General features: G+C 44.7%; 1 protein-coding gene across 2 annotated transcripts; it reads right to left on the bottom strand.

Moving 5' to 3' along the window:
* Positions 1 to 29,722: 29,722 nt before the first annotated feature.
* Positions 29,723 to 137,578, bottom strand: ASNS (asparagine synthetase (glutamine-hydrolyzing)). Of its 2 annotated transcripts, none has more exons than XM_082258035.1 (12): positions 137,336 to 137,578; positions 114,155 to 114,422; positions 94,712 to 94,949; positions 94,158 to 94,343; positions 72,995 to 73,096; positions 71,341 to 71,468; positions 61,416 to 61,542; positions 57,629 to 57,735; positions 51,905 to 52,005; positions 51,685 to 51,766; positions 51,088 to 51,243; positions 29,723 to 30,114 (listed from the first exon to the last, which is right to left on the bottom strand). In XM_082258035.1, the coding sequence occupies exons 2-12, from the start codon at positions 114,401 to 114,403 to the stop codon at positions 29,905 to 29,907; spliced, it is 1,686 nt and encodes a 561-aa protein (XP_082114161.1). In that variant the 5' UTR covers positions 114,404 to 114,422; positions 137,336 to 137,578; the 3' UTR covers positions 29,723 to 29,904. The 2 variants fall into 2 exon arrangements, with proteins under 2 accessions (XP_082114161.1, XP_082114162.1); XM_082258036.1 differs by having other exon boundaries at positions 114,155 to 114,419.
* Positions 137,579 to 144,179: the final 6,601 nt, after the last annotated feature.

The raw sequence follows: 144,179 nt of genomic DNA, 5'->3' as shown, positions 1-144,179 counted from the left end.
CAGTGGTGCCTATCAGTGCTCATCAGTGCCACCTGTCAGTGCTGCCCATCATTGCCGCCTATCAGTGCTGCCCATCAGTGCCTCCCCATCAGTGCTGCCTCCTCAGTGCCTCCTCATCAGTGCCTCCTCATCAGTGCCGCCATATCACTACCCACCAGTGCAGCCTATCAGTGCAGCATATCAGTGCAGTCTCATCAGTGCATACCAGTGAAGGAGAAAAATTACTTATTTACAAAGTTTTGTAACAGAAACGTTAGAAAAAAAACTTTTTTTTTTCTAAATTTTCAGCCTTTTTTTGTTTGTTTAGCAAAAAATTAAAAAAAAACAGTGGTGACCAAATACCACCAAAAGAAAGCTCTCTGTCTCAAAAAAATGATAAAAATGTATAAAAATAAAAGCTGAAAATTGGCCTGGGCTGGAAGGGGGTGAAAGTGCCCAGTAGGCAAGTGGTTATGGGCCAGACTATGAAAAAACTCTCATTACATGCTATATTACAGAGTGTTCATACACACAAAGCTACTGAAGCATTTGTTTTATGTAGAGTGAAACATACCTGGTTGATCCTGCCTTCAGCTGTCCCTCCCATCTTCTCTGTGTCCCCACTGCAGCCTGATGTGTAAATCAGCTCTTGTCATCTACTGAGCCTGCTCCAGTTTCAGTTCCATTCTAGGCTCTTTATTTCTTCCTTTTTATTCTGTGCAGCCAACATGATACACTGTGTATACCACTATTTACACAGTGGTAAATGACACTCCCCTCTCTAACTCCTCCTCCATGTCCTCCTATTGTGAAACACTATGGGGCGGGATATAGTATGCTGATTGAGTTTATTCACTAGGAGACTAACAAAAAAATCTTAGCTTTAATATAAATCAGAATTAAATATATTAAATGTAAGAATAAAAAGAGCCTTGGATGTGGATGGTGTTTGAACAAAATGAAAGCTAGTCACAAATATCTTTAAATACACCATATTCATGTACAAAAAATACACATTGGATGTCCAATAAGAATTTATTGGGAGCTGTAAAACTGTTTTTATATGTATTTGAATTGCTCTTCTGAAACTGTTGTTTTAGTCATGTGACTGGCCCAGCACCAATGAGGGCTGTGCAGACACAGACGCATGCCGTAGAGAGCATACATCAGCAGAGTAATAGAAGAGTAATAGAAGCCCCTCCCAAGGATCTTTCCCTGCTGATGCCAAAGAACAGGGAAGGATCATGTGACCACACTACAGTGCTGCAGGAATAAGGTACTCAGAGGATTAAAAAAAAAAAAAACAGTGACATCATATATATGATATATGTGAAAAACAGTGACATCATATATATGATATATGTGAGGGAATTATGGCAATGAACACTTCTCTGTTTAGTATTACTATAAGCTATTTTCTGCACTAGGTAAATGTTTTTCATTCATTTAAAATGGAAAGTACTGCATTTGGCCACTAGGTGGCCTAAGATTTTATAAGAAATTATGCTAAGTGCCATCTAGTGGCCTATTGAGGTATTTTTGGTTTAAATGAGTTTAAATTTGACCGAAACAAACTATTTACATTATATAATGATGCTGCCGCTGCCTGTGCTGTAATATACTGAAGAAGTATTAACCACATACACTTTGGCACCATTGCCATTCATAGAGCACCTTGTATTTTTTCAATGAAAACAGAGCATTCTCTGACTGGTTGAGGTGGAAATCATGACATCAGTGCCCCTCCTCTTTATCCTGTCCAATCAGATATGGCCTTGTACAAGGTGTTCTATGAGTGCCAAAGAGAGTGAACCCCTGTGGTCAGTGTGCAGTGGGACAGTTGCCCTCCTGGGTCCTGAGTGGGACGAAGGAAATCTCAGCTAACATTGTAGTAGTGCCCACTACTACAATTATTGTCCCCAGTTGCCCATCAGGTATAAGATATTCATACTTACATTGTGCCAAGCTGAAATAATGTAACTAGGTTATATAAATCACTCCTGGAGTTCAGCTTTAAACCTTCAACCTAACTCCAATATTTAAACCCAACCATAAAAGATTACCCTATTCCTAGCCAGGGCCATCTTTAGTATTGGATGGATCCTGGGCAAATATTTTCTTGGGCCCTACCAAATGCACTTATCAACTAATTGTGGGCAATGCGGGCTCAAGGGGCAGCTGCTTTGGGCCCCACAACAATGGCTGGGCCCAGGGCAGCTTCCCCTTTTGCCCTGTGTTAAAGACGGCCCTGTTCCTAGCCCTTACCTAATGCTTAACGCTAAATAAATCCAGGAAGGCAATGACATGTCCCTATTGTCAACTTTTAATGGACATGCTCTACAAGGCTGTGTTAACTTTCCCCACAAGTTCAGATTCATGAGACTTTTCACATGGTAGCCCCTAAATTTTATAGGCCACATATAAATTGACGTGTCTCCCTCCTATACAATGATATTTAAAGAAGAGGTTCACCTTTCTTCACTTGTCAGGGCACAACTAAAGGGGTGGGGCTTTGTAGGGGGTTACATTTAATTTGTGCTGGGAAGTCTAATTCCAGTAGGACCACCCCTGAGGAGTGGTACTAACATAAGGAATGTTCATTTTTGTATTCCTGTTTATGGTAGGTCTGTGTAATGGAAGCCTGAGTTTGGAAATCCCGGCAGTTTCATGCATGATGTATTTTATGTATGGTTTCTTGCTCAGGCTCCATTTTGGAGAAGTAAATAACTGGTAACCGCAGTCTGAGATATCTTCACAAAGATTGATCAGCAGTTTTTTTCACCTTATCACCCTGACCACTCCCAAGAGACTGGATCTCAACTTCAAGACTGCAAATGTCACCCACTATGCTAAATTTATAAGCATAATTGATAGGACCATGTACCGATTTTCCATTTCTGGGTTCACGGCGAAGATAGGACATCCAGAAACACTAATTTGAGAAAATGGATATATTTCCTAAGCTCATAAAATGTTACTGGGACCTCAGTGCAAGCGCTGTTTGCAATCCTAGAATATACTCATTAGTTTGCAGGGATGACTCTTTCTTAATATATTCAAGGTCAATGCAGAAATCCCACAAGGGAATATTTCTCCTCAGGGTCTAAATGGATGACATGTTGTGACAAGATAATGGGGAGTTACATTTTCTTTTCTAAATGATTTCTTGACTGACGTAAACACCGACCTGTGCTTTCAGAAAGTGGTCATTAGCTACAGACAAGACACTGAATAAGGCAAGGGGCTAGCCTAGGAGGATAGAGACCTTACATGAGGCAAGTGGACAATCTGTGGGGTAAGGGGTCATCTGTGAGGAAAAAGAGCCATTCTCAATGGCAATTCTCAATGGCAAAAAGAGCCATTCTATGAGTTGAATCCAACTCAACTCAAAATGGACTCAACTCAACTCAAGCATGGATTTATATATTCCCATTTTGCTCCAGCTTCAGTCTTCTTCCCCAGCACGCAATGGCCCCGGGTGTCTCTTTAAAGGCGCTGTGGGGCCCTGGATGCAACCACACTGTACATTGGCGTCTATGGCCACTAGCCTGCATGCTCACTCTGCCACTAATGTCATCAGCCGGCGACGCAGTCTCTTGTTGTGTGTCGGCGGCGTCAGACGGAGCTGAGCCGGGGGGGACCGCCGCCATCTTTAGAGACCTGCAACTTTACAACAACGGTCACGAATTGACCTAATCGGTCAACAAGTCTAGACCAGCTGGCGAGTACCAAATTACGAGGCAATGGGAAGGGGGGGGGGCTGTACACTGGTTGCGGGCTACATCCCACCCCCCCCCTCCACCAATTTCTCCTTTGCTCTAATCACTAGGTAAGTACATATACTGGGGTCTTGAGGGGCTTCCCACTAGGCGGGCCCTATCCCGGAAAACCAGCACCTTTTGTACCACTCGACACATGTAAGTAGGTCCTGCTATGCAGAGCCAAGCTGGCAGTCTGGCCTGAGACCTCTCTAATTTTTATACATATAATGAACATACATAGTAGATACTTTTCTACATTTATCCACCCTTTTATCATTATCGGACCGATGGGTACTTTTGACGATCCTCGAGGGTATCTGATATAGCTGAGGCTCATGAGCATTGCTCTATATAGAGCCCCTATTTTTCCACCACCTCTTTTTGTATTGTGGCCCACACCTCCACTGCCCCATACTGGGGGCTACAATCTGTGCTGTATTTCTGATGAGACAGGCATTCAGGAGGACCTGAAACGTTAACTTTTGCAATTTTTGAATGTGCATGTACTGATGTGAATATTTAGTTACTTTTGCCATTGTCACTGTATAGTTGTAAGTAAGAGACCATGTTTGACGATATATAAATTGATATTTATACTTTGTACTTTATAGACCCAAGTACTTTGTTCCGATTTATCCCTTGAAGAAGGAATTTTCTATGTTCCATAACATGTTGGATGGATATATCAGTGTGAACACTATTGGGTTAGATACTTATCCTAACACTCTCCTATTCTCCCTGATTGAATCTATGGCACACCTGTACTCACACAGATGGTTTATTGTTTTGTTTTTACCATGTAAAATTGTCACTTTATATTATGTGACAAAAAATATACTACTTTTACTATATTGATACTCCATTCTATTTTCTGTCTGCCTTTAAAGTCCCACATGGGGGTTGTTTCCTTTTTCCATGTCTAAAATATTAGGGATGTGGCAGACTGTCCTTTGGACCCAAATACACCTAGCTCTGTATACATATTTTTTTCTATTCTTTATGGCATGGGGCAGTTATATGAAGCAGAGTGACATGATTTAAGGCAATTGGCCTTGCCTGTGATGCAAGGTTTCTTCTATGAAGGCCATTATGTGGGATAAGGGGTCTTTTTTTAGGCTAGGAGCCATTCTATTGTTTAGGAAGAGTCTATTCTGTGAGGCAAGGGGCATTTGATGAGATAAAGGTCCCTTCCATGTGGCAAGGAGAACTTTCCTTAGGAGAGAGGCAACTCTTCGTATACTGGAATGGCATCATGGTGTGCAGGCTCACTAGTACAACAAGCTAAAATGCATTACTAAGCCAGACAACAGAAAATGTTCTTTCAACCAACAGAAACTGAATCATGCCACTGGTTGGGCTGTACTGGCAATTGATAACAGCAGTTACAATACTTAGACGCCAGAGGACATAAGGGATCTAGCCACAAGATTCTATCAGCAGGAGGAGTGGACATGGAGTCCTAATTTAAAGGAAGCTAGGCTTTTACTTAAAGCCAATAAATAAAAGAGGAGCTGGAAATCACTGCTGTAGACACCACTGCTCCATTGATCTCTACTCTGCTTCTGGGTCCCGTGTCAAGCGGCTGACCAGCTGCGTTCTGAACTCAGGAGGTCAGTTGCTTGGCATGGATGCCAGTCAGAGAACTCTTTGCTTTCACTCAATGATGAATGATGAGGTGGAAAGGGGGAGCGGTGACGCTCTCCATCTTGTCCATTCAAAGAATGCTTTGCATGCATTGAGAAAATGCAAAGCGTTCCATGAATGGTACCCATGCCCAGCTGCTGACTTCCTGTTTTCAGAATGCAGCAGGACAGCCACTCAGTATGGGACCCGGGAGCTAGTTGAGATCACTAGAGTAGCAGTATCTACTACAGTAATTCCCAGCTTCTAGAACAGTGGTCTCCAGACTGCAGACACTGTCCTGATTCAGCTCTTTCCTTGCCTTTACCTTGCCCTAGAGCACTATTCCTCCCACTGATAGAAGGCACTATTCTTCCCACTGACACCAACAATGGGGCACTATTCCTCCCACTGACACCAACAATGGAGCACTATTCCTCCCACTGATACAAGGCACTATTCTTCCAAATGACACCAACAATGGGGCACTATTCCTCCCACTGACACCAACAATGGAGCACTATTCCTCCCACTGATACAAGGCACTATTCTTCCCACTGATATCAACAATGGGGCACTATTCCTCCCACTGATACAAGGCACTATTCTTCCCACTGATATCAACAATGGGGCACTATTCCTTGCACTGACACCAAAGATGGAGCGCTATTCATCCCACTGACACCAATAATGGGGACTATTCTTCCCCTAATACCAATGATGAGGATTTCTGTTTATGTAGCGCAGCACAGTATGCATATTACAATTGTATTACTATGAAAAATATCACAAAAAGTGCTAGCTGCTTCATGTTTGAATTTATATCACTTTACTAGTGCGGTTACTTTTTGGTTAAGCCCTTCACTAGGGTTGAGCGGACACCTAGATGTCCGTGTTCGACGGGTTCGGCCGAACTTTAAAAAAAAGTCCGGGTCCGTGTCCCGGACTTTTACCGAACTTTTCCCGGACACCGAACCCCATTGAAGTCAATGGGGACCCGAACTTTAAGGCACTAAAATGGCTCTAAAACACCAAAGGAAAGGGCTAGAGTGCTGCAAATGGCAGCAAAACGTAATTAAGAGCATGGCAAGTGCTCTGCAAACAAATGTGGATAGGGAAATAACTTAAAACAACAAAAAAAAACAGAAAAATAAAACAATGTTCTTCTTCATCTCTGAAGGACGAGGCCCATATGGAGTAGGAGGGAGGTTGAGGTGGTGGTGGATGTGGCGGTGACATAGGCGTGCGCACAGGGTGTGCTGGGTGTGCCTGGGTACACCCTAATCACCTAGGGCACATAGCATTGCCAGTGAGGAGATGGGAAAGATCTCCCTGGGACCTGCTCTGCTCTATTTCTCCTTGCCTACAGGTACATGGCCCCGATACATTACTCTCCCTGCTGGCAAACACATGCATGTGTATTTCAACTTTGGGGTGCACACCTTAATGCAATAGGCTGCGCACACCTATGGGCGGTGTAGGTGGAAGCGGCGGTGGAGGAGGACCAGGGCCGGATTAACAGCATCATGGGCTTGGTGCTGAGGATTTTGAAGGGCCTTAAGGGCCGTGCCTTGCCATGCACCCAGAGGAGGAAGGGTGCAGCCATGCATGCCTAATTCAACATGGGATGCTGTCTCTGAAGCCCATAAACACATCCATGCATCGCCAACTGTCCCTCCTTGTCCGGCCTTCACGCTGTGTGGGGAGGTTCTGAGGGTGCTGCCTGGGGAAGCGAGCATAGAAGCCAGACTTCTGTGTTTACAAGTGACAGAAGAGCGGTAACAGTGAATATGGCCAACCCGGGGCCTATATAAAAGGTAGGGGCCTGGAGCTGCAGCTCCAATAGCCCCTACATTAATCTGGCCCTGAGGAGGAGGACGAGGTAGCCAACACTGCTTCTTTTCAAAAATTTTAAATGAGGGTACACCCCAAAAGAGTGAGAAAGAGCAAAAATGGAACAATGGGTGGGTAAGGTCGGTATCCATTGCTATTCTGCATAAGGTACGGAAAAGTCCCGTGGGATCCATGCCTGGTTCATTTTAATGAACGTGAGCTTGTCCACATTGTCTCTGGACAGGCGGCTGCGCTTGTCTGTTATAACGCCCCCAGCCGTGCTAAATACCCGTTCAGATAATACACTGGCTGCAGGGCACGCCAGCACCTCCAAGGCGTAAAGGGCAAGCTCAGGCCATGTGCCCAATTTGGAGACCCAGAAGTTGAAGGGGGCAGACCCGTCATTCACTACATGTAGGCGTGTGCACACATACTGCTCCACCATGTTGGTAAAATGCTGCCTCCTGCTAAGACGTTCCATCTGAGCTGCTGGTGCTGCTGTTTGTTGTGGCGTGCTGACAAAGCTTTTCCACATTTCGGCCATGCTAACCCTGCCTTCTGAGGTGCTGGCGGTGCCCTGGTTGCGTTGGCGACCTCCTCCTCCTCCTCCTCTGCCTTGTGCTTCCACTGTGGCCCCGCTGTCAGATGGGAATGCCAGCAGCATGGCGTCTACCAGCGTGCGCTTGTACTCGCGCATCTTGCGATCGCGCTCCAGTGAGTGAATTAAGGACGGTACGTTGTCCTTGTAACGGGGATCCAGCAGCGTGGCCACCCAGTAATCAGCACAAGTTAGAATGTGGGCAACTCGGCGGTCGTTGTGGAGACACTGCAGCATGTAATCGCTCATGTGTGCCAGGCTGCCCAGAGGCGACGAAAGGCTGTCCTCTGTGGGAGGTGTATCGTCCGTGTCCTCTGTATCCCCCCAGCCACGCACCAGTGATGGCCATGAGCTGGCCTGGGTGCCACCCTGCTGTGAACATGGTTCCATCTCCTCCTCCAGCTCCTCCTCCTCCTCATCCTCCTCATCCTCCAGAACTGTGCCCCTGCTGGACAATTGCGTCCCTGGCGTTTGCGTGTGCAGGAACCCACCCTCGGAGCCCCTTGCGAATGACTGCCCTGAAAGCCTTGGAAATGTTACCTCTTCATCCTCCTCCTCCTCCTCATCCTGTGCCACATCCTCTTCCATCATCGCCCGAATTGTTTTTTCAAGGAGGCATAGAAGTGGGATAGTTAAGCTGAGAACGGCGTCATTGCCACTGGCCATGTTGGTGGAGTACTCAAAACAGCGCAACAAGGCACACAGGTCTCGCATGGAGGCCCAGTTATTGGTGGTGAAGTGGTGCTGTTCCGCAGAGCGACTCACGCGTGCGTGCTGCAGCTGAAACTCCACTATGGCCTGCTGCTGCTCGCACAGTCTTTCCAGCATGTGCAAGGTGGAGTTCCACCTTGTGGGCACGTCACATATGAGGCGGTGAGCGGGAAGGCCGAAGTTACGCTGCAGCGCTGCCAGGCGAGCAGCAGCAGGGTGAGAACGCCGAAAGTGCGCACAAACGGCCCGCACTTTCTGCAGCAGCTCTGACATATCGGGGTAGTTTTTAAGGAACCTCTGCACCACCAAATTCAGCACATGCGCCAGGCAAGGGATGTGCGTCAAACCGGCTAGGCCCAGAGCTGCTATGAGATTTCGCCCGTTATCGCACACCACCAGGCCGGGCTTGAGGCTCGCTGGCAGCAACCACTCATTTGTCTGCTGTTCCATGCTCCTCCACAACTCCTGCGCGGTGTGTGGTTTGTCCCCCAAACAGGCAAGTTGTAAAACTGCCTGCTGTCGTTTACCCCTGGCCGTGCTGAAGTTGGTGGTGAAGGTGTTACGCTGTCCGGATGAGGAGGCGGTAGAGGATGAGGAAGCGGAGTAGGAGGAGTTAGGAACAGGAGGCAAACTGAAGCGCCCTGCAATCCTCGGTGGTGGAAGGACATGCGCCAAATTGCTATCCGCCTCAGGCCCATCCGCCACTGCATTTACCCAGTGTGCCGTTAGGGAGATATAACGCCCCTGACCGTGCTTACTGGTCCACGTATCCGTAGTTAGGTGGACCTTGGCACAGATGGCGTTGCGCAGTGCACACCTGATATTTTCCCCCACTTGGTTGTGCAGGGAAGGGATGGCTTGCCTGGAAAAGTAGTGGCGGCTGGGCACGACGTACTGTGGGACAGCCACCGACATAAGGTTTTTAAAACTGTGCGTCTCCACCAGACGGAATGACAGCATTTCAAAGGCCAATAATTTTGAAATGCTGGCATTCAGGGCCAGGGATCGCGGGTGGGTAGGGGGGTACTTCCTCTTCCTCTCAAGTGTTTGGGAGATGGAAAGCTGAACGCTTCCACGGGACATTGTGGAGATGGTTGTTGGTGACCCAGGTGGTGGTGTTGCTGACAGATCGTCTGTTTGCGGGGTGGCAGGTGCCGGTATCACTACAGATGTGGCTGGAGCGGCCGAGACTGCAGCAGAAGAGGAAGCAGGATGAGCCAGAGACGTTTCTTGGTTTTGAAGGTGTGTACTCCACTGCAGCTCGTGCTTTGCACTTAGATGCCTGATCATGCAGGTTGTGCTCAGGTTGAGAAGGTTTATGCCTCGCTTCAAGCTCTGATTGCACAGGGTGCAAACCACTCGTGTCCTGTCATCAGCACATTTTCTAAAGAACTTCCACGCTAGAGAACTCCTTTGAGCTGACTTTGGTGCGCTCGTTCCCTTGCTGCGTTGGGCAGTAGCGGGCGTAGTGTCTAGGGCACGGCCGCTCCGCTTCTGCACCCTGCTCCCTCTTCTGCTGTGCTGGTGGCTCTGTGCGACCACCGCCTCTTCCTCCAAACTACTCAGGTCACCTGCATGACGTTCATTCCATGTGGGGTCGAGGACCTCATCGTCCTCCACATCATCTTCCACCCAGTCTTCACCCCTGCCCTCCTTGTCGGTCTCCACAATGCTGAACGCCGCAGCAGTTGGCACCTGCGTTTCGTCATCATCGGAGACGTGCTGCGATGATCCTTGCATGTACTCATCTTGAGAAATAAGTGGTTGGGCATCGCTGCACTCAATCTCTTCCACTTCTGGGGCAGGGCTAGGTGGATGGCCCTGGGAAACCCTGCTGACAGAGTCCTCAAAAAGAATAAGAGACTGCTGTATGGCTTGGGGCTCAGACTGCTGGCCTGATTTGCAAGGGGGTGAGGTGAAAGACGGTTGGACATTGGCTGCAGGTGCCAACTCTGACCTTTCTGCAGTAGACTGGGTGGGAGACAATGTGAAGGAACTGGAGGCACTGTCAGCAGCAAACCAATCTACTATCGCCTCAACTTGTTCTGGCCTCATCACTTCTAGGGGCGTTTGATGCCCTACCAAATACTGATGCAGGTTCTGTCGCCTACTCACACTTGAGGAAGGTGTTTCACTTGTGCGTGTAGCTGGCACAGATCGACCACGTCCTCTCCTTGCAACAGGAGCTCTACCAGCAGCACCACGACCCAGGCCACGGCCCTTATTTGACGGTCTCCTCATATTTCTGTAATTTAAGATCTTGCCCTAGAAAGGTTTTTATTGAATAGCGGAATAGGAAATATGATCCAAAAAAGTGTATGTATCTCGCACGTACAAAACCACACTAGGCCCCAATTACTATTGTTTCTACCCCTAAAAGGATGGATGAGGAGTAGGAGGAGGAGTATGGAACAGGCAGCACCCTCAAATCTTCAGAAGTATGAGATGAACCCCAAAAACTTGGAAAGGTGGATCTCACACGTACCGACACAGACTATCCCGCAATTCAATTGATCCTCAAAGGTTTTTATTGAATAGCGGAATAGGAAATATGATCAAAAAAAGTGTATGTATCTCGCACGTACACAACCACACTAGGCCCCAATTACTATTGTTTGTACCCCTAAAAGGATGGTTGAGCAGTAGGAGCAGGAGTATGGAACAGGCAGCACCCTCAAATCTTCAGAAGTATGAGATGAACCCCAACAACTTGGAAAGGTGGATCTCACACGTACCGACACAGACTATCTCGCAATTGAATTGATCCCCAAAGGTTTTAATTGAATAGCGGAATAGAAAATATGATCAAAAAGAAAGTGTATGTATCTCGCACGTACACCACCACACTAGGCCCCAACTACTATTGTTTGTACCCCTAAAAGGATGGTTGAGCAGTAGGAGGAGGAGTATGGAACAGGCAGCACCCTCAAATCTTCAGAAGTATGAGATGAACCCCAAAAACTTGGAAAGGTGGATCTCTCTCACACGTACCAACACAGACTATCCCCCAATTTAACTGATCCCCAAAGGTTTTTGATTAAATAGCGGAATAGAAAATATGATCCAAAAAAAGTGTATGTATATCACACGTACACAACCACACTAGGCCCCAATTACTATTGTTTGTACCCCTAAAAGGCTAGATGAGGAGTAGGGGGAGTATGGAACAGGCAGCACCCTCAAACCGTCAGAAGTATGAGATGAACCCCAACAACTTGGAAAGGTGGATCTCTCTCACACGTACCAACACAGACTATCCCCCAATTTAACTGATCCCCAAAGGTTTTTGATTAAATAGCGGAATAGAAAATATGATCCAAAAAAAGTGTATGTATATCACACGTACACAACCACACTAGGCCCCAATTACTATTGTTTGTACCCCTAAAAGGCTAGATGAGGAGTAGGGGGGGTATGGAACAGGCAGCACCCTCAAACCTTCAGAAGTATGAGATGAACCCCAACAACTTGGAAAGGTGGATCTCTCTCACACGTACCAACACAGACTATCCCCCAATTTAACTGATCCCCAAAGGTTTTTGATTAAATAGCGGAATAGAAAATATGATCCAAAAAAAGTGTATGTATATCACACGTACACAACCACACTAGGCCCCAATTACTATTGTTTGTACCCCTAAAAGGCTAGATGAGGAGTAGGGGGGGTATGGAACAGGCAGCACCCTCAAACCTTCAGAAGTATGAGATGAACCCCAACAACTTGGAAAGGTGGATCTCTCTCACACGTACCAACACAGACTATCCCCCAATTTAACTGATCCCCAAAGGTTTTTGATTAAATAGCGGAATAGAAAATATGATCCAAAAAAAGTGTATGTATATCACACGTACACAACCACACTGGGCCCCAATTACTATTGTTTGTACCCCTAAAAGGCTAGGAGTAGGGGGAGTATGGAACAGGCAGCACCCTCAAACCTTCAGAAGTATGAGATGAACCCCAACAACTTGGAAAGGTGGATCTCTCTCACACGTACCAACACAGACTATCCCCCAATTTAACTGATCCCCAAAGGTTTTTGATTAAATAGCGGAATAGAAAATATGATCCAAAAAAAGTGTATGTATATCACACGTACACAACCACACTAGGCCCCAATTACTATTGTTTGTACCCCTAAAAGGCTAGGAGTAGGGGGAGTATGGAACAGGCAGCACCCTCAAACCTTCAGAAGTATGAGATGAACCCCAACAACTTGGAAAGGTGGATCTCTCTCACACGTACCAACACAGACTATCCCCCAATTTAACTGATCCCCAAAGGTTTTTGATTAAATAGCGGAATAGAAAATATGATCCAAAAAAAGTGTATGTATATCACACGTACACAACCACACTGGGCCCCAATTACTATTGTTTGTACCCCTAAAAGGCTAGGAGTAGGGGGAGTATGGAACAGGCAGCACCCTCAAACCTTCAGAAGTATGAGATGAACCCCAACAACTTGGAAAGGTGGATCTCTCTCACACGTACCAACACAGACTATCCCCCAATTTAACTGATCCCCAAAGGTTTTTGATTAAATAGCGGAATAGAAAATATGATCCAAAAAAAGTGTATGTATATCACACGTACACAACCACACTGGGCCCCAATTACTATTGTTTGTACCCCTAAAAGGCTAGATGAGGAGTAGGGGGAGTATGGAACAGGCAGCACCCTCAAACCTTCAGAAGTATGAGATGAACCCCAACAACTTGGAAAGGTGGATCTCTCTCACACGTACCAACACAGACTATCCCCCAATTTAACTGATCCCCAAAGGTTTTTGATTAAATAGCGGAATAGAAAATATGATCCAAAAAAAGTGTATGTATATCACACGTACACAACCACACTGGGCCCCAATTACTATTGTTTGTACCCCTAAAAGGCTAGATGAGGAGTAGGGGGAGTATGGAACAGGCAGCACCCTCAAACCTTCAGAAGTATGAGATGAACCCCAACAACTTGGAAAGGTGGATCTCTCTCACACGTACCAACACAGACTATCCCCCAATTTAACTGATCCCCAAAGGTTTTTGATTAAATAGCGGAATAGAAAATATGATCCAAAAAAAGTGTATGTATATCACACGTACACAACCACACTGGGCCCCAATTACTATTGTTTGTACCCCTAAAAGGCTAGATGAGGAGTAGGGGGAGTATGGAACAGGCAGCACCCTCAAACCTTCAGAAGTATGAGATGAACCCCAACAACTTGGAAAGGTGGATCTCTCTCACACGTACCAACACAGACTATCCCCCAATTTAACTGATCCCCAAAGGTTTTTGATTAAATAGCGGAATAGAAAATATGATCCAAAAAAAGTGTATGTATATCACACGTACACAACCACACTAGGCCCCAATTACTATTGTTTGTACCCCTAAAAGGCTAGATGAGGAGTAGGGGGGGTATGGAACAGGCAGCACCCTCAAACCTTCAGAAGTATGAGATGAACCCCAACAACTTGGAAAGGTGGATCTCTCTCACACGTACCAACACACAACACAGACTATCCCCCAATTTAACTGATCCCCAAAGGTTTTTGATTAAATAGCGGAATAGAAAATATGATCCAAAAAAAGTGTATGTATATCACACGTACACAACCACACTAGGCCCCAATTACTATTGTTTGTACCCCTAAAAGGCTAGATGAGGAGTAGGGGGGGTATGGAACAGGCAGCACCCTCAAACCTTCAGAAGTATGAGATGAACCCCAACAACTTGGAAAGGTGGATCTCTCTCACACGTACCAACACAGACTATCCCCCAATTTAACTGATCCCCAAAGGTTTTTGATTAAATAGCGGAATAGAAAATATGATCCAAAAAAAGTGTATGTATATCACACGTACACAACCACACTAGGCCCCAATTACTATTGTTTGTACCCCTAAAAGGCTAGATGAGGAGTAGGGGGGGTATGGAACAGGCAGCACCCTCAAACCTTCAGAAGTATGAGATGAACCCCAACAACTTGGAAAGGTGGATCTCTCTCACACGTACCAACACAGACTATCCCCCAATTTAACTGATCCCCAAAGGTTTTTGATTAAATAGCGGAATAGAAAATATGATCCAAAAAAAGTGTATGTATATCACACGTACACAACCACACTAGGCCCCAATTACTATTGTTTGTACCCCTAAAAGGCTAGATGAGGAGTAGGGGGAGTATGGAACAGGCAGCACCCTCAAACCGTCAGAAGTATGAGATGAACCCCAACAACTTGGAAAGGTGGATCTCTCTCACACGTACCAACACAGACTATCCCCCAATTTAACTGATCCCCAAAGGTTTTTGATTAAATAGCGGAATAGAAAATATGATCCAAAAAAAGTGTATGTATATCACACGTACACAACCACACTAGGCCCCAATTACTATTGTTTGTACCCCTAAAAGGCTAGATGAGGAGTAGGGGGGGTATGGAACAGGCAGCACCCTCAAACCTTCAGAAGTATGAGATGAACCCCAACAACTTGGAAAGGTGGATCTCTCTCACACGTACCAACACAGACTATCCCCCAATTTAACTGATCCCCAAAGGTTTTTGATTAAATAGCGGAATAGAAAATATGATCCAAAAAAAGTGTATGTATATCACACGTACACAACCACACTAGGCCCCAATTACTATTGTTTGTACCCCTAAAAGGCTAGATGAGGAGTAGGGGGGGTATGGAACAGGCAGCACCCTCAAACCTTCAGAAGTATGAGATGAACCCCAACAACTTGGAAAGGTGGATCTCTCTCACACGTACCAACACAGACTATCCCCCAATTTAACTGATCCCCAAAGGTTTTTGATTAAATAGCGGAATAGAAAATATGATCCAAAAAAAGTGTATGTATATCACACGTACACAACCACACTGGGCCCCAATTACTATTGTTTGTACCCCTAAAAGGCTAGGAGTAGGGGGAGTATGGAACAGGCAGCACCCTCAAACCTTCAGAAGTATGAGATGAACCCCAACAACTTGGAAAGGTGGATCTCTCTCACACGTACCAACACAGACTATCCCCCAATTTAACTGATCCCCAAAGGTTTTTGATTAAATAGCGGAATAGAAAATATGATCCAAAAAAAGTGTATGTATATCACACGTACACAACCACACTAGGCCCCAATTACTATTGTTTGTACCCCTAAAAGGCTAGGAGTAGGGGGAGTATGGAACAGGCAGCACCCTCAAACCTTCAGAAGTATGAGATGAACCCCAACAACTTGGAAAGGTGGATCTCTCTCACACGTACCAACACAGACTATCCCCCAATTTAACTGATCCCCAAAGGTTTTTGATTAAATAGCGGAATAGAAAATATGATCCAAAAAAAGTGTATGTATATCACACGTACACAACCACACTGGGCCCCAATTACTATTGTTTGTACCCCTAAAAGGCTAGGAGTAGGGGGAGTATGGAACAGGCAGCACCCTCAAACCTTCAGAAGTATGAGATGAACCCCAACAACTTGGAAAGGTGGATCTCTCTCACACGTACCAACACAGACTATCCCCCAATTTAACTGATCCCCAAAGGTTTTTGATTAAATAGCGGAATAGAAAATATGATCCAAAAAAAGTGTATGTATATCACACGTACACAACCACACTGGGCCCCAATTACTATTGTTTGTACCCCTAAAAGGCTAGATGAGGAGTAGGGGGAGTATGGAACAGGCAGCACCCTCAAACCTTCAGAAGTATGAGATGAACCCCAACAACTTGGAAAGGTGGATCTCTCTCACACGTACCAACACAGACTATCCCCCAATTTAACTGATCCCCAAAGGTTTTTGATTAAATAGCGGAATAGAAAATATGATCCAAAAAAAGTGTATGTATATCACACGTACACAACCACACTGGGCCCCAATTACTATTGTTTGTACCCCTAAAAGGCTAGATGAGGAGTAGGGGGAGTATGGAACAGGCAGCACCCTCAAACCTTCAGAAGTATGAGATGAACCCCAACAACTTGGAAAGGTGGATCTCTCTCACACGTACCAACACAGACTATCCCCCAATTTAATTGATCCCCAAAGGTTTTTGATTAAATAGCGGAATAGAAAATATGATCCAAAAAAAGTGTATGTATATCACACGTACACAACCACACTGGGCCCCAATTACTATTGTTTGTACCCCTAAAAGGCTAGATGAGGAGTAGGGGGAGTATGGAACAGGCAGCACCCTCAAACCTTCAGAAGTATGAGATGAACCCCAACAACTTGGAAAGGTGGATCTCTCTCACACGTACCAACACAGACTATCCCCCAATTTAACTGATCCCCAAAGGTTTTTGATTAAATAGCGGAATAGAAAATATGATCCAAAAAAAGTGTATGTATATCACACGTACACAACCACACTAGGCCCCAATTACTATTGTTTGTACCCCTAAAAGGCTAGATGAGGAGTAGGGGGGGTATGGAACAGGCAGCACCCTCAAACCTTCAGAAGTATGAGATGAACCCCAACAACTTGGAAAGGTGGATCTCTCTCACACGTACCAACACACAACACAGACTATCCCCCAATTTAACTGATCCCCAAAGGTTTTTGATTAAATAGCGGAATAGAAAATATGATCCAAAAAAAGTGTATGTATATCACACGTACACAACCACACTAGGCCCCAATTACTATTGTTTGTACCCCTAAAAGGCTAGATGAGGAGTAGGGGGGGTATGGAACAGGCAGCACCCTCAAACCTTCAGAAGTATGAGATGAACCCCAACAACTTGGAAAGGTGGATCTCTCTCACACGTACCAACACAGACTATCCCCCAATTTAACTGATCCCCAAAGGTTTTTGATTAAATAGCGGAATAGAAAATATGATCCAAAAAAAGTGTATGTATATCACACGTACACAACCACACTAGGCCCCAATTACTATTGTTTGTACCCCTAAAAGGCTAGATGAGGAGTAGGGGGGGTATGGAACAGGCAGCACCCTCAAACCTTCAGAAGTATGAGATGAACCCCAACAACTTGGAAAGGTGGATCTCTCTCACACGTACCAACACAGACTATCCCCCAATTTAACTGATCCCCAAAGGTTTTTGATTAAATAGCGGAATAGAAAATATGATCCAAAAAAAGTGTATGTATATCACACGTACACAACCACACTGGGCCCCAATTACTATTGTTTGTACCCCTAAAAGGCTAGATGAGGAGTAGGGGGAGTATGGAACAGGCAGCACCCTCAAACCTTCAGAAGTATGAGATGAACCCCAACAACTTGGAAAGGTGGATCTCTCTCACACGTACCAACACAGACTATCCCCCAATTTAACTGATCCCCAAAGGTTTTTGATTAAATAGCGGAATAGAAAATATGATCCAAAAAAAGTGTATGTATATCACACGTACACAACCACACTAGGCCCCAATTACTATTGTTTGTACCCCTAAAAGGCTGGATGAGGAGTAGGGGGGGTATGGAACAGGCAGCACCCTCAAACCTTCAGAAGTATGAGATGAACCCCAACAACTTGGAAAGGTGGATCTCTCTCACACGTACCAACACAGACTATCCCCCAATTTAACTGATCCCCAAAGGTTTTTGATTAAATAGCGGAATAGAAAATATGATCCAAAAAAAGTGTATGTATATCACACGTACACAACCACACTAGGCCCCAATTACTATTGTTTGTACCCCTAAAAGGCTAGATGAGGAGTAGGGGGGGTATGGAACAGGCAGCACCCTCAAACCTTCAGAAGTATGAGATGAACCCCAACAACTTGGAAAGGTGGATCTCTCTCACACGTACCAACACAGACTATCCCCCAATTTAACTGATCCCCAAAGGTTTTTGATTAAATAGCGGAATAGAAAATATGATCCAAAAAAAGTGTATGTATATCACACGTACACAACCACACTAGGCCCCAATTACTATTGTTTGTACCCCTAAAAGGCTAGATGAGGAGTAGGGGGGGTATGGAACAGGCAGCACCCTCAAACCTTCAGAAGTATGAGATGAACCCCAACAACTTGGAAAGGTGGATCTCTCTCACACGTACCAACACAGACTATCCCCCAATTTAACTGATCCCCAAAGGTTTTTGATTAAATAGCGGAATAGAAAATATGATCCAAAAAAAGTGTATGTATATCACACGTACACAACCACACTAGGCCCCAATTACTATTGTTTGTACCCCTAAAAGGCTAGATGAGGAGTAGGGGGGTATGGAACAGGCAGCACCCTCAAACCTTCAGAAGTATGAGATGAACCCCAACAACTTGGAAAGGTGGATCTCTCTCACACGTACCAACACAGACTATCCCCCAATTTAACTGATCCCCAAAGGTTTTTGATTAAATAGCGGAATAGAAAATATGATCCAAAAAAAGTGTATGTATATCACACGTACACAACCACACTAGGCCCCAATTACTATTGTTTGTACCCCTAAAAGGCTAGGAGTAGGGGGAGTATGGAACAGGCAGCACCCTCAAACCTTCAGAAGTATGAGATGAACCCCAACAACTTGGAAAGGTGGATCTCTCTCACACGTACCAACACAGACTATCCCCCAATTTAACTGATCCCCAAAGGTTTTTGATTAAATAGCGGAATAGAAAATATGATCCAAAAAAAGTGTATGTATATCACACGTACACAACCACACTGGGCCCCAATTACTATTGTTTGTACCCCTAAAAGGCTAGGAGTAGGGGGAGTATGGAACAGGCAGCACCCTCAAACCTTCAGAAGTATGAGATGAACCCCAACAACTTGGAAAGGTGGATCTCTCTCACACGTACCAACACAGACTATCCCCCAATTTAACTGATCCCCAAAGGTTTTTGATTAAATAGCGGAATAGAAAATATGATCCAAAAAAAGTGTATGTATATCACACGTACACAACCACACTAGGCCCCAATTACTATTGTTTGTACCCCTAAAAGGCTAGATGAGGAGTAGGGGGAGTATGGAACAGGCAGCACCCTCAAACCTTCAGAAGTATGAGATGAACCCCAACAACTTGGAAAGGTGGATCTCTCTCACACGTACCAACACAGACTATCCCCCAATTTAACTGATCCCCAAAGGTTTTTGATTAAATAGCGGAATAGAAAATATGATCCAAAAAAAGTGTATGTATATCACACGTACACAACCACACTAGGCCCCAATTACTATTGTTTGTACCCCTAAAAGGCTAGATGAGGAGTAGGGGGGGTATGGAACAGGCAGCACCCTCAAACCTTCAGAAGTATGAGATGAACCCCAACAACTTGGAAAGGTGGATCTCTCTCACACGTACCAACACAGACTATCCCCCAATTTAACTGATCCCCAAAGGTTTTTGATTAAATAGCGGAATAGAAAATATGATCCAAAAAAAGTGTATGTATATCACACGTACACAACCACACTAGGCCCCAATTACTATTGTTTGTACCCCTAAAAGGCTAGGAGTAGGGGGAGTATGGAACAGGCAGCACCCTCAAACCTTCAGAAGTATGAGATGAACCCCAACAACTTGGAAAGGTGGATCTCTCTCACACGTACCAACACAGACTATCCCCCAATTTAACTGATCCCCAAAGGTTTTTGATTAAATAGCGGAATAGAAAATATGATCCAAAAAAAGTGTATGTATATCACACGTACACAACCACACTGGGCCCCAATTACTATTGTTTGTACCCCTAAAAGGCTAGATGAGGAGTAGGGGGAGTATGGAACAGGCAGCACCCTCAAACCTTCAGAAGTATGAGATGAACCCCAACAACTTGGAAAGGTGGATCTCTCTCACACGTACCAACACAGACTATCCCCCAATTTAACTGATCCCCAAAGGTTTTTGATTAAATAGCGGAATAGAAAATATGATCCAAAAAAAGTGTATGTATATCACACGTACACAACCACACTGGGCCCCAATTACTATTGTTTGTACCCCTAAAAGGCTAGATGAGGAGTAGGGGGAGTATGGAACAGGCAGCACCCTCAAACCTTCAGAAGTATGAGATGAACCCCAACAACTTGGAAAGGTGGATCTCTCTCACACGTACCAACACAGACTATCCCCCAATTTAACTGATCCCCAAAGGTTTTTGATTAAATAGCGGAATAGAAAATATGATCCAAAAAAAGTGTATGTATATCACACGTACACAACCACACTAGGCCCCAATTACTATTGTTTGTACCCCTAAAAGGCTAGATGAGGAGTAGGGGGGGTATGGAACAGGCAGCACCCTCAAACCTTCAGAAGTATGAGATGAACCCCAACAACTTGGAAAGGTGGATCTCTCTCACACGTACCAACACAGACTATCCCCCAATTTAACTGATCCCCAAAGGTTTTTGATTAAATAGCGGAATAGAAAATATGATCCAAAAAAAGTGTATGTATATCACACGTACACAACCACACTAGGCCCCAATTACTATTGTTTGTACCCCTAAAAGGCTAGATGAGGAGTAGGGGGGGTATGGAACAGGCAGCACCCTCAAACCTTCAGAAGTATGAGATGAACCCCAACAACTTGGAAAGGTGGATCTCTCTCACACGTACCAACACAGACTATCCCCCAATTTAACTGATCCCCAAAGGTTTTTGATTAAATAGCGGAATAGAAAATATGATCCAAAAAAAGTGTATGTATATCACACGTACACAACCACACTAGGCCCCAATTACTATTGTTTGTACCCCTAAAAGGCTAGATGAGGAGTAGGGGGGGTATGGAACAGGCAGCACCCTCAAACCTTCAGAAGTATGAGATGAACCCCAACAACTTGGAAAGGTGGATCTCTCTCACACGTACCAACACAGACTATCCCCCAATTTAACTGATCCCCAAAGGTTTTTGATTAAATAGCGGAATAGAAAATATGATCCAAAAAAAGTGTATGTATATCACACGTACACAACCACACTGGGCCCCAATTACTATTGTTTGTACCCCTAAAAGGCTAGATGAGGAGTAGGGGGAGTATGGAACAGGCAGCACCCTCAAACCTTCAGAAGTATGAGATGAACCCCAACAACTTGGAAAGGTGGATCTCTCTCACACGTACCAACACAGACTATCCCCCAATTTAACTGATCCCCAAAGGTTTTTGATTAAATAGCGGAATAGAAAATATGATCCAAAAAAAGTGTATGTATATCACACGTACACAACCACACTAGGCCCCAATTACTATTGTTTGTACCCCTAAAAGGCTAGATGAGGAGTAGGGGGGGTATGGAACAGGCAGCACCCTCAAACCTTCAGAAGTATGAGATGAACCCCAACAACTTGGAAAGGTGGATCTCTCTCACACGTACCAACACAGACTATCCCCCAATTTAACTGATCCCCAAAGGTTTTTGATTAAATAGCGGAATAGAAAATATGATCCAAAAAAAGTGTATGTATATCACACGTACACAACCACACTAGGCCCCAATTACTATTGTTTGTACCCCTAAAAGGCTAGATGAGGAGTAGGGGGGGTATGGAACAGGCAGCACCCTCAAACCTTCAGAAGTATGAGATGAACCCCAACAACTTGGAAAGGTGGATCTCTCTCACACGTACCAACACAGACTATCCCCCAATTTAACTGATCCCCAAAGGTTTTTGATTAAATAGCGGAATAGAAAATATGATCCAAAAAAAGTGTATGTATATCACACGTACACAACCACACTAGGCCCCAATTACTATTGTTTGTACCCCTAAAAGGCTAGGAGTAGGGGGAGTATGGAACAGGCAGCACCCTCAAACCTTCAGAAGTATGAGATGAACCCCAACAACTTGGAAAGGTGGATCTCTCTCACACGTACCAACACAGACTATCCCCCAATTTAACTGATCCCCAAAGGTTTTTGATTAAATAGCGGAATAGAAAATATGATCCAAAAAAAGTGTATGTATATCACACGTACACAACCACACTGGGCCCCAATTACTATTGTTTGTACCCCTAAAAGGCTAGGAGTAGGGGGAGTATGGAACAGGCAGCACCCTCAAACCTTCAGAAGTATGAGATGAACCCCAACAACTTGGAAAGGTGGATCTCTCTCACACGTACCAACACAGACTATCCCCCAATTTAACTGATCCCCAAAGGTTTTTGATTAAATAGCGGAATAGAAAATATGATCCAAAAAAAGTGTATGTATATCACACGTACACAACCACACTGGGCCCCAATTACTATTGTTTGTACCCCTAAAAGGCTAGATGAGGAGTAGGGGGAGTATGGAACAGGCAGCACCCTCAAACCTTCAGAAGTATGAGATGAACCCCAACAACTTGGAAAGGTGGATCTCTCTCACACGTACCAACACAGACTATCCCCCAATTTAACTGATCCCCAAAGGTTTTTGATTAAATAGCGGAATAGAAAATATGATCCAAAAAAAGTGTATGTATATCACACGTACACAACCACACTGGGCCCCAATTACTATTGTTTGTACCCCTAAAAGGCTAGATGAGGAGTAGGGGGAGTATGGAACAGGCAGCACCCTCAAACCTTCAGAAGTATGAGATGAACCCCAACAACTTGGAAAGGTGGATCTCTCTCACACGTACCAACACAGACTATCCCCCAATTTAACTGATCCCCAAAGGTTTTTGATTAAATAGCGGAATAGAAAATATGATCCAAAAAAAGTGTATGTATATCACACGTACACAACCACACTAGGCCCCAATTACTATTGTTTGTACCCCTAAAAGGCTAGATGAGGAGTAGGGGGGGTATGGAACAGGCAGCACCCTCAAACCTTCAGAAGTATGAGATGAACCCCAACAACTTGGAAAGGTGGATCTCTCTCACACGTACCAACACAGACTATCCCCCAATTTAACTGATCCCCAAAGGTTTTTGATTAAATAGCGGAATAGAAAATATGATCCAAAAAAAGTGTATGTATATCACACGTACACAACCACACTAGGCCCCAATTACTATTGTTTGTACCCCTAAAAGGCTAGGAGTAGGGGGAGTATGGAACAGGCAGCACCCTCAAACCTTCAGAAGTATGAGATGAACCCCAACAACTTGGAAAGGTGGATCTCTCTCACACGTACCAACACAGACTATCCCCCAATTTAACTGATCCCCAAAGGTTTTTGATTAAATAGCGGAATAGAAAATATGATCCAAAAAAAGTGTATGTATATCACACGTACACAACCACACTAGGCCCCAATTACTATTGTTTGTACCCCTAAAAGGCTAGATGAGGAGTAGGGGGAGTATGGAACAGGCAGCACCCTCAAATCTTCAGAAGTATGAGATTGTGTTCACTGCACCCCACAAAGATTGTGTTCACTGCACCTCACAAAGATTGTGTTCACTGTACCCCCCAAAGATTGTGTTCACTGCACCCCACAAAGATTCTGTTCACTGTACCCCACAAAGATTGTGTTCACTGCACCCTAAAAGGATGTTGTTCACTGCACCCCACAAAGATTGTGTTCACTGCACCCTAAAAGGATGTTGTTCACTGCACCCCAAAAAGATTGTGTTCACTGTACCCCCCCAAAGATTGTGTTCACTGCACCCCACAAAGATTGTGTTCACTGCACCCCAAAAAGATTGTGTTCACTGTACCCCCCAAAGATTGTGTTCACTGCACCCCAAAAAGATTGTGTTCACTGTACCCCCCAAAGATTGTGTTCACTGCACCCCACAAAGATTCTGTTCACTGTACCCCACAAAGATTGTGTTCACTGCACCCCAAAAAGATTGTGTTCACTGTACCCCCCCAAAGATTGTGTTCACTGCACCCCACAAAGATTCTGTTCACTGCACCCCACAAAGGATTTTGTTCACTGCACCCCAAAAAGATTGTGTTCACTGCACCCCAAAAAGGATTTTGATCACTGCACCCCAAAAAGGATGTTGTTCACTGCACCCCAAAAATGATTTTGTTCACTCCACCCCAAAAAGATTGTGTTCACTGCACCCCACAAAGATTGTGTTCACTGCACCCCAAAAAGATTGTGTTCACTGTACCCCCCAAAGATTGTGTTCACTGCACCCCACAAAGATTCTGTTCACTGTACCCCACAAAGATTGTGTTCACTGCACCCCAAAAAAGATTGTGTTCACTGCACCCCAAAAAGGATGTTGTTCACTGCACCCCAAAAAGGATGTTGTTCACTCCACCCCAAAAAGATTGTGTTCACTGCACCCCACAAAGATTGTGTTCACTGCACCCCAAAAAGATTGTGTTCACTGCACCCCAAAAATGATTTTGTTCACTGCACCCCAAAAAGGATTTTGTTCACTGCACCCCAAAAAGGATGTTGTTCACTCCACCCCAAAAAGATTGTGTTCACTGCACCCCAAAAAGATTGTGTTCACTGCACCCCACAAAGGATTTTGTTCACTGCACCCCAAAAAGATTGTGTTCACTGCACCCCAAAAAGGATGTTGTTCACTGCACCCCAAAAAGGATTTTGTTCACTGCACCCCAAAAAGATTGTGTTCACTGCACCCCACAAAGGATTTTGTTCACTGCACCCCACAAAGATTGTGTTCACTGCACACCAAAAAGGATTGTGTTCACTGCACCCCAAAAAGATTTTGTTCACTGCACCCCAAAAAGATTGTGTTCACTGCAGCCCAAAAAGATTGTGTTCACTGCAGCCCAAAAAGATTGTGTTCACTGCAGCCCAAAAAGATTGTGTTCACTGCAGCTCACACACAGAAAAATGGATGTGGATCACTGACACCTGCCTATCTCCAATCCCACACCACACAGCAATATCGATTGTAGTTTGTAGAACACAGTTTCCCTAAAATTCAGCAGACTCTGTCCCTAACAGGATTGAGAAGAGATCGTAGATCAGGATTGAGTGCAGATTCACCCCACCCCCCACACAGCAATATCGATTGTAGTTTGTAGAAGACACTGACCCTATAATTCAGCAGACTCTATCCCTAAAATGCCTACAACTCGCCCTGCCTAAACACTCCGACCTGTCCCTCAATTCTATCCGGACACAAATGGTTTTTTCCTGCCTATCTGTCCCTAATCAGCAGCCAGCACATTGATGTGTGCTCTGTCCCTTAGCTAAGCAGCAGAATGACGCTGCTGCGGCGGCTGCCTCGAACTTATAAAGACTTGGTCACATGCTTCAGACGGCCAATCACAGCTACTAAGACATTTGCAGGCATGGCTGGGATGGCTTAAGGCACACCAGTTAAACGATTGTTGATTGGCTGTTGAAAGCCCGCCATGAAAAGAGCGCCAAAGCATGCAAAACCCGGAAATAAAACGACCGAACACGGATTTTTACCCGAACATACAGTAAAGTGTCCGTGTCCGTGTTCGGGTAAAAAAAATCCAATTATTCGGTACGAACACGAATAATACAGTCCGTGTTCGCTCAACACTACCCTTCACGCCTAAGGGTAAAACAAATCTTACCTTCTTCAAATACGCGCTATAGCCGAAGTACGGCTGCAGCGTGGACTCGAATTTCCGGGAGGCCGTCTTTATACGGCCTCCCAGAGACAGGCTCCCCGCGCGCTCCCGTGAGCGCGCATCGGGGAAAATCTGTGTCGGCTGTGTCCCTTGGACACAGCCAATCACAGATCGTGGTAAATGGCCAATCACAGCGGCCATTTACCACATGATCGGCCCATGCAATGAGAGATGATCTCATATGTAAACATATGAGATCATCTCTCATCGCCAGCGCTCCTTCCTCACACAGAGACTGCAGTGTGAGGAAGGAGAAGAGCCTATCAGCCGTTCGGGGACACAGAGGAATGTAATCAGGGCACTGATCACCAGTGCCCTGATTACACAAGGTAAATAAAATACACTAAGTGCCCACCATCAGTGCCCACCATCAGTGCCCGCCATCAGTGCCCCCCCATCAGTGCCCACAATCAGTGCCCTTAGTGCTGCTAGTCAGTGCCCATCAGTGCCTAGATGAGCAGGCACTGATGGGCACTGACTGGCAGCACTATGGGCACTGAGTGTGGGCACTGATGGTGCTGCCCATCAGTGCTCATCAGTGCCGCCCATCAGTGCCACCCGTCAGTGTCCATCAGTGCCACCCATCAGTGTCCAGCAGTGCCGCCTCTCAGTGCCCATCAGTGCCGCCCGTCAGTGCCGCCTCTCAGTGCCCAGCAGTGCCACCTCTCATTGCCCAGCAGTGCCACCTATCAGTGCTCATCAGTGCCGCCTATCAGTGCTCATCAGTGCCGCCTATCAGTGCTGCCTATCAGTACTCATCAGTGCGGCATATTAGTACCTCCTCATCAGTGCCACCTCATCAGTGCCCATAAGTGCCACCTCATCAGTGCCCATAAGTGCCACCTCATCAGTGCCCATCAGTGCAGCCTATCAGTGCCCATCAGTGAAGGAGAAAAATGTATTTATTTTAAAAATTTACTCGCAGAAAATAAGAAAACTTTTTTTTTTCAAAATTTTCTGTCTTTTTTCTTTTTTCTTTGTAAGAAATAAAAAACCCAGAGGTGATTAAATACCACCAAAAGAAAGCTCTATTTGTGTGGAAAAAATGATAAAAATTTCATATGGGTACAGTGTAGCATGACCGTGCAATTGTCATTCAAAGCGTGAGAGCGCTGAAAGCGCAAAATTGGCCTGGATAGGAAAGGGGTGAAAGTGCCGGTAGGCAAGTGGTTAATGCCTAAGCACAATTTTGCAACTTTGACGTGTGTGTGTAAAACTGTACATATCATCACAACTGTTTTGTGAATCCAAGTGGTTTATACCTTGTTTTTTTTTTCAGGACAAAATGGGCTTTCATTTGGTGGTAAACCGTTATGAATATAGCTTGATTTTTTTTTTTTTTTTAAATTTAGCTGTATATTTCTTGCTACTACCATAACCTACCACCAAAGAACAACCCCAAAAAAATTCTCCTGCTCCTGACGATTACAGCAATACCGCATATGCATATGTCATTTGTTGTTCGTAGTAGTACAGCCCAGAAACAAGAAACAATAGTGCACATTTTTTGTTTCCAACCTAAAACACACTGACACTAACTGACACTGATACTAATTAATAAAAAAACATTGTCCAAAAAATACTGACCCTGACTTTTGACCCCAACCTCGACCCAAACATCAACTGTGACACTGACCTAGATCCAATCTTGATCTAGGTATTTAAAAAAAAAAATGATTGTATTTTTTTAAATATTATTTTTTTCTACACACTTTTGTTTTCTGTCTCTGCAAGGACAGAAAAATATACATTGTATCTCTCTCGTTCATTCACAGAGACAGAAAACACAGGGACAGGCTTCACAGTGACTGATCACTGGGATAGCCAATCAGAGGCTATGACAGCGATCAGGTGACCCAGAATCTCGAGTTCCAGGTCCCGATCATTAGTACGGGGCTCATGGTGAGACCCTGGTCTCTGTGCTGGGAGAGCACCATGTGGCGTGCTCTCAGCACAAAACGGAAACGCAAACATGCGGTACCAGGATAAAAATCCCAATCCAGTGGGGCCGCATATTTTGTGTTATGTCGGTGCCAAGGGGTTAAATTGAAAGTAAACTTCCATCTTTAAGTTTTACCTATAGGTAAGCCTTTATATAGGCTTACCTATAGGTAGAGTAAATATCTCCTAAACATGTACCGATTAGGACATATTTACTGAAGCTAGCAGCTAGTTATGTCACTGGCGCATGCGCTCTGAAGGAACGGCTACCCGTGCCGTTTCTTCAGAACATCTTGCCATGACTGGCGGCTCTCGCGCGCATGCGCTGAAGTGACGTCACTACAGCTCCAGAGCCCCAGAAGGAAGACCAGGTAGAGATGGTTGCTGCCTCCAGCAATGGAGTTTAACATAATGTGCTAGTATGGAATGCCCACTAGAACATTATGCCTTTTTTGCTTTGCAGGTAAGAAAAAAAAAAGTGCGGTTGCTTTACAACCGCTTAACCACTTGCCGACCGCCTCACGACTATCTACGTCGGCGGTCAGCCCCTCACAGACAAAGTGACGTAGATCTACGTCGCTCGCCTGTGAGGCTCTAGGGGGCGAGCGCGCGCCGCCGGAGGCGCGCTCCCACCCCGGCTCGCTCCCTAACATCTCCGCGCGTGTGACCGGCGGACCCGATGTCTGCCGGTCACTCGCGATCATCGGGTGGAGAAGGAGAAAGGCAGGCGGCTGATGTAAACAAAGCCGCCTGCCATTCTCCCCTGTGTAATGACAGAGATCATACGGTTCTGCTATGCAGGATTGTATTATTTCTCTGTTGTTACACAAAAAGCCACGCCCCTTTACAGTTAGAAACACGCCCCTAGGGACACACTTAACCCCTCCTTCTCCAATAAAGTTAACCCCCCTCCCTGCCAGTGTAATTTTTACAGTAACAGTGCATATTTATAGCACTGATTACTGTAGTAATGTCACTGGTAACCCCAAAAGTGTCAAAAATGTCAGTCAAGGGTCCGATCTGTCCGTCGCAATGTCGCAGTCCCACAAAAAAAAAAAAAATTGCAGATCGCCGCCATTACTCGTTAAACAAAAAAACAACAAAAATGACAAAAATCTTTCCCTTAGTTAGTAAACGCAATAAATTTTGTGCAAACCAATCAAAATATGCTTATTGCGATTTTTTTTACCAAACATATGTAGCAGAAAACAAATTGGCCTAAAATGTTAAAAAATTTAGATTTTTACATTTTTTGGGGGGGGGGGGGAATTTCATATAAAAAAATGTGAAAAATATTGTTATTCTTTCAAAATTTACGCTCTTTTTTTGCTTATAGCGCAAAAAGTAAAAATCGCACAGGTGATCAAATACCACCAAAATAAAGCTCTATTTGTGTGGAAAAAAGGACGTCAATTTCGTTTGGGTACAGCGTCGCACGACCGTGCAATTGTCCTTTAAAGTCACGCAGTGCCGAATCGCAAAATAGGGCCTGGTCAGGAAGGGGGTAAAATCTTCCGGGGCTTAAGTGGTTAAAAAATGTATGAATCTCTATTCTTGGGATTCTTCTTACATATTTTATTAATGAATACAGAGCTAGATACAATACAAATATTTTATATCTGCCTGGAGTTCAGCTCTGTTTCACATGTATAGAAAAAAAAACTTTGAAAACACTGCAGTTCCCATTTACAATTCAGGAAACATTGTAACTTTTGTGATTCAGAAACCCCCTAGACAGAAGCAGCAAAATTTTCTCCAATAATAAAATCTGTCACTCAGGTGGTCTAGAGGTAAACATCAATTTATTGAAAGTCAGACTAAAAATGGATGTCATTTCAGAGTGGAATAAAAACAGGGCATTGGGTCCATCCGCTATTTCCACCGGTCGCTAAGCCACCTTTGGCACTCGCTGAACTTTAAAAAAACGAAACTAATTATTTCTTTATCCCAGAGGAAGAATAAAGTTTAGGCATTGACAGCCGACTTGTAATGCGTGAGAGTGCGGGCGGAGGGGTCCGTGGCGTTAATCCAACGTGGCATCCAGTAATGGCTCATCCAGTTGGCACGCTCCGGGTAGTACTTCTCGAAGATCTGCCGGTAGAAGTAGCCCTCCTTTGTCTTAGGTGGATTAAAAGGATATTTTTCAGCAGCCTTTTCCAGCATAATGTCATCGACCTGTAGATAAGGAATTAAGCAAACAATAGTAATGACATAGCAAACGTTGCTTTGGTCTAGCAAATATTTAAGACTAGACAATGGTTTTTTTCCCAGAATGCACTCATGTTAATGATGATGGGCCTATCCATCAGGTAGAACCTCAGCCAAAAGTAGAACAAATTGGCTTTTTGAACAAAAATACGGCTAGACACCTTAAAGCAGAAAATGCGAGATTTGATTTTTAATCGGTATGATCAACAAAAAAATGAAGGAGAATATTAACAGGGAAATCGAGGGTTCTTTGGGAAAAGGGAAGTCGTGGTGGATTGTCATCAATTCAAACCTGCTGTGCTATATAGAAAAAGGAGGGTGACAACCAGTGCTGTATCTTGGCCTAGGTCAACAAGGCTCAGGCCTAGGGCAGCACTATGCAGGGGGGCAGCAAAAAAGCTGATGGGGCTGCACTGATATGCTGCCCCTATGGGCACTGATATGTTGCACTGATGGGCACTAATAGACTGCACTGATAGCCACTGATGAGGCAGGACTGATAAGCTGCACTGATAACGCAGCACTGATGGGCAATGATATGATGCACTGATAGGTTGCACTAATGGGCACTGAGAGGCTGCACTGGTGGCCACTGATGGGGCTGTACTGATGGCCACTGATGAGGACGCACTGATATGCTGCACTGATGGGCAATAATGAGGTTGCACTAATGAGCACTGAGGAAGCTGAACTTATGGGAACTGCTGAGGCTGCACTGATGGGCACTGATAGACTGTTATTGTGGTCTGTGGTTTACAGATTATAGGGCGGGTCATAAACAGGAAAGGTTGTGGCCTTTACAGGAAGGGGTGGGTCATATTTAAATTAGGGGGTCCCCAAGTTTAGTCAGGCCTAGGGCAGCACAAAACCTAAATACACCACTGGTGACAACAATTATTAGATCCTACAGTTCTAGATGATCTGTGCCACTGCCCCGCCTCCTGTCTCTGTTGGATCATCAGTGAATATTTACAAACAAGTCATGCCCATCTTGGGTTTTGTGTTGACTTTAACCATGTAAGCTGGGGAAGGTTTTACCCCCTTCATGACGAGAGCATTTTTTGCTATTTAGCACTGCGCTAATTTAACTGGTAATTGCGCGGTCATGCAACACTGTACCCAAATTAAATTTATATCATTTTTTCACAAAAATAGAGCATTCTTTTGGTAGCACAGTAAACCCCCCTCCATTGCGGGGGTTACGTTCCGGACCCAGCCGCGAAAAGTGAAATTCCGCGAAATAGAAAAACCCTATTAAAATGCATTGTAGGCATGATTTTTTTACTGTCACTGTACGTGTAAAAGCATTTTAAGGTCTTTAAACACACTTTTAAAACAATAGAAACTCATTTAAACACATAAAAGATACTAAGAGACAGAGCAAGAGCTATGGAAAACACAAAAATATTTCATTTTTAATGATTTATATAGTAAAATAACATTACAAAAAAAAACGCGAATTACCGGGACCGCAAAAACTGAACCGCGATGGAGCGGGGGATTACTGTATTTGATCATCACTTGTTTTTTTTATTTTTTTGTTATATAAACAAAAAAGACCAAAAATGTGGGGGGAAAAAAATCACTATTTTCTACTTTCTACTATAAACATTTCCAATAAAAACATTTAAAACATCTAATTTCTTCATAAATTTACATTAAAATGTCTTCTGCTACATGTCTTTGGTTAAAAAAAAAAAAAATAAGCGTATATTAATTGTTTTTTGCGAAACGTTATAGCGCTTACAAATGATGGCATATCTACTGGATCTTTTTAATTATGTTTTTTACTTTCTGCTATAAAACATATCCAATAAAAATTTAAAAAAATCAAATTTGTTCATAAATGTATTCTGCTACATCTTTGGTAAACAAAAAACAAAAAAAATTCCCCATAAGTGTATGGTAATCGGTTTGCGTGAAAGTTATAGCGTCTACAAATGATGGTATATCTACTGGATTTTTTTTTTATTTTACTTTCTGCTATAAAACATATCCAATAAAAAAATCAAATTTCTTCATAAATATTTTCTGCTATGTCTTTGATAGAAAGAAATCCAATTAAGCTATGTCTTTGGTAAACAAAAATCCCAATAAGTGTATTCTAACTTGCCTGAAAGTTAAAGGATATTATATGCTATATATACTGTAATTATTTATTATTATTTTTTTATACTGGTAATGGCGGTGATCAGCTACGTATAGTGGGACTGTGATAGTAGGGTGGACAATCTGACACTAACTGACACTGGTGGGAACTGACTGACATCACCAGTAACACTAATACAGTGATCAGTGCTAATACTTTCTACTATAAACATTTCCAATAAAAACATTTAAAACATATAATTTCTTCATAAATTTAGACTAAAATGTCTTCTGCTACATGTCTTTGGTTAAAAAAATAAATAAAAAATAAGCGTATATTAATTGTTTTTTGCGAAACATTATAGCATCTACAAATGATGGCATATCTACTGGATTTTTTAATTTTTTTTGTTACTTTCTGCTATAAAACATATCCAATAAAAATGTAAAAAGATCAAATTTGTTCATAAATGTATTCTGCTACGTCTTTGGTAAACAAAAAACAAAAAAAAACAAAAAAAAAATCCCCATAAGTGTATGGTATTTGGTTTGCGTGAAAGTTATAGCGCCTACAAATGATGGTATATCTACTGGATTTTTTTTTACTTTCTGCTATAAAACATATCCAATAAAAAAAACAAATTTCTTCATAAATGTATTCTGCTATGTCTTTGGTAGAAAGAAATCCAATTAAGCTATGTCTTTGGTAAACAAAAATCCCAATAAGTGTATTCTAACTTGTTTGCATAAAAGTTAAAGCATCTACAAAGAATATGATATGCTATATATACTGTAATTATTTATTATTATTATTTTTTTATACTGGTAATGGCGGTGATCAGCTACTTATAGTGGGACTGTGATAGTAGGGTGGACAATCTGACACTAACTGACACTGGGTGGGAGCTGACTAACAGACACTGAGACCAGTGACACTAATACAGTCATCAGTGCTAATACTGTACACTGTCACTGTACCAATGACACTGGCTGGAAAGGGGTTAAAATCTGGGGGCATTTAAAGGGTTAATTGTGTGCCTAATAAGTGTAAAGTGTGCTGCTTTTACTAACCATTCTGACTATTTTAAAAACAACAGCCACATCGCTGCACTCTGTAGAGAGCTCTGTGTTGTGTACCCACACAGGGCTCTCTTCTGTCGTTCGCTCAGTTGATCAGCAGGTTCTGGCCATAAATGATTGGCCGGGACCCACTGATCAGGCCACATATACTGTGGCCACCCCACAGTATATGTGAACTGGTTAACCACTTTACCTCCGCTCACATGGAGGCTACTGCGGCAAAGTGCCGCGATCCCGTCCAGCGACGTAGACCTACGTCGCTGGACTCCGCCCCTTGTGGGCGGCGCTCGCGCGCCGCCGGAGGCTCGCTCCCGCTGTGTTCATTCACAGTGGGAGTCGGGCCAGCGGAGGAGCAGCGGCGATTGCCGCTGCTCTGCCCCGATCGTCGGGGATCGAGTCTGGAGATCCGCCCGCTGTGTGTAAACACAGAGGGCGGATCTCCATAGTGACAGGGACTGACAGATCGGAGTGTTCAGCATAGCTGGACATCCGATCTGTCCTTCTGTCACACAGTCACCTCCCCCCCCACACGTCAGTAAGCACCAGGCATACATTAACCCCTCCCTCTCCAATAAAATTAACCCCTTCCCTGCCAGTGTCATTTTTACAGTAACAGTGCATATGTATAGCACTGATTACTGTAGAAATGTCACTGGTACCCCCAAAAGTGTCAAAAATGTCAGTCAAGGGTCCGATCTGTCCGCCGCAATGTCGCAGTCCCGCAAAAAAAATCGCAGATCACCGCCATTACGCGTTAAAAAAAAAACACCAAAAATGACAGAAATCTTTCCCTTAGTTAGTAAACGCAATAACTTTTGCGCAAACCAATCAAAATACGCTTATTGCGATTTTTTTTATTAAACATAGGTAGCAGAAAACAAATTGGCCAAAAATTTTAAAAAAATTTGATTTTTACATTTTTTTGGGGGGGAATTTCTTATAAAAAAATGTGAAAAATATTGTTATTTTTTCAAAATAAACGCTCTTTTTTTGTTTATAGCGCAAAAAGTAAAAATCGCACAGGTGATCAAATACCACCAAAAGAAACCTCTGTTTGTGGGAAAAAAAGGACGTAAATTTCCTTTGGGTACGGCGTCGCACGACCGCGCAATTGTCAGTTAAAGTCGCACAGCGCCGAATCGCAAAAAGTGGCCTGGACGGAAGACAGCAAAATCCTCCGGTGGTAAAGTGGTTAAAGCTCAACTGAGTAAGTAAAAATTAATTTACAAAAAAAAAAAAGCCTAACTGAACCTTTAGCTTTAATCAGCTTAGTACATTCTAGGTGCATTAAAACAGGTTTGCAAAGTCTTACAGTAAGTTTTCTTTGGAAAGTTACCACACCCTGAGCCCTTGCTCTCTGGGTGAAAGCAGTGGTCTCTCAGCAGCGGTCTAACATGCCCCAGACTGAGTCAGATCTACAGCTCTGCAATCAGCAAAGCCCATGCTCCCACCAGATTGAGAGCTCTGACTCTGACTCCGCGGGAATGTGGTTGTAGCACCCTCATAGGTAGGTGCTAGAAGGGAGAGTATAGTTTTGAGGTCTTTCTGCTTACCAGGAAGATTGACAGGTAAATTTAGAGCGCTCTCTGCCTACCAGAGAGCAGGATCCATTGGTAGGGTCTGCTCATGGTGCTCAGGTGCAGTTCAGCTTGTCTGAATGTTTCACATTGGTCCAATAGGGAGGCATATGGGACAGTGGGAGGAAACCTGACAAGTGAGGGCACAGGCATTGTTACAGCCCTGGTGTTTGGCAGAGGAAAGTGCCTCAGTGCATGCTGGGTGACTGAATAAATGCCAAGGGCGCATGTGTTTGATGTCCTTGGCTGGAGAGTAAGGGTCCCAGAGGGAGGGGCGGCTGCTCTTCTTCTGTAGAAGTTGTCATGCAGCCTTGGGTAGTCAACCTGAGGGCCTGAAAGTCAGATGGGAGCTGAACCCAGAGGTCCTGCAGAGCTGACTGAAAGGGAGATACTGGAAAGGATCTGATTCTGCCTACAGTGAGTACAGATCTGTGTCAGGGGGCCTGACCTGTGAGGGCCATCCCTTCAGCTAGAAGAGTCGGTGGACGGGTGTCAGTCAAGGGGATGCTAGAGAGTGTCCTGAAGATAATGTAGTTATTCAAGTCTGCTGCTAGAGAGAACAAGAAGACAAAATTCTTCCATACAAGTGGCAGTATGTCTGCTTCCACTAGTAATCTGGTGAGGCCAAGTGAGGGTTGTTCTTATCAACTGTAAATAGTTTGAGTTGGAGTATCCCATTATTCCCTTCTCCCATCTAAGTTCCACAAGAAATACAAATCCCCTGGACTGTTTATTGAGAAACGAGCAAACGGGAGTAAGGATGAATGTGTGAAAAATCCCCTAGCGACTCTGTGCAGGTAACCAGGGGGAGACCCAAGAAGTCATCATACAGCAAGCTCTATGAGGACAGTGCTACATGTCGGACCTCTCCAGAGAGGCCATTGCTTTCAGTGGCTGCTTTCTAAAGAAAGCAAATTCTAAAACCCTTTGTAACCTGCTGTATTTAGCTGATGTAACCCCCCCCCCCCCCCCCCATCTCCCATCACCATACGTCCCAGTGTTATGATAGCATTGTTGTTCTATATACATGAAATACTAAATGTTACAGTATTTATTTTGTGTGTATATATATATATGGATTTTCCAATTTGCATGTGTGTATCATTGCAATGTGCTATTTTACCTGTTTTTCTATCCAAATAAATATGTCATGATGTTTTTGTTAATTATCTAGTCACGTGTCTTATACCTCATATAAAGTCCCAACCCTCTCCTTTCATTACACTATTTCTCCTACTGGCACCGACGAGGGGTACTATTCCTCCCCCAGACACCGATAAGGGGTACTATTCCACCCACTGACACCGATAAGGGGTACTATTCCACCCACTGACACCGACAAGGGGTACTATTCCTCCCACTGACACTGACGAGGCGTACTATTCCTCCCACTGACACTGACGAGGGGGCACTATTCCTCCCACTGACACCGACAAGGGGCACTATTCCTCCCACTGACACCGACAAGGGGGTACTATTCCTCCCACTGACACCGACAAGGGGGTACTATTCCTCCCACTGACACCGACGAGGGGTACTATTCCTCCCACTGACACCGACAAGGGGGTACTATTCCTCCCACTGACACCGACAAGGGGGTACTATTCCTCCCACTGACATTGACGAGGGGTACTATTCCTCCCACTGACACTGACGAGGGGGCACTATTTCACCCACTGACACAGACAAGGCGTACTATTCCTCCCACTGACACTGACGAGGGGGCACTATTTCACCCACTGACACAGACAAGGCGTACTATTCCTCCCACTGACACCGACAAGGGGCACTATTCCTCCCACTGACACCGACAAGGGGGTACTATTCCTCCCACTGACACCGACAAGGGGGTACTATTCCTCCCACTGACACCGACAAGGGGGTACTATTCCTCCCACTGACGCTGAGAATGGGGTACTATTCCTCCAAATGAAACTGACAAGGGGATACTATTCCTCCCACTGACACTGACGAGGGGGATACTATATCTCCCACTGACATCAAGGAGGGGGTACGATTCCTCCCACAGACACCGACGAGGGGGCACTATTCCACCCACTGACACTGACAAAGGGGGATACTATTCCTCCCACTGATATCAATAAGGGGGTACTATTCCTTCCAATGACACAGACGAGGGGACATTATTCCACCCACTGACACCAACAAGGGGGTACTATTCCTACCACTGACTCAGATGAGGGAACACTATGCCTCCCACTGACACCCACGAGAGGGCACTATTCCTCCCACTGACACTGGCAAGGGGGATACTATACCTCCCACTGACATCAATGAGGGTGTACGATTCCTCCCACTGACACCGACAAGGGGGTACTATTCCTCCCACAGACACCGACGAGGGGGTACTATTCCTCCCACAGACACCGACGAGGGGGTACTATTCCACCCACTGACACCAACAAGGGGGGTACTATTCCTCCCACTGACATCAATGAGGAGGTATTATTCCTTCCACTAACACCGACAAGGGCACACTATTCCCCCCACTGACACCGACAAGAGGGCACTATTCTTCCCACTGACACTGGCGAGGGCGATACTATACCTCCCACTGACATCAATGAGGGGGTACGATTCCTCCCACTGACACCGACGAGGGGACACTATTCCTCCCACTGACACAGACAAGGTGGCACTATTCCACCCACTGACACCGACGAGGGGGGGTACTATTCCTCCCACTGACATCAATGAGGGGACACTAGGCCTCCCACTGACACCGACGAGAGGGCACTATTCTTCCCACTGACACTGATGAGGGGCACTATTCCTCCCACTGACACCAACAATGGGGCACTATTCCTAACATTAATACCCATTATGGGGCACAATTGTTACTTCTACTGACCACAGGCACTATGTATTTTTTTTTACTCTCACTGACCACAGTCCGGCCCCCCTAAAATCTGAAGGACAACAAATCTGGACCTTTTCTGAAAAAGTTTGCCATAGAGCCTCATTGGCCCATGGTGCCGACCCTTCCTCTGTCAGCCTGATTTGTGGTGTGCGGAGGATTGTAGACTAACATAAAGACGGAGATAAGGCAGTTATATGAACGATTCATTTTGTCCTGTCTTTTGTAATGATGATTGACACTCTTTATCATTTATCACACTAAAATATAACTTTTATTTCAACAGTTGAATATTTCAATCTGTTTGAAATGAATTCCCATTTTTAGACAATTTAATTTGCAAGTATTTAATCTAATTGGGTACGCATTGTTTTCCCCTAGAGAGTTTCAAATGTGGAAATAAAAAAGTTATGTTTTAGTGGGAAAGGGTAGGCTCTCAGTAATGATAAGTTGTGTCAGTTATCATTACGAGAACTTATACAGTTATCTTAGCAATCTTTTAAACCATATTTCATGTTTTTGTAACCATTTCCTGCCCTCAGGAACTTCAATATATTTCCTAGGGTTTAGAATGTTCTCCTCCTCTCAAGTCACCACTCCCATGCTACCATCGCCGGCAAATCCTGGCTGTCAAAATGTCAGCCAGGACATGTTGTGTGTCACAGGTGCAGCTGCAGCCAGTGTTATTTAAAGGCTCGTTCACACTACAAGTTGTTGTAAAACCCTGCAGTTGTCCCCCATTTTTACCACCCCCAACCACTCCGTATTTAGCTGCAGAGGTAGCGGCTGGAAGTGTACACACACTGTGGGCCCAATGCTTTGCTTTGCAGCTGTGGCAGAAATGATGCTCCCTACCACATAGGACCATGGAGCGTGACATATTCAAGTGAATGGGGGCGCTCTGCAAGCACCCCGCAATGAAACAATACAAGCAGTTGCAGCGCACTGGTGCAAGGTTTAAGGAGGTAAAGCAGGAGGCAGAGGCATAACTAGAACCTTCAGGGCCCCAGTGTGAGAATCCATGAAGGAACCCCCCCTCTTCCCTCCAAGCCCATGGTCATTCCCATTGATTCTGGGGCCCTTTATTCCCATCAGAGGGCCCTTTTTTATGGTCCCTCAGCGGGCCCCATTCCTGCCATCTTGGGTAGGTTTGCCACAATTTTTTCAAGCCAACCCCGAACACTTTAGTGGCGCACGCCAATTTTTTTTTTTTGTAGCATATACTATGCACATATTTTGTGATTAATATTAACTGATTATTAATACTATGGATTGAATCACAAGAGTCCTTCCTTACATCAGAGTCCACAGAGTTCCCCCTTTACATCTGAATCCACTTTAGAGTTCGCAGAGCACCCCTTACATCAGAGTCCATAGAGTGCCCTTTACATCGGAGTCAACAGAGCACCCCTTACACCAGAGTCAGCAGAGCCCCCTTTACATCAAAGTCCAAAGAGCATCCCTTACATCAGACTCCGCAGAGCCCCCTGTACATCAGAGTTCACAGAGCCCCCTTTACATCTGAATCCACCTTAGAGTACACAGAGCACCCCTTACATCAGAGTCCATAGAGTGCCCTTTACATCGGAGTCCACAGAGCACCCCTTACATCAGAGTCTGCAGAGCCCCCTTTACATCAAAGTCCAAAAAGCGTCCCTTCCATCAGAGTCCGCCGAGCCCCCTGTACATCAGAGTTCGCAGAGTCTCCCTTTACATCAGAGTCCACCTTTACATCAGAGTCCGCAGAGACCCCCTTTACATCAAAGTTCACTGAGCCCCCTTTACATCAGAGTCCGCAGAGCCCCCCTTTTCATCAGAGTCCATGGAGCACCCCTACAGCAGAGTCCCCAGAGCATCCTTACATCAGAGCCTGCAGAATTTCCACTAACACTCTATTGACCAAGAAGGAGGGAGGAGACAGCCACCAAGAGGGAACATGTAGACTGAGGGGGAAGCCACCACCGCCCCCGCTGCCTGTCAGTCCCACAGAGCAAAGTAAGTAAACTGACACGAGGGGGGGATATGGCAATGCAGGCTGGTGTGATTGGGGGGGTCTGTCCGACGCCCCCCCCCCCGACTGATATAGCACCAGCCGCCACTGGTGCTGAATAAATAGAAACCCAAAATGTCAAGCCATAAAATTGCATGCATTCATGAAAAAGCCTCAATTTCCAGTATCCAGAATTATCCATAGGCACCATTTAAAGTGGTTCTAAAGCCTTAAGGTTTTTCACCTTAGAGGATTCTATGCACTAAGGTGAAAAATCTTCTGTGCTGCAGCATCCGCCCCCCAACCAACTCCCCCCCCCCCCCCCTTTTGCTTTTTTCTTACCTGACCCTGATCCGATCCAGCGATGTGCACGAGTGCAGCAGCTCCAGCTGCTGTTGCTCTCCTCATTGGACAGATTGATAGCAGCAGGAACCATTGGCCCCCGCTGCTGTCAATCAAAAGCTGTTACACGGAAGCGGGGGGCGGGGCTGAGTCCCACTTTCTGTGTCAATGGACGCAGCAGCGGAAGTCGGGAGCGAGCCCACACGGTGTTTCCATGGAAGGCAGCTTTCCGTGGGGGCACCTGATGAAGAGGAGGAGCCTGGAGGAAGGGGATCAGGGCGGCTCTGTGTGAAACCATTGCACAGAGCAGGTAAGTATAACATGTTTGTTATTATCTTTTTTTTAAAAAGGAATGTTTACAATCACTTTAATTGCCAATAATGGGACTAGAATTATTATTCTCACTGCAGTTTGCACAAAATATAACATAAGTAGCACATTTATTATTTTTGTACGTAGCTGTATTCTATGCATTTATGTAGGTATGTATGTGTAGGCATGTACATGGGGCGGGAGCTTTAAATATTTTTATTTTTTATTTTATGTGTTACTTTTTTAACATAGCAAATGACGACAGAAAAAGACCAAGTGGTACATTGAGTCTGCCTTTTTTTTTTTTAATTAATACATGTTTTTTTTAATTTGGTATTATTTTTGTGTTAACTTTTTTAGATTTAGGTTTGCCCCCCACTTACTGTTGCTTGACTCACTACCTCTGCTGGAAGTCTATTCCAAGCATCAACTATCCTTTCAGTAAAATAATACTTTCGAAGATTAGTTTTGATCCTTCCTGTAATTAGTTTGAGGTCATAATTTTATTGATATCACATAGGGGACTAAAGATCCCTATGTGCTCCCTATGTCAGCGCATATAACTAGTAAGTAACAGGTTCCCTTTCAAGAGACATCGGGTGAATTTTGGTGTCATTGGTGAATTTTTACAATTAGGGTCGGATACTGCGTATATCTAGGGAGGGAGGCAGGAACTGGCATGCTGTGGCTTTTTGTTCACCATCACTCACGTTGGTGACATCGCTCACGATGACAACATAAACATGAAACATAAATCTGGGGACATAGCTAGACAGGACTCCACTCAATAATGATAAATTGACGGAGTTTCCAGCCAAGTGGATGAAATGACAAAGTAGCAGAATGTGAAATTGTCATCCCTCTATGTGATAGATCACAATCATCGGGCAAGGACACCACCGGGCAAACTTTAAAAAAAACGAATTTAAGGGCTTTATTTTGGGACACTTTACAGTGACAGAGATGCAGCTCTGAGTCATTGCATGGATCATACTTTGCCCACAAACTACTGCAACTGCCATAATGACAGGATGTATTTTTACTGCTGGGATTGACCTACTAAAACAAGTGTTAAAAACAATGCAACGTCTCCCCCTTGTGGTGCAGAGAGGTGTAACCATTAATGTTCATTTCCAGCAGTGTTAATTTCGTCGGCTAAAACCGACTAAAACGTTTTCTTCGACTAAATTAACACAATTTTAGTCGACTAAAATACAAATAAAACTAAAACAATTCAGATGACTAAAATACGACTAAAACTAAAATGGCATTTTAGTCTTAAGACTAAAATACGACTAAAACTAAAATGGCATTTTAGTCAAAAGACTATAACTAAAACTATATTGAAATGTGCTGCCAAAATTAACACTGGTGCATGCTCAAAGCTTAATACCATAAATAATAACATATTAGATTTTTCATTCCAGGACCAGCAGTAGTATATAATGAGTTTGGAAATTGTAGAGAAATGCTTAAATAATGCATTACAAATTACAATTGAACTACACCCATTCGATTATAGATGAATGAAATGAGTTTTAGTCGACTAAAAAGTAGGATGTTTTAGTCGACTAAAATGTAGGACGTTTTAGTTGACTAAAATGTACTGAAGTTTTAGTCGACTAAATACGACTAAAACTAAAACACTTGCAGAAGACTAAAATGGGACTAAAACTAAAATGCCATTTTAGTCCTAAGACTAAGACTAAAACTAAATTGAAATTTGCTGCCAAAATTAACACTGATTTCCAGGACCCCTTTACTGCACATCAGAAATTCATGAAGTTGCCATACGCTAGTTTTTTTATCTTTATCTATTGTTTTCTTGCTTGAAACATTTGACAAGGTTTGCAAGTGTTTTAAAATGATATTAGATCAATTTATTATATATATATATATATATATATATATATATATATACGTATGTATATATATATACACACACACACATATATATATATATATATATATATATATATATATATATATATATATATATATACACATAACTTACTAATTCTTGGATGTGATGGCTGCATTATTTTACTTTTTTAGTCTTTCTTATCTCTATTTTTACCTGGTGATCATGCCAGTAAGTCTGTTATTTTTCAAAAGAACAAGCTCTCCTGCAGATGTATCAGTTAAGAGTTGTGAGACAAAGCATTTACCACTGACAGGGGTATTTACAATGCTCCGTTTTTATTTATTTATGTAAAACTTTTATCCTAAAAGTTAAAAAAAAACTGTTTGCTGTAACTGTAGTGGGAGCTGGAGTTTGGCATCTAAATCTTCTAGTACATCTAATTCTTAATTCTCCCCTCCCTCCAGATGCTTTTGTCCAAAGGTGCCCTCTGTGCTCCTTCATCCAGAGTGGGGGGGGGGGGCACTCTAATACAAGGTGTATTAATGGCCAGATCACCATGTGAAAACAGAAAGAAAATGCATAAAAAAAGAAAATTAATGCAGCCACCATATCTAATGATTGGTAAGCTGCAAAATATTACATTTTTTTGATGTGGGTTAAATACCGCTGTAGCCCCCCAGGTAGGTACTAGAGTGTGTGTATATAGTTTTTGGTTTCTCTGCCTAAAAGAGAGACAGTCAGGTAAATGTATATAGTGTCTGCTTAACAGAGAGCTGTGATTGTTTAGCAGAGACTGCTCAGTGTGCTCTGTTGCTGCTCATGCTGTCTGGATGTTTCACACTGATCCAATAGCTATGGAGTACATTGGACAGTGGGTGGAAACCTAGCAGATGAGAGCATGGGATGTCTATACAGCCCTGGCCAATTAGAAGGGGATGAGCCCTATGGCATGCTGGGTGACTTTATTTATATCTGAGGAGCATATGAGCTTCAGTTCAGTCCAGTCCCACCTCTACAGAGAGAAGTCCAGGTGGGGAGAGGGCTTCTGCCTCTCCCCAGCACAGGCTGCCATGTGGCCTCGGGTAGGAGACTTGTGGGCCTGAAACGCTGAAGCTGAAACCCATGGTTCTCTTGCAACTGTTGCTGCTAAAATCCTCCTATTTGTCCTAGAAGTCAGCATACTGGGCAGTGGCGGCTGGTGCATGATAATTTGGGGGGGCGGCAAAACCCACACCGCCCGTGGGATCAACGGCCAGCCAGCAGGCAAATCCACACCCCCCGCGGGACAGACGGACGGCCGGATGGACAGCCAGCATTCTTACCTCCTTCCCCGATGGCTGGGTGGCTGTTATTCTCCTCCAGCCAGCCGTGCATCTCCTCCCTCTTCCTGGCCAATGGCCAGTGAAATCGCTTCTCTTTTCACCCAATCGGGAAAGGGGTCTCACGACCCGCTTCCTGATTGGTTGGGAGGAGAATCAGTGTGATAACAGTGAATATTCATTCGCTGTTGTCATACAACTGGGTGGGCTCAGGGCATAGTGCTCTGCACCCCGAGCCCACCCTTTTTTGAAGACTATTAGAGCCTCTGGCTCTAATCACGTGCTTCAAAAAAAAAAAAACCCCATTGGAATCTATACGTCCGGCGCCCTGCATGTAGAGTAGGGGGCCGGATGCATGGATGGGGGGGTGGCGCCCCTGATGGACAGGCCACCACTGATACTGGGTGCAGCTAAAGGGGACACTGGCTACTGTCTTGAAGAAGCAAAGTTTACTAGATTCCTTCTGCTACAAAGGGACTTGCTTTACTCTGTGCAGCCTGCTGCATAATTCTGCTGATAGTCTGCAATACAGCTATACCGAAAGTCTGCTTCGCAGCTCTATTGAGAAGTTGTCCTCGCTTGTGAATAGTTAATTTGGATTATCCTACTAATTCTCTTTCCCTATCCAAGTTCTCTAAATAAAACATAAAAAACACATCCGCCAGACTGGTTATTGGAGACAATGAGCGGAAGAGTGTGAGCACCTGGTTGTGTGAAAATACCCTGTGAGTGGCTGTGAATTAATCAGTGAGAGACTCGGGCACAAAAATTCAAATCCTTCGGGGGGTAGCACTTTACGTAGGGGCTCGTCAGTCCAGGATTATCTCTTGAATTATCGCAGCAACTGCCGAGAAAAGTGTTAAAGAAATCGCTATGTCTTGCTGTGTGGATTGCGGGACCGCAATCGAAGCGGAACTGTTTTGTGCCATGGAAGGGAATGTCTGCTTTACAGTGGTCAGTGCAAATACATCAGAGAGCAGCAAAGAAAGAGCTAATTAAGGGAGGGAGAACCTGAACGCCCGGAGTTGCATCAGCACGTGTTCCAGTGGTGTATTTTGGTTTTGAGATGCCCTAGACAAGACTAAAATTGGGCGCCCCCTCTTCCTGCTTTGTAAATTTGCCTCACCCCTTCCTATTTAACGGATGTGACTCCCTCCAAAATTGAAGGACTACAAGTCCCACCAACATCCCCTGAGATCTCATGAGAGGGGAGGTGAGAGGGGGTGGGAGAGAGAGAGGGGGTGGGTAAGGGAGGATGAGAGAGGGAGAAGCTGGTGGGAGAGATAGAGAGAGAGAGAGAGGGTGTTGGGGGAGAGAGAGAGAGAGAGAGAGAGAGTTGGGAGATAGAGAGAGAGAGTTGGGAGATAGAGAGAGAGTGTTGGGGGGAAGAGAGAGAGGGTGTTCGGAGAGAGAGAGAAAAAGAGAGAGGGGGTGGGTGTGAGAGTAAGAGAGAGAGGGGGGGATGAGAAAGAGGGGGGAGAGAGAGAGAAGGGGGGTGAGAGAGAGGAGGGGATGAGAGAGAGGGGGGGTAAAAGAGAGGGGGATGAGAGAGAGAGAGGGGGATGAGACAGAGAGGGGGGATGAGAGAGAGGGGGAGAGAGAGGGGGGGATGAGAGAGAGAGGGGGATTAGACAGAGAGGGGGTATGAGAGAGAGGGGGGAGAGAGAGGAGGGGGATGAGAGAGAGGGAGGGGATGAGAGAGAGAGAGAGAGGGGGGTGAGAGAGAGGGGGATAAGAGGGGGGTGAGAGAGAGATGGGGGGATGAGAGAGAGAGAGAGGGTGGAAGAGAGAGAGAGGGGGGTGGGAAAGAGAGAGAGGAGGGGATGAGAGAAGGAGAGAGGTTGGGATGAGAGAGAGAGGAGGGGATGAGAGAGAGAGGAGGGGATGAGAGAGAGAGAGGAGGGGATGAGAGAGAGACAGAGGAGGGTGAGCGAGGGAGAGGGGGTAAGAGAGAGAGGGAGAGGGGGTGAGAGAGAGGGAGGGGGGTGAGAGAGAGGGAGCGGGGTAGGGAGAGCGAGAGAGGGGGAATAGAGAGAGAGAGCGCGAGAGGTGAGAGGAAGAGGGGAGAGAGAGGGGGTGGGTAAGAGAGAGAGGGGGTGGTGGGAGAGAGGAATAGGGGGTGGGAGAGAGAGGGAGGGGGGTGGGAGAGAGAGGGAGTAGGGGTGGGAGAAGGTGTGACGTCACTGGTTGCTAGACGCCAGGCAGCTCTAGCAACCGGTGGCTAATAGAGTCTCAGATGGAGGCGGGAGTGGCTATTTTGCTGCCCCCCTGCAAAGTGCCGCCCTAGGCCTGGGCCTTGTTGGCCTAGGCCAAAATACAGCACTGACGTGTACTACAGAAGAAAATGTCTGCTACATAACCGCTAGTAACAGGACATTTCCAAGTAGTGAAGTCCATTAATGCTAAACAGTGTTCAAATGGCAGCAACAAAAAAGGCTAACCTGCAGCGTGGGAAAGGGCACACTGAAGAAGTCGGCCCAACAGGACGAGCTACAGCCAAAAATTCAGCTAGTCTGGAAGTGCGAGCAGAGTTGCCGCCCTGATCGGCCAACCCGGTGAGTGGGGAGGACCTGTGATGCAATTTCCACTTTCGGGAATAGCCGGGAAGAAGCCACGTCTGATGAGCAGCAAGATGGCGGGTGCACATCGGACTGGTATGTGGCAGATGCCAGTGAGTTACTGTGAAGCTGCGCACCTGAGGTCAGGGTGGTCATTGCGGGGAGATGCTGCAAAAGCTAGAACTAAGTAATTGCCAGCCTAGATTTCTGTGTGTGACTTGGGAGACAGGATTCACCACTGAGATGCCAATGTCTACTGTCGCTACTGCTTCTGGGGAAGACAGGCATGCTTTGAGGGCACCACTGGGGCCGGGACCAGTGGTTTACACCCACACTACCGTCTGCCAGACCAGGAAAACCTGCATCTCTACAGTACAGAACACCCAGCTAGTCAGAGCTGGGCAGCAGCAGCATCCATCGGCAGCAGTCACTGTGGTTCAGCATCCAGCTCTTAAAGAGGCAGAGGAGACCCAGTGGATCCAGAGGCCAGAGTCTGCAAGTTCTTCAGGTGAGGAGAAGCCAGGGATCATTGATGTGGGGTCACCTAGCTTTAAATACCAGTTCTTTCACAGCTGCTGTGCCTGAACAGGTGTTGAGGAAAATAATTATCTGTTTAGAGATTCTTGTTGCTGTTGCTGGGGGCAATTTCCCCATTCCCAAATCCCCTTTTCCTTCTATCCTTGCAAATTAAAGAAGGGGTATCTGGAATTAATCCTGCAAACCTGGAGAAAAGAGACTTCTGCTGCAGAGGTCTTCTCCTGTTTTGCAAACCTGGAGGGGGTAAACCTCTTATAACTTAAGGACACTTTGCAAAGATCTTTTACTGCTGGGCACTTTGTGAAGAGTAAAAGGACACTTACGAAGATCTTTGGCCAATTGGCCCTCTTGTTACTAAGTCAAGTAGGTGTAAGTGAAGTGAAGTGTCGGGGAAAAGGATTTTCCTTTGAAAGCTTCTCCAAATTTGATTAAATCTGGATTGTGATGTCTTTTAGCAGGTGAGTCATTGCTGTAGGCTCAGGCAATGGCTTGCAAAAAGAAGATGTGTTACTCCTGATACTGCAGAAGTGATCCACTGCAGTTATCAGTTGAGTGGACTCCACATTTCTATAGTCTGGTTCCTGGGTTTGACCAGGCATGGGTCTGAACCCAGGTACTGAAAGTGACTTTTTGCTAGAAGCGTAACGTTATCTCTCTAAACATGCCTAGCCTGTTGGATTAAGAAAGATGTTAATTTGTCTTTGTACAGGAACACAGAGAGACATTGTGTCATGAGTTGCCCTTAGGGGGCAGGATTTGCAAAGTTATCTCTACGTGAATGTTGGCAATAGATATATGTTAGGTCACCTCTGCGGAGAGGATGTTCCCACTGTTAGTCACATAGGATGTGTAGAAATGTTGCATATGTGCATTTTGTTTCTTTCCTTTGCAGGACTGCAAGGAGCTTCTTACGCCTCGGCTGAGGCATCCCACGGTGATATGCTGTAAATATGTGACTGTACTATATTGTGTAGCATAGTTAGTAAGGATGTGTTTGGTTATCTTACCCTAGAAATCATTCTTTGTTTGGGGGGGGGGGGGTGCACAAATAAAGTGCATTTGGTAGAGTTCTGCCTTAATCTGTAAAAACATTGTACAGCAGATGTCTTCTATTTTTTTATCTTAATTTATTTGTAAACACTGGCCACATATGTGGTATGTCCCATGGCCCTGTTTATTTGTTATTTCCCTTTCCCCTTTGCGCCGGTTCACACTACCGCGACGCTACTTTAGGTGGCGACCTCCGAGGTCCCGGGGCGAGCAGCGCGCCGCGACCTCGGAGCGGCCGCCACGGACTTCATAACATTGAAGTCTATGGCGGTCGCCTCCTGGTCGCCCCAAAGAAGCTCCGGACCCTTTTTCTAGGTCGGAGCGACTTGTGTCGCTCCTATTAGAACGGGTCCGTAGCTTCCCTATGGGAGGCGACCTGCGGCAACCTGTGAGGCGACCAGGTCGCCTCACAGGTCGCCCTAGTGTGAACCGGCACTTATTCAAGTTTGTGGGATACTCCGTGTAAATATTTGCTCAAACATTTTTGCTGGGCCGGCTGCCCAGGCCAATGAGGACATGGCCTATTTTGGGGGGGGGGGGGGGTGGATGTAGGTACTATAGTGAGTGTATATCGTTTTTGGTTTCTCTGCCTAACAGGGAGACAGAGACAGATAGGCAAATTTATATACTGTCTGCTTAACAGAGAGCTGTAATTGCAGAGGCTGCTCAGTGTGCTCTGATGCTGCTCATGCTGTCTGGATGTTTCACACCGATCCAACAGCTATGGAGTATATTGGACAGTGGGTGGAAACCTAGCAGATGAGAGAATGGAATGTCTATACAGCCCTGGCCAATTAGAAGGGGATGAGCCCTACGGCATGCTGGGTGACTGTATTTATATCTAAGGAGCATATGAGCTTGAGCCCAGTCCAGTCAAGCCCCTCTACAGGGAGAGGTCCAGCTGGGGAGAGGGCTGCTGCCTTTCCCCAGTACAGGCTGCCATGTGGCCTCAGGTAGGAGACCCGAGGGCCTGAAACACTGAAGCTAAAACCCATGGTTCTCTTGCAAGCTGACTGAGGGAGGATGTCCATGGATCCTGTCTGGTATCACAGAGGAAGGTGACCTGCGGCCAGGGCCTTGTAAGTACATACCTCCTAAAGGGATCCCAGAGACTGTTGTTGCTAAAATCCCCCTCTTTGTGCTAGAAGTCAGCATACTGAGTGTAGCATAAAGGGGACACTGGCTAGTGTCTTTAAGAAGCAAAGTCCACTAGATTCCTTCTGCTACAAAGGGACTTGCTTTACTCTGTACAGCCTGCTGCATAGTTCTGCTGATAGTCTGCAATATAGATCTACTGAAAGTCTGCTACACAGTTTTCTTCAGAAGTTGTCCTTGCTTGTGAATAGTTACCTGGCTGTGTGAAAATACCCTGTGACTAGCTCAAAAATTCAAGTGGCTCCTTCAGGGGTAGCGCTATATGGCCTTAAAAGTATTTTTCAGGGATTGTAAAACATGTTGCTTATCTCTGCTTATCTCTTGGGCACCAAAAAATCTTCCAAGCACTTACAGCAATGAGCATTTATGAGCACAGAGCAAGCATGTTTAAGCCACTGGCAAGGTTTTACATGATTGAAGTTGAAATTTTTGGACATCATGGGAAATTCTGCATATAGGACAGTGACCGGGGTTAGGACCGCCTAAATCCATTCCTGCCGCCTTACCCCACATGTGCCCTCCTGCTTAGCTGTTACAGAACCCAGTTTGTGACCTGACTCTTCCCATAGCTCCCAAGTTCCGGTCTGCAGTTTCAGCCTGAAGGCAGATGCAGTTCAACCTCCCAGCAAGGGTGGCGCTGTCCGGCGGCTGAAGTGCAGGGAGCGAGTAGGACAAGGGGGAAGCAAGCTCCTTCAGGGTTTAGTTTTCACAACCATATGCCCCCTGTGGACAAATTCAGTTTTTACTTTTCCACTATGGGTTAACTGATTCAGTGATAACTTGTGGTGATATTGTATTAACGAAATCCACTAAACTTACCTATAAGGGATTTTGGAGGTGTCAGTATGTGATTATTCCAAATCATCAAACATATATTTACAATATAAAAACACCATTATTAATACAATTATTTTATATATATATAGATATAGATAGATATAGATATATTATATATTTTTTGGTGGGTTTGGTTCACTGTCTAGATGGGATGTGGTGTTTTAACATAACTAGGACACAATATCTATACCATGCAAATAGGTTGTTATTTCTTCAAATTTGACTATTGTTAATTTAAAGTGCCTTGAAAATGTATTCATACCCCTTGAAATTTTTGAATATATATTGCAGCTATATATACGTGATCTAACACTTCTAGGTAGGGGGCGTGAATCTGTGCCGCTGGCAGCTCACTCCCCTTGCCATTACACACAGCGGGAGCCGATCAGTGGGTACAGCGGATCATCGGCTAGAGAGACAGAACTGCAATTTGCCTATGTAAACAAGGCAGATTGCCATTCTGGCAGGAGGAAAGGCAAAGCAGGGACTAGGATCCATGTCTTCCTCTAGTAAAAGCAACTCCCACAGTATAGTAAACACTGGCTAGGCACACAGTTAACCCTTTACACACCCCTGATGTTAACCCCTTCCCAGCCAGTGCCATTAGAATAGTGACAGTGCATATAGTTTTAGCACTGTGAACGTGCATATAGTTTTAGCACTGATCACTGTATTAGTGTCACTGGTTGCCAAAAGTGTCAGTTAGTGTCAGAATGTCCCCCGCAATATCACAGATCCACTATAAGTCATTGATCGCCGCCATTACTAGTAAAAAAATAAAAATAAATAAATAAATCCCATAGTTTGTAGATGCTATAACTTTTGCGCAAACCAATCAATATACCCATATAGGGAATTTTTTTTACCAAAAATATGTGACAGAATACATATTGGCCTAAATTTATGAAGATCGTTGATTTTTTCCAATTATTTTAGAACATGTTTTATAACTGAAAGTAAAAAATTTTTTTTTTCCCCAAATTTTTTTTTTAATTGCGCAAAAAATAAAAAACGCAGGGGTGATCGAATACCACCAAAAGAAAGCTCCACTGCATTTGTGGGGAAAAAAGAACATAACTTATATTTGGGTACAGTGTCGCACGGCCGCGTAATTGTCATTTAAAGTAACACAATGCCGTATCACAAAAAATGGCCTGGTCATGAAGGGGGGTAAATCTTCCGGAGGCCAAGTGAAAAGACCTTTGGAATAAAAAAAGGAATTTGGAATACTGAATGCTGTCATTACTAGTTTTATTCGCATGCAGTTATTGGATTCAATATTTTTTCACAATAGTGGACCTGTAAAATGAACTCTCACATCATTTCTGAAAACAAGGACAGTGATAGTAGTACCTGATGTTCTATGTGGTCCTGCAGGATACTAAACCAGGACTTCTTGATGGACGTCATCCCGTCGCTGAATGCTTCTTTTGGTCGCCACAGAATGTCTTTGGGGAGGAGATCGGAGCTCTCGAAGGCTTCCCTCAGGAGGTATTTTTCTATTCCATTCTGTGAAGACACAGAAATATTTTTTACTTGTTTAGGCTAAAAGTCCAGCCAAAACTTATTTTTGATTTGGACAGCTTGAGAAAGAGTCAGAAGCTGGGGAGATCTCAGCCTCTCTTGTCTAGGACAGGAAGTGATGGACCAAAATACTTCTTTTAAGGGCTCCAGCACATGGATGCCTAAAAAACACCATGTTTTTAGTCATTCAGGCATTTATTTTCTAATGCAGCTCATTGTTTCTGATAGGCCTGTACACACATTAGTAGAAAAAAAAAAAATGTAATTCTGCATTGTTGGTCAGTATTTTATGTGTATATGCCACACCCCCTTGATTTAAAAAAGCTGGAAGAATTTTTAAGCATGTGTAGACAGATCAGGCACTGGCCACAACATGACATAATTAGGTAATTTAATAAAAATGTTTGTGTTAATGTAATCAGTTACCTTGGGAATTCGTAGTTCGGGAGGCAGAGACAGATAGTAAGCTGTAAAACGATGATCCAGGAAGGGCACTCTGAGTTCTAGGCTGGGGGGTCAAAATGGAACAAAAGTCAGTGTTCTGTCATAGCCTAGTTTGTGCCATGCTTCTTTGCTCTCTACAATCATAATACCAATCTTGTATTTCACAGCTGGTCTTACATGGCTTTTACGATAACTTACTTACCCGTGTGCAGCTGTTGTCCGGTCAGCACGTAGCACATCGAACATATAGAGTTCTCGTAGCAGGCGCTCGCTGTCTTCTGCTGCCTCTTCAGAAGATGGTGCCTGTGAGAGAATTGCAGTTGTGCATTATTGCATTTAAATAGTCAGCCAGCTACATGTAAAAACAACCAGCCCAATATGAGTTCCACAAAAAATCAAAGGAACACCTAACAGCTGCACAGGAAGACCACCAGCCCAGTTGTAGTTCCATCTAATCTTAAGAAGACCTACCAGCTGTTTGGGATGATCGCCTCCCAGTGCGAGCTTCATCTAATACTCGGAAACCTAATGGCTGTATGTGAAGGCCACATCCTAGCATGAGCTCCATCTAAATCTCAGGAAGTCCTACCAGCTTTATGGAGCTTCATCTAAATATCAGGGAGACCTAATGGCTGTTTTGGAAGATCACCACCCAGTGTGAGCTAAATCTCAGGAAGACCTACTAGCTGTTGCGGAAGACTGCCATCTAGGTGTGAGCTCCATCTAAAGCTCAGAAATAACCGCCAGCTGTATGGGAAGACCACCAATCTGGTTGGACCTCCAGAAGAGTCTCAGGAAGACCTACTAGCTGTATATAAAGAGGGTTTCCAGACTAATGTGAGTGCCATCCACAACATCTTAGGAGCTTCTAACAGTCAGGAAGACAACCAGATGTTTGTAGTAGGGATGATCGAACTTTTCAAAAGTTCGGTTCGACCAGAACACCAGAACTTTCAGAAAGTTTGGCCCGGATTTCAGAACCCCATTGAAATCAATGGGACCCGAACTTCGGTAAACAAAAAACCCAATTTTGAAGCCCTAAAACCCAATAAATGCCCCTAAAAGTGCCTAGGGTTCTGGGTCATGCCCCAGAGACTATTAATCACACAAAAAAAGTTCTTAAAAATTGTCATTTTTGATAGAGAGCCAATTATTGAAAATATTATTGAAAAAAAAATAAATAGATTTTTTGATTTTGACTTTGGATTTAGTATCTGTGGGGTCTAAAAAGTGTACCTGTGAAGTTTCCGCTCTGTAGCATGTCCAGAACCAGAAGAAAAAAAAAAAGATTGTTTCTATTAGGTCACTTATAGAACAGGGATATGGCTCCGCTATTTTCGCACCTTGCTGGTTTTGTAGCAAGCGTTTTTTGGGCATTTTTTGGGGGTTATTGGAGGCAGGCATAACATCAGAACTTCTGTGTAGGGGTATATATACACACACACTTATATGTATATATACACCTACACACATATAGGTGTGAAAGGAGCGGAGCCATATGGGTGTTAATTATTTTATTAGCGCAAGCATAGTGTTCAGCTATTTTCACACCTATATATGTGTAGGTATATATAGACATACATGTGTGTGTGTATATATACCCCTATACACAAGTTCAGATGTCATTCCTGACTCCAAAGACCACAAAAAAATGCCCAAAAAAAAAGCCTGCAATAACACACCTGGGCGTTTTTTGGGGAATTTTTTGGGGAATTTTTTGGGGGTCTTTGGAGGCAGGCAAAACATCTGAACTTGTGTATAGGGGTATATATACACACACATGTATGTATATATACACCTACACATATATAGGTGTGAAAATAGCAGAAGACTATGCTTGCGCTAATGAAATAATTAACAGGCATATGGCTCCGCTCCTATAACACCTATATATGTGTATGTGTATATATACATACATGTGTGTGTATATATACCCCTATACAGAAGTTCAGATGTTTTGCCTGACTCCAAAGACCCCAAAAAAATGCCCAAAAAAAAAGCCTGCAATAACACACCTGGGCGTTTTTTTTTTTTTTGGCGCAGGCGTTTTTTGGGCATTTTTTGGGGGTCTTTGGAGGGAGGCAAAACATCTGAACTTCTGTATAGGAGTATATATACACACACACTTGTATGTGTTATACACATACACACATATAGGTGTGATAGGAGCGGAGCCATATGCCTGTTAATTATTTCATTAGCGCAAGCATAGGGTTCTGCTATTTTCACACCTATATATGTGTAGGTGTATTTATATACATACATGTGTGTGTATATATACCCCTATACACAAGTTCAAATTTCATGCCTGACTCCAAACTTGTCCTCAAAAAAGCCCTATAAACGCCTGCAGCAAAAAGCAGGCTGACAGGGGAGAAGCCATATCGCTGCTCTGAAAGTCACATAAGAGAAAACGATCTTTTCTCTATAGCGGTCACCCTGAAATGGAAGGGTTTTGTCACCCTGCCATAGCAGTCAGAGTCAGTTCACCCTACACTACACTATGGTCCCCTTACACTTAACACTTTCCCTACAGAAACTTGATTTTTGAAGCTAACTAAAGTGGAAAATAGCACCCTAACTACACTAGATATCCCTTTCCTCACACTAATAATTGCTAAATGACACTTTGAAGCAGAAGTAACAGAACTGCTTCCACTCTTCCCTGTATTAAAATGGTAGAAATTTGGCGGGGGCTATCTTATATACTGGGGGGCGTATTCACTAATGATTGGCCTCTGGACCCCCTAGTCACTCCAATCACATTCCTAGCATTCTCCTGCCCCCTCAATTGGCTTTTACTGATGGTTCTGGTCCAATCACGGGCTTTTAAAGCCCATTTCCTGGACCATTGCATTTTGGTCGGTTCTGGTTGCCGAATTCCGAACTTTTTCAGCAAAAAAGTTCTAAATTCGGCCGAACCTCTAACAGTCAATGTTCAGGTGGAACCCAAGGTCGACCGGAACCGTTCGATCATCCCTAGTTTGTAGCTCCATCTAATCTCAGGAAGAACTACCAGCTGTATTGGATGGTCCCCACCCAGTGTGTCAGGGCCTGGACTTAAACCCTGGGACCTCTGCTGTATCTGTCAGTAACTCTTCTCACAGAGCTACCTGAGACACTGGAAAGCACCCTGTCTGATCCATTGGACAATTCTGCCTTGTGCCTTGACATCTGCTGAACCTTGAACTCTTTGCTCCTCCCATAAACGTCCTGATTTTAACCCATGCCTCTGCACTTCCTATTGTGCTCTTTCAGCCAGTATCTCACTCTGCTCCTCCCTACTGCCATCTATATTTTGCTATCACTTGTTATCGACCCGTGTCTTGTTCATTGACTATGCTTCTGCCTGATCCCTACCTGCAAATACTCATCACTGGCCTTTTAGCTTGTACCTTGACTATGCTTCTGTTTGATCCTTACCTGCTTAATCTGCTACTGGACCCCAGCTTGCTCATCTTCTGGTGGGGCGATCCTGAGGACCGCAAACTGGTACTAACACACAGCAAAATCAATCTCCACTATGAGGAGCTCTGGTGAAGACTCCATACCTCAGGTGAGCCCGCGTCTTCTGCCGGGATGACCTGCCTGTGTACCTATACTGTTGGTTTCTGTGTGAGCTTCTCACTGCTATAGCAACTGGTCTTGGAGCCTAACCCTGATCATGACAGTAAGCTTCATCTAAAACTCAGGGAGAGCCACCAGCTGTATGTAAAGATCACATCCCAGCATGAGCTTCAACTAAATCTCAGGGAGATCTACTAGTTGTATTGGAAGACTGCCATCCAGGTGTGAGCTCCATCTAAATCTCAGAAAGACCTACCAGCTGTATGGAAAGATCACTGGCCCACTTCGAGCTTCATCTAAATCTCAGGAAGACCTACCAGCTGTATAGAAAGACTACCATCCCCATCTAAATCACAGGAAGTTCTAACAGTTGTATAGGAATACAACTACCCTAGTGTGAGCTCCATCTTAATCTCAGATTAAACTAACAGTTGTACGGAAAGAAAACCAACTCAGTCTGAGATTCATATAAATCCAATATGAAAGACCACCAGTCTCAGCTGGATCTAAGCTGTATAGATGGCCAGAGTTACATGGAAGGATCAACAGTCCAGTCTAAGCTCCATCTAATTATTAAGAACTACTAACAGCTGAACTAGACACCTGCCATTTAAATTTCAGGAACTCCTAAGAGTTGTAAAAGAAGACCAGTAGTCCAGTCTGAGCTTCATGTCAATCTAAGAAATTCCGATGAAGAATATGGTGTCCAGTCTAATTTGAGCGCCATCTACAACTTCTTAGGACCTCCTAACTGCCAGGCTTCCAGTTTATTCAGCCAGACTTCCAAGCAGCCAGACTTCCAGCCTACTCTCAGTTCATCTACAACTCAAGAACGAATTCAGAATGAAACTAGACTTCTTGATCTGCATACTTCCTATGGGACAGGAACTCAAAAAATGCTGAAGACATTGGATCAGCGTCAGTGTTGGGGGTAACTAGTTACAAAGTAACGGATTACAGTAACTGCATTACTTTTTTTGGTAACAAAATAACGTAACTAGTTACAATACTAAAATTGGTAACTACACTACTTTACTAGGCTATAGAAGGTAACTACACTACTTTACTAGGCTATAGGAACGCGCTTTCCTGCGTTACCCAAGCCGTGTGATACAATCGTTATTTCGAAGAATAGAGAGGGATGAAGTTTATGACTTTTTGTTGCACTTTATGTTTTATTCTGTTTTTTCAGGTTTTGTTCTCATGTTTCCCAAAGCCTGTGTTTATACAATAAACTCTATGCAGAAAGAGTGCCATGTATCTTCTTCTACACGGTCAATTAAGAGCCCATTCACACAGGGGCGACACGACTTGCCGCTGCGACCTGTGAAGTCGCGGTCCACAGCGTGCACCGCGACCTCGGTGCGACATGCACGACTTCATATCATTGAAGTCAATGCAAGTCGCCTCCAGGTCACCCCAAAGTAGTACAGGACCCTTTTCTAAGTCGGAGCGACTTGTGTCGCTCCTATTAGAACGGGTCCTGTGCTAATCAATGGCATGCGACCCACCGCGACTTGTCAGGCGACCAAGTCGCCTGACAAGTCGCGCTAGTGTGAATGGGGACTAAGAAAGAGGAAAGTAAAAGTAATAAGTAGTGAAGTTACTTTTCAAATGCAGTAACTAGTAAAGTAATCTCATTACAATTTATAGCAGTAACTAGTAACTAGTAACTAGTTACATTTTTTGACTAACTACCCCAACACTGATCAGCGTGATAACCAGATGAACAGCATTTTTTAGAAAGTAGAAATTAGCAATAGAAGCCTCTATATTAAATCAAGACAGGTATCCTCTAAAACTACATTCATTGGCAGGCAAGCGACAGGAGTATGTAAGCCAACAGGCACTCGCTCATGAAAAAGCAACTTCTAAAAAATAGTTTTAGAACAAAGAAAAAGTGATGAATCACCATAATGTTTGCTTATTTCAGCTCACTATTTAACCTGAAATGTATTTTCATTTTCCTTTTTTTTTTTTTATTCTCACAAAGTTTTTATAATTGAGTTGTTGTAGTCTCCTTGTGATGTAGTATAGAGGTAATTGGATTTTGCAGCTGATATTACAATTTCATATTCTATATCTGAATCGAATCGCCCTTCGCTGTTTCTGCTACTTAGAATGCACATTGTACATACACAAAGCTGATTAAAGTTTTGCCATATGGATTTTGTTTTCCCTCGTTGGAATGAGCTGGTCCATGACCCTCACACAGAAAAGAAGCATTAATGGCGTGTCTCTGGGTCACGCTGTATTCTGCCATATTCTGATCAGGAACAATTACAGAAATTCCAGAAATGCATCCATCATCTTCCCACAAGAATCAGAATTCAGATGAGAAAAAAGGAAACTTATTAACCTTGTGGAAGTAGATGTACCCCTGGGTGAGCTCGTCAGAGCCTTCACCAGAAAATATAACCACGCTGTCTGTTTTCTTCCGAATATACTTGGAAACCAGATACATTCCTGTAATAAATAAAAATAATATGTGTTACATTATTCTCAGATGGTTTATTAAAAGACATAACTTAATGATATTTAATTTGCTAAAGCACTGTGTGCCATGAACAATTGCATTGCTTTTAATAAAATATCTGTTTTCCTCCTATATCAGTTCTGCTGGTCTCCTGCTACTTCTTATGCAGCAACTTTCTGTCTATAAGCACTACAATGATGGCTGCATAGCATTTCTCAGGGTGAGTTTGTAGGCAGATAATAGTTAACACTGCCCCAGCTGGGAAGGCGAGATTTAAATGTGTTCCTGTGTTTCTTTTTGGCGGGCTTCACTGTGTCCAACCCACTGGTTTTGTGTGATACAAAAGGAACAAGCCTGGGGGGGGGGGGGGGACATAATAAAAAACCTGGGTGTTTTTGTACTGTTGTTATACCAGAGTCTTGAAATCCATTTATGTGTTCCCACTACCATGGAGGATCACTAAGGCTTGTAGTCCCCCTTAAACACAACAATTATGGACTTTGCCAGAGCTGGACTCTTTCCTCTGCAGGTATGCTGGGGCAGCCACAAGCATGAGTTGGGGACAAGGGATGTTAGGGAATGTTTGCACATTCTTTTGGACTGTCGTCTGTCTTTGTCATCATGTTAATTTATTTGAGAAAAACTTTTAAAACTTTGCCTCTGCCTCGTCTGAAGTTACTAAAGGGGTGTAGTGCAAGTAACTGACACATATAGTCTACAGTTCGGGTCACTAAACACATTGGGGTATAAAGATAAATGGTACAAAAACTCATACAGTGTGAAGATATTGTGGTTACCAAGGGTAACCAAGGTTTCTCTAGCAGCCTGTCGTAAGGGTGTATATGTAACAGGTGATATAGCCTCTTGCAGAGAGAGAGATATTATCGGCACTCTTTGGTTGCAATCGGTCTCCTATAGCATCAGGAGCAGATCTGCACCACTGGGTCCTTCAACCTGTATACAGGTACAGAAGAGAAAGAACTAGGAGAAGTGCACACATGCAGCCCATGCTAGGCACACAGCGGAACCCCATACCGTTACTGGGAGTGAGGTACCAGTGATACGCTGGACAGGTGAAGAGGACAAGGGCGCAGTGATGCCTAATACATTGAGAGAGTTTATTATACAGTAGTTTAGTTGGTTGTTCAAGTAAAGGTACCTCATGTGTGAGACAGTGACCCTAACCAAAGTACCTAGTGTAGCCCAGAAGAACCCAGCTCAAGGTAGTCCTCCCATGTGACTTTTGCTTGGTGCCCAAAGAAGAGGCCAACACGGAGAACATGACGACCACATGACACCTACCCTACAGGTTTCGGATAGCGACAACATTGGACCATGTCTATGTAATATGGTTTGAAACAACCACTTGTGATCTCCATTAGAGGTCAAGTGACAATGCAGGGGCAGGTTTGAGGTTCCATTGACTGCAGCATCTCATATAAGTCAGATATGAAATGTGGAATCAGAGATGTGGACATACAAAGCTTCTCAAAAGGAGTGGCAGAGGAGGGGGTTTGGATGGCCTGGGGTAAGCTACTAATAAAGTGTCCGAGCTGTCTGTAACGCCAATCGTCCATTGGAAACTGGCCATATTGGTCCCTGAGACTGTCCAAGGATAACAGCCCCTGGTCTTGAACAAACCTGCAGCATTCCGTCTCCCCATCAAATGCCCAAGAGCAGAAAAAGGAGAAGGGTTCCCCCGGAGTAAACCAAGAGAAGCCTCCAAAAAGAGCGAGAGGGGAGACTGAGGGGGCAAGCCATCCTGAATAATTTAAGACATCCCACACCTTCAAGGTATGGATAATTAACGGGGAGATAAACTCTCGGCACTCCCTGGGCAGCCAAGGCGAACAAACCAAGTTCTGACCTGCCAGAAATTTTTCTAGGGGAACCCACAATTTAGTTGACACACTGTGGTATCAGTCCAATATCCGCTGTAAAGCGATCGCCTCGTCATACTTGCAAATAACGAACACACCCATGCCCCCCATCCGCTTAGAGTGTCGCAAAGTGCAGAGAGCCAAGCTTGGGCTTCGTCCATGCCAGATGTATTTCAGAAACAGGCTGTTTAGGCTAGAGAAGAAGGATCTGAGTAAAGGAATGGGCACCATTTGCAAGTAGAAAAGAATCCAGGTTAACACATTCATCTTTAGGACACTGACTCGGCCCATCTACGAAAAAGTCGCCCAGTCCCATTTTTTCAGATCCGTTCTTAGAGTGGAAAGCACGGGGACATAATTACAGGTGTATAACTGAGAACAGTGGGGAGGAAAGTGGATGCTCAAGTATTTTAATGAGATATTGCACCCAATTTGATTGAGGATTGCAGCCGTGTACGTAAGTCCAAAGAGACAGTCAGCGGTAGAATCTTCGACTTGCTATAATTCATTTTAAAATTTGAGAGCAAGTTGAAATCCTGTAATCTACCATTTCTATTTTAAACTGAATGGGTTGTTTTACAAGGTGAGGGTTTACAATCACTTTACATCTCAACCACGTTTTTTTTAAATGGTGCCCTAGGGGGTGAGGGATGAAAGAAAAACAGCTCTGGCTGCAAAACTTACCTCCTCTATGGTACTGTCAACTGCAGTAATTATTTTCCTCCACCAAATGTCTCAGTCTTCTGGAGAGAATGATGCCACTCAGCCTGAAAGACTGAGGACATCCTGTAAATGCAGGATGTCATCGACCTGCCCCCTTTTTTTCTAGTGGACTGGATCCGATTGGAGTCAACGAAGTCTATTTAATAGTGACGGTTCATAAGGGTGAAAAAAGTCCGATCAGGTCCGCCTGAAAAATTTATAGGCAGACCTGATCAAACCCTTTGTGTGAAAAGGGCCCATATATGTGTTTTGAGCAAACAATTAAGTTATTTTATGCTAAAACCCAGACTACGTTAAAATGAATAAAAAATAGCCATTTAAAACCTATAAATGAAAAAAATAAAAATAAAATACATGTGTTTAAATGGCCCAGTCAAAGTTCAGACCCAAATCGAATTGAGAAATCTGTGGCAGGACTTTAAAATTGCTGTTCACAGACACTCTCAATCCAATCTGACAGAGCTTGTGCTAGTTTGCAAAGAACAATGGGCAAAAATTTCACTCTCTAGATGGGCAAAACTGGTAAAAACATCCCCAAAAAGACTTGCACCTCTAATTGCAATGAAAGGTGGTTCTACAAAGTATTGACTCAGGGGGGCTGAATACAAAAGAAAGCCACACTTTTCACATATTTATTTGTATAAAATGTTGAAAACCATTTATCATTTTCCTTCCACTTCACAATTATGTGCCACTTTGTGTTGGTCTATCACATAAAATATCAATAAAATACATTTATGTTTTTGGTTTTAACATGACAAAATGTGGAAAATTTCAAGGAACATTAATATTTTTTCAAGGCACTGTAAAAAGCAGCGTATGCCATGTCGGAGCCTTGGCACAATGAAATATTGAAAGATTCTCCTCTTCAAAGAAGTGCGCACATTACTGCCCAAATGAGAAAGAATGTTATTATCTCAGACAATGCTGGGAATTACAGAGGACGGGATTGTTCCATTTATCCTCCTGGGTCAGAGCAGCCCGATCCAGATAAGACATGTCTAATTTAATAAAGGCAATCTGTAAACCTTGAGGATTTCAAAGATCTGTGAAGATCCGGAACTTACCGACAGAGGCTCGTACTGTTGTGATGTCATAGGTCTCAAGAGAGAAGATGACCTCATCCACGGCTTGGATCCCCTCTTCTGCATCAAACATGACCTCGTGGTGCTCGCTTCCTATGTGATTGGCCACCTGAAAAGTATATAAGGGGTGAACATGGGCATAACTGTAAGGGAGACATGGGCATAATAGAAATTTGAAATATCCAACAATAAAATTGACCTGACAAATAATGTTAAAGAATGGACCACATGTGGCTCAATAACACAGCCAGCACCTAATAAAAAGGACAAGCGTGCCCCGCCTGCAGAGGATGCACTATGTCCACGATCACCACTTTTCACTGTGGACACAGAGGCTGCTTGCCCTCTTTTAGTGGCCTGTGAGCGTCTGCCTCTCCTTGTTGGCCTTTCGGATATGATGGGGATTTTTTTGGGGTGTTTTTTAAACTTTTTATTATAGAGTGTGGGATGGAAATATGGTGCTTAGATGCAATATGTTTGTGCTTGGTGCACTATAAACCATTTTATTATTGTTTTTGATTTATTTTTTGGGGGGGTTTATAACGTTTTATTATAGAGTGTGGGAAGGAAATATGGTCCTTGGGTGCAATACCTTTGTGCTTTGTGCACTATAACTGTTTTATTATAGTTTTTTTTTTTTTGTTAAATAAAGAAAAAATTGATAAAGCCAAAAAAAAAAGAAAACCCCTGCTGACGCAGAAGGAATAGCACCTCCAGCGCAGAAGAGGGGACAGCAATTATGCCCTAAATAATATTAGTGCTGTTGCGCCACAAAAAAAAAGAAAAACCCTGCTGATGCAGAAGGAATGGCACCTGCAACACAGGAGGGGGGACAGCAATTATGCCCTAAATATTATTAGTGCTGCTGTGCCATGAAAAAAAATAAAAAAAAAATAAAACACACTGCTTATGCAGAAGGAATAGCACATGCGACACAGAAGGGGGAACAGCAATTATGCCTTAAATATTATTAGTGCTGCTGCGCCATCAAAAAAAGAAAACCCTTGCTGACGCAGAAGGAATGGCACCTGCAAAACAGAAGAGGGGACAGCAATTATGCCCTAAATATTATTAGTGCTGCTGTGCCATGAAAAAAAATAAATAATTAAAAAAAAAACACACTGCTTATGCAGAAGGAATAGCACCTGCGACGCAGAAGGGAGGACAGCAATTATGCCTTAAATATTATTAGTGCTGCTGCGCCATCAAAAAAAGAAAACCCCTGCTGACGCAGAAGGAATGGCACCTGCAACACAGAAGAGGAGACTGCAATTATGCCCTAAATATTATTAGTGCTGCTGTACCATGAAAAAAAAAAACACACTGCTGACGCTGAAGGAATAGCACCTGCGACCCAGAAGAAGGACAGCAATTATGCCCTAAATATTATTGGTGCTTCTGCGCCACAAAAAAAAACTCTGCTGACGCAGAAGGAATAGCACCAGCGACGCAGAAGGAGGAACAGTAATTATGCCCTAAATATTATTAGTGCTGCTATGTCACAAAACAAAACACTGCTGATGCAGAAGGAATAGCATCTTCTACACAGAAGGAGGGACAGCAATTATGCCCTAAATATTATTAGTGCTGCTGCTGCGTCAAAAAAAAAAATCACTGCTGATGCAGAAGGAATAGCACCTGCTACACAGAAGGGGGGGTACTAATATTGCAGCAACAAAACCTGATGCTGCAAAAAAAATGAAAAGAAAAATAAATAAAAAATATATCAATAAAAAAAAGAAATGGGATCAGTAGGGTGACACAGACGTGTTGTATACACCAACACTTCAGTGCCATTACTACACTGTGTTACACAAGAATCACGGCACAGCACTACACTGACAGCAGTACACTGACTGCACTACACTGACTGCACTACACTGTTACACAAGAATCACAGCACTACACTGACAGCACTACACTTTGTTACACAAGAATCAGCACAGCACTACACTGCACTGACTGCACTAAACTGACTGGAAGCACAATCCACTAACTATCTGCCTAATCTCCACTCCTAACACACTACACACGGCTGTCGTGTAAGCAGCCTTATATAGTGTGGGCTGTGGGCTTAGCCCCTGAGCCATGATTGGCTAAAGGCACCCTGCCTTTGGCCAATCATGGCTCTGACAGGACATTGTGCTGTGATTTGCCAAAGCTTACAGGTCAGGTGCATGCTTTGGCCAATCAGAAGCACCTAATGCACTGCAATCGCAGTACATTATGGGGCGCTGCCCGGCGGGCAAACTTCCCACCAAGCGCCCCGGGTGTTCCTGTGTCCAGCGTTCTTTCAACTCGAACATAGAGCCCATCACTAATCGCGAGTATATATTTTTATTTTGTACAGGACTGTGTGTTGGAATGTCTGAGAACGGTTTATTCGTTACCTTTAACTACTTCAGTAAAAGATCTTTATTGTTCATCTATTTTGCCTGGTCCGAAGTGTCTAAAGGGGTGCATGTAAGGAGTATTAAAGAACAGGGTTTACAACATGGGATTGGAGAGTTTGGAGAATATACAGTACAGAAATCTAATGAGCAGGGAAGCTGTCCTAAGGCAGCTACTTTGCCGTTGCTAATGGCTTCTGTATTTGTGTCAGTTGCTAAATCAGCCAACCAGCCAGGAGACGGCTGACATGGCATTAGCAAGTGTTCTTACGCTGGGTCCCCACCAGGGTATGTTAAGCTCCGCTCATTTACTTTTCATGCTTCCCTTTGTTTCATTATTTTTTTCTTTAGGAACCATATTGTCCTAAGCTGAAATTTCTATAGAAATTAAGGCGCAGGAATAGTTAAAATTCCCTTGTTGAATGGCTGAGGTTTCAGTAAGAGACATCATGCCTGAAGGTGAAAGGCTTATGCTCAAAGTTTTACCTTTATAGAGATAATTGCATGTCTAAAGGATCTCATTTTCCTATTAATTTAGATATAAACCCTAAGTGAATGCCATTTTGTTTGCTAACGCACTGTGGGGTTGATTTACTAAAACTGGAGAGTGCAAAATCTGCTGCATCTCTGCACAGAAACCAATCAGCTTCCAGGTTTTATCTTCAAAGATTAATTGAACATGCTAAAGTTAGAAGCTGATTGGCTACCTTGCAGAGCTGCACCAAATTTAGTATTCTCTAGTTTTAGTAAATCAACTCCTATGTATCACAAAAACAATAAACAACTGCAATTGTTTTAACGAAAACACTGTTTTCCCCTTTATTTATCATTATTTGAAATTAGCATTGCTGTTCTACATGCACTCCAGCAGTTGCTGTATTACATAGTTAACCACTTGCCGACCGCCCGCCGCCTGCCGCACATATACTGCGGCAGGCTGGCTTGGCTGTGCGAATCGACGTATGGGTACGTCGGTTCGTGGGAGCGGTGCTGGGGGGGGAAAGCGCGCCGGCGGTGGCACGCTCCCGCCCCCACTAGGCAGCGGGGATGCCGATACATGGCACCGGCAGCCAGGGCCGCTGATAGGGGGGGACCACCAGCCCACTTGTAGGGGGCCCGAGCACACAGGGGGGGCCCACACAGAGAGGGGGGATTAGTGATGGACAACAAATACAGAAATCTTCCTCCAGCACCTGAATATGATCTGTCCCCCTCCCTGCTATCAGCTTTTATCTGCTGAGAAAGAGACAGTTGTCCCTCACTAATCCCCCTCCCTGTGTGTGCCCCCCTCCCAGCACTGGCTCTAATGTTATCTCTACTCAGGACTTTATTTGTAACTTTGTTTCTCTCTCTCTGTGTCTCTTTGATCACTGAGCTCCACCTGCCCAGGCTGTATATTTTTCCCATCTCATCTTCATTTTTACTTAACATATTTTTTTTTTTTAGATTTAGCAGGAATTATATGAGTTATGTTATATTTGTATCTGCTAATAGTGATTTTGTTGTAATTTTAGCTAAATATATATTTAATATTTTCTTGGGGGGGGCCCTGCCAGGTAGTCTGTACGGGGCCCCGCGATTTCTAACAGCAGCCCTGCCGGCAGCCGAGATTGCCGCAGGGAACCCGCAATCGCTCCATGCTGAGAGAGAACGACAGTCAGCTGTTGTAAACACAGCAGACCGTTGTTCTCTCTGAAATGATCACAAAGCGCCTGTGATCCTTCTATATAGGATCACAGGTCTCTATGGTCATTTCACAAGTCCCTCCTCCACACAGTTAGTAAACACCCCCTAAGCTGACAATTAACCCTTTGATCACCACTGGGTTAACCCCTTCCCTGTCAATGTCATTATTACAGTAACAGTGAATATTTTTAGCACTGATTACTGTAGTAATGTCACTGGTCCCCCCAAAAGTGTAAAAAATGTTAGTTAGTGGTCCGATCTGTCCTCCGCAATGTCGCAGTCCCACTAAAAATCACAGATCCCCGCCATTACTAGTAAAAAAATAAATAAATAAAAATGACATAAATCTTTCCCCTAGTTTGTAGATGTGATAACTTTTGCGCAAACCAATCAAAATATGCCTATTGCGTTTTTTTTTTTACCAAAAATATAAAGCAGATTACAAACTGGCCTAAAAGGATGAAAAATTTAGATTTTTAAACTTTTTTTTTTGAGAATGTTATATAGCAGAATGTGAAAAATATTGTTTTTTTTTTTTTTATGTTTTTTTCAGAACTGTCGCTCTTTTTTTGTTTATAGCGCAAAAAATAAAAATCGCACAAGTGATCAAATACCACCAAAAGAAAGCTCTATTTGTGGGGAAAAAAGGACATCAATTTTATTTGAGTACAGCGTCGCAGGACCACGCAAATGTCTGTTAAATTTCCGCAGTGCCGAATTGCAAAAAATGGCCTGGTCATTAAGGGGGGCAAATCCTTCCAGTCCAGAAGTGGTTAATATGGTTGAAAAAAAAAAAGACAAAAGTCCATCTAGTTCAACCAATAAAAAAGGAAAAAAAAAGTAAAATCCTATATACACAATCCTTTATCCAAAGTTGATCTAAAGGAAGGCAACAAAAAACCCCAACAAAGCATGATTCAATTTTATACAGCAGGGGAAAAAATGTATGATATTTCTCATGGCAGTTTTCCTTATGGGGACTGTTGGGAGCATGTGGCAGGGTGACAGCACAGGAACACATCTGGAATACAGGACTCTGTCACCGTATGACAGGAATTGCCTGAACAAGGACCATTGTTACAGAATCACTAGGTATTATTTATATACACTATGGGATTTAAAGCGGAGTTCCACCCTAAAAACTATCTTTGCACCGTCCGCTAGCTTAGATGAACCTGAAAAAGAATTGGATAATTAATTTTTTTTTTGTTTCATTTCCCTTCTTTTTAATGAAAATATACTTACCTTCCTTCCTCTTCTTCCCTCTGCGGCCACGGCCCCCGACGTCACTTCCTGCTTGCATTGATTCCTGGGAGATGAGCGTCATCGTTCCCAGGAGTCAATGTGCCTGCATCGGAGTCACTCGTCACTTCCGGGGGAAGGCGCGTTGTTCCCTGCTAAACAGCTTCTGGGCATGCGCAGAAGCTGTTCAGGGATGACGCGCCTGCACCGGAAGTGACGAGCAGGGCATTCTGGGACTCTGACGTCACTGAAGAGGGCGCTCCGGCTTCAGCTGCCCACACCTGAGATGGCAGCGCTGGACAAGACATTTTCAAGGTAAGTATTTCTTCTTACAGGTAAGTGAAACAGGGGACAGTTCAGAAACTATCATTGCTTAAATGCACTAGCCCTGACTGTCCCGGAGGTATTTTTAGCTTAAAATTTTTTTTTAGCCCGGAACTCCGCTTTAACCACTTGCCGACCAGTTACTGGGACTGTACTGCGGCAAAGTGGCTCGATTCCGACCTACGTCGCTTGACACCTCCCCTTGTGGGCGGCGCTCGCGCGCCGCCAGAGGCTCGCTCCCGCTGTTTTCAATCACAGCGGGAGTCGGGCCAGGGAAGGAGCAGCGGCGATCGCTGCCGCTCTTTCCCGATCGTCGGGGAATCGAGTCTGGAGATCCGCCTGCTTGTGTAAACAAAGCGGGCGGATCTCCTAAGTGACAGACAGTGACAGATTGCAGGGTTCAGCATAGTCACCTCCCCCCACACACGTTAGTAAGCACCAGGCATACATTAACCCCTTGATCACCAATAAAAATTAACCCCTTCCCTGCCAGTGTAATTTTTACAGTAACAGTGCATATTTATAGCACTGATTACTGTAGAAATGTCACTGGTACCCCCAAAAGTGTCAAAAATGTCAGTCAAGGGTCCAATCTGTCTGCCGCAATGTCGCAGTCCCGCAAAAAAAAAAAATCGCAGATCGCTGCCATTACTCGTTTAAAAAAAAAACACCAAAAATGACAGAAATCTTTCCCTTAGTAAACGCAATAACTTTTGCGCAAACCAATCAAAATACGCTTATTGTGATTTTTTTTACAAAACATAGGTAGCAGAAAACAAATTGGACAAAAATTTTAAAAAATTTTGATTTTTACATTTTTTGGGGGGGGGGGGAATTTCATATAAAAAAATTTACGCTCTTTTTTTGTTTATAGCGTAAAAAGTAAACATCGCACAGGTGATCAAATACCACCAAAAGAAAGCTCTGTTTTTGGGAAATAAAAGGACGTAAATTTCGTTTGGGTATGGCGTCGCACGACCGCGCAATTGTCAGTTAAAGTCGCACAGCGCCGAATCGCAAAAAGTGGCCTGGACAGCAAAATTCTCCGGTGGTAAAGTTGTTAAAATGATTAAACTTGATTTTTGAAATCACATGTTTAGGCATATATGGAATTATAGTGATTGGGTTTACATATAGTTAAAATTTTAAGACTGATCATGAAATGATAATATAGGTAGAACCTTTCCCAAAAAAATGTTTATTTAAACATTTCAACAAGTGCACTAGAAGGAGCTCAATATCTAGTGGATGCAGGTAACAATATTCCATAAAGGTATACAAAAGTGTGTATAGTTGACCTAGATTGTTTTTTTGTTTTTTCATGAGAATAGGTTCAGGTTCACTTTAGTCCACGTTTGTGAAAAATGTTCCTTGCTGTCTTTTTAAAAATATGAAGAAATATTCAGGAAGTATTCGGTTTTATGTTTTTTATTCTGGAAGATCCATCTGCAAGTACTGTATGTAGCCAATTGCCAGGGTGAGCTCTGCCACCTTGTGGTAATATGCAGTACAGCAACTTTAAATAGTTTTCTTTATTTATTTCAGGTACTTACACTATATTGCCATAAGTATTGGGGTGCCTGCCTTTACACGCAGGTGAACTTTAATGTCATCGCAGCCTAAAGCTGGATACACACTATTTAACGTTTGTTCTTAGATTTCCTTTAGATTTACCTTTAACTATGTAGTGCAGGGGCCTGCCTGATTGCATACAAATTAAAGTAGGTGTGACCTCATATTATATGGTTTTTGGTAAATCTAAAGGAAAAAATCTAAAGACAATTGTATAGTGTGTATCCAGCTTTAGTCCGTAGGGTTCAATATTGAGTTGGCCCATCCTTTGCAGCTATAGCAGCTTCAACTCTTCTGGGAAGGCTGTCCACAAGATTTAGGAGTGTGTCTATGGGAATGGTTTACCATTCTTCTAAAAGTGCATTTGTGCGGTCAGGCACTGATGTGGACGAGAAGGCCTGGCTCGCAGTCTGTGCTCTAATTCATCCCAAAGGTGTTCTATCGGGTTGAGGTCAGGACTCTGCACAGGCCAGTCAAGTTCCTCCACTCCAAGCTCCCTCATGCATGTCTTTATGGACCTTGCTTTGTGCAATGACCCGGGGCTGGAAGTTAGTGACTGTGAGCACTTTTTTTCTTGGTCCTTTGGGAAAAGTCTTGGGGGTTGATTTACTAAACGCAAATAGACTGTGCACTTTGCCCTCTGCAAGTGCAGTTGCTTCAGAGCTTAGTAAATGAGGTAAGGCTTCACTTTGCAAAGGGGAAACCCAATCACGTGCAAGGAAAACTGAAAAAATAGCATTTTTGCTTGCATATGATTACGGAAGTCAACAGAGCTGACTTTTTGCTCTGGAGTAATTGCACTTGCAGTGGGCAACTGCACTTTGCAAAGTGCACAGTCTATTTGCCTTTAGTAAATCAACCCCACAGTTAACTGTCAACATTAGAAACTATGTAGGACATTTTTGCGTAGCTCAGCAAGCTAGAGAAGAGTCCTCAAGTGTTCAGTTCATAAGTTCTGGGGTATCCCATGCTCTCTCACCCCATTAAAGTTCTATGTTCCAAAAAACTCTAAAAAAGACACCCCTAGACTCAGGGTCGGTGCTTCCACTAGGCAAACTTGGCGGCCGCCTAGGGCGCACTGCCACCTAGGGCGCAGCCATGGCCAGTGCTACATTCCTCTCCTGTCACCTCCTCATCCCCTGTGGATGTCATCTCTAGAGAGGGGGGCACTTTGTATATGAAGATGTGTGTACAGTTAAAGGGGGGCAGTGTGTATATGAAGGGGGTATAGGATTAAAGGGGGGCAGTGTGTATATGAAGAAGGTGTAGGGTGTATAGGAAGGGGGTGTAGGGTTAAAGGGGGCTGTGTATATATGGGGGTGTAGGGTTAAAGGGGGGCAGTGTGTATATGAAGGGGGGTGCAGGGTTAAAGGGGGGCAGTGGGTATATGAAGGGGAGTGTAGGGTTGAGGGGGGCAGTGTGTATATGAAGGGGAGTGTAGAGTTGAGGGTGGCAGTGTGTATATGAAGCGGGGTGTAGGGTTGAGGGGGGGCAGTGTGTATATGAAGTGGGGTGTAGGGTTGAGGGGGGCAGTGTGTATTTGAAGGGGGTGTAGGGTTGAGGGGGGCAGTGTGTATATGAAGCGGGGTGTAGGGTTGAGGGGGGCAGTGTGTATATGAAGGGGGTGTAGGGTTGAGGGGGGCAGTGTGTATATGAAGCGGGGTGTAGGGTTGAGGGGGGCAGTGTGTATATGAAGGGGGTGTAGGGTTGAGGGGGGCAGTGTGTATATGAAGGGGGTGTAGGGTTGAGGGGGGCAGTGTGTATATGAAGCGGGGTGTAGGGTTAAGGGGGGCAGTGTGTATATGAAGGTGGGTGTAGGGTTAAAGGGGGGCAGTGTGTATATAAAGGAGGGTGTAGGGTTGAGGGGGGCAGTGTGTATATGAAGCGGGGTGTAGGGTTGAGGGGGGCAGTGTGTATTTGAAGGGGGTATAGGGTTGAGGGGGGCAGTGTGTATATGAAGCGGGGTGTAGGGTTGAGGGGGGCAGTGTGTATATGAAGGGGGTGTAGGGTTGAGGGGGGCAGTGTGTATATGAAGCGGGGTGTAGGGTTGAGGGGGGCAGTGTGTATATGAAGGGGGTGTAGGGTTGAGGGGGGCAGTGTGTATATGAAGGGGGTGTAGGGTTGAGGGGGGCAGTGTGTATATGAAGCGGGGTGTAGGGTTAAGGGGGGCAGTGTGTATATGAAGGTGGGTGTAGGGTTAAAGGGGGGCAGTGTGTATATAAAGGAGGGTGTAGGGTTAAAGGGGGGCAGTGTATACAGAAAGGGGAGTGAAGAGTTAAAAGGGTAGGTCATTATATACAGGAAGGGGGCAATGTGTACAGTTTTTTTTTTTTTGGCGGGGGGAGGGGGGTGCAAGTAGCTGGTCTTGCCTAGGGTGCAAAATAGTCTAGCACCGGGTCTGCCTAGACTGTTCCTCTGAACCACTGGAGGAGTGAAGAAAATGGCGTGCACCTGGCTGTGTGCCCTAACTGGGGGAATAGGGCTAAGTTCACTGGAGGGTCTTGAGGGAGTGTGCTACATAGAAAAAGAATCTGCAAATTTACAAAATTGGAACCGCACAAATATCTATTAGTCATGATGGAATAAAAAAAAATATTCAAAATAAAAAGTATGAAATGGTGACAGGGTCTCTTTACATGAATATGAAGTTTGGGCTTTTAATGTGTAACTGTAGTACAGGAATACCACCTTACCTTCCTGGCAGCCTGTAAGTCAGGGCTATCCTCCGTGCCAATGGCAAAGGTTTGCAGGGGATAGGGCAGATTGCCTTCCTTCATTAGCTTGAGCAGAGTAGCTGCAACCAAACTGGAATCCAAACCACCTAGGAAAGACACAGATAAATGACTGAACAGGGTAATGCTGGTGGGTGTTCCCAACTCCGCCCCCTAAACTGAGCTCCAATTTAAATAGGGCTAAGGGATATTAGTCTACCATGATGATGGCCATGAAAGATCATGGGCCAGGAACTTACTGGTATAGCCAAGAGCTATGAGATGCCACAAGATAATTTAACCCACCAATGGCTGGCCCATCTATCATTAAAAAATCAGTTTTAGACGGGCCAAAGTTTTAAAAATGGTGGAATTTCTTTCTGCTACTTTTGTTTTATAAAAATGTCCCATTTTATCCAGTGGTGTATTTTGGTTTTGTGCTGCCCTAGGCAAGACTAAAATTGGGCGCCCCCCCTCCCCCTCCTATGTAAATTGCCCCACTCCTTTTTTAACGGATGTGGCTCCCTCCAAAATTGAAGGACTACAAGTCCCAGCACTAACCCCTGAGATCTCACGAGAGGGGAGAGGGGGGGGTGAGAAAGAGAGAGAGAGAGAGAGAGAGAGAGGGGGGATGAGAGAGCGAGAGGGGGGATGAGAGAGCGAGAGGGGGGGATAGGAGAGCAAGAGGGGGGATGAGAGAGGGGGGATGAGTGAGAGAGAGAGGGGGGATGAGAGAGCGAGAGGGGGGATAGGAGAGCGAGAGGGGGGGATAGGAGAGCGAGAGGGGGGATAGGAGAGCGAGAGGGGGGATAGGAGAGAGAGAGGGGGGATGAGTGAGAGAGAGAGGGGGGATAGGAGAGCGAGAGGGGGGATAGGAGAGCGAGAGGGGGGATGCGAGAGGGGGGATGGGAGAGAGAGAGGGGGGGATGAGTGAGAGAGAGGGGGGATGAGTGAGAGAGAGAGAGGGGGGATGAGTGAGAGAGCGGGAGAATGAGAGAGAGAGAGAGGAGGGGTGAGAGAGAGAGAGAGGGGTGAGAGAGAGGAGGGGTGAGAGAGAGAGAGAGAGAGAGAGGGGTTAGAGAGAGGAGGGGTGAGAGAGAGAGAGAGAGAGGGCTGTGAGAGAAAGGAGGGAATGAGAGAGGCGGCTCTAGCAACCAGTGGCCAGAGAGAGGGGGGGTGAGAGAGAGGAGGATGAAAGAGAGAGAGAGGAGGGGGGTGTGAGAGAATGGGGGGATGAGAGTGAGAGAGAGGGGGGGGGAATAAGAGAGGCAGCTCTAGCAACCAGTGGCCAATAGAGTCTCAGGTGGAGGGGGGTGGATTTTTTGCTGCCCCCCTGCAAAGTGCCGCCCTAGGCCTGGGCCTTGTTGACCTAGGCCAAAATACAGCACTGATTTTATCCAACAAGAATCACTTCAGTCCAGACTAGGCGATGAATTATTAAATGAATATGAAAATAGTTTCATCCAAAATCTGAAACATTATGTATTATAAATGACCCCCCAATCGCCGATGATATCTCCAACTTCACAAGATAAATGTCTAAGATGCATTGATGACATTTTCCAGGAAAACAAACTAAGTGAGCAACCTAAAAATAGAGGAAAATTTATGAGCTCCATCTAAAAAACAAATGTACCTGACAAAAGGCATCCGATTCTTCTGTGCGCCATTAAACGCTTTCTGACCGCATTTTCAAACAAAAGGCAGATGTTCCTCTTCACTGTTTCTCGGTCCATTCCTAAAATAAAAATGTTTTTTGTAAGTTTATTAACATTTATTGTTTCAAGCGTTACTAAACCCACAACAGTAAAATCAGTCTGTAAATGAAGCAAAGCATGCTTGTTATACTCACTGTGGAACCTAAGGGGTTAATCCTCCGCATTGTGTAAAAAGGCTGCTTGATCCTGTCTTCTATGATCCTTCCCTTCTTCCACAGTCCCCAATCCATCTCCTGATAGAACAGAGCCTTGGGGGCACTCTGCACATGCTCAGTTTGGTGTGTATTGCTAGAAAGTGTTTTGTTTTCTTTTCTTGGGAGGGTGCATGTGATCAGCACAGGACCAATCAGCACTGCCAAGACAGAGGGTCAGGGGTCCTGCAGCTTCATAGGACAGCCAGGGGAGAATGAAAACTCCTCCTACAAGCTTTAACAGACCCTGATAAAAGTCACAAGACTGATATACTGCTGATGAGAAAAGGTATAAAAGTTGTAAATGGAGTACAGGTTCACTTTAAAGTGTTACTAAACCCAGGAGCCTGCAGTCACTTTATCTGCTCTCACACAGTACACAGAACATGGAAATGCAATTATTTTAGTAAATATAAACTGCTAAATACCTTTTCTCATCAGCAGCAGGCCGTCCTTAATATACAAGCGAGCAACACAAACTACTTCCAGTGTGGGATGAATATACTGGAAGTATATCCCTCGCATCAATGGGTGTCTTGTAATTAAAGATAGTAGAAAATTTAGACTCTAAATGTGAAATTTGAGCAGCTGCTATAGTATAAAATGTGAAGTGAAAAAATGTATAGCCTCAAAATAGGGGCTACCTACAGCTCTTGCTAATTGGTTGTGTAAACATAAATTACCAGGTGCACACAATAATTAATTCGCATAAAAATAAATTCATAAATAATTACATAGATGCATAAATATATAAATATATATAAATCAATTCACATTATTTACGGAATATATTTATATATTTATGCATCTATGTAATTATTTATGAATTTATTTTTATGCAAATTAATTATTGTGTGCATCTGGTAATTTATGTTTACACAACCAATTAGCAAGAGCTGTAGGTAGCCCCTATTTTGAGGCTATATATTTTTTCATAAACTACTTCCACTAGAATCATTACCCGGTAGAGTAGACAGCATCAGAAAGTCAGAGTATTTACAGTATCTCACAAAAGTGAGTACACCCCTCACATTTTTATAAATATTTTATTATATCTTTTCATGTGACAACACTGAAGAAATGACACTTTGCTACAATGTAAAGTAGTGAGTGTACAGCTTGTATAACAGTGTAAATTTGCTGTCCCCTCAAAATAGCTCAACACACAGCTATTAATGTCTAAACCGCTGGCAGCAAAAGTGAGTACACCCCTAAGTAAAAATGTCCAAACTGGGCCCAAAGTTTCAATATTTTGTGTGGCCACCATTATTTTCCAGCACTGCCTTAACCCTAATGGCCATGGAGTTCACCAGAGCTTCACAGGTTGCCACTGGAGTCCTTTTCCACTCCTCCATGACGACATCACGGAGCTGGTGGATGTTAGAGACCTTGTGCTTCTCCACCTTCCGTTTGAGGATGCCAAACAGATGCTCAATAGGGTTTAGGTCTGGAGACATGCTTGGCCAGTCCATCACCTTTACCCTCAGCTTCTTTAGAAAGGCAGTGGTCATCTTGGAGGTGTGTTTGGGGTCGTTATCATGTAGAAATACTGCCCTGCGCCCAGTCTCTGAGGGGAGGGGATCATGCTCTGCTGCAGTATGTCACAGTACATGTTGGCATTCATGGTTCCCTCTATGAACTGTAGCCCCCCAGTGACGGCAGCACTCATACAGCTCCAGACCATGACACTCCTACCACCATTCTTGACAGTAGGTAAGACACACTTGTCTTTGTACTCCTCACCTGGTTGCCACCACACACGCTTGACACCATCTGAACCAAATAAGTTTATCTTGGTCTCATCAGACTGCAGGACATGGTTCCAGTTATCCATGTCCTTAGTCAGCTTGTCTTCAGTAAACTGTTTGTGGGCTTTCTTGTGCATCATCTTTAGAAGAGGCTTCCTTCTGGGACAACAGCTATGCAGATCAATTTGATGACGTGTGCGGCGTATGGTCTGAGCACTGACAGGCTGACCCCCCCACCCCTTCAACCTCTGCAGCAATGCTGGCAGCACTCATGCGTCTATTTCCCAAAGATAACCTCTGAATATGACGCTGAGCATGTGCACTCAACTTCTTTGGTTGACCATGGCGAGGCCTGTTCTGAGTGGAAGGTTTCATGGTAAACTGCTGTATGGTCTTGGCGACCGTGCTGCAGCTCAGTTTCAGGGTCTTGGCAATCTCCCTATAGCCTAGGCCATCTTTATATAGAGCAACAATTCTTTTTTTCAGATCATTAGAGAGTTCTTTGCCATGAGGTGCCATGTTGAACTTCCAGTGACCAGTATGAGAGAGTGAGAGCGATAACATCAAATTTAACACACCTGCTCCCCATTCACACCTGAGACCTTGTAACACTAACGAGTCACATGACACCGGGGAGGGAAAATGGCTAATTGGGCCCAATTTGGACATTGTCACTTAGGGGTGTATTCACTTTTTTTGACAGCGGATTAGACATTAATGGCTGTGTGTTGAGTTATTTTGAGGGGACAGAAAATTTACACTGTTACACAAGCTGTACACTCACTACTTTACATTGTAGCAAAGTGTCATTTCTTCAGTGTTGTCACATGAAAAGATATAATAAAATATTTACGAAAATGTGAGGGGTGTACTCACTTTTGTGAGATACTGTATGAAAAATATTAGTACCTTCTGACCACGGATCAGAAGATCCAAAAGTGCATCAAACCATACCAGAAATAACGTATAGATGGTCTAGGTGACTGAGAGATAGTCTAGTAACGAGTCACCACTCAACAGACACCCGATCAAGAACACCCAATGTAGGCTCATTTCCCTGTAGGAGATGTAACTATTGTTCCTTTTTAGAAGGCACAGACATCTCTCTCTCTTCCCCACAACACTATATGGACACCCAAATACAGAACCACTTGTCAAACAGTAGGTGTAGTTTACATTATGAAGTGCAAGTGTATGGCCTTCTACATTGGGAAAACCAAACGTCCATTCTTCAAGAGAATAAGAGACCATGTCTCTTTGATGGAAACTCCCATTAGTAGGCATGTAGGTCTTTACCCCAATTTTGATCTAAAATCCATTGGCTTCTATGCTCTGTCATACCCCTGCACATGAGTGAGGGAGGGGGAGATTTAGACAAAAGACTTTTGCAAATAGAAACTAAGTGGATAAACTCTTTACAGGCTACCAGATCCCCTGGACTGAACAAAGGGATCAGCTTTAAACCCTTCCTGTAGGCCCCAGCCTTGGTTTGGAGTATACCATTTACATCCACAATTCCCCCTCATCTAGCTAACACATTACACAACAAAGTGCTTTTACGATCCCCTCTCACCACCTTCTAATGACACCAACAGCAGGGGACAATGACACCAACATAAGGTGCAATTCTTTCCATCAACACCAAAGATGGGTTTTTTTTACCTTGATGGGACCTTTCCTACACTCAATAGTCACAGTCCGGCCCCTCTAAAGTCTGAAGGACATTAAACTGGCCCTTTGTTTAGAAATATTGGAGACGCCTGCTCTATAGTGTGTTCTTGTCTCAGTTAAGAGCACTAAGGCTTGGTGCCGTGACTTGGGATCCAACTTGTGAGACCCCAAGTCGCATGACATGTGAAATCCCATTTTAGTCAATGAGAACGGTCTTAATTAGCACTACTAAAGTCACTCAGACTTTAGAAAAGGTTCTTGTACTACTTCAAGGCAACTTCTATCCAACTTGTGCCCCAAGACTTTATTGGAAGTCGCCTCCAATTTGGATCCTTATCTATATTGATGTGATTTGAAACTGACATTACAGGAAGATTACCCAGGCATTCCCCGTGATGTAGCCCCTGCCTCACTTCAAAGTCACATCAAGTCACATCAAAGTAGTACTCAAGTTGCATCAAGTCACCAGCAAATCGACAGGAAGTCATCTGGCAAAGTTGCACCATAGGTCTCAGTAATGTGAAGCCTCGTACACACGCAACGATTGTTGGCCGACCGATCGGCCGTCTTTTGTCCAGTGTTGTTGTGTTGGTTGAAATGTTCTCTAGACTTCACACGAATTTTCTCGTCCAACAACAACCAACTTCAGAAGTGATGTCATGTGATGGTTTACTTTCCGAGTGTTTTTTCTTCTCTGAACATGTCCAGTCCTGCTCATCAGATTTTTGTCTGCTGAAATCTGTACTGACTGATGGAAAATTGGCTGTTCTGTTGACGGCCAACAAAAATTTTATAGCATGCACACCAGATTTTTTTCAGCCGAAAAGTCGCAGTCGGTATTCGGAAGCATCATACTAACAAGCCGACAATCGGCCGATCGGACATTGGCCGACAATTCACGGCCAACAATCGTTGCGTGTGTACGAGGCTTTAGTGTCATTTCTATCTGCTGCTTCATTCCTCTGCTATCAGCATGAATTTCTTCTGACAAGTTTTCCTGACACCAAGCAAAAAAGGTGACAGGGGAGAGAGCTCCAGCTGTTAAGGATAGGCGATTTACACAGATGGATCTTGTAAGTGCAACACATGTTTTTAACAAGAAAGCCTTTTGGGTACTACACTATGTTAGCGCTTCTTTGATTTTTTTGGAGATTTCTCAGAGATTACATCAAGTTTCTCGAGTGGTTCCAGGCCGTATGGTTCTGAGGGAGACCTACTTCCTTGTGTTTGATGAGACCTCCTATAGTCTAGTGGTCAATTGGTTCTGGTAAGCAGAATTTATTATTCACCTTGAGTGTGAAGTGGAAACGTTTGGGTCACCCTTTTTATCTAGGATACATAGCACGCCTCACAGTGGTGATATTTTCTCTGCTCACGTGGAATATTAACCCGGGACTTTGGCATTTATTATTTTATGCATTTTTTTGTCTCTTCATTTTATAATTTTTATTCAATAATTGGTTTTAGCGCTGCATTTCCTTTTTTCAAAACCAGGTACCTGCTCCCCCCTCCTCCACAAAAGGTGCCAAACGTGGTAGCCTTTGGGGGGAGGAGGCAAATAAGCAGAGTTTCCCCTTTTGGGTGGGGATCCGCTTTAAGATGGTCGCAGCTAAGGGTGTTTAGCAAAGTGATTGCTCAACAAAATAAAACATGGACGGATGGATGGGGGAGTTTGCTTTAAATATGTAAAATGAATTAAATAACTGTAGCACCCTCCTAGGTAGGTGCTAGCGAGAGTATAGTATAGTTTTGAGCCCTGTCTGCTTACCAGAGGGGCTGCAGGTAAATCTATATTGTTTTCTGAGAGCAAGATCTGTTAGTGAGGTCTGCGTAATGTGCTCAATATGCGATTCATTCAGTCTAGAGAGTGTCTCACACTGGTCCAATAGGGAGACATGTTGGACAGTGGGAGGAAACCTGACGAATGGGTGCATAGGCTTTGATACAGTCCTGGTGATTGGCAGGGGGGCAGGTTGTCTCGGTGCATTCTGGGATACTGTATAAAAGCCAGGAGCACATGTGCTGCGAGGTCTTTGACTGGAGAGCGGAGTCCTGGAGGGAGGGGGCGGCGGCCTCCTCCTCTATAGCAATGACATGCTGTCGCAGGAGGTCGTCCTGAGGGCCAGAGGAACGTATGAGAGGATCTGAACCCAGAGGTCCAGGAGAGCTGACTGAGGGGGGAGACACTTGAGACCCTGGGACCACAGTATTGTGAGTACAGGGACTCGTGTCAAGGGGCCTGACCTGAGGGGGGCCACCCCACGTGTAGGATGGTCAGTGGACGGGTGTCAGCAGTGAAGAGAAAGAGGATACTAGGGAGAGTGTCCTGAAGATAATTGTCAGTTCACCAAGTCATCTTATCAAGAGAAAAGAGACTTGATCCAAATTCACCCATAGTGGCAGGGTGATTGAACAGCCTGGCTGTACATGAAGATAGGAGTCCTCAACCATTGTGCATAGTTAATTTGGAGTATCCCACTATTCCCTCCTCCTATCCCTAAATTATAATAAACACAAAACAACCAAAATACCACTGGACTGATTATTGGAGCGAGCCAAGGAAGAAGAAAGTAAGGACTCGAAACTGTCACTTTTGTATGCTGGTAATTCTGGGGGACCCAAAAATGTGAAATCTGGCAGTCCTTACGGGGGCAGTGCTACATGACATTTTCAGTTTGTGCCGCTTAGATACATGTTAGTTCCGCTTCAAGGCCTTAATAGCTAAATGTAAAGTCAATCCCTCCAGGAAAAATATGCAGCTCTTTTAACAAGTACAAGGAATCTCATCAAATCCAAGCAAAAGAACAATTTAAAGGAAACACTTTTCTCTATTAAATTTTATAGACCATGAAGCCGGTCCTGAAAGAAGTGTCCTAATGAAATGTTTATAGCCGAAAAACTGTACTGATAAAGTTGACCTGCCATGGAACATTGATAGATAACGATTTCAGTCTATAAGAGCAGAATGTAAATGATTAAAATCTCATAAATATCTGTCCTTAGAAGCGTTGCGTTAAGAATGCCACGGCAAAAGTCACTACAATAAGTTGATGACACAAGGAAGAAATAATAAAGAGTCTGCAGTGCATGATGGGAAAAAGCAGTTCACAGCCTTGAGACCAGGGCTTTTTTTCAGCGGAAACGCGGGGGGAACGCAGTTCAGGCACCTCCAGCACAAAATGTATGTAATGGCAAGGAGTGCTGAGGTCTGCTATAGTGTCTATTGATGCTGGCTGCTGGGGGATCTATTGTTGCTGGAGGGGATATATTTTTGCAAGGGGTGGGGGGGGGTTTACGTGTTGTTGTGGGGGGTCTATTTTTGCTACTGGGGGACCTGTTGTCTCTGGAAGGGATCTATTTTTGTAGGGGGGAAGTCTATTGTTGCTGGGGGTCTATTGGTGCCGGTGGGGGGGGTCTATTGTTGCTGGGGTTGGTCTTATGTTGCTGGGGGGTCAGTTGTCACTGGGAGGGATCTACTTCTGAGGGAGAGGTCTACTGTAGCTGGCTGCAGGAGGGTCTATTGATGCTCTCTGTGGGGAGGTCTATTGTTGCTGGGGTGTGTGGGGGTTTGTTGCGGGTGGTCCATCGTTGCTGGGGGGGGGTTCTATTGTTGTTGGCTACAGGGGAACTTTTTTACTGCTTTTCTTGTTATCATTTACAAGTTCCATACAAATTACTTAGTACTACAAATGTTACTTGGTTCTGTATTCTCTAAAAGGTGCAGTATTGGGAGGTGGGCATGGAGTGGAACCAAGGAATGGTGCTCGGAGGTAAGTAGGGGCAGAGACAAGGGGTAACTCTGAAAGGGGAATTCCTGCACCTATTCTCTAAGAAAAAAAAGCCCTGCTTGAGACTATTCAGTACCAAGGTGAGAATTCATATTCACTAACACAAGCGAGCTACTGACAGTCATTGGGGTTGATTTACTAAAAGCAAAAAGACTGTGCACTTTGCAAAGTGCAGTCGCTCCATGGTTTAGTAAACGGGGTGAAGCTTCACTTTGCAAAAAGTACCCAATCACGTGCAAGGAAAATGAAAAAAACTGCATTTTGCTTGCCCATGATTGGATGATGGAAGTCAGCAGAGCTTCTACTTGGTAAATGATGAGGTGTCAAACAGGTGATCCCAAGTAAAGGAGTACCAACGTCCTCATGATTTTGGTCAAAAAGAGAAAGCGAGTAGAGGCAAAAGGACTACAGTACCCTAAAAGTCCTTTTGCCTCTACTCTTTTTTTTTTAAAGCTTCTACTTGTTTACTAAGCTCTGGAGCAACTGCAGTTGCAAAGTGCACAGTCTATTTGCCTTTAGTTAACCACTTTACAACCGGAGGATTTTGCTGTCTTCCGTCCAGGCCACTTTTTGCGATTCGGCGCTGTGCGACTTCAACTGACAATTGCGCGGTCGTGCGACGCCGTACCCAAACGAAATTTACGTCCTTTTTTTCCCACAAACAGAGCTTTCTTTTGGTGGTATTTGATCACCTGTGCGATTTTTACTTTTTGCGCTATAAACAAAAAAAGAGCGTTTATTTTGAAAAAATAACAATATTTTTAACATTTTTTTATATGAAATTCCCCCCAAAAAAGATGTAAAAACCAATTTTTTTAAAAAATTTTGGCCAATTTGTTTTATGCTACATATGTTTGGTAAAAAAAATCGCAATAAGCGTATTTTGATTGGTTTGCGCAAAAGTTATTGCGTTTACTAACAAAGGGAAAGATTTCTGTCATTTTTGGTGTTTTTTTTTTAACGCGTAATGGCGGCGATCTGCGATTTTTTTTGCGGGACTGCGACATTGCGGCGGACAGATCGGACCCCTGACTGACATTTTTTACACTTTTGGGGGTACCAGTGACATTACTGCAGTAATCAGTGCTATATATATGCACTGTTACTGTAAAAATGACACTGGCAGGGAAGGGGTTAATTTTATTGGAGAGGGAGGGGTTAATGTATGCCTGGTGCTTACTGACGTGTAGGGGGGGAGGTGACTATGTGATTCATGGACAGATCGGATGTCCAGCTATGCTGAACAGTCCGATCTGTCACTCCCTGTCACTATGGAGATCCGCCCGCTGTGTTTACACACAGCGGGCGGATCTCCAGACTCGATCCCCGACGATCGGGTAAGAGCAGCGGCGATCGCCGCTGCTCCTCCCCTGGCCCGACTCCCGCTGTGAATGAAAACAGCGGGAGCGAGCCTCCGGCGGCGCGCAAGCGCCGCCCAGAAGGGGAGGAGTCCAGTCACGTTAATACTACGTGGCTGGACGGGAACGAGCCACTCTGCCGCAGTAGTATTACTGTGAGCGGTTGCAGAGTGGTTAATCAATCCCATTGTGAAGCTGGCCATAGACAGTGGCAGGGGGTGGATGCATGATTCATCAGTGACCCTATGGGGGTTAATTTACTTGGTGGGTGTAAAATCTGGTGTAGCTGTGCATGGTAGCCAATCAGCTTCTAACTTCAGCTTGTTCAATTAAACCCTCGTACATACTTTTTTTTGTTTTAACCCAGCAGGGTCAAACGAAAAAAAATTGACAACTCCGGAGGAGCTGCTGTACTAACCAAGCGATGTTAGTACAGCGATCTCTAAGGCTGTGCTATTGTGTTTTGACAAGCCCCCCCGTACACTCTGGTCAGTGCTCTCAACCATTACTGGGGACAACTATTACTTCCAGAGACAACAGGTCCCCCAGTAGCTCTGATCAGAAGCCGATTGGCAGACCTTTTTTAGTCATGTCCCATCAACAGAAGCCAGCCGGCCTATTGAACCGGCTGATGTCCCCCGACACCCCGTGTGTACTAGGCTTAAGCTTTGACAACAACAAAAAAACCTGGAAGCTGATTGGTTTCTATGCTGCACCAGATTTTCAACTCTTCAGTTTAGCAAATCAACCCAAATGTATCAATTTACTCTCCAGAACAGGAACAGTGTAGGTGGCAGCAAAAACATTATTGTTTAGAACAGTATTTCTCAACCTTTTGTCACTCAAGGTACCCTTTAAAATGATGGCCAATTTTGAGTCACCCCATTCTAAAATGTAAAAAACGAAATTAATACTAATACATATTGCAGCATCATCCACATATCGGACAATAAACATTAGAGGTGATTTTTTTCTTCCAAAACATATACATTTACACAGTGGTACTGACTAGTATTCTAATGTTTCTCTTATCCCTTAGTTTGTCTCTCTCAGCTAATGGGGCCCCAGTGCTAACAGAGAGGGGCAAACAAGGATACTCAGCAGGCACCCGACGTCCTCCTTATTAACCGATGATGTCATTGTATTGGTGTACAATGAAAACCCGTGGCTTTGTGTAACTAAAAGACAGGCTTGATCCACCTGGGGGCAAATAGACTGTGCACTTTGGGCAAAACGTGTTGATCCATGATCCATAGATTCTTTGTTATGCATTGTTTGCACAGAATGGTGGTACAGTGCCTTGCGAAAGTATTCAGCCCCCTTGAACTTTGCGACCTTTTGCCACATTTCAGGCTTCAAACATAAAGATATAAAACTGTAATTTTTTGTGAAGAATCAACAAGTGGGACACAATCATGAAGTGGAACGAAATTCATTGGATATTTCAAACTTTTTCAACAAATAAAAAACTGGAAAATTGGGCGTGCAAAATTATTCAGCCCCCTTAAGTTAATACTTTGTAGCGCCACCTTTTGCTGCGATTACAGCTGTAAGTCGCTTGGGGTATGTCTCTATCAGTTTTGCACATTGAGAGACTGAAATTTTTGCCCATTCCTCCTTGCAAAACAGCTCGAGCTCAGTGAGGTTGGATGGAGAGCGTTTGTGAACAGCAGTTTTCAGTTCTTTCCACAGATCCTCGATTGGATTCAGGTCTGGACTTTGACTTGGCCATTCTAACACCTGGATATGTTTATTTGTGAACCATTCCATTGTAGATTTTGCTTTATGTTTTGGATCATTGTCTTGTTGGAAGACAAATCTCCGTCCCAGTCTCAGGTCTTTTGCAGACTCCATCAGGTTTTCTTCCAGAATGGTCCTGTATTTGGCTCCATCCACCTTCCCATCAATTTTAACCATCTTCCCTGTCCCTGCTGAAGAAAAGCAGGCCCAAACCATGATGCTGCCACCACCATGTTTGACAGCGGGGATGGTGTGTTCAGGGTGATGAGCTGTGTTGCTTTTACGCCAAACATAACGTTTTGCATTGTTGCCAAAAAGTTCGATTTTGGTTTCATCTGACCAGAGCACCTTCTTCCACATGTTTGGTGTCTCCCAACAACACTTTTTATGGATATCTTTAAGAAATGGCTTTCTTCTTGCCACTCTTCCATAAAGGCCAGATTTGTGCAGTATACGACTGATTGTTGTCCTATGGACAGAGTCTCCCACCTCAGCTGTAGATCTCTGCAGTTCATCCAGAGTGATCATGGGCCTCTTGGCTGCATCTCTGATCAGTCTTCTCCTTGTATGAGCTGAAAGTTTAGAGGGACGGCCAGGTCTTCGTAGATTTGCAGGGGTCTGATACTCCTTCCATTTCAATATTATCGCTTGCACAGTGCTCCTTGGGATGTTTAAAGCTTGGGAAATCTTTTTGTATCCAAATCCGGCTTTAAACTTCTCCACAACAGTATCTCGGACCTGCCTGGTGTGTTCCTTGTTCTTCATGATGCTCTCTGTGCTTTAAACGGACCTCTGAGACTATCACAGTGCAGGTGCATTTATACGGAGACTTGATTACACACAGGTGGATTCTATTTATCATCATTAGTCATTTAGGTCAACATTGGATCATTCAGAGATCCTCACTGAACTTCTGGAGAGAGTTTGCTGCACTGAAAGTAAAGGGGCTGAAAAATTTTGCACGCCCAATTTTTCAGTTTTTTATTTGTTAACCAAGTTTAAAATGTCCAATAAATTTCATTCCACTTCATGATTGTGTCCCACTTGTTGTTGATTCTTCACAAAAAATTACAGTTTTATATCTTTATGTTTGAAGCCTGAAATGTGGCAAAAGATCGCAAAGTTCAAGGGGGCCGAATACTTTCGCAAGGCACTGTATATAATTTATGCTGATGTTATTTGTATCTATGATATCATATATGTTTTTAGATTTTGTATAAATAAAATTTGGCACAACGTTACTTTAACTAACAATTGCGTGGTCATGCAACAATGTACCCAAATAAAATGTATCTCCTTTTTTCAACACAAATACAGCTTTCTTTTGGTTGCATTTGATCACATCTGTATTTTTTTATTTTTTGCGTTATAAACAAAAAAAGACTGACAATTTAAAAAAAAAAAAAAAAAAAAAACAATATTTTTACTTTCTTCTATAAAACCTATCCCATAAAATAATTTAAAAAATCAAATTTCTTCATAAATTTAGGCCAATACAGTATGTATTCTGCTACATATTTTTGTTAAAATAAAATCCCAATAAGCATATATTGATAGGTTTGCACAAACTTCTGGGATATTTTCTTTTTTTTTTTTACAAGTAATGGTGGTGATCAGCAACTTTTGGGGACCGATGACACTAATACAGTAACTAGTGCTAAAAAAATATGCACTGTCACTGTAGTAATGACACTGGCTGGGAAGGGGTAACATCAGGGGGAATCGAAGGTTTAACTGTGTGCCTAGCCAGTGTTGTACTGTGTACAAGTACTGAGTAAGTATACTGAGGGAAGCGCTTTTACTAGGGGAAGAAATGGAATTCATTTCCTGCTTTGCAGGGGCACAAAATCCTTCCCTCCTATTAGATCTCAGTTCTGTGTCTCTGCCTGTCGATAAGCGGGTGCCAGAGGACATTGAGTACCGTGCACCTGCCGATCAGCTTCTGCTGTGTGTAATCACAGAGGAAAAAAGCTGCTGGCAGCGCACATGCGTCATACAACAAAAGGAATGACCGCACTTCCGATGAGTTTCAAACAGGAGTGTCTTTATTCCACATCAATCGGCAAATACAGATACACACTGTGAGTGCAGGACAATCGGTGGACGCGTTTCACGACTGGATGTGTCGCTTATTCATCACCAAGTTCACTCTGGATGTGCATCGGCCATATATACACCCCATACATACAGCTGGCAACAATTGGAGTCATCAAACTAGTTGTTCCTCCCCTTGGTCAGCTGTTGGGAATCTATAGCTAGATTGCACAGACAGAGTGATCCCAACAAATCCAAACTTCAAAACACTTGTGCAAAAAACATTTTACATATATAAATGTCAATCAAAATGAATATCCATAGTGGTAAGTGCTCAAGTAAAGAAAAATAGAAAAACATCAATAATAAAAACATATTCAGTGTATGTGTACGTTTATCATATATATAATAAAAAGAGAATGTATGTGTATATGAGGTATGAATAAAAAGAATATGTATTGAAGACCTTGTGAATAGCCATAAAATAAAAGTAAATTAAAAAAGTATGAAGTGATAATAATATATTGTTATAAATAATAATAATGATGATAATGTGACGTATCACAAGAAAATTCTTGATGTTTAAAGAAGCCGTTTAACCGGCCAAGAAGAAACATATGTAGTGTATTAAAAAACGGAGCAATATAATTATAAAATATATAAAAAAAGTATATGAAAAATATAGAGAGCTCCAATCAGTGATTTCTACCCAACAATCATAGATAGAACAATACAGTGATATATCTTTGATGAAAAATTGTATATAAATTGCCGCTTCGATATCTATAGGATGCATTTTCTATAAAACATTTACAAATAGTGAAACACTAATAAACCTTGTATAAGAAAAAATCACAAGTATGTGAATCATATATAAAAAATTATTGTTTCCATATATCGATGGATATACATGATTCACAATAAAGAGTATAACATGTATAAAATATAATACGATGCATAGTGACATAGTTTATATTCTTCTTTGGTTGTGTAAACAGCGATAAATAACAATCAATGTAGACACATTGTAACAACCTGTTGCTGTTTTGAAGAATGTTGCAAATGTCAGTGTGCATCTCCTTTTTCATAGACAAAATTTTCTCATCTGGTGTTAAAACCACAAAACCTCTATTTGGAAGAAAGTTTTACAAAAAAGACGACCAAAAAGAGGGAGGGGGGATTGTTGGGAAAAAGAAAAAACGAAATACAAAACAAGGAAAATCGGGTATATATAGCTATATGTCAATAGGCTAGATTGGCTAAAATTAGCTCTCCATTTTAATTAATCAGCCATATTTATAGGAGACCCGATATGTTAAAATCGGCCGGTCTATGGGTAAATGTGGGAGTTTATCTCATCTAAATTGGTCTAAGCACTCAAAAATATTTTGATTATTGTGTTATTTAGTTTGTATTACTATTATAATCTATTTTGTCGCTCTGAATGCTGACCTCATCCACAAATCCCAGAGGCAGGGAAAGGAAGATTTGGGAACGAACCTCCAATGTAGTATAATAATTATGTATTATAATACTAAAGATTTATGTCAATACAGATCTATGTCTATACAGATGGCTCCAGCACTCTAGATAGAGTATATCTGATATTCCATTGCTTACATGTGCACATCATATGGAGTCCGGAGCTCTATCTGTAATTCTCACAGATCTTGAGAAAAAACTTTTTGGTGCCTTTTAAGCTCATATATGTATACATTCAGACTAAAATGAAAAAATGAAAAATGGTCTCAAATGTTAATTACAGGGAAAACATTTCCTTATATATTTTTACTGGATGTTTTATGAGTTTTATCAAAGTTTCATTTTATGAAAAATGGTCTCAAATGTTTATTACAGGGAAAATATTCCTTTATATATTTTTACTTTTACATATTTTTACTGGATGTTCTATGAGCTTTATCAAAGTAGGGAAATATTTATGATCGTTTTTCTGGATCAATATTATACTAGTATGAATACCAGTATGACTGATAGATATTAAGTATAAAAATGTGTCACGTCCCACTCAAAATTCATACCTTCAGGTAATCTTGTATGGAGTTTAAATATCCAGAAAACTTCGCGTTTGCAAAGTATCTGAAAAATATCTCCTCCTCTTTTGGGTTTTGAGATTTTTTCAATGACTTGAACCATGACCAGGGAAATATCTCCTTCATGTAGGCCATTAAAGTGACGAGCGACATTGGTTGATTTGAAGCAACGAATGTCACTTAGATGTTCTCTAAATCTATCTTTAAGTCTCCTCGTTGTTCTGCCCACATATTGGGCCGAACACTTTTTGCAGGTGATTAGATATATAATGTAATCTGAATTGCAGTTGAAAAACTTGTCTATTTTATAGATCCTGCCACTAATGGTGGATTGAAAGTGGGGACTTTTTAGAATATGGGGACAGGTGACACAATCCTGTGCCCCACATCTGTAGTTTCCTCTACAGTGCAACCATGTTAGCGATGGGGGGGCCCTTTTGGTTTGATACATGCTAGGGGACAATACATTTCCCAAAGTAGCCGCCCTTTTCGCCACAATATTGAAACCCTTTCCCAGAATATCATTACATGCATGGTCTAGATATAAAATGGGTAGATGTTTATTAATTATAGATTTTATGTGGTTAAATTCTAGGCTGTATGGTAATGCCAATGTGACTGAAGATGTAGATTTGTCTTTTTTATGTTTCCTTTTTTTTCTAATATTTTTGTCACTAGAGGGACTCTTTGTCGTTTGTACAACATTAGGGTCAAATTCCTGGTTTATGGGAGCAGTAGGGTTAGGTGCAGCGAGTTGCAAAAGATCAATGCGATTTCTCTCAAGGGCCAATCGATAGGCTCTGTCCAACATCCACCTAGGATAGCCTCTCTGGAGAAAGCGCTGGTATAGGGAATGTGATTCCTCTTTAAAGGTGTCATTGTCGCTGCAAATCCTTTTAAGCCTCAAAAATTGCCCCACAGGGATTCCTTTTATTGTGTGGAGAGGATGTCCCGACTTTGCATGCAATAGGCTGTTACCTGCCTGGGGCTTTCTATATAGGGAGGAAACGACTCTATCTCCTGCATGACTCAAAGTAATGTCCAGAAATACAATTTTATCTAGACTGGAAACTCCCGTAAAGGAGAGGTTCAAATCATTGTTGTTCAAAAACATCATAAATGATTCAAAATCAATGGATTTATGACTAATGAATAGTAGATCGTCAATATAGCGACGGTACAAAAAAATGCTATCCCTATATGGGTTTCCACCTCCAAAGATGCGGGACCTCTCCCACCAACCCATGTAGAGATTGGCTAGGGAGGGTGAGAACTTGGCTCCCATCGCTGCCCCGCATCTTTGGAGGTAGAACATGTCATCAAAAACAAAATAGTTATGTGTCAATAAATAATCAAGAATTTCTGTCAAAAAAGCCTGTAAAGTAGATGACATCTCCGTGTATGTTTCCAAGCTATAGCCAACCGCTTCCAAAGCCAAAGCGTGTGGAATGGAGGAGTACAGACTGGACACGTCACACGTGATCCAGCTGTACTCCTCGGACCATACAAAAGAGTCCATAATTTTTTTTTAGCAGATGGTTTGAGTCTTTCAAATAGCTTGGAAGAACTTGCACTATATGTTGGAGTTGTCCATCCATCCATTCTCCTAGTCGTTCGTTAAGGGAGCCAATGCCTGATACAATTGGGCGTCCATGTACTGGATCCAATCCCTTGTGTATCTTTGGCAGGTGGTGAAAAATTGGTGTTATTGGGAACTCTGGAATCATGTTTTCAGATTCCCTGATGGAAAAAGCACCTATGGCTGCTCCTTTTTTAACAAGTTGCTTTAGGACATTTCTAAACTTGTTGGTCGGGTCACTTTTTAATGGTTGGTATGTATTTGTGTCCATCAGTTGTCTCAAAGCTTCAGCTTTATAGTGTATTTTGTCAAGAACCACTACGGCTCCCCCCTTATCCGCATTTTTGATGATGATGGAATCATCTTCCTGTAATAATTTCAAAGATTTCCTTTCATTTATGGACAGATTATCTGCGTTGATATTTACATGTGTAGATAGGTTAGAAGCCAGCTTAAAAATGTCCTTTTCGACTAGTTTTTGGAACTTATCCATTTCAGCCGATCGGGATTGTATGGGGTAAAAAGATGATGGTATGTTCAAATTTACCCGTTGTGTTCCCTCATCCCTGTCTGGATATATTAAATGTGATTCATGGATTAGTTCCTCTAGTTCCGACACAGCACATTGTTCACGAAACGATAAAGTTGGAGAATGTATTTGGCTATTGTCGGGAGGATTGGAGTCCAGATCGGTTCCTTCAATCATATTATCCTCAGGGTCCACAAAAAAATGTCTCTTTAACGTTAAATTTCGTACGAATTTGTTAATGTGTAATGTCGTATCAAAGGGGTCAAAATGAGTATGGGGACAAAAATTAAGTCCTTTAGATAATAAAGATGTTTCATCTAGAGTGAGACTCCGCTGAGATAAATTTACTACATTATTGAGCATTATTTGTGGTGTGTCCTCAAATTGTATTGACCATTTGACAGATCGCTGGTTTTTCTTCCCTCCTCTCCTTGTTTTGGCTTTCTTGGTGCTTTTTTCTTTTTTGTTGCATTTCTGCCCCTTTTTGGCTCGTTTTTTGACTCATTAAAGGAACCCGGATTTGATCTGGGCGTCTGTGTATAGTCAATAGACGTATCGGACGATGTATAGGCTACTGATGTATCAGTGCCTGTGGCCTCCGGGTCTGAAAAGCTGACTTTTTTCTTTTGATAATGGCGACTCCAGGTGTTCGTCTTTTTCCAAATATACACATTGTTTGTTTCATAGTCAACTTTGTCTCTTAATAGCTTTTCTTTTTTACCGCTGATCGTGTTGGTTTCCAATTTATTTATTTTGTCATTTAATTTGAGATCCAAATCCGTAAACAAAGGGTTACTTTTTAACGGGGTAATTTCTTCTTGTAGTTTGGAGATTTCATCCTGTAACCTCTTTAGTTCCAATGTTTTCGAGTCTACTATAAGTTTCATAAGTTCAAAAGAACAGGTGGAAAGTGTATCAGTCCACTGCTTTTTTAATTCTTCATTGAAGAGATCGAACGTAGGAAACTTTTTTATTCGTAGACCTCTAGGGATACGCTCCAAATCCAGGTACTCATTGATGGTGGTTTTTTCCCAATAGGCTTTGATTTCTTTCACCATAAGTTTTTCTAATTTATAGAAGAGTGGTTTTATAGAGACTGAAATGTCCTCCTTTGTTTGCTTTAAGGTAGCATGTGCATTGCTTCTGAGGGGATTTGTATTCAAGTCTCTTAAAGTCCTACTCGTGGATGGTTCTTCCATGTCCATGTATGCAACTCACAGGTGTAGTAATATATCAAAATGCCTTTGTTCAGTGAACAATGATGTATAGGAATATAAACTCCAAATAAGTATATCATAAACGACACTCACCGAGCTGGTCTGAAATCACGGAGGAATAAGCAGAATCCAAACAGGGAAGACCGCTCTAGGTGAGGCTGGAATCAGGTGCCGGTCGGATCCGTAATCCAGGATAGCTTCATACAACAAAAGGAATGACCGCACTTCCGATGAGTTTCAAACAGGAGTGTCTTTATTCCACATCAATCGGCAAATACAGATACACACTGTGAGTGCAGGACAATCGGTGGACGCGTTTCACGACTGGATGTGTCGCTTATTCATCACCAAGTTCACTCTGGATGTGCATCGGCCATATATACACCCCATACATACAGCTGGCAACAATTGGAGTCATCAAACTAGTTGTTCCTCCCCTTGGTCAGCTGTTGGGAATCTATAGCTAGATTGCACAGACAGAGTGATCCCAACAAATCCAAACTTCAAAACACTTGTGCAAAAAACATTTTACATATATAAATGTCAATCAAAATGAATATCCATAGTGGTAAGTGCTCAAGTAAAGAAAAATAGAAAAACATCAATAATAAAAACATATTCAGTGTATGTGTACGTTTATCATATATATAATAAAAAGAGAATGTATGTGTATATGAGGTATGAATAAAAAGAATATGTATTGAAGACCTTGTGAATAGCCATAAAATAAAAGTAAATTAAAAAAGTATGAAGTGATAATAATATATTGTTATAAATAATAATAATGATGATAATGTGACGTATCACAAGAAAATTCTTGATGTTTAAAGAAGCCGTTTAACCGGCCAAGAAGAAACATATGTAGTGTATTAAAAAACGGAGCAATATAATTATAAAATATATAAAAAAAGTATATGAAAAATATAGAGAGCTCCAATCAGTGATTTCTACCCAACAATCATAGATAGAACAATACAGTGATATATCTTTGATGAAAAATTGTATATAAATTGCCGCTTCGATATCTATAGGATGCATTTTCTATAAAACATTTACAAATAGTGAAACACTAATAAACCTTGTATAAGAAAAAATCACAAGTATGTGAATCATATATAAAAAATTATTGTTTCCATATATCGATGGATATACATGATTCACAATAAAGAGTATAACATGTATAAAATATAATACGATGCATAGTGACATAGTTTATATTCTTCTTTGGTTGTGTAAACAGCGATAAATAACAATCAATGTAGACACATTGTAACAACCTGTTGCTGTTTTGAAGAATGTTGCAAATGTCAGTGTGCATCTCCTTTTTCATAGACAAAATTTTCTCATCTGGTGTTAAAACCACAAAACCTCTATTTGGAAGAAAGTTTTACAAAAAAGACGACCAAAAAGAGGGAGGGGGGATTGTTGGGAAAAAGAAAAAACGAAATACAAAACAAGGAAAATCGGGTATATATAGCTATATGTCAATAGGCTAGATTGGCTAAAATTAGCTCTCCATTTTAATTAATCAGCCATATTTATAGGAGACCCGATATGTTAAAATCGGCCGGTCTATGGGTAAATGTGGGAGTTTATCTCATCTAAATTGGTCTAAGCACTCAAAAATATTTTGATTATTGTGTTATTTAGTTGCCCCCTACCCGGAAGTGTTGGATCACTTATATACATGATCCAGCGCACAGGCGCCACCCTGTACCAGTAAAACTGCTATAGGGTGGACGTAAAGCGGTTAATGGTGTCAGTGGAATGTATCTGACAGGCAGAAATTGCTCATTGCTCAAGGAACCCTTAGCAACATTCGGAGGAACCCTGGTCGAGAAACCCTGCTGTAGCTGTTGGGACCCGCTGTTGGTTTGGCAGCCAAACTCCCAGTCTATAAAGTGGAATTGCTGTCAACACTAAGAAATTGTTTCAGGTATATCAATGTAGCCAGCTGTAGCTTCCAGGAGCAACTAATTATAATTTTTCAATTTCTTTACATAGGAACTGGTGAAGCAAAATTGATTGCAGAAGATGCTTCTATATGCTACAATCTCTGTTCCCACTGCCCTAGACACCACTTGGAAGATCACTAAATAAAATTGCTCAAAACTGAACTAATTTAATCAATGATTGCCTACAGAAAATTCTGAGCATTTCATACAGAGATCATGTTTTAAAGAAGAAAATTATGAAATGCAGAAGTATACAGAAGCTGGAAGATATTGTCACCATTTGGAGGCTAGGACTGGCTGGACATATCCCGGCACCCACCTGATCACATACCCAAAATTGAAATGCACCAGACACCACCACCAAGAAGAAAGCGGAAACAAGGAGGATTGTCAACAACCTGTAGGGGTCTACCAACAAAACTAGCCCTGGAAGCCATGGAGGTCCAATGGGATAAAAATGAATCTCCCACAGCTGATAGAATTGAATGGGGCGCACGTATTGCCCAATGAGCCAAATTAAGCAGGAGGAACTAAGTGTATGTAATGCCTCGTACACACGTACCGATCGTCGGCCGACCGATCGGCCATCTTTTGTCTGAGGGCTGTCTTGTCTGTTGAAAACTGCAAAAGACTGCACACAAATTTTGTCGGCCAACAACAGCCGACTGCAGAAGTGATGTCATGTGATGGTTAACTTTCCTTGTCTTTTTTCTTTTCTGAGCATGCCCAGTCTTGCAAATCTGCTGTCTGTCGGCCAAATTCTGTACTGACTGGCGAACAATCGGCCGTTCTGGTGTCGGCATACAAAAATTTTAATGCTTGCACGACAGATTCTGTTCGGCCGAAAGTGCGCTGTCGGCTGTCGGAAGCATCATACTAACAAGTCGAAAATCGGCCGATCGTTCGGCGGCCGAATCTTTTCGGCCGACAATCTGCACGTGTGTACGGGGCATTAGTATCTTGTTTGTTTTTGAACTAGTCCAGATTAACACATTTTCCCTTACTTCCCTTAAAAGCAAATAGAAAATTTAAAAAATTTAATAAAAATGACCAAAAACATATCCTCCCTTGGAAAGTCTAGGGAGCATTTGTAATAACACAAATTGGGTTACCATGCAATTTTGGGCCAGAAGGAAATTTTTAGAAACTAATGTTAAAAAACAGAATCAGCCCTAGAAATCCAGGACAGGGCATAGCTATGTATTCACACATGACAATACCTGCTGGTAGTTTCCCCAGGGAATCGTAGGCCGCGTGCTGAGGTTCGTCCTTGAAATTGCGGAACTTAATCAATTCAACCGAGGCAACCTTCCCGCTGGGTTTTAAATCAAAGACTTCACAGTGACCAGGAGGGAATGGGTCTACTTTTGGGCATGAGGTCATAGAATGCTTCAAGTTAATAAGACCTAAGATGGAGAAAATGTGTTATATCTACACATTTTGGAGAAAACAACAGTACATAGTTTATATAACCTTTGTAAATATGAATACTTAAGAGTTTTTTTTGCTAAAAGAAAAAAAAAATGATGTCGAGCACCATTTAGATCAATCAGAGATTGCACACATATTTGAATAAGTCTGTACCCATGTTCCCCTGCCCCCATGACAACCATGCTCCTATTTTTTTTTTGGCCACAGGATCAGGAAGTGGAAGTAAATCTCCCCAATGGAGTCACAACCAAAAATAAATTCACAATTATAACTGCATTAAACAAAACATTAAAAAAGAAAAACTTCTTTCTGGATTCAGGTCCCAACATCCTTTTATGATTACCTTTAGCTTCAGAGCAAACTCCCAGAAAGCCATCATCGGTGAGAAGTTTAAAGAGCGGTCTAACACCATAGGAGTCCCGACCCAGATAGACCTTCCTATTGGCTGTATCCAGCAGGATAAATGCAAAGACTCCATCCAATAAGGCAGCAGTTTGCTCAATTCCATGGTTATTGTAAAGATGGAGGATTACCTCTCCATCCACCAGGGTCTGATACTCGAATCCAAAATGTTTTCCCACCTGCAGGAACAACCCAGTGAGATTAGTATAAAAGAGATTAGCATAAACGTTATTTGTAGAGAGCATTCTCCAACATTGATACTACATACTGCAGAATTAGTAGTAGGAATGATCGTATTATCTTCTACTTCATTTTTAATTTGTGGGTTTATCTGAGAATTCTTATGAGGGTTTGAAAAAAATGGAAAATATAGAGTATACAGGAGCCTTGGAAGAAATAGAAATCACTTAGTACTTGCTTTTATGTACCACATTGCACTGGCTTGACACATTCCATGGGTATTGGATTAAGGCGTGCTTTTATTATTATTAATTAATTATGAATTCATAATTCAATATTAACCTCCCTGACGGTATGATTATGTCAAGAATTACATACAAAAAGCGGTACAATTGTTTTCATGGAAATTTGGCGTTATGTATTATAGGCCTACAATTCTTAGTAATTACTGACTTAAACCTGACCAAAACAAGAGTCTAGTAGACATCCCAGATGTGATAAATTTGAAACACAAACGCGTGAATTATAATCGAATCAATAATATAATTTTATTATTTAATATATAATATATATAATAAAATTATATTATTGATTAGATTATAATTCATGCATTATATATTATATATAGATATATGTGTGTATATATATATATATATATATATATATATATATATATAATATATAACGCATCAATTATAATTGAATCAATAATATAATTTTATATACAGTAAAACCTTGGATTGCGAGCATAATTCGTTCCGGAAGCATGCTTGTAATCCAAAGCACTCTTATATCAAAGCGAATTTCCCCATAAGAAATCATGGAAACTCAGATGATTCGTTCCACAACCATTTATTCATAAATCCTTCAATTTATAGTCCATATAAAAAGATTATAGCATTGCGATAGGTTGTGGAACCATAAAATGTCGATCTACAAATAGCCGCTTCCACAAGGGGATTAGAAGCAAAATCCAGCAGGAGCTACAGAGTATCTAAGAGAAGAGAGGCACCTCTTAAGTGTAGCAATATGGTTCCATTTAATGAAGGTACAACATTTAGCAACTCACATGGTTGATGAATAAAACAGACACATCTAAGTATGCAGGCATTCGGGGTAAAGCTGTCCACATAGACCGTCCTCTGCCCCGCCGGCTGCCAGTCTGTAATCCTGACCAGGAAGACCACCCTGCAGTAAAGCGATCTGAAAGCGAGGGGCAGCATGGAAGGGAAGACGTAGATAACGGTGGATGGTCCTATCTGGACAGCTTTACCCCGGATGCCTGCATACTTAGATGTGCCTGTTCCAATCATCAACCATGTGAGTTGCTAAATGTTGTACCTTCATTAAATTTAACCATATTGCTACACTTAGCCTCTCTTCTCTTTTACACCCAGTTGTGACTTGAGGCTACTTGTATATCAAGACATCGCTTGTATATCAAGTCAAAATTTATTTGAAAAATTTGCTTGTCTTGCAAAGCGCTCTTAAACCAAGTTACTCTCAAACCAAGGTTTTACTGTATATGCATATATATATATATATATATATATATAATATAAAATGTGTTTTGTGCAACTTTTTTTTTTTTTTTTTTTTGAATTTCCCTCCCTAGTTCCGCTCCCATGCAGCATTGCTGCTGCAGGGAACGGAACTAGGAAGTCATCACACCGACGGAGGGACGGAGGAGCGCGGGACTCTCGGCTGGCGATCTCAGCAATGAGAGATCATCGCTGGATCGCCAGGATAAGGTAAGAGAACACCGCTGCGCTTTCTGCAATCCACCCCGAGCGTGACTCGGGGTTACCGATCCTGATATGAAAAATCAACCCCAAGTCACGCTCGGGAATACCGCCAAGGAGGTTAAAGCAATAGTTAGCCTTTTGTAGCCAATTTTTAGCTTTCAGCGCTGTCACTTTGTGAATGACAATTGCGCGGTCATGCTACACTGTACCCATATGAAATTTTTATCATTTTTTTTCACAAAAATAGAGCTTTCTTTTGGTGGTATTTAATCACTGCTGGGTTTTTTATTTCTTACAAAAAAAAAAAAGAGAAAAGACAGAAAATTTTGAAAAAAAAAAGTTTTTCTTATTTTCTGCGAGTAAATTTTGAAAATAAATAATTTTTCTCCTTTACTGATGTGCGCTGATGAGGCGGCACTGATGGGCACTGATAGCCTGCACCGATGAGCACTGATGAAGTGGCACTTTTGGGCACTGATAAGGTGGCACTTATGGGCACTGATGAGGTAGTACTAATATGCCGCACTGATGGGCATTGATAGGTGGCACTGATGAGCACTGATAGGCAGCACTGATGAGCACTGAAAGGCGGCACTGATAGGCACTGAGAGGTGGCACTGATGGGCATTGAGAGGTGGCACTGATGGGCGGCACTGATGGGCCCTTACGGGCGGCACTGATGGGCAGCACTGACAGGTGGCACTAAAGGACACTGACGGGCAGCACCATCAGTGCCCACAATCAGTGCCCATAGTGCTGCCAGTCAGTGTCTAGATGAGCAGTCACTGATGAGCACTGACTGGCAGCACTATCGGCACTGATTGTGGGCACTGATTGTGGGTACTGATGGTGGGCACTGATGGTGGGCACTGATTGGCACTGTATTTCACTTTTTTGTAATCAGGGCACTGATGATCAGTGCCCTGATTACCTGTCCTTGTCTCCCCTGTGAGGAGGAGCTGCTGATCCGCTCTCCTCGCCTCACACTCTGACAGTGGGAGGAGAGGAGAGCCGATAAACGGCACTTCCTCATTCACATGTGGCCGGCTGTGATTGGACACAGCCAATCACATGGGTAAAGAGCCATGTCATTGGCTCTTTACCAAGATCGGGGTCGCCCCCTCGTGGGTGCGCGAGAGAGGCTGTTCTGGTGTGCCATCATATGACCATAAAAGTTGTGGTGTAAAACAATACTCATGAGTTTTGAAATGTCAGGAAAGGTGAGTCCTGACAGGTAAATAAGGTAAAAGTTTTGGAGCTCCATTTGTTAACAAAGTTAAAAGGTATGTACCATCTTTGTAATATATGAATATGTATCTATTATAACTGTCTGTGTTGTCTGTGTACTAACTGAGTTAAGATCAGGTTGAGACATTCCTGATCGCCGTGGCAAGCAGGGCTTGGCGGTTTTTCGTGTCTTGAGACAAGCGTTTTTGTAAGGAGACGTATGCGTGTACAGTGCCTATTGGCTTTACTCTGAGCCCTGCTGTCCATTAGTGATTACTAATCTGTCAGTTTTAATCATGACTGGGGTATTGCCCATGTTACGGCTGCCGTGACTCCCCAATGACACATCCGTTTGCTTTTCATCCATTTATCCCAATGTAATAACTGTAGACCACACATCTTTAAATTGGGTTTAAATGGCCATAGCAGCCCTTTTATTAAACAATCATAGTTAACGATAAAATGTCTTTGTTACATAACATTACATTCTCTATTACCCAGAAAACATAACAGAACCTAACAGCTTGATGTAACTACATGCTCTTTCACTAGGTCTTAGGATTTTGAAGGTACCCTTGAATGATCAACCGGCTGTATCTGGCCTTCACTAGCATCACCACGGCCCCCAGCCGCAACTACACCGGCTCGGGGACAATTGTTCATCAATACTCCAGCCGATACAGCCAACTAATCAATCACATATCACTTCTGACACTTAACAGGACAGGTACACCCATACCAAAGATGGGCCCAACCCATCGTTCTCTAAAGAACATAACCATCCCATGCCTTCAAAAACCCATGGGAGGCTGTCCGAGAACTGGCACAGGAATTTACGGACTTTGAGATTCCAATGGACCCAGCTCTGTTTCTATTGCATGTTTCGGATACCCCTATGAGAGGATATAAAACGTCAGTTGTATATCATATATTAAATGCAGCCAAATCATGCATTCCACTGAGATGGAAATCTCAGTCACCACCTACTATTAGGGACTGTATATGTAAAATTGAAGATACTAACAAAATGGAAGATTTACAATTCACAAGACTACATAAAAAAGGAATGTATGAGAAGACTTGGGGCTCTTGGAACTCCTTCATCCTCTCAGAGAGAGGACGAAACATGCTTAGTCAGGGGAAGGCTCAAGTCTGAAATCTACAGGCGGGTGCATGGGAGACTAACAATTTGCATATCTATAACCCCCTTCCCCATTAAATGGGGTTCGGGGTGTCTCCTTTTTTTTTTTTCTTGCCTTTTTTTTTTTCTTTCTATTATAAAGGGGAGGGGAGGGGAGGATGGGGGGGGGAGGGAGGGAGGAGGGAGGAGGAGGGGAAAGGAGGGAAGAAAAAAAAAAAGAAAAAAAGAGGAGAGAAAAAGGAAGGCATAATGAACAATATTATCAATGCAGGAATTATATAGCTTATTTTATTATTTTTGAAAATTTGGTATGTCAGATTGCATAATGAAGGACAATATCTTAGTATCCTGCTGATATAGATATACTGTTATTGAGCGTTTATATGCCTATCTTCTGTTTTTGTTTCTGAGAGAGACATGACTGATTGTTGATGACTATGTATTGATGTAATTACTTTGATGTGAAATGTCAGTTTCTTTTTGTTTTTGTTTTTCTCTTTCTTGAATGAATAAATAAAATATTGGAAAAAAAAAAACCCATCGACCTCTGCCCGCTGCTACAACAATACTCTCCCCACCCTATAAAAACAGAGACACCCCTATAACCATGGAAAAACTGAGGGCGGGAGGGAGGAAGAATCTTTGTCCTATGCTGTGCCCTTGCAACTGATGCCAGAAATACCACCTACCCACCAAGAGACCACCAGGGCCACACCCTCAAGCACCAAAAGGTCAATTCCTACAGCGTTTAGGTGGACCCTGTCCCCTCTCAAAAACAGCCAACAATCCTTCTCCAACACCAAATGGTGGATCACCAACCCCCCCCCCCCATTCCTGACAAAAAATGTGGCCACCTCCTTGTTCACCCTAATCCTAGACTTGTTGACCCCATCCACCGATCTAGCCAGACGCCAGGAAGTCCTGGCTACTATGTCCAACCAAACTACAATAGTGTCAAGAAAAAGGGATCTCAAATGCAGAAAATTGAACTTGATATCCCTAATAAGCTCACGCAATGTGCGGAGCCCCAGGTCGTTACCTCCCATGTGGAGAAGGAGAACATCAGGGGGTCTATCCAGCCTGGAACAGTGATGTATCTCTGGCAAAACCCTGGACCACAACATTCCCATGACCCTGATCCATCCCACCCTGACCTCCCCCTGGGAAAACCCAACTGCCGACCCTCCAGCATAACAGCGGCCCGTTTTGCCCCCCAGAAAACATGTGAGTGCCCCAGGATACACACCAAACATTCAGAATCTGAAAAACAAGAACGTAAACATAACAAGTAAGAGGAACCCCCTTAGGCAAACCACACGCAAAGGAGGGAACCATAGCAAAAGGATAGTGAGAAGAACACACCAACGAAAAAGTCTGAACAAAAAAACGAACACCCAGAAATACCCAATAACATGAGGTGTATTACGTACCTCACCCCTTAATGACGGCCGACTGTGAGACTAATGTACCAGGTATGTTCTGACATATAGCCTAAAATTTTGTGATTTCCAGTGACCTATCCCCTGGACTACCCTGTCCCCCAAACCCCAGCAGGCCGCCCCCATTGCCGCCCCTGTCCTGAACGAATGAGAGGAGTAGTCCTGCGCCGGGAAACCAGCAGCCAGCAGGCACTTTCTAAAAACCTACCCAAATTGGAATTTAGATAATGCAGAACCATCCTTGTGCATCAGAAAAGGTCCAGCCGGCCTAGCATGCAACCACTCCCGTACTGCCCACACAGGGCACACAGGGGAGTCAGGGACACCACCCCACTCCATCCTAGCCCCTTTTCCCCCCTGGTCAGTTTTAGACTTTCGGATGAGTAACACAACCCTGTCACCCCGTAAAACAACATCCTCAAACTCCAACCCCCCCCGCAACCACTCTTGGACTGACACACCGATTTGCTCACTCTCAGCGTGCCAAAGAAAGCCAGCACAAATGCCGTCTTAAAGAGCACAGCTTCAAAAGCTGAAGAACAAACATCCCCCAGGCAACCCAATAGAGCCCCCAGCATCTCGAATGAGACTGGGTGACATGAATTCAGGGTGCCCATGCCCCGTCTGAAGCCCCACAGAGCCTTACAAACCAAGAAATCCTTGGTGATGTCTGTGAACCCCGATAGCTGAAACAAAAAGGCTAAGCTAGCCATCTTCTGATTCAACTTGGATATAGAGACACCCTCCTCCACGTTCCTACTGTTCAAGTACAGCAGTGTACGTAGCCGATCCTCATCATTGAAACAACCACCCACCTCACTTACCAGCACATACCATTCACACCAAACCTTCTCATAAGCAACCTATGTGGACGGACACACAGAATTCCGATCAAGGCCGTTCGAAGGCGATTACCTACAGGTGATCCGGGCAGGGAATTCCACGTTGCTCCGCTTCCAGTGCCAACAGACGGAATCTTTTCCACTGAAAGTGAGACAATTCATCAGCCACATCGTTATTCACACCCGGCACATGCACTGCACAGACGTAGCAATACAGACACCGCAAAACTAAATGTCTCAGGAAATTAACCCCCAGAGGAGAGGAAGCGAAAATATTATTAACATCGCAATGAAAGCAGACACTTTTTTCCTGAACTCCAGATGCCATAATTCCACTGCTGAAACTATGGGAAACAATTCCAGGAGCACTAGATTGCCCAGCAAAGAACCCTCCCGCCAAGAATCCGGCCATTGTCCAGTACTCCAAGGACCCCGAAATAATGCAGCGTACAAACAGGAACCCACCGCATCCATATACAATTTCAAATCGCAATCCGACACTGTCGCTTCCATCCATAAAGATCGTTCATTGTAGTTCTCTAGAAACAATTGCCACACCCTTAGATCCTCCCTATGTTCCTTGGTCAGTCTAATATAATGATGCGGTGCCCTGATCCCAGACGTCACCGATGCAAACATCCTCCAAAAAAACCCTACCCATCGGCATGATGCGGCAGGCGAAGTTCAAGTTGCCCAGGAGCAACTGCAGCGAATGCTACTGATAGCAAGCGCGACAACCTCCTGAAGATCCTGCACTTTTTCAAGTGGCAAATGCATACTAGCACATTATGCCTTTGCCTTGCTGGTAAGAAAAAAAAAGCAGTTTACAACGGCTTTAAGACACTCACAAGTTTACTGGGTGAAAGTTTGCTACAATAAAGTTCAGACAGTTCCAGACAATTCCAGACATCCGTGTCTGAACAGATCTCCATTATTTTTTTGTTCATAGTAGTTACATTGACCTATGTTTTGAAAACCAATCATATTGTACCACATGTAATTCTATGGTCAAAAATTGTTATAAGAAGGCTTGCGTGCCTTTCTTACAAATAATGAATTTGTTCCCAGCTGCAGCTGTTAAAAAAACCCCCTATTTTTTTTGGTAATGTATTGCCTGGTCGTTTGTTACTTTTTCTACATCACTGGCTACTTGCTCACCTCATGGTGGGACGACCCTGAGGACCACAACTACTAACATGCAGCAAAATCCATCTCCACCATCAGGAGCTCTGGTGAATACCAGTTTGTGTTTAGATCTGGCACCTCAAGTGAGCCCGCTTCATCCACCAGGGTGACCTGCTTGTATATTTAGCACCCTACAGGTAGGTGCTAGGTAAACGTATAGTGGGCTTTGTCTGCCTAACAGCAGGGCTGTGATTTGTTCCGTCAGGGTGTCATGGTTTCCAGGTGTGTCTGCTGAAGGGGGAGTCTCCCCACTGGCTTCTGTGAGAGGCTTCTCATAGGGCAGTGGAGGAAACCCAATCTGGGGACACATCCAGGCTTGTAACTACCCCAGAAGGCAGATTATGCTGTGAAGGATTCTGGGAGTGGTTATAAGTTTGGGGGTGGCGCATGACACAATGTCTTTGGCGGGAGCAGAGTCCCAGGAGGGAGAGAACGGCTGTCTCTCCTCCTGTCTGAGGAAGAGAATCTCGGGGTGTTGCCTGCAGATCCAGAGAATGCTGAGCTGAGCTGAGGGGATCCGGTGTGCCGAGAACCTGCGGAGAGTCAGATGGGTCCAGTCCCAGGAAAGCCTACACAGGTCGTGAGTACTGAGGATTACCCCTGGGGGTCTGCCTAAAGTTAGAGGGGACCACTCCGGAAGAGGTTCGGGGATCCAGTGCCAGCTAGTGGTGAAAGGGGGTACCTAGGTTGAGGACCCTGAAGTGACAGAGGGGGTACATAGTCAGTGGACCCTGAAGAGTTCAAGGTTAAAGGGGGCACCCGCAGTTGGGCCCTGAATTGTACAAAGTGTGCCAGTTGGAAGTTACAGCTTTACAGAATCCTACAACATACTACCTCAAGCCAGTGCAAGGCGGGAGGGAAGTATTCAGTGACTTTGGAGTACAGCAGTGTCAGTAGTTCTACAATTCACAGTCCTGGATCTTCTGGACTTCAAGTCGAGGATTCAGCACTTCTATTGAGTTACAGAGTGTTCTCAGAGTTAGTGAGCGTTGGCTGGCGCCGGCTGGCGTCAAGGAAGCGCCAATGGGCAATTTGCAGGAACAAAGTCCCAAGTGTATATAGTTGAAGCCTAAAGGAGTATCCCAATCATTCCCTTCTCCCATCCCCTTAAAATACAATAAAAACCACAAACAAAGATGCCGGAGTTGTCGATGTCTCAGTTCTCACACCCAAGGCCACAGCTCACATGGGCTGGAGAGGTAACCGGTAACAATGGCAGACCCACATCAGGCCACAGGCCTGGAAAATCTGCTACATATATTTATACTGCTGGTCGGTGGGAACCTCTCTACTGCAATAGCTACTGGTCTCTGACCCTGACACTACGTCAGACTGGAACAACTATCCTTGAAAAAAGGTGGGGGCTGATTGAGGTTGATTTACTAAAACTGGAGCTTGCAAAATCTTGTCCAGCTCTGCACAGAAATTAATCAGCTTCCAGGTTTTTCTGTCCAAGCTTAATTGAACAAGCTGAAGTTATAAGCTGATTGTCTACCATGCACAGCTGCACTAGATGTTGCACTTTACAGTTTTAGGCAGGCCATAGACGATTCGAATTTCGTTTGAAAATCGTAAATGGCAGTGTTATCGAACGATTTTCGTATTGTTAGTGTGGTATGTAAAACGTTCGATTTTCGTACGACAGCAAAAATTCACATATCCAACATGTTGGGTTTTTTTGCGAAAATCGGCCGAATTTCGTATCATTAGTGGGGGAGTTGTATGATTTTGCCTAACAAAACACAGAACAGTAGGGAGTGTGTCCGGTAGAGATGTGGTTAAAAGGCACAAAAAATAGTGTTTTGTCATACGATTTTCGGCTCACATCGATGGTACACTCGATGATGTGCACGAGTGCCGCTTTCGTTTATCGAACGATAAATCGTACGTAATTCGAATCGTCTATGGCCTGCCTAAGTAAATCAACCCCCATCTGTCTTCCACATATAATGCTATTTTAGCCTCTCTATCCTGGCAATTTGACAACAGTTTACAACTTCAGCCATGTAAACCTATAGATGGAAATATGCAACAAGAACAGGGTGGTTCCACAATATTCTCACCTCCCATCCTTTTCTTGGACAATCTATATCTATCTTGACACATTCCATGGAGACTGGAGGTGACCATATTGTTTCTTGTGTGAAAATAAATGTTGGGGTATGTTCCAGACACTCTTGATACAGAAAACAAGGCTTGGATAAACCAGTAGACCGTTGAATGGGACTAATACTAGGCGATAGATAGATAGATAGATAGATAGATAGATAGATAGATAGATAGATAGATAGATAGATAGATAGATAGATAGATAGATAGATAGATAGATAGATAGATAGATAGATAGATAGATAGATAGATAGATAGATAGATAGATAGATAGATAGACAACATTCAGAGTTTGAAGGCACATGGACAAATTTAACCCACTATATTCATATCAAGCTAAATGCCAGCTTTGAGTGGACTCACCTACTGTAGTTGCTTTTAACCGCTTGCCGACCACCGCACGACTATTTACTGCAGCGGTCAGCTCCTCACAGGCAAAGCAAAGCAGACGTAGGGCTATGTCGCTAGCCTGTGAGGCTCTAGGGAGCGAGCGCGCGCCGCCGGAGGCGCGCTCCCGCTCCCGCAAGGTCACGGACCCCCCCGCGCGTGTGCCCGGAGGACCCGATGTCCGCTTGGCACTCGCGATCGTCCGTTACACCGGAAGAAAGGCAGGCGGCTAATGTAAACAAAGCCACCTGTCATTCTCCCCTGTGTAAGAATGAAGATCACACGGTTCTACTATGTAGGACCGTTGATCTCTGTTCTTACACTAGTAGCCACAGCAATCACAGTTAGAAACACGCCCCTAGGGACACACTTAACCCCTCCCTCTCCAATAAAGTTAACTCCTTCACTGCCAGTGTCATTTTTACAGTAACATTGCATATGTATAGCACTCAGTGGCGGCCCGTGCATAGGGGGCGCCAGGGCGCCGCCCCCCCCCCCCCCCCCCTAAAAGAAAGGGGAAAAAAATGACAAAAAGAACAATAAAGTTATGAAAAAAAAATCAGTTCGCCGTCCTATGTGGTGGCTAAAAACGGAATTTTTGTAAAATCTTACCTGTAAAATTCCTTTCTCTGAGTCCTCCGACAGTCGCCGCCTCTTCATATTCGTCACATATGGGGTATTAGACTTTGCTCCGAAGGAGTAGCTAGGCAACAGAATATGTTAACAATAAAGCTTTAACATATCCCACCCTCAAGGGGTGGTCCCCTCAGTCAATACCCTCCTACTTCCTGCAACCATATCTCAGTTTTAGTGGAATAGCAGTAGAGTATACATTCAAACCCCAAAAGAGGGGCGGGGGCGGCGACTGTCGGAGGACTCAGAGAAAGGAATTTTACAGGTAAGATTTTACAAAAATTCCGTTTTCTCTTACGTCCTCCGACAGTCGCCGCCTCTTCATATTCGTCACATATGGGGACGTCCCAAAGCAGTGCAAACATGAGGGGTGGGAAACGCATCCGCGCCGAAAGGCAACGCAGTCTCCACATCAAAGAAAGGAACCTTACCAAAGGAAGGAAACCAGCTGGGCAACAGCAAAAATAAGTGCTCAACAGGAGCAACAACCCAGGAAAAGACAAAAAACCAGGGGATACAAAACTTATCCCAACAGCCAGGAGTCCCCAACAAGGGACCCTAGGGAACAGCCGCACTAAGAACCTTGCGGCCAAAGGAAGCATCCGCCGATGCCTGAACATCTACTTTGTAGAATTTTGTGAAAGTGTGTACGGTCGACCAAGTCGCCGCCTTACACACCTGGGCTACAGAAGCCCCATGACGACAGGCCCAAGACGTACTCAGAGATCTAGTAGAGTGCGCCTTCACAGGCACAGGGGGAACCTTCCCCTGCAAGGCATAGGCCTGTTCAATGGTCTGCCTGATCCATTTGGCAATGGTAGAGGCGGAAGCCGCCATGCCCTTCCGAGGACCCTCTGGAAGAACAAACAAGGAGTCCGTCTTTCGAAAAGACTCAGTCGATTTAAGGTAAACCCTAATCGCCCGAACAACATCCAGAGAATGCAATCTCACCTCCTTTGGATGTTTAGGCTTCGTGCACAACGAAGGCAAAACAATATCCTCGTTAAGATGGAATTCCGAAACTCGTTTCGGCAGAAAAGAAGGATTAGGTCGCAAGACCACCTTATCCAAATGAACAACCAGGTACGGAGACTTGCAGGACAAAGCCGCCAGTTCCGACACTCTGCGAGCCGAAGCGATCGCCACCAAAAAGGCGACCTTTTTGGACAACATAGACAACGAGATCTCCCTGATCTGTTCAAAAGGAGCACGTTGTAACACAGACAGGACTAGATTCAAGTCCCAAGGGGGCAAAGGATCCCTCCTAGGAGGAACCAGATGCCGCACACCCTGAATAAAAGTGCCAACCAAGGAGTTGGAAGCCACGGGACGTTGAAACAGAACGGCCAGCACAGACACCTGACCCTTTATCGTAGCCAGCGCCAAACGCTGATCGACACCCGTCTGAAGGAAAGACAGCACACGGGAAACCGAGTACGTGCGGGGTGAAAACCCCCTGGACTCACACCAGGCAAAATAGGCCTTCCAAGTACGGTAATAAACCTTTCCCGAGGAAGACTTCCTCGCGTTGATCAAGGTATGAACAACCTCTGGAGAGAGACCCTTCTCCTTCAGGACCTCGGTCTCAACAGCCAGGCCGTCAAAGCCAGCGACTGTAAAGCAGGATGGTAAATCGGTCCTTGAGACAGTAGATCGTCCCGAAGAGGCAGACGCCAGGGGGCGTCGACCGCCAGATTCACGAGGTCTGCGTACCAGGACCGGCGAGGCCAGTCCGGTGCCACAAGAATCACCGTGCTGCGTTCCGAGTGTAACCTGCGAAGGAACCGGAACAGCAACTGAATCGGTGGAAACGCGTACATCAGCCTGTACTGATGCCACGGGGCCACTAACGCGTCCGACGCGTCTGCCCGAGGGTCGCGCGTCCTTGCCACGAACCTCTTCACCTTGTAGTTGAGGCGAGACGCGAACAGGTCCACATCTGGAAGACCCCACTTCGCGCACAACATCTGGAAGACAGCCGGGTGGAGAGACCATTCCCCCTGATCCAGGGTCTGGCGACTCAGATAGTCCGCCTGCCAGTTCTCCACTCCCGGAATGTGAACCGCCGTTATCGCCGGGACATGAGTCTCGGCCCAAGACAGAATGTCGGCCACTTCTCGAGCCGCTCGGGCACTCCTGGTGCCCCCTTGGTGGTTGATGTAGGCCACCGCCGTGGCATTGTCCGTCTGCACCCGAACCGGGCAGCCCTGCAGCCGGTCCGTCCAGCGATGAAGACAGAGCCTTATCGCACGCAATTCCAGAATGTTGATCGGGAGGGAAGACTCCCCCTCCGACCAGGTCCCCTGGGCGGACAGAACGCCCAGAACACCACCCCAGCCCGACAGGCTGGCATCCGTGGTGATTATCGTCCACGAGATCGGACGAAACGACTTGCCCCCGGACACCAACGGGGACTGGAGCCACCACAGAAGGTTTTCCCTGGTGCGATGACTCAACGAGATCTGAAGATCCAGAGATTGAGGTCGCCCGTCCCACTTGGACAAGATCTCCGCCTGGAGACCCCGCGTGTGAAACTGCGCGAAAGGAATCGCCTCGAAAGCCGAGACCATCAATCCCAGACATCTCATACACGTCCGCAGAGACGAGTTCGGAACGTCCCTGAGGGACCTGACTTCCTCCTGAAGAGTCCTGAGTTTGTCTTCCGGCAGGAAGACCTTCGCCTGCACCGAGTCCAGTATCATTCCCAGATAGGGAAGACGAACCGACGGACTCAGTGTCGACTTTGGAACATTTATCGTCCAACCGAACTCCTGCAGAGTTTGCATCGTGACAGACAGGTCCTTCTCCAGACCCTGACTGGTCGCAGACCGAATCAGAATGTCGTCCAGATACCCCAGGACAGAAATGCCCTGGGCTCTCAATAATGCCAGAACCGGTGCAAGCACCGTGGTGAAGACCCGCGGAGCCGAGGCGAGCCCAAAGGGCAACGCCACGAACTGGTAGTGATCCTCCGCAATGGCAAATCGAAGGTATCTCTGATGACCCTCGAATATGGGGATGTGAAGATACGCATCCTTCAAATCGATGGAGGCCATGAATTCCCCCGGAACCAGGGCAGCCACCACCGAGCGCAGGGATTCCATGCGGAACTTGCGAACCCGCACAGAGCGGTTCAGAGCTTTCAAGTCCAGAATTGGGCGAACCTTGCCCTCCTTTCTGGGCACGGTGAACAGATTGGAATAAAACCCCCGAAATCTGTCCCGATGAGGCACCGGAACCACCACTCCCTGAGCCCTCAGGTCCCGCACCGCCAGGTGCAGATCCCGCAGGCGCTCTGGAGACAGTTGTAGATTTGAGGGAAAAAATCTGCTCTCTGGCGGAGAGAGAAACTCGATCTTGTAACCAGATCGAACGATTTCCAGAACCCATCTGTCCCGCACACGGGCCAACCAGGGCTGAAGAAAACCGAGCAAGCGTCCCCCCACCCCAAAACTGGGTGAGGGCGCCCCTTCAGGCCGAACTGTTATGGGCCGCAGGTCCGGATTGGCCGGACTTCTGTTTCCCAGACCAGGGTTTCTTCTGAGAGCCCTGGCCCTTGAACGGTTTGCCCTTGTAGTGCGGCCGAAAGGCACGAAAGGACCCCTGAGGGGGCCGAAAATGAGCATGCTTCTTCCCAGAAGCCCCCTTAGCCTTGGGGAAATGGGGCAAGAGAGTGCTCTTACCCCCGGTAATCCCCTTAATCAACACATCCAGGGACTCCCCAAAAAGGCGAGACCCATCATAAGGCAGATTGGCTAAGGTCTTACGTGAAGATTGGTCCACCGACCAACATTTCAACCAAACCAGGCGGCGAGACAACACCGCCACGCTGTGCACACGCGCGGCCAACGGAATCAGGTCCAGGTCCGCATCACACAGATACATGACACCCTGGTGGATCTGATCCACCATATCCAGGGTCGCCGCCGAGGCCGAATCGGCCACTAGGACGCGCCTAAGCATCTGCGTCCAACTTGCGATCGCCTGGGCCGCCATGAGAGAAGCAAACAGAGCCTTAAGCATAGAACCCGTAACAGAATAAGTATGACGGGCAAGAGACTCCAGTCTCCTATCCGTGGCATCACGGAAAACAGGGGATCCCTCTGCAGGGATCGCAGTGGCTTTGTTCAAAACCGCAATAGCATGATCCACTGGCGAAGGCACACACCACCGTTCATCAGAGGCAGGCGAGAAAGGATAACGCAGCTTAAATTTACTTGGTACCGCAAAAGGCTTGCGCAAATCGCGCCATTGGTCCTTAACAGCGCGCTGAAAATCAGCATTGCAGGGAAAAACCTGCGGCGTCCTGCGTTTTCTCTGCGTCCCATAAGCCGCCAAGGCAGCTGGGGGACACACCTCGTCCTGCAAACGTAGCGTCTGCTTAATGGAAGCAATCAACTCATCCATGATTGCAAGCTCTTCAGGCGAGCCAGGGGGAGAATTATCAACCCCCTCAACTTCAGCCTCTACCTCAGACCCCACTAGATCAAGAGAGGAGCGGGACCCCGATAGGGGGGTCCCCGCCAGAACAGCCCCATCACCTTCACCCTCAGAATCAGAGGACAGAGCAACTCTGGGCCGTTTAGTAGATTGAGCAGCCACCAGCATTTGCACCTGTGCAGCAAGGCCAGCCACAATAGTGGCCAAATCCCCCCCTGGGGGGGAAACAGCGGTCCCCTGGCTTTCCACCAATACTGTGGGAAACTTGCCCTCCTGAGAATCCATTGCCCCTGTATGCCAGACAACCAAGGGTTAACTGCCCCCTTACAGCAAGCGCGGCAAGCGCAGCCCACCGCACCACACTCAGGCACAATGAGACCCCCACAGGGAATATACAGACTGAATACAGGCAATGGAACACAGGAATAGAAGGATAAAACCTGAGGAGACTCCGCTGCTGCTGCTGCCTCGATCGGTGCTTCCAGGAGAGAGGAAGTGATGCTGCCAGGGCGCTCTATGTAAGCCTATGGAGGCTACAAGAAAATGGCCGCCGTGCATGTAAACCATGCGGCCGGAGCGGGCGCCGGTAAAATGGCGCCGTTTGGCGCCGAAATCGCCGCTCCACAGTGCATAAAATCACACACAATATTATCCCATAATATGGATACATGTTAGATCGCCGCAGCGATCGCTGTATATGCCCCAACATGCCATTAAAAACATGCCCCACAGCACACAGCTCCTCACACTGCCCAGCCTGACATACTCAGTGTCATACAGCTCCCCCCCCCCCCTTGCAGCCCACAGCATGCAGCCGAGATATAGGGAGACAAGCAGTGTGATTAAAGGCAGGTTACACAGTCCCAGACTGAGACCCCCCCCCAGACAGACAGGTCCCCACATAGATACACTTACCTCACATGGCGTGGGGAACCCGCACAGGCGAACAAGCCGCTGCACATGAGGCAGGGAGAGTCGCAATTCAAGACGCACACAATGGCGGTTCAGAAACCGCACAGCGTCCGGTGAGGTAGCCACCTCACCAATCATCCGTGCGCCGAACAGGGATGGGTCGTTCACCGTGCCAGGAGCGTTACCTGGCTGAACGCTCGATGGCAGACTGGGAAGCCACTGACCCACGACCTGCGACCAGGGGGATCAGCCCGAGACCCAGTCCGCATGATCCTCTTCGTCCGAAGAACTAACGCTGACAAAATAACAGCTAAGTAAAGGTAGAGAGAAAACTCAAACAAAATATCAAAAAGAAGAAAGAGTCTGGGACAAAAAGTCCCAGCACAGAGAGAGCCAGCCACTCCTGACAAGCTAGACATTAAAACTGAGATATGGTTGCAGGAAGTAGGAGGGTATTGACTGAGGGGACCACCCCTTGAGGGTGGGATATGTTAAAGCTTTATTGTTAACATATTCTGTTGCCTAGCTACTCCTTCGGAGCAAAGTCTAATACCCCATATGTGACGAATATGAAGAGGCGGCGACTGTCGGAGGACGTAAGAGAAAGGGGGGGTTTACGACCCGGAAGAGGCGCCAATTGGCTGCCTTCTTTGGGGCGTAACCTGGGCGCAGGAAAGAGCGCTTGGCCACCCCCACCTTTGTGATATCCTGGCTGTAATTGGTCCAGTCTCCAGCCTGGACCAATCATCATCCAGGACATCCGATCGCTGACGTCGCAATGGGGGCGGTGCCGGTGCGTGCGTCAGTCATGCACCGTCCCCGCTTCCCGCCCGGACCGATCGGAAGACAGAAGACTGAAGAGGACGAGATGAGCAGCGCGGTGGACGGTTCCCGGAATCCCGCCATCCCGCCGCCGTCAGAAGGTAAGTGATTGAAGCCGACCTGTGCCATGCCTGTGCCATCACCTGTGCCATGCCTATACCATCACCTGTGCCATGTCTATGCCATCCCCTGTACCATGCCTATACCATCACCTGTGCCATGCCTATACCATCACCTGTGCCATGCCTATACCATCACCTGTGCCATCACCTGTGCCATGCCTGTACCATCACCTGTACCATGCCTGTACCATCACCTGTGCCATGCCTGTACCATCACCTGTGCCATGCTTGTACCATGCCTGTACCATCACCTGTGCCATGCCTGTACCATCACCTGTGCCATCACCTGTGCCATGCCTGTACCATCACCTGTGCCATGCCTGTACCATCACCTGTGCCATGCCTATACCATCACCTGTGCCATGCCTGTACCATCACCTGTGCCATGCCTGTGCCATGCCTGTACCATCACCTGTGCCATGCCTGTACCATCACCTGTGCCATGCCTATACCATCACCTGTGCCATGCCTGTACCATCACCTGTGCCATGCCTGTACCATCACCTGTGCCATGCCTATACCATCACCTTTGCCATGCCTATACCATCACCTGTGCCATGCCTGTGCCATGCCTGTACCATCTCCTGTGCCATGCCTATACCATCACCTGTGCCATGCCTGTACCATCACCTGTGCCATGCCTATACCATCACCTGTGCCATGCCTGTGCCATGCCTATACCATCACCTGTGCCATGCCTATACCATCATCTGTGCCATGCCTATACCATCACCTGTGCCATGCCTGTACCATCACCTTTGCCATGCCTGTATCATCACCTGTGCCATGCCTATACCATCACCTTTGCCATGCCTGTACCATCACCTGTGCCATGCCTATACCGTCACCTGTGCCATGCCTATATCATCACCTGTGCCATGCCTATACCATCACTTGTGCCATGCCTATACCATCACCTGTGCCATGCCTGTGCCATGCCTATACCATCACCTGTGCCATGCCTGTACCATCACCTGTGACATGCCTATACCGTCACCTGTGCCATGCCTATACCATCACCTGTGCCATGCCTATACCATCACCTGTGCCATGCCTATACCATCACCTGTGCCATGCCTGTGCCATGCCTATACCATCACCTGTGCCATGCCTATACCATCACCTGTGCCATCACCTGTGCCATGCCTGTACCATCACCTGTGCCATGCCTGTACCATCACCTGTGACATGCCTATACCGTCACCTGTGCCATGCCTATACCATCACCTGTGCCATGCCTATACCATCACCTGCGTCATGCCTATACCATCACCTGTGCCATGCCTGTGCCATGCCTATACCATCACCTGTGCCATGCCTATACCATCACCTGTGCCATCACCTGTGCCATGCCTGTACCATCACCTGTGCCATGCCTGTACCATCACCTGTGCCATGCCTATACCATCACCTGTGCCATGCCTGTGCCATGCCTATACCATCACCTGTGCCATGCCTGTACCATCACCTGTGCCATGCCTATACCATCACCTGTGCCATGCCTGTACCATGACCTCAAAGTCACGCAATTTTTTTACCGCGTTTTTTGCCGCGAAGCAATACCTATTACATTTTTCTTTTTGCGCCCCCCCAAAAATTTTGAGCACCAGCCGCCACTGATAGCACTGATTACTGCAGTAATGACAATGGTAACCCCAAAAGTGTCAAAAATGTCAGTCAAGGGTCCGATCTGTCCGCCGCAATGTCGCAGTACCGCAAAAAAAATCGCAGATCGCTGCCATTACGCGTTAAAAAAAAACACCAAAAATGACACAAATCTTTCCCTTTGTTAGTAAACGTGATAACTTTTGCGCAAACCAATCAAAATACGCTTTTTGCGATTTTTTTTACCAAACATAGGTAGCATAAAACAAATTGGCCTAAAATGTTAAAAAATTTAGATTTTTACATTTTTTTGGGGAATTTCATATAAAAAAATGTGAAAAATATTGTTATTTTTGCAAAATTGACGCTCTTTTTTTGTTTATAGCGCATGATCAAAAAAATCGCACAGGTGATCAAATACCACCAAAAGAAAGCTCTGTTTGTGGGAGAAAAAGGACATCAAATCAGTTTAGGTACAGAGTCGCACGACCGCGCAATTGTCTGTTAAATTCACACAGTGCCGAATCGCAAAATAGGCCCTGGTCAGGAAGGTCATTTTAGCCTTAGCTTGTTACTATCCACACAAAAGCAATACCTGTTTGTAGTTGTATATTTCCCCATTGTAACAGAGCCAAAGGTAAGGATACTTCTTGACACGGAGAGGCTGCATGCCGTACAGCTGATCCACGATAGCCAGTCGGTGGAAGCCAAAACAGCAGTTGGTGAAACCGTTGACATTTTCAAAACGAAATGCGTCTGGTCCCCTGTGCGCAATTTTCATGGCACTAAGACACTGTACAGACAGGCACTCATCACTGCCAAATAGAGCCCAAATCCCGCACATCCTGGCTTCTTCACTTCTGCTGATAAATCACAAACACACCAAAAACACAAATTTAGACAGAATGAAATAAGTTGTCATAACCTACCCATCAACATACCAATGATGAATGGCATTCTCATGATTTTTATTTCCTGAAAGTTTAAAGGTTGATAAAATTCAGCATGACATGTCCATATATGACCAGCATGGAAGACCTTAAGGGCCCTTTCACACGGGTGATCCGATCCGCCTGTCAGTTTTTCAGGCGGATCCGATCGGATGCTCCATGCATCCCTATGGGTCAGCGGATGTCAGCGGGCACCCGCTGCTATCCGATTCCAATCCTGTCCGTGAAATCCGGACAGATGGAAACCCTATTTTCCATCCGTCTGGAGGATCGGATCGGATGGGATCGGATGAGAATGGATAGGTGATCTCCCCATAGAGGACAGCGGGAAATCTGACAGCTCCGTCTCCGCACACAGAGCGGAGACGGAGCTGTCATCCGCCTGCTCAGTGGGGATCGGTGGATCGATCCCCCGCTGAGCAGAACGGACCTCGTCGGATGGTTCGCCGCGTGAAAGGACCCTTTCTGGCACATAGCTTGTGGAATTTGGGAAGTATATCAAATGATTCTTCAGAATTTCCAACGGAGCGATGTGCCAGAAAGAGACATCAGAATCGTCGCTGTCGTCACTTTCCGTACCTAATGACAAATTTTCCCACAAATCGCTATTGCTCAGTTCTTCAAGTAACTCCGTTTTGCTGTCACTGTTTTCCAGTTCATCTAAAAGCGGTTTTGCTTTTTGGACGCCATGGTTGTTCTCTATTTTCCAGGCACAAAGAACTGGAAAAGCACAGGCAGGGCACTGGAAAAGTCACCTGGTGAAATCCTGCGGTGAAATGGGATGATACAGTGTAATCCGTTAGGATCACAGCTTTGTATCATCTCATTTGGTGTATTTACAATTTTGAATTTGCCGCCGATTCCACCCCCCCTGCGTCGCAACGCTCCCAGGGAAGGGAACCGGAAGACAGGTGCCGGCATCGGCTGAGCACACAGCGGGGAGAGAGTGTGAGGACGACGGGGAGGACGGCGGAGGAGCGCAGGGAAGGTGAGTGTGATTCTGGGGTAATCTCGAGTGTGGCTCGGGGGTTACCGCTTTTGGTACTGAAAGTTAATCCCCAAGCCACACTCAGGAATACCGCCAGGGAGGTTAAGATATGGTTAAAGCCAATAAAATACATTTACCTCTTCTCTGTGGGCAGGGTGGACCACAGAGGTGATATGCATGTGAAACATTTGTACACTCTTTCCCTTTGTACTAGCAGATTTAAATACAGTAACAAATTGAATCCAAATTCCAGCTCACACTTTATGATCAGTTACAGTAAGCTGTTTTTTATTTTCCTTTTGGGATAAAGGTTTTACAAAAATAAATAAAAGCTCATCGTTGTAAGTACTCTGTCAGTAGTAAATGGTTTGTATCATCCATGTAAACTGATACATTCTGCTGGAGAGCTTGAGCTTTTGAAAAACAACAGACTTGCTAGCTGGATCACCAGATGAAAATAGAAGAAAGAAAGCCTAAAAAAGGAACTAATGCAGCAATTACATCTAAGAATTGGTAAACTGTAATATAATGAATGTCTGCTTTTGGGTTAATTCTGTTTTCAGCTTTAAAGGATATGGTAACTTTAAAAAAAAAAATAATAAATGCACATTTTTTGGAGGTAAACAAAATGTGCATTTATTATGTTTTGTTGCAGGAGCCTGGAAAGCATTGTACCAGCGATTAGCAGATTGCTGATGCCATGCTGGTCTCCTGCAGATCTGTCAGAGTATGGGCTTACCTGTATGTCCCGTATGGGTAAGCCGACACTCCCTGACCGGAACACCCAATGAACTATCACAGTGCAGTGATAGTTCATTGAGAACTACAAGCTGACAGCCATTTGGGTTTTCGGGACTTGTATTTCATTCAGATACAGAGCTCTCTGTATGAATAATGCGACTGTGTGGGCGGAGCAGCCGCACTGCTTTCAAAAAATGGCAGCTAATAAAGGGAACTTATCCCCGTACGTCTGTCACAGGAAGGGAGGGGGAGGGGGGCAGCGGGAGGCATCTGCAGCGCTGGGAACATGTTACATGTTCCACCCTAAAATCAGGTAGAGCATGTAACATGTTCCCAAAGGTGAACTTATCCTTTAACCCCTAAATACTTATTAAACTTCTCCCCTCCCTTCCCTTATATTTTTTTTATTATTTAATTTTTTATTTGGGTTTTTTTAATATTTTTTATGGTTTGTATTTAAATATTTTCAACTTGTGTTATTTAACCACTTAACCACTTTGCCGCTGCTCACTAGAGCTCTACTGCGGCAAAGTGGTTCGTTATCGTCAGGCGACGTAGACCTACGTCGCCAGACACTCCCCCTCCTCATCGGCGCGCGTGCGCCGCCGGATGCTCGCTCCCGCTGTATTCAGTCACAGCGGGAGTCGGGCCAGGGGAGGAGCAGCGGCGATCGCCGCTGCTCTTCCCCGATCGTCGGGGAATCGAGTCTGGAGATCCGCCCGCTTGTGTAAACAAAGCGGGCGGATCTCCTAAGTGACAGGCAGGGTCAGATTGCAGGGTTCAGCATAGCTGGACATCCGATCTGTCCCTGTGTCACTCAGTCACCTCCCCCCACACACGTTAGTAAGCACCAGGCATACATTAACCCCTCCCTCTCCAATAAAGTTAACCCCTTCCCTGCCAGTGTCATTTTTACAGTAACAGTGCATATTTATAGCACTGATTACAGTAGTAATGTCACTTGTACCTCCAAAAGTGTCAAAAATGTCAGTCAAGGGTCCGATCTGTCCGCCGCAATGTCGCAGTCCCGCAAAAAAAATCGCAGATTGCCGCCATTATTCGTTAAAAAGAAAAACACCAAAAACGACAGAAGTCTTTCCCTTAGCTAGTAAACGCAATAACTTTTGCGCAAACCAATCAAAATACGCTTATTATGATTTTTTTTACCAAACATAGGTAGCAAAAAACAAATTGGCCAAAAATTTAAAAAAATTTTGATTTTTACATTTTTTTGGGGGGGGAATTTCATATAAAAAAATGTGAAAAATATTGTTATTTTTTCAAAATTGTCGCTCTTTTTTTTGTTTATAGCGCAAAAAGTAAAAATCGCACAGGTGATCAAATACCACCAAAAGAAAGCTCTGTTTGTGGGAAAAAAAGGACGTCAATTTCGTTTGGGTACGGCATTGCATGACCGCGCAATTGTCAGTTAAAGTTGCACAGTGCCAAATCGCAGAAAGTGGCCCAGACGTAAGGCAGCAAAATCCTCCGGTGGTAAAGTGGTTAAGGACTGCCCGCCGCATATATACTGCGGCAGGCAGCCCCTCCTGCGCGAACCAATGTAGTGGTACGTCGGTTGCGGGAGTGGTGCTGGGGGGCGCGCTTCCGCCCCCATTCAGCAGCGGGGATGCCGATGCACGGAGGCGGCGGCCGCGATTGCTGCCTGGCACCCGCGATCGTTCCCCGCTGAGAAAGAAGAACAGTCAGCTGTTGTAAACACAGCTGACCGTTCTTCTCTCTGAAATGATCACAGAGCTCCTGTGATCCTTCTATGTAGGATCACATGTCTCTGTGATCATTTCAAAAGCCCCGCCCCCACAGTTAGTAAACACGCCCCTAGGCTTACATTTAACCGCTTGATCACCAACTAGGTTAACCCTTTCCCTGCCAGTGTCATTAGTACAGTACCATTACATATTTTTAGCACTGATTACTGTAGTAATGTCACTGGTCCCCCCAAAAGTGTCAAAAATGTCGGTTAGAGGTCCGATTTGTCCGCCACAATGTCACAGTCCCGCTAAAAATCACAGATCGCCACCATTACTAGTAAAAAATAAATTTAAAAAAATGACATAAATCTTTCCCCTAGTTTGTAGACGTGATAACTTTTGTGAAAACCAATCAAAATACGCCTTTTGTCATTTTTTTGACCAAAAATACGTAACAGAAAACAGATTGGCCAAAAAGGATGAAAAATTTTGATATTTAACATTTATTTTTGGGGAATGTTATATAGCAGAGTGTGAAAAATATTGTTTTTTTTTTGTTTTTTTTTCAGAATTGTTGTTTTTTTTCTGTTTATAGCGCAAAAAATAAAAATCGCAGAGATGATCAAATACCACCAAAAGAAATCTCTATTTGTGGGAAAAAAAAGGACATCAATTTTATTTCGGTACAGAGTCACACAACTGCGCAATTCTCGGTAAACGAATGCAGTGCGGAATCCCAAAAAATGGCCTGGTCATTAAGGGGGAAAATCCTTCCGGTCCAGAAGTGGTTAAAGAGCTCATAGGGGGGGGGGGGAGCACTTTGACATCTTCACCACGGGTGCCAGAGGACTTTGTCCTGCCCCGGAAAGGGCACTTTGGAATCTTCACCTTGAGTGCCAGAGAACCTTGTCCTGATCCAGGTATAGCAAAACTGGGACTAGGAAGAGACAACACCAAGATATGTCCCTGCCAGGCATGACTGCTCTGCCAACTTTAATTGAACCTGGAGGGAAAATGTTTGAAAGACAAGTTCTCCGACAATGAATCAACATTGGATGAAGGCCAGAGGATGTGAGCATCTACCGGCTGGTGACAAAAGGAAATGCATGGCTCCCAAATGTCCCTGATTTCGAGGAATTGTCCCTGATTTGGAACAAAGTCCCTCTGTCCCTCTTTCTTTCACATTTGTCCCTCATTTTGATCTGATCTATATAGTTGTATATAAAACGCACTTTTTATCTTTCAAAAAGTGTTCCCCAGCACTAAACCTTTAATCCAATTTCTAAATTGCTGCATTTGGAAATTTCAAAAGCCAATAAAAGGAATAGTAGGGGTAAAAAAGCACTTGTGGGTTTAACCAATCATTTTGTTGTATAATTCTCCTTTAACCACTTTTGGACTGGAAGGATTTGCCCCCTTAATGACCAGGCCATATTTTGCGATTCGGCACTATAACGGAAATGCGATGCTGTACCTAAATAAAATTGATGGGGTTTTTTTTCCCACAAACAGAGCTTTCTTTTGGTGGTATTTGATCACCTCTGCGATTTTAATTTTTTGCGCTATAAACAAAAAAAGAGCGACAATTCTGAAAAAAAGCAATATTTTTCACATTCTGATATATGACATCCCCAAAAAATATGTAAAAATCTAAATTTTTTAACATTTTAGGTCAATTTGTATTCTGCTACATATTTTTCGTAAAAAAAAGATTGCAATAAGCGTATTTTGATTGGTATGCGCAAAAGTTATCGCTTCTACAAATTACGGGAAAAAATTATGTCATTTTTATTGTTTTTTTTATTTTTTTTATTAGTAATGGCAGCGATCTGCAATTTTTTGCAAGACTGCGACATTGCGGCAGACAGATCGGACCCCGTACTGACATTTTTGACCCTTTTGGGGGGGACCAGTTACATTACTACAGTAATCAGTGCTAAAAATATGCACTGTTACTGTAATAATGACACTGGCAGGGAAGGGGTTAACACTGTGGGTGATCAAGGGGTTAAATGTGTACCTAGGGGAGTGATTCTAACTGTGGGGGGCGTGGCTTGTGAAATTATCATAGAGACCTGTGTTCCTATATAGAAGGATCACAGGAGCTCTTTGATAATTCCAGGGAGAAGAACGGTCGGCTGTGTTTACAACAGCTGACCATTCTTCTCTCTCAGGAGGGAACGATCGCGGATGTCAGACGGCAATCGGAGCCGCCTACCCCGTGCATCAGCTTCCCCACTGGCGAGTGGGGGCGGGAGCGCACTCGCCCCCTAGCTGCCTGCTCTCGACCGATGTAGACCTACGTCGATTTGCGCAGCAGAGCCACATTGCCGCAGTAAATAGGAGGCGGCCGGTCAGGAACCGGTTAAAGTGATTGTCAAATCTTGTTTTTTTTCCTATAAGAATAACAAACCTGTTATACTTACCTCCTCTGTGCAGTTGGATTTGCGCAGATTAGCCTGAATCCTCCCCTCTTTGCTGCTCCTGGCTCCTCCCTCCTGTTCAGTGCCCCCACAGCAAACAGCTTGCTATGGGGGCACCCGAGCCGAGTCAGAGCGCCCTGTGTCCATTCAGACACGGAGCCCTGGCACAAACCCGCCCCTCTCTCCTGATTGGCTAGCTGACTTTGATTGACAGCAGCGTCAACCAATGGTGCTGCTGCTGTGTCTCAGCCAATCAGGAGGGAGAGTCTCAGACAGCTGAGACACTCCTGGACATCGCTGGACAGAGAGGGATCTCAGGTAAGTATTAGGGGGGCTGCTGCACACAGAAGGCTTTTTATTTTAATACATAGAATGCATTAAATTGGAGTTCCACTCAAAAGCGGAACTTCCGCTTATCTGTCTCCTCCCCCCCTCTGGTGCCACATTTGGCACCTTTCGGGGGGGGGGGGGGGAGCGGGTACCTGTTTTTGGCAGGTACCCTGTCCCCACTTCCGTCAGACCTCGCCGCGGCGAGGTACGTCAGAGGTCTGGCCCCCTCCTCCTCCCTCTGTTTCCAGGCCAGTTACTGAGCACAGCGTGCGGAGCCGCAAGGCTTCACTGCCAGGTTCCCTTACCGACAATGGCGGCAGCACCTGACAGCCGATGGAAACATGCCGAAATCGCTGGACTCCAGGACAGGTAAGTGTCCTAATAGTAAAAGTCAGCAGCTATGGTATGTGTAGCTGCTGACTTTTCATTTTTGGAGGGGGGGGGGGCAGAACACCACTTTAAGATAAAAAAAACCTTCCGACTTTACAACCCCTTTAAGCTAAGCCAGGATCAGTTCTGCACTCATTCAGAGATCAGCAGATTGCTTTCCAGCTGCCAAGGAAGTTCATCTCCGGCAAGTCAAATGTGTACCTAACATCAAATTTATTTTTAAGTCCATGCACGTAATGTATAATTGTGGCATGAAACACAGAAAACCCTGGTGCCTGTTCAGTTCTTGGCTGTGTTTTACAAATGTGTGACACAGATCAGCCCCCTGCTGCAGCCTCTCACTTTTGTGACTTGCTACACAGAGGTTTATTTACTCAGGCTCTGTTCACATCTAGGCGTTGCTATTTTTGCAGGCATTTTTCGGGTGTTTTTCTGGTGTTTTTTTTTTCTGGCGATACATCTGTAATCTGCCAAAAAAGAAGCTTTTTTGAGCAACGGGTGTTTTGCTTAAGGTGACAGAATGCTCAGATGTGAACAGGGGCAATTAAAATTAATGGGATTTGTCTTGTTGGGTGTTTTTAGAGCTGAGGCTTAGAGCAGAAAATCGCCCAAAAATGCCTAGATGTGAATATAGCCTAGGGCTGAACGATAGTCGATGTAATATCGGCTATCGTGCTGCGGGCATGGGCGATAGTCACATCGCCGAAGATACGATAGTAAGGCATAGGCACTAGGCAGGGAGAAGTCGGGACTCGGGAGGACTCACAGTGGTTGTAGCAGAACAGAGCCGGACATGCTGGTCACTACATTGATGGGGGACACGCTGGTCACTACATTGATGGGGGACATGCTGGTCACTACATTGATGGGGGACATGCTGGTCACTACATTGAAGGGGACACGGCACGCTGGTCATTGCATTGATGGGGGGCACGCTGGTCACTGCATTGATGGGGGGCACGCTGTAGTAACTCTGCATTGAATGGGGGCACGCTGTAGTAACTCTGCATTGAATGGGGGCACGCTGTAGTAACTCTGCATCGAATGGGGGCACGCTGTAGTAACTCTGCATCGAATGGGGGCACGCTGTAGTAACTCTGCATTGAATGGGGGCACGCTGTAGTAACTCTGCATCGAATGGGGGCACGCTGTAGTAACTCTGCATTGAATGGGGGCACGCTGTAGTAACTCTGCATTGAATGGGGGCACGCTGTAGTAACTCTGCATTGAATGGGGGCACGCTGTAGTAACTCTGCATTGAATGGGGGCACGCTGTAGTAACTCTGCATCGAATGGGGGCACGCTGTAGTAACTCTGTATTGAATGGGGGCACGCTGTAGTAACTCTGCATTGATTTGGGGCACGCTGTAGTAACTCTGTATTGAATGGGGGCACGCTGTAGTAACTCTGCATTGAATGGGGGCACGCTGTAGTAACTCTGCATTGAATGGGGGCACGCTGTAGTAACTCTGCATTAAATGGGGGCACGCTGTAGTAACTCTGCATTGAATGGGGGCACGCTGTAGTAACTCTGTATTGAATGGGGGCACGCTGTAGTAACTCTGCATTAAATGGGGGCACACTGTAGTAACTCTGCATTGAATGGGGGCACGCTGTAGTAACTCTGCATTGAATGGGGGCACGCTGTAGTAACTCTGCACTACTAAAAATGCACGACGAAGAGGATCCGCCGCAAAAAAATATCGCAATATATATCGTTGGGAAAAAAATATCGCAATGTGATTTTTTTTCAATATCGTGCAGCCCTAATATAGCCCATGGCTCCATGCACACTTGTACAACTTCAAAGTTGCGCCGCCTTTGGAGGGCAACTTTGACGCAACTTTGGATGGGTGCAACTTGGATATGACTTTGGCTTTGACCAGTGATAATGGACATCTGTTGCACACAAGTTGCATTGAATAACATTCAGGTAAGATTTTAATGCAACTTCTGAGGGTTGATATATAAGTCTGTAGCCCTCAGGTTGCATGAACATCGGACCAAAGTAGTGAATGAAAAGTTGCTGCAACTTTAGGCCCCTTTCACACTTGTGCAACTTGTCATGCAACTTTGGACATCAGAGTTGCATGACATGTTGTTCCCCATGTTTTCCAAAGATACCTATTTATATATGCGCAACTTAGGTCCGACTTTCATGCAACTTGGTCAAACTACTTTGGTCTGACTTTCATGCAACTTGAGGGCCAAATACTTCAATGTTAACCCTCAGAAGTTTCATGAAAGTCATACCTGAATTTTATACAATGCAACTTGTGTGCAACAGTTGTCCCTTATCACTGGTCAAGGCCAAAATCCTATCCAAGTTGCACCAATCCAAAGTTGCACTCCAAAGGCGACGCAACTTTGGAGTCGTACAAGTGTGAAAGAGGTCTAAGTTGCACATATATGAATGTTTATCATTGGAAAACATGGGGAACAACTTGTCATGCGACATTGATATCCAAAGTTGCATGAAAAGTCACACAAGTGCCTAAGGCCCCTTTCACACTTATGCGATCTAAAAGTCACGCGATTTTACCGCAATACTTTTGTCACGATTTTACCGTGATTTTGACTAGACTTGAGGCAATGCCTATGCCTATGGATCTAAAATCGTCCCAAAGTAGTGCAGGAACTACTTTACAGTTGTTGCGACATGAAGTCGCACAGATATGAACGGTGCTCATTGGAAATCATGGAGTATGACTTGTCATGCGACTTTGCAATCCCAAAGTGTGAAAGGGGCCTAAAGCTGGAGAGTGCAAAATCAGTCTAACTCCTGCACATAAACCAATCAGCCTTCAGTTTTTTTTTGCTAAAGCCTAATTGAACAAGCTGAGGTTAGAAGCTGATTGGTTTCTGTGCAGAAGGGAGTCTGATTTTGCACTCTCCAGCCTTAGTAAATAAACCCCACAGATGCAGTGCCACAGTCTAAACTCTAAGGAAGTTGAGACTAGACTGAAGAAATTATTTTACGTGCCTCCAGCAGATTGATGACATCATCGCAGCTTAGAGAATGTCGCTGGACTGGGGCTTTCCTGCTTTTTGAAAAATGATATTGTTGTATATCATATGACAATTCATGCAGAATTGTACAGTTACTAAAGAATCAGCTTTAACCTCTTAGGCCCCTTTCACACTTGTGCAACTTGTCTTGCGATTTGGGACTGCAAAGTCGCATGACAAGTTGTATTCCATGATTTCCAATGAGTACCGTTCATAGAATTCAAGCCGAAACGACTTCAAAGTAGTCCCTGCACTACTTTGGGCCGATTGGAGGTCCAAAGACATAGGCATTTCCTCAAATCCAGTCAAAATCGCTGCAAATTTGCGTCAAAATTGCAGTAAAATCGCATTACTTTTAGGTCACACAAGTGTGAAAGGAGACTTAAGGACTGCCCCACGCAGATGTACTGCAGCAGGGCAGCCCTACTGCCCAAAATAAAGTACCTGTACATGATTTCGTGCAGCGGGTCTGAGGCGCGTGCGCGTGCCGCCGGCAACCCGCTCCTGCTGTGATTGGACACAGCGTGAGCCAATATGCCGATCCAGCGGATGCAATGTCCACGGGGACCCACTCGTCATTTTCAGGAGAGCCAGAATGGCGGTCTGCCTGCCCTGGTTTACATAGTTCTGTGAGAGGGGAAGACAGAGATCCTGTGTTTCTGCTAAGCAGGAACACAGATCTCTGTCTTCCTCTAGTCAAAGCAGCTCCCCCACACAGTTAGAAAGCACTACCTAGGAGCACACTTAAACCTTTAATCACCTTTGATCACCCGTGTTGTTAACCCCTTCCCTGCCAGTGTCATTAGTACAGTGACAGTGCTTTTTTTTTTTTTTTTAGCACTGATCAATGTAATAATGTGACTGGTCCCCCCAAAAGTATCAAAAATGTCAGTTAGGTGTCCGATTTGTGTGCCGCAATATCGCAGTCCCGCTAACAATTACGCGCTCGCCCCCTAGCTTCCCGCAGCACGACCAACATAGACCTATGCAGTAAAAAGCAGCGGGTGGTCGGGAAGTGGTTAAAGTCACCTTCCTTCAAGGTCACCCTTGAGGCCATCTTCACCATGGACCCCCTTGGGGCCCCTTTACCATGAGGACCCATTGAGGCTCTCTACAGCAGTATGTTATGCTTTTTATTTTTTTAACATACCTTTTACTACTAATATCTTCTGGTGATGGTCATGGTCAAGTGATTTTTCATGGTTTCTCTTCCTTTTCAGTGCTCTCCCTACAGTGGGTGGCTCTCGATAATGCAAAGAGCAGCACTGACATGATGATGGAGCAATGCTCTCTGCATCAATACAGTGTGATTGCAGGGCACCATAACACTGGCAGCCCCAATCTTCCAGGTTGAGTGACACTAGGGGGTAGATTTACTAAAGGCAAATGGGGTGTGCACTTTGCAAGTGCAGTTGCACTCATTTTCCCCAGTGCTTAGTGAATGCAGTGAATCTCTACTGATTTCCATCATCCATTCATGTGCAAGCAAAAATGCTGTTTTTTTATTTTCGTTACACAGGATTGGGTATTTGTCGCTCTTTTTTTGTTCATAGCGCAAAAAATTTAAATTGCACGGGCGACCAAATACCACCAAAAAAGGACTACATTTTATTTGGGTACAGCATCGCACAACCGCGCAATTGTCCGTTAAAGTAACGCAGTGCCGAATCGCAAAAAAAGGCCTGGTCATTAACCCCTTAAGCCCCAGAGGATTTTCCTGCTCAAAGACCAGGGCCTATTTTGCGATTCGGCACTGTGTGATTTTAACGGACAATTGCGCGGTCGTGCGACGCTGTACCCAAATTAAATTGACGTCCTTTTTTTCCCCACAAACAGAGCTTTCTTTTGGTGGTATTTGATCACCTGTGCTATTTTTTTGCGCTATAAACAAGAAAAGAGCATAAATTTTGAAAAAATGACAATATTTTGCACATTTTTTATAGATAATTGCCCAAAAAAAATGTAAAAATCAAAATTTTTTAACATTTTCGGCCAATTTGTTTTATGCTACCTATGTTGGGTAAAAAAAATCGCAAAAAGCGTATTTTGATTGGTTTGCGCAAAAGTTATCGCGTTTACTAACAAAGGGAAAGATTTTTGTCATTTTTGTTGTTTTTTTTTTAACGCGTAATGGCGGCGATCTGCAATTTTTTTTGCGGTACTGCGACATTGGGGCGGACAGATCGGACCCTTGACTGACATTTTTGACACTTTTGGGGTTACCAGTGACATTTCTACAGTAATCAGTGCTATACATATTCACTGTTACTGTAAAAATACACTGGTAGTGAAGGGGTTAACTTTATTTGGGAGGGAGGGGCTGTGTGTGTCCCTAAGGGCGTGCTTTCTACTGTGATTGGCTGTGGCTTGAGCTGTAAGGACACTGATCAACGGATCTACATAGTAGATCCGTGTGATCAGTGTCTTTACACCGGGGAGAATGACAGGCAGCTTGTTTACACAAGCTGCCTGCCTTTCTCCCTCTCCCCCGCCGATCGCCGAGTGACCGGCGGACATCGGGTCCGCTGGTCACACGCGCGGGGGGGTCCGTGACCACGCGGGAGCGGGAGCGCGCCTCCGCGGGCGCGCGCTCGCTCCCCAGAGCCTCACAAGCTAGTGACGTAGCCCTACGTCACTTTGCCTGTGAGGGGCTGACTGCCGACGTAGATCGGCGTTAGGCAGTCGGCAAGTGGTTAAGCCACGGAGGATTTTCCTGCTCAAAGACCAGGGCCTATTTTGCGATTCGGCACTGTGTGACTTTAACGGACAATTGCGCGGTCGTGCGATGCTGTACCCAAATTAAATTGACGTCCTTTTTTCCCCCACAAACAGAGCTTTCTTTTGGTGGTATTTGATCACCTGTGGGATTTTTATTTTTTGCGCTATAAACAAAAAAAGAGCATAAATTGTGAAAAAATAACAATATTTTTCACATTTTTTTATATGAAATTCCCCCCAAAAATGTAAAAATCAACATTTTTTAACATTCTATGTTTTCTGCTACCTATGTTTGGTAAAACAAAAATTGCAATAAGAGTATTTTGATTGGTTTGCGCAAAAGTTATTGCGTTTACTAAGGGAAAGATTTCTGTCATTTTTATTGTTTTTTTATTTAACTAGTAATGGCGGCGATCTGCGATTTTTTTTTTTTTTTTTGCGGGACTGCGACATTGCGGCGGACAGATCGGACCCTTGACTGACATTTTTGACACTTTTGGAGGTACCAGTGACATTACTACAGTAATCAGTGCTATAAATATGCACTGTTACTGTAAAAATGACACTGGCAGGGAAGGGGTAAACTTTATTAGTGATCAAGGTGCTAAGTGTGTTCCTAGGGGCGTGATTCTAACTCTAAAGGGGCGTGGCTTGTGATGTAACCACAGAGAGACATACAATCCTACATAGCAGGATCGTATGATCTCTGCAGTTACACCAGGGAGAATGACAGGTGGCTTTGTTTACATCAGCCGCCTGCCTTTCTCCCTCTCCAGCGGGAGATCGCAAGTGACCGGCGGGGATGTGTGGGAACGAGCAGGGGCAGGAGCGTGCCTCCGGTGGCGCGCGCTCGCCCCCTAGAGGCTCCTGGGCGAGCGACGTAGCCCTACGTCGGTTTGCCCAGGAGAGCCAGACTGCCGCAGTAAATAGTCGTGCGGCAGTCGGCAAGTGGTTAAGGGGGCAAATCCTTCCGGTCTTAAAGTGGTTAAGAGGGGCTTTGGGGTAAGGAGGTCTCAAAAGGGATCCTTGTGTGAAGGGGGCTTCAAGGGGGTTTCCAGGGGAAGGGAGTCCTTAAGGGGAGGGGACTTTGGGGAAAGGGGGCCCCAAGGTGGTCATCATTGGAAGGGGATCCTTAGGGAAAAAAGGCCTCAAAGATGGCTTCGGAAGAAGGGGGCCTCCAGAAGGGCCTCTAGGGAAGGAAGACTCAAGGGGATCCTTGTGGGAAGGGAAACTCTCATATAATGGGGAGCACCATATCCTGGATTTGGGATTTAAATGTGCATGCTCTATGCCACATGTGTAAAACACAAGGCCAAATCCGGCCCGCCAAGGCCATTTCACGTGGCCCTTCTACTGCAGTTGCGGCACCCACATTGTCTATGCCCCCTCCTTGTCTCAGCAGTCAACAGCAGGCGGAAGATAGAACTGCGGCACCTCCTCATCTCCACCTCCTCTGGTTTCAGCATTTAGTAGACTCCGGCAGCTGACTTCAGCCCTCTTCTGGTCTTCCTCCAGACCCAGCACTTTCCACATCCCAGATCTGCCCCCAGCTTCTTCCCGGCAGCAGCACAAGATAAAGGGGTACACTGTGATGTAAGGGATGGTGGGGGACTCTTGATATCTAATAGTGGGGGGCACTTGACATCTGAGGTAAGGGGGAGTGGGGTGTTCTGGACATCTAGTCTGACAGATACAACCGGCCCTTTGAGGCCAACCATAATGCTAATGTGGCCTGCAATGGAGTTGAGTTTAACATCCCTGCTCTATGCAAATTCTTAAAAGGAAACAAATCATGAAAAAAACAAAATCTGCCATCACTGATTTCTCCCTGGCTGCCAGGCTGACTTCATGACATTAAGGCCCCTTTCACACTATCCGTCCGTCAGACGGATTAAATTTTTCTCAGCGGGGGATCGAGCCGCTGATCACACAGCTGTCAGTTCCCCGTGCAGCTCTATGGGGGAAATCGGATGGAAACGGACCGTCGGTCCGTTCTCATCCGATCCCATCCGATCCGCTGGACGGATGGAAAATAGGGGTTCCATCCGTCCAGATTTGATGGATCGGATCGGGTCGGATGTCAGCGGACATGTCTCCGCTGACATCCGATGCCCCATAGGAAAGCATGGGGGGACCGTTCATATCCACCAAAAAAACGAACAGGCGGATCTGAACGGTCCACCTGTGTGAAAGGGGCCTTATACTTGAGTAGATGAGGCAGTAGCTAGGTAGCAGCAAGTGCAAAGCACATGTGAATGAGTCCTTTTTTTTTTGCAATTTTTTTTAATTCTTTTTTTTTTTTTTAGATTTTTATTTATTTTTTACATTTTATAACTGCCTTTTTAGGGGGCTTTGGTGAAATATTAGGGTTCCAAACAGACCCCTGATGTCTTACATTTAACACTGAAAACAGGATAAAGTCGCAGATGCTAGAACTTATCACCCTGCAGAGCAGCCAGAGGGAGAGGAGGAGAAGCCGGCAGTGCTGCAATGGGAGGAACACGAGGATCAATATCTGCAAAAGGCAGTCCTCCTGCTCGGCAGGTGCCTGGGCCCCCCTTTTGAACTAATATGGGCCCAGTACAGGAGAGCAGGCTGTACTGCCTTGTCATCAGCCCTGGTGCACAGGATGATTAGGGTGTGCCCTGGCACACCCGGCACACCCCCTGCGCACGCCCATGTGAATCACTGATGTGAACAAGTATGCAGTTCAGAATTTTTAAGAAGATCTGTCAAGATCACTGTCTGGTTGTTATAAATTACTGTATTACACCTTGCCTTACAGCTGACGCCCCCCCCCCCCCCCCCCCAGTGCATTCACGGACAAAGGTCCAGGATGCAGGTTCCTCTGCAGACCTTTGCCAGTGAATGTCCACTTTGCAAAGTGCAGTAGCTCAAGAGCTTAGTAAATGTGGTAAAGCTTCACTTTGCAAAGAGTACCCAATCACAAGGAAAATGTAAAAAACTGCATTTTTTTCTTGCACATGGTTGGATGATGGAAGTCAGCAGAACTCCCCCTCATTTACTAAGCTATGGAGCAACGTGCCCAGTCTATTTGCCTTTAGTAAATCGACCCCTATGTCACCTTTGTTTTAATCCTAGAAAGCCAGCACCCCACCACTCCACAACCATGTAAATTGCAAGCAGTTACAATGTGGTTGCAGTGTTTGCTGAACAGCATGGCATGTGTAGCACTGCCCCCGCAGGGACTGCTGGGTATTGACTTTACGGGCTCCCCTGGTTACCAGCACATCTTTACATGGGCAAGTCTCCGAATCTCTCCTTGTTCCCAATGGCTTGTCACACAAATGAACAGTCTAGGGGTGTTGTTTGTTTTGTTGTTTATTGATAATTTGGGATAGGAGAAGGGAATAGTGGGATACTCCAATTGAACTATTCACATTTGGTTAAGGACTTCTATCTTCAAAACTCCACTTGCAAAGATAGGGAACAGCCAGGCTGTTAATCCGCACTACCACTAGTGTGGATGAGATTAAGTCTCTTGTTCTCTTTGCTCTCTAACAAGATGACTTGATGGATGATAATCTGTCTTCGGGATACTCTCTCTCTCTATCTAGTATCCTCTTCCCACTGACACCCGTCCACTGACTATACTAGGAGCAGGGGTGGCCCTCCTCAGGTCAGGACCCTTGACACAAATTTCTGTACTCACTGTACTGCAGAGACAGATCCTCCAGCGTCTCCCCTCTCAGTCAGCTTCCTTGGACTTCTGAGTTCAGCTCCTCTCCGCTGCTCTTCCGGCCCTCAGGACGACCCCTTGAGGCTGCATGGCACCTCTACAGAGGAGGGGCAGCCACCCCCTCCCTCTGGGACTCCACTCCCCAACGAAAGACCTCAAGCATACATGCTCGTGGCTTTTATACAGTATACCAACATGCAACGAGGCAATTTTCCCTCTGCCTATTGTCAGGGCTGTATCAAAAGCCTATGCACCCATTCGTCAGGTTTTCTCCCACTGTCCAACGTGCTTTCCTATTGGACCAGTGAAAAACGCTCTCTATGAGTTGCACTCTGAGCACAATGAGCAGCAGACGCCACTAACAGATCCTGCTCTCTGGTAGGCAGACAACAATATATATCTGCAGCCCCTCTGGTAAGCAGACATAGTTCAATCTATACTTTCTCACTAGCACCTACCTACTTGTTAAGAAAAATAGTAAAAAAAAAAACAGGGGGGGGGGGGGCTTGATCATCTCCGCTATATAATTGCTCCATTTTGGTAATCCTTCCATTTAATAATATGCTGGATCTGGCATTCTAGTGATGATTGCACTCTCCAAACCTAATAATGACCAAATCTGCCAGGTCAGACGTGGCCTGATTGGTGCTGCCCAAGTTTTTTTTACCCTTTCTTTTGATGTCTGGGGGCACTTGGCAGGGCAGACACTTGGCAGCTAGCCGGCGACGTGCAGCTAGCAGTACAGAAGTAATTGGATTTATTTAAGGCTGAATACTAGACAGATAAAAAAAACCCCAATCTAATCCAATTACATAATACATTAAAAAATCACTACATATACAGTATGGTAGAATGCCAAAGATATATTAGATTAGTTGAAGATTAGTTGAACTAAATTGGTTCTCTCTTGAGAAGAGGAGATTAAGGGGGATATGGTCAACATCATTGGCGTGCGCAGCCTATTGCATTAGGGTGTACACCCCAGAGCACAAACACACGTGTGTGTATATCAGCAGAACAGTGGACGCTGTCAGTCATTTTTATTTTTATTTATTTTTTTAATTAACCACTTAAGCCCCGGAGGATTTGGCTGCTAAACGACCAGGGGGTATTTTGCGATTCGGCACTGCGTGACTTTAACGGACAATTGCGCGGTCGTGCGACGCTGTACCTAAACGAATTTGGCGTCCTTTTTTTCCCACAAACAGAGCTTTCTTTTGGCGGTATTTGATCACCTGTGCGATTTTTTGATCACGCGCTATAAACAAAAAAAGAGCGTCAATTTTGCAAAAATAGCAATATTTTTCCCTTTTTTTTTATATGAAATTCCCCCCAAAAAAAATGTAAAAATCAAAATTTTTTAACATTTTCGGCCAATTTGTTTTATGCTACCTATGTTTGGTAAAAAAAATCGCAAAAAGCGTATTTTGATTGGTTTGCGCAAAAGTTATTGCGTTTACTGACTAAGGGAAAGATTTTTGTCATTTTTGTTGTTTTTTTTTTTAACGCGTAATGGCGGCGATCTGCGTTTTTTTTTTGCGGTACTGCGACATTGCGGCGGACAGATCGGACCCTTGACTGACATTTTTGACACTTTTGGGGTTACCAGTGACATTTCTACAGTAATCAGTGCTATATATATGCACTGTTACTGTAAAAATACACTGGTAGTGAAGGGGTTAACTTTATTTGAGAGGGAGGGGCTGTGTGTGTCCCTAGGGGCGTGATTCTTACTGTGATTGGCTGTGGCTTCAGCTGTATGCAGAGTGATCAACGGATCTACATAGTAGATCCATATGATCAGCTCTCATACAGAGGGGAGAATGACAGGTGGCTTGTTTACACAAGCTGCCTGACTTTCTCCCTCTCCCCCGCCGATCGCAGAGTGGCCGGCGGACATCGGGTCCGCCGGTCACACGCGCGGGGGGGTCCGTGACCACGCTGGAGCGGGAGCGCGCCTCCGGCGGCGCGCGCTCGCTCCCTAGACCCTCACAAGCTAGTGACGTAGCCCTACGTCACTTTGCCTGTGAGGGGCTGACCGCCGACGTAGCAAGTGGTTAAGTCGGCAAGTGGTTAATTTTGTTTTTTTGGGGTTTTTTTGCTTATTTTTTTCAATATTATTTTTTTGTATTTTTGTTTACTATTTTTTTTAGGAGACCCAATGGGGGTGGACTTTGGTGAAATATCGGGGGTCTAAACAGACCCCTCATGTCTCACAGAGCTTCCCCAGTCCCTTTCTATGCAGCCTCAGCTGGACAGTGAACCAATGGGAAGTGCTCTGTGGTGAGCGACTTCCTGTTCATTTACAAAAGAAAGCATACTAAATATGCTTCAGTTAAAGCAGAGTTCCGGGCACAAAATCGACCTAATCGATTTTGTGCCCATCCGCTGGATCTTCTTCACCTCAAAAGGAATTGGATAGTTAGGTATATATTTTTTTTTTACTCACCTTGTAATTGTAGATAGAAAATACTCACCTATTCTCCACTTCCTCCCTCTGTGCCGCGGCTCCGCCGTCACTTCCTCTTTGCGATGATTCCTGGGAGCTGAACGTCATCGCTCCCAGGAATCAATGCGACGGCACCGGCCCCGCTCGTCACTTCCGGGGCGACGCCGCATTACCTGCTAAACAGCTTCTGGGCATGCCCAGAAGCTGTGGAGGAATGCGGCGCCGCACCGGAAGTGACGAGAGGGGCCGGTGCAGGCGCATTCTGGGAGAAGAAGACACGGAAGAGGACGCAGAAGAGGATCGCGCCGGCTTCAGCTGCCCACACCTGAGATGGCAACGCTGGAGAGGAGATTTTATAAGTGAGTATTTCTTCTTGCAGGTAAGTGCGACCCGGGACAGATCAGAGGCTATCCATTGTGGAATGTATTAGCCCTGACTGTCCCGGGGTAATGTTTATTGAAAAAACGTTTTCGTGCCCGGAACTCTGCTTTAAGAATGAACACATATGTGACTGGTACAGATCACTCACTGTGTTCATTCGGAAAAGAAAAGGGCCGGTAAATGAAATATTTACTATATCTGCTCTACCACAGTACACAGAACATGGAAATGCAATTGTTCTAGTAAATATAAACTGCTAAATACCTTTTCTCATCAGCAGTATATAGCAGTCTTGTGACCAGTGTTAATTTTGGCAGCAAATTTCAATTTCGTTTAGTCATATTTTTTTTACTAAAACGCCATTTTAGTTTTAGTCATAGTTTAGCCTTTTGACCAAAATGCTATTTAGAGCTGCACAATTAATCATTAAAAAATTGCAATCTCGATTCACCCCTCCTCATGATCTTAACCACTTAAGGTCCGGAAGATTTTACCCCCCTTCCTGACCAGGGCCTATTTTGCGATTCGGCACTGCGTGACTTTAACGGACAATTGCGCGGTCGTGCGCCGCTGTACCTAAACTAATTTGACGTCCTTTTTTTCCCACAAACAGAGCTTTCTTTTGGTGGTATTTGATCACCTGTGCGATTTTTGATCATGCGCTATAAACAAAAAAAGAGCGTCAATTTTGCAAAAATAACAATATTTTTCACATTTTTTTATATGAAATTCCCCCCCAAAAAAATGTAAAAATCAAAATTTTTTAACATTTTCAGCCAATTTGCTTTAAGCTACATATGTTTGGTAAAAAAAATCGCAAAAAGCGTATTTTGATTGGTTTGCGCAAAAGTTATCGCGTTTACTAACAAAGGGAAAGATTTTTGTCATTTTTGTTGTTTTTTTTTTTAAAGCGTAATGGCGGCAATCTGCGATTTTTCTTTTTTTTTTTTTTTGCGGTACTGCGACATTGCGGCGGACAGATCGGACCCTTGACTGACATTTTTGACACTTTTGGGGTTACCAGTGACATTTCTACAGTAATCAGTGCTATACATATGCACTGTTACTGTAAAATTACACTGGCAGTGAAGGGGTTAACTCTTTTTGAGAGGGAGGGGTTATGTGTGTCCCTAGGGGCGTGATTCTAACTGTGATTGGCTGTGGCTTGAGGTGTAGGAACAGTAATCAACGGTCCTACATAGTAGAACCGTATAATCACTATTCCTACACAGGGGAGAATGACAGGCGGCTTGTTTACATTAGCCGCCTGCCTTTCTCCCTCTGCACCGACGATCGCAGAGTGACCGGCGGACATCGGGTCCACTGGTCACACGCGCGGGGGGGGGGGGTCCATGCCCGCGCGGGAGCACGCCTCTGGTGGCGCGCGCTCGCTCCCGAGAGCCCTCACAGGCTAGTGACGTAGTACTACGTCGCTCTGCCTGTGAGGGGCTGACTGCCGCAGTAAATATACTGTGAGCAGTCGGCAAGTGGTTAAAACGGCATGTCCTCAATTCTTAAGCTGGATACACACTATACAACTTTTGTGGTTAGATTTTCTTCAGATTTACCTTTTCTATGTAGTGCAAGAGCCTGCCTGATTGCATACAAATTGAAAGTGTTTAGGTTTGACCTCATATTATCTGGTTTTGGTAAATCTAAAGGAAAAAATCTAAAGACAATTGTATAGTGTATATGACCCATTAGACCCCTTTCACGCGGGCTTTCTGATCAGGTCCAACTGTCAGTTTTTCAGGTGGATCTGATCAGATTCTCCATTCACCTCTATGGGGCAGCGGATGTCAGCGGAGACATGTCCGTTGACACCCACTGCTATCCGATCCGATCCTGTCCGTCAAATCCAGATGGATGGAAACCCTATTTTCCATCCGTCTGGAGGATCCGTTCGGATAGGATGAATACAGACAGGCGGTCTGTTTTCATTCGATCTCCCATAGAGGAGAGCGGGGATCTGACAGGTCTGTCTCTGCACACAGAGCGGAGACGGACCTGTCATCCGCCTGCTCAGCGGCGATCGGCAGATTGATCCCCACTGAGAAAAATGGAGTCCGCCGGGCGGAAAGCCCTTGTGAAAGGAGCCTTAGTCCCGGTTCACACTATAGCGATGACAGACATCACATGTGATTGGGAGCAGTGCTGTATTTTGGCCTAGGCCAACAAGGCCCAGGCCTAGGGCAGCACTTTGCAGGGGGACAGCAAAAAAGCCGCCCCTCCCTCCACCTGAGACTCTATTGGCCACTGGTTGCTAGAGCCGCCTCTCTCACCCCCCCTCTCTCTCTCTCTCTCACCCCCTCTCACCCACCCCCCCTTCTCTCTCCCCCCTCCCTCTCTCTCTCTCACCCCTCCTCTCTCTCTCCCTCTCTCTTTCTCTCTCATCCCCCTATGTCTCTCTCACTCTCTCTCTCTCATCCCCTCCTCCCTCTCTAATCCCCTCTCTCTCTCACCCCCTCTCTCTCTCACCCCCTCTCTCTCTCATCCACCCCTCTCTCTCTCACCCCTCTCTCTTTCATCCCCCCTCTCTCACCTCCTCTCTCTCTCCCTCCCTCACCCCCTCTCCCCCCCCTCTCGTGAGATTTCAGGGGTTCTTTCTGGGACTTGTAGTCCTTCAATTTTGGGGGGAGTCACATCTGTTAAAAAAGGAGTGGGGCAAAGTTACATAGGAGGGGGGGGGGCGCCCAATTTTAGTCTTGCCTAGGGCAGCACAAAGCCAAAATACACCACTGATTGGGAACGCACTGCTCTGAAAATCACATGCGATGTCTCCCCTCCCGCTCCTTGTAATGACAGCTGAGCAGCTTCTCAGCCGCATCGGTTGTCATTACAAGACAGCCGACCTTCGGCTATGGACGCCGGTACCGGGGTGATGCTTCTAGCTGCAGACATCACTCCCTGACCAACACTTTCCCGAAATATCGGCAATATCGGTAACCTCCGGGGCTGATTCCGATATATCGGTGAAAGTACATATCGGCCCTCGATATATCGGCTTTGCCGATAATCGGTCCATCCTAATTTATATAGCGCCAACAGTTTGCGCATCTCTTTACAACATGAGGGCAGACAATACATTTACAATACAATTCAATACAGGAGGAATCACATTGCTCTACAACAGCGTGATCTAAAGGTGACCATACACTATACAATCTGATTGTACAATCTCCTTTTAGATCTACCGTCAGCTATGTAGGGCAGCCGTTCTCAACCTTTTCAACACAGAGGAACCCTTAAAATAAATTTCTGGTCTCGGGGGAACCCCTGCTAAAAATGTAAAATCTACAACTCATGACACATTAGTGTGACAGTCAGTGGGAAGAATGCTCCTTACTCTTGTCATCATTGGGAAGAATTACCCCCCTTACAGATAGATAAAAGGAACAATGGTGTCATTGGGAACATATGGGAGAGGCAGAAATTGCCCATTGCTCAAGGAACCCCTAGCAACCTCAGGAGGAACCCTGGTTGAGAAACCCTGATGAAGAGCAAGGGTCTGCCTGATATGATACATTATCATTATTATTATTATTATTATTATTATTATTATACAGGATTTATATAGCGCCGACAGTTTGCGCAGCGCTTTACAATGTGAGGGAAGACAATACAATTCAATACAGGAGGATTTAGAGGGCCCTGCTCATTAGAGCTTACAATCTAGAAGGGGGGTAGGGTAGTTTAAGTCTGTCCTCCTATTACATCATTTTGGTAAATCTAAAGGAGATTGTACAATCAGATTGTATAGAGTATAACCAGCCTAACTCTCCAGCTGTGGAACTACAAGTCCCAGTGCGGCTCGCAGCATCTGGAGTTGGAGACGGTTTCGCACACTGATCCATGTTGCAATCATTGACATATGTTACTCAGATCCGTCTGAATCCCAGCAGCACACAATGACAGGCATGTACAACGCTGGAGAGGGGGTTAATCAATCAGAAAGCAAATAAAAAATACAATTGGATTGTAGGATTACCAGGACTGTGTAGTCTGTACCAGCGACCAGGCAGCTGCACGTTGCCGTCAGGACTGGCACTTAGCGAGCCTGCGGGGTACGCTATGCAAATATTCTGGCTGAGCATTGTAAGCGTCTCTCCCATTGAGTGGCTGACACAGCTGCTGATTGGCCGCAGGAATCTCCCGTCCTTACTGGCTTTTTGTTCAGAGACTTTCACTTCTATGCATTAGAAGTGTGTCAGACTGCTGTGTGTTCCCTGAGCTGGAAACCCGTCCAACTGTCACAGGCGTATTCCATGAACGCAGCCATAGGCACTCTACAGTTCAGCTGCCAGGCATTGGCAGATTTATAAGTGGGCAAAGAAGGCAGCTGCCCCAGGATGCCTTCCACAATGGGTCCCCCTCTATCCACTAAGACCGGGTCTTTTTCTGACATTTGTTGTTTACAAGTTAAAATCAGTATTTTTTTGCTAGAAAATTTCTTAGAACCCCCGAACATTATATGGCGGTCGTTGCAATATTTTATGTCACGCTGTATCTACGCAGCGGTCTTTCAAACGCAATATTTTTTGGGAAAAATAAATTTTAATTACCGTATATACTCGAGTATAAGCCGAGTTTTTCAGCACATTTTTATGTGCTGAAAACGTCCCCCTCGGCTTATACTCGAGTCCCTGGCCGCTCCGACGGGCTTAAGCTTTAAAAATGGCACCGCCCGTCGCATACATGTCACCGCGCACGGAATAGCCGAAAGTATACGAGGGGCGGCGGAGCCGGGCAGCGCCATTTTTAAAATGAAGGCGCCTCTGGAACAGGTAAGTGAAACAGCTTCACTACCTGCCATTATGCAGGACTGCGGGCACACTACAAGGGATGCAGTGCTGCGGGCATGGTCCACCTGCACCATGCCCACAGCACTGCATCTCCTGTAGTATGCCCACAACCTCGGATCCTCTTGTACCATGCCAGTACCCTGCATTCTCCTGCACCATGCCAGTACCCTGCATTCTCCTGCACCATGCCAGTACCCTGCATTCTCCTGCACCATGCCAGTACCCTGCATTCTCCTGCACCATGCCAGTGCCCTGCATTCTCCTGTACCATGCCAGTACCCTGCATTCTCCTGCACCATGCCAGTACCCTGCATTCTCCTGCACCATGCCAGTACCCTGCATTCTCCTGCACCATGCCAGTACCCTGCATTCTCCTGTACCATGCCAGTGCCCTGCATTCTCCTGTACCATGCCAGTACCCTGCATTCTCCTGTACCATGCCAGTACCCTGCATTCTCCTGTACCATGCCAGTACCCTGCATTCTCCTGTACCATGCCAGTACCCTGCATTCTCCTGTACCATGCCAGTACCCTGCATTCTCCTGTACCATGCCAGTACCCTGCATTCTCCTGTACCATGCCAGTACCCTGCATTCTCCTGTACCATGCCAGTACCCTGCATTCTCCTGTACCATGCCCGCCGCCCTGCATTCTCACCCTAGGCTTATACTCGAGTCAATGATTTTTCCCATCTTTTTGTGGTAAAAGTAGGGGCCTCGGCTTGTACTCGAGTATATACGGTAACCACTTTACCACCGGAGGATTTTGCTGTCTTACGTCCAGGCCACTTTTTCCCCACAAACAGAGCTTTCTTTTGGTGGTATTTGATCACCTCTGCACTTTTCATTTTTTGCGATATTAATGAAAAAATGCGACAATTTTGAGAAAATAACAATATTTTTCTACTTTGACAGTTAAAAAATATCCAATATATTCAATTTTTGTCATATATTTAGGCCAAAATGGATTTAGCTACATGTCTTTGACAAAAAAATTCTCAATGAGCGTATTTTTAACCGCTTTAAGACCGGAAGATTTTACCCCCTTCCTGACCAGGCCATATTTTGCGATTCGGCACTACGTTACTTTAACGGACAATTTATGTTCTTTTTTTCCCCACAAACAGAGCTTTCTTTTGGTGGTATTTGATCACCTGTGCGATTTTTACTTTTTGCGCTATGTACAAAAAAAGAGCGACAATTTTGAAAAAATTACAACATTTTTTACATTTTTTTATATGAAATTTCCCCAAAAAAATATAAAAATCAAAAATTTTTAACTTTTTTTGCCAATTTGTTTTCTGCTACATATTTTTGGTAAAAAAATTGCAATAAGCGTATTCTGATTGGTTTGCGCAAAAGTTATCGCAGCTACTAACTACGGGAAATTGATGTCATTTTTATTGTTTTTTTTTAAACTAGTAATGGCGGCGATCTGCGATTTTTTTTTTGCGGGACTGCGACATTGCGGCGGACAGATCGGACCCTTGACTGACATTTTTGACACTTTTGGGGGGACCAGTGACATTACTACAGTAATCAGTGCTATAAATATGCACTGTTACTGTAAAAATGACACTGGCAGGGAAGGGGTTAATTTTCATTGGTGATCAAGGGGTTAATGTATGCCTGGTGCTTACTGACGTGTGTGGGGGGGGGTGACTGAGTGACACAGGGACAGATCGGATGTTCAGTTATGCTGAACCCTGCATTGTTACCCTGCCTGTCACTTAGGAGATCCGCCCGCTTTGTTTACACAAGCAGGCGGATCTCCAGACTCGATTCCCCGACGATCGGGGAAGAGCGGCGGTGATCACCGCCGCTCCTCCCCTGGCCCGACTCCCGCTGTGTCTGAAAACAGCGGGAGCGAGCCTCCGGCGGTGCGCGCGCGCGGCGCCCACAAGGGGAGGAGTCCAGCGACGTAGGTCTACGTCGCTGGACGATAACGAGCCACATTGCTGCAGTAGCAGCAATGTGAGCGATCGTAAAGTGGTTAATTAAAAAAAAATAAAACAGTAAGGTTCACGTACACGTTATAAACACTTGCCGACCAGCTGCTGCCTGTACAGCAGTTCACGGGAGCGATTCTGGGGGCGTGCGAGGGTGCCCACTCGCCAGCGGGAAAGCCGATCCATGGGGCCAGTGGCCTCGATTACCGCTGGGCACCCACGATCGCTCCCCGCTGAGAAAGAAAGACAGTCTGCTGTTGTAAACACGGCCGACCGTTGTTCCCTCAGGAATCAATGCAGAGCTCCTGTGTTCCTCCTATTAAGGAACACAGGTCTCTGTGTTGATTTCACAAGCCCATCCCCCCACAGTTAGAAAACACCCCCTAGGCTCACATTTAACCCTTTGATCGCCTCTGGGTTAATCCCTTCCCTGCCAGTGTCATTAGTACAGTAACTTCATATTTATAGCACTGATTACTGTAGTAATGTCACGGGTCCCCCCAAAAGTGTCAAAAATATCAGTTAGGGGTCCGATCTGTCCGCCGCAATGTCGCAGTCCTGCTAAAAATCGCAGATCTCCGCCATTACTAGTAAAAAAAATAAATAAAAATGACATAAATCTTTCCCCTAGTTTGTAGACACGATAACTTTTGTGCAAAATCAAAATACTCTAGGGGTCCTTTCACACGGGCGATCCGTGATCCAGTTTTTTAGGCGGACCGGATCGGATGCTCCATGCATCCCTATGGGGCAGCGGATGTCAGCGGAGACATCTCCTCTGCTATCCTGTCCGTGAAATCCGGATGGATGGAAACCCTATTTTCCATCGTCATGCCAAAGCAAACATATCACCTCCGAGTCGCTTATCAAATGCCTAGAAAAAGTGACCCGCTGCAGAACGTATGACAGCCACTGTTGTAAACAAGAGTGGTAGAACCAGGAGGTTGAACCGCAGTTTAACTGCCCAACGGAACCCAGGTATGTAGTTGCTCAAGGCTGTACACATGCTGCGGCCACAGCAAAAAATCAAACAGCATGTCGCATTTGGTGGGATGCAACCGATGCATGTCTATGGGGACACAACGCAATGTCCCAGCACGTGATTGAGGCACGGTGATGCAGCATTTACAGGGTTAAATCAGGTAGTGAGGAGGCAACATACTGCTTCCTCCCTGCCCATCAAATGCAAAAGGTGATCTACCACAGATTGCTTTTCAGAGGGGCCACACACTTGAACGAGCCCTAAGGTGTTCATAAATAAAAGTGTCCAGTTTGCAGCCTTTACCTGGGTCAGGGCTTGTCTAGCTCCACCCCCTCAACCAGAGGCTTTACTCCATCATGAAGGATTCACCGATACCTTTCCAAGTGCTGTAGCTCAAAAGCTGCCCATACATTATACAATTTTCTTATTCAATTTCCTTTAGATTTAAACTTAACTATGTAGTGCAAGGGCGTGCCTGACTGCAGTCAAATTAAAAGTGTTTCGTATGACCTCATATTATATGGATTTGGTAAATCTAAAAGAAAATTGTATAATGTATGACCAGCCTTATGCCCCATACACACGCGTCATAGTTGGCCGTGAATTTTCGGCCAACGTTCCGATTGGCCGATTTTCGGCTTGTAATGCCTCGTACACACGCAACGATTATCGGCCGACCAATCGTCCGTCTTTTGTCCAGAGTGGTGTTTTGTTGGTTGGAATGTGCTCTAGACTGCACACGAATTTTCTCGGCCAACAAAAATCTACTTCAGAAGTGATGTCATGTGCTGGTTTACTTTCCGTGTGTTTTTTCTTCTCTGAGCATGCCCAGTCTTGCTCATCAGATTTATGTCTGCCGAAATCTGTACTGACTGACGGAAAATCGGCCGTTGTGTTGACGGCCAACAAGCCGAAAATCGGCCGATCGGACGTTGGCCGAAAATTCCCGGTCAACTATCGACGCGTGTGTACGAGGCAGTAGTATGATGCTTTCGACAACCAACTCTGACTTTTCGGCCGAATAAAATCTGGTGTGCATGCTATAAAATTTTTTTTGGCCAACAAAGAACGGCCGATTGTTCGTCAGTCAGTACAGATTTCGGCAGACAAAAATCAGATGAGCAAGACTGGGCATGCTCAGAGAAGAAAAAACACACGGAAAGTAAACCAGCACATGACATCACTTCTGAAGTTGGTTTTTGTTGGCCGAGAAAATTTGTGTGCAGTCTAGAGCACATTTCAACCAACAAAACACAACTTGGACAAAAGACGGACGATTGGTCGGCCGATAATCGTTGCGTGTGTACGAGGCATTACTATCTGTCTCCTGGAATCTCCTCCATGCTCTTGAGACTGTGCTGGGAGACACAGGAAACCTTCTGGCAATGGCACGTATTGATGGGCCATCCTGGAGGAGTTGGACTGTCTGTGCAACCTCTATAGCAGTGATGGTGAACCTTGGCACCCCAGATGTTTTGGAACTACATTTCCCATGATGCTCATGCACTCTGCAGTGTATTTGAGCATCATGGGAAATGTAGTTCCAAAACATCTGGGGTGCCAAGGTTCGCCATCACTGCTCTATAGGGTCCAGGTATGGCCTCATGCTACCAGTAGTGACACTGACCCTAGCCAAATGAAAAACAGTCAGAAAAGATGAGTAGGAAACAAAATGTCCGTGGCCTCCACCTGTAAAACCATTCCTGTTTTGGAGGTCGTCTCTTAGTTGCCCATCTAATGCACCTGTTGTTAACCGCTTGCCGACCGCCGCACGACTATATACTGCGGCGGTCAGCCCCTCACAGGCAGAGTGACGTATCGGTACGTCACTAGCCTGGGAGGGTCTGGGGAGCGAGCGCGCGCCGCCGGCGGCGCGCTCCCGCGCGGTCACGGACCCCCCCCCCGCGCGTGTGACCGGCGGACCCGATGTCCGCTGGTCACTCGCCGATCGGCGGGGGAGAGGGAGAAAGGCAGGCAGCTTGTTTAAACAAGCTGCCTGTGTAGAAACACTTATCATACGGTTCTACTATGTAGAACCGTTGATCAGTGTAACTACACCTCAAGCCACAGCCAATCACAGTTAGAATCACGCCCCTAGGGACACACACAGCCCCTCCCTCTCAAATAAAGTTAACCCCTACACTGCCAGTGTATTTTTACAGTAACAGTGCATATATATAGCACTGATTACTGTAGAAATGTCACTGGTAACCCCAAAAGTGTCAAAAATGTCAGTCAAGGGTCCGATCTGTCCGCCGCAATGTCGCAGTACCGCAAAAAAAATCGCAGATCGCCGCCATTACGCGTTAAAAAAAAAACAACAAAAATGACAAAAATCTTTCCCTTTGTTAGTAAACGCGATAACTTTTGCGCAAACCAATCAAAATACGCTTTTTGCGATTTTTTTTTTACCAAACATATGTAGCATAAAACAAATTGGCCGAAAATTTAAAAAAATTTTGATTTTTACATTTTTTTGGGGGGGAATTTCATATAAAAAAATGTGAAAAATATTGTTATTTTTGCAAAATTGACGCTCTTTTTTTGTTTATAGCGCGTGATCAAAAAATCGCACAGGTGATCAAATACCGCCAAAAGAAAGCTCTGTTTGTGGGAAAAAAAAGGACGTCAAATTCGTTTAGGTACAGCATCGCACGACCGCGCAATTGTCCGTTAAAGTCACGCAGTGCCGAATCGCAAAATACCCCCTGGTCAGGAAGGGGGTAAAATCTTCCGGGGCTTAAGTGGTTAATTACACCCTGCTGCCAGGGCCGGATTAAGAGCATCATGGGCTTGGTGCTGAGGATTTTGAAGGGCCTTAAGGGCCGTGCCTTGGCATGCACCCAGAGGAGGAAGGGTGCAGCCATGCATGCCTAATTCAACATGGGATGCTGTCTCTGAAGCCCATAAACACATCCATGCATCGGCAACTGTCCCTCCTTGTCCGGCCTTCGCGCTGTGTGGGGAGGTTCTGAGGGTGCTGCCTGGGGAAGCGAGCATAGAAGCCAGACTTCTGTGTTTACAAGTGACAGAAGAGCGGTAACAGTGAATATGGCCAACCCGGGGCCTATATAAAAGGTAGGGGCCTGGAGCTGCAGCT

This window comes from Pelophylax lessonae, assembly GCF_965119305.1.
Source record: "Pelophylax lessonae genome assembly, chromosome: 5".
NCBI lineage: Eukaryota > Metazoa > Chordata > Amphibia > Anura > Ranidae > Pelophylax > Pelophylax lessonae.
This window is presented reverse-complemented; position numbering and strand designations above follow the sequence as displayed.

Excerpts from the sequence above, each read along its gene's own strand:
- ASNS (XM_082258035.1), bottom strand. The coding sequence starts at position 114,403 with ATGTGCGGGATTTGGGCTCTATTTGGCAGTGATGAGTGCCTGTCTGTA. Across the intron at positions 94,344-94,711 it reads AGTTTGCTCTGAAGCTAAAG|GTCTTATTAACTTGAAGCAT; the intron begins GTAATCATAAAA and ends TCTCCATCTTAG. Across the intron at positions 73,097-94,157 it reads CCTGGGGAAACTACCAGCAG|GAATGGACCGAGAAACAGTG; the intron begins GTATTGTCATGT and ends TTTTTATTTTAG.